This window comes from Manis javanica, chromosome X (assembly GCF_040802235.1).
Source record: "Manis javanica isolate MJ-LG chromosome X, MJ_LKY, whole genome shotgun sequence".
NCBI lineage: Eukaryota > Metazoa > Chordata > Mammalia > Pholidota > Manidae > Manis > Manis javanica.
Window position 1 is genome coordinate 23,414,229 of NC_133174.1, and position 144,179 is coordinate 23,558,407.

The 144,179-nt window shown below is 38.8% G+C and overlaps 1 protein-coding gene and 1 pseudogene across 4 annotated transcripts; one reads left to right on the top strand and one right to left on the bottom strand.

The window, feature by feature from the left end:
* Positions 1-5,426: 5,426 nt before the first annotated feature.
* Positions 5,427-74,911, bottom strand: TAB3 (TGF-beta activated kinase 1 (MAP3K7) binding protein 3). 4 transcript variants are annotated; one of them, XM_036992400.2, is made up of 10 exons: positions 74,692-74,911; positions 55,611-55,720; positions 53,065-53,186; positions 43,773-43,964; positions 38,491-39,946; positions 37,482-37,642; positions 30,659-30,752; positions 27,541-27,624; positions 21,024-21,125; positions 5,427-9,571 (listed from the first exon to the last, which is right to left on the bottom strand). In XM_036992400.2, the coding sequence occupies exons 4-10, from the start codon at positions 43,872-43,874 to the stop codon at positions 9,423-9,425; spliced, it is 2,148 nt and encodes a 715-aa protein (XP_036848295.1). In that variant the 5' UTR covers positions 43,875-43,964; positions 53,065-53,186; positions 55,611-55,720; positions 74,692-74,911; the 3' UTR covers positions 5,427-9,422. The 4 variants fall into 4 exon arrangements, with proteins under 4 accessions (XP_036848295.1, XP_017530138.2, XP_036848294.1 ...); XM_017674649.3 differs by lacking the exon at positions 74,692-74,911 and adding an exon at positions 73,471-74,375; XM_036992399.2 differs by lacking the exon at positions 55,611-55,720.
* A 13,774-nt stretch (positions 74,912-88,685) lies between these two features.
* LOC118967258 (tRNA 2'-phosphotransferase 1 pseudogene) lies at positions 88,686-92,934 on the top strand (annotated as a pseudogene).
* The last annotated feature ends 51,245 nt before the right edge of the window (positions 92,935-144,179 follow it).

The window sequence follows — 144,179 nt, forward strand, 5'->3', positions numbered from 1 at the left end:
TTCAGTAGATAACTTGAATTCAAGCCAAAATATATCAGTTAAGCATTTTATATATTTATTTGTATTGAAAGCCAGCATATTAGGTTAATAAGCATGTATTAGATTTCTTGGATAAATATTAAATACTAAGCCTAATGTGAATTGTACAAAGGCCATAGTTCAAATTCCTTACTCAGGAAAGTCTGTCCTACCACTGGCACATTATTGTGAAAATGCTGAATGTGCTGCAAAATAGTGACGATCTCTACAATTTACACTAAGTAGTTTTACTATGTCTTCTTTAATTGGTTCTTATGCTCTGAAGCCCTAAACAGAAAATTACAATTAAATAAATCAACACCAACAGAAAACACATTAACTTTACGACAGGTGTAACTAAGAAACTATAACTAATGCAGGACAGAAATAAGAACTAATGTCACCAGGGTGCTGGAGCCAGCAGTTTAGGAACTGAGTTTGTGCAGCCGATTACTTAGTGGTCACAGATCAGGCAATGCAATAAATCAATGCAGAGGCCAGGTATGAAGACGAAGCGTAGTAGGTAACTTCAACTGATCCTGCATTGTCTGTACCTATTAGCTAGGAAAAGGACCACTGTGGGACCACCACAAGAACCAAACGCTGAGGTCTGACACTGAAGAAATTTTAAAATAGATGGTTTATAGACATTCAAATAAAAACATATAAATTTACCTTCTAATATCTCAAAATATAAAGTTAATGTCTTACCATTTATTATGTAAGTTAATTCATCAGATTTACATCATGCACTGTTTATATTTAGAAAATCCTTTTTAGAATTTATTCATTTTTTAAAAGGGCATTAACAGGCCTACGAGAGGATTCTCAGAAGTTTTCAAGAGTAGATTTTTCTTATCTTCGGCAACTTACCAATCTATTAGAAATGAAACAAGCTGAATTGAATTTTGAAATTCTCTTTTGGCAAGATAAAAACACCAAGTATGTATTTGAAATTCATTTTGAAAATGGAGTTTCAAACCAAAAGCACTGTGCATCATTTCCTCCAGAATACTGAGTTCTAAACAATTATCCAAAAGACAAGAAAGAACAAGTGTTGGTAAGGATGTGGAGAAAAGGAAACCCTCCCGCACTGTTGGTGGGGATGTCAATTGGTGCAGCCACTGTGGGAAGCAGTCTGGAGGTTTCTCAAAAAAACTAAAAACAGAATTGCCATATGACCCTGTAATTCCACTTCTGGGTATATACCCAAAGAAAACAAAAATCTCTTATTTGAAAACATACATGCACCCCTATGCTTACTGCACCATTATTTATGACAGCCAAGATATGGAAGCAACCAAAGTGCCCATCAATAGATGAATGGATAAAGATGACATACTACATATATACAATGGAATATTATTCAGCCATAAAAAGAAATCCTGACATTTGTGACAACATGGATGACCTAGAGGATCTTATGCTAAGTGAAATAAGCCAGAAGGAGAAAGACAAATACCATATAATGTCACTTACCATGTGGAATGTAAACAAAATGAACAAAACAGGAATAGACTCAAGACATTGAGAAATGACTGGTGGTTACCATGGCAGGGTTGGGGTGAAATAGGTGAAAGAGTTAGAGGCACAAAACCGCAATCATAATTAGTAATGGGGATGAAAGTACAGCAGAGAGAATATAGTCAATAGTTCTGTAACATCTATGTTGGCAGATGGTAGCTAGTTGGGGTGAACATTTAATAATGTAGTTAGCTGTTGAATCACTGTGTTGTATACCTGAAACCAGTTTAATATTGTACGTCAACTATACTTCAATAAAATATAATAGTAACAAAAAAGAAAAAAAGTCCTAAATGGAAGAGCTAGTTAGAGCTAGTATTTCAGAAATCTTCAAATGCATAGTTCCTGATATGGGACATTTCCATATGGAAACTTGTTCACTCAAAGCACTAGAAATCTAGAGCTTTGTTTCTTATGGAATGGACTTTCATTTTATGCTTCTTTACATTTTTAATAGCTTTGTAAGAATTTTGATATAATAAATGGGCTTTCCTACTGACAAGATCAAAAGTTTTTGTTGAGCTAAAAAAGTTTTCCCACCGATAACCCCCTAGGTATGGCTTTCCCCCTGTATGCTTCAAGTGTGTGTGCCAGGAGAACTAGAGACAGCAAATGCCTTCTCACGGGTATGATGCATGCAAGTGTACCTACAACTGTGATAGGTCAATGTGCTGCCTTGGGCAGATCTTTATTCACTCCTATCATAAACATACGGCTTTTCTCCACTGTGTGAATCTGAAGATTGCTAGTTGTAAATTGTCAATCACGTGCATTACATTTATAGGTTTTCCTCTCACCATAATTCATATGACTATGGGAAGGTGGCTGGCATTTTTGAGCAAAGCCTCTATCATATAAGTCACATATGTATGGCTTCTCACCTGTGACTTCTAACATGAGTTTTCAGCTGACTGCACTAGGTGATTATCTTACACACTTGTGGCAGATGTAGAGTTTGACTGCTTTATGTATACTCACATGCCTTCTCAAGCTGTTGGCTTCGAAAAGCAATTTCCCATACACGTTACACATCAGCTTGGCCTTGGGATATGGGTATCCCTGCTTATCTATCTAGTGTGTTCCTTCCTCTAGTACTCCTTACAGCATCTCCTGGACCTAGAATTCATGTTTCTCGTGTGTCAGATCTTCAGCTCTTTTCCTTTGAATCCTACTTTCTCTGTTGACTCAGTTTTCTGAAGTCTCACTACCATACTTGCAGTTAAGAATTTCATAAAAATTAGTTTTCTTTGAAGGCAACCATTGATCTTACGGATCCTTTTTGAGAGAGACATTTCTGTAAATTTTGTTTTGGGGTTAAAATTAGAAATTAGTTTTCTTTTCTGCTCTGACTCTGTAGAATGAGGTCCTTCTTCCAGAATGCTGCATCTTCCTGTATGTTCACTACTTTTTAAGGAACTTTTAAACTATGGGTCACACTGCTCAAATCTTTTAATCCTTAACATAAAAGAAAGTGTAAAGTTTTCTACTTTTTCTGTAGCTTTTTCTCAATTAGAAATTTCTCAGTTACAGAGTATATAGACAGGGAAGTTTGATGTTTTGGGCTCAGCATTTGTTTTTTGCCACCTAATATGCAAGAGCCAGTGGGTGCTGCTCACGTACCTGCTACTGGGTTAAAAGTTGCTCCCTGTAACCGGCAGCTGGGCCAAGCAGGTTTTCCCTCCATTGTTCACTGTGGTAGCTTGAAGTTAACCTTGTGCATCATGCCACTTAACTATGCGGCCAAAGCACTCCTATTAGGCACCTTCCTTCCTTCTTTAGTGAACAGTGGTACAAGACAAAAAGCAAATGCCCCAATATCTGTGCTTCCTATCCAGGACACAGGTCCTTCCACTTGCTTGCTGCTCAATCTGGAGATCCTCATGGGCTGTTGCAGTGTCACAGACCTGCTTTGCTTGAACTTCACTGGTGGCTGGAATTGTGGACTGACTGACACTGGGTGCTACTGTCCTCAATGTATCACCATCAGCATCCTATCACTTCTGATCCCCTAAGAATACCCTTCTTGTTATCCAACCCTTAAACAATGTTTTCATTAGTTATTTCAGTAGAATTTGGGAAGCAAAACTCAAGTTGTAATCCTGAAATAGGAGACTTCCACTCATGTGTGACCATTTGATTCATTGTCAAAGTATAGAGAGAGTGCAAGCTATTTCAATATGCTAGCCCAATTTTCCTCCAAGTCCAATGCCTTTCTGAAATGCCTATCTAAAGCAGACTATTCTCAGTGATTTAAAAGAAATCACAGTTGGGGGATGGGATTTAGAAATGGCTATAGATATTAGTGGTTCTCAATCAAGGGAACAGAACTAAGTGAAAACAGCCTTTGACCCCAAAAGAATAAATGAATAAATGAGTCAGATGAAAGCAAAGTGATGTGGAGTACTTTTAAATAGCATTTGCGTGTATATCAATGATATCTTAATTTAAAAAATAGCATTTTGTTCCAGAACTACAATGCAAAACTGTAGCAAGCTGGGCTGCCTCATCTGACTTTTCCTGCACTCTAATTTCTTACCACCAGATTGTCCTGAATGAGTAGTCACCAGCACACCGACCACTGTTCTAGAAGCAGAACAAGTCAGATGGCTTGACTGCTCTGAAGAATCTCTAGTCAATCAAAAAATCTCACCCACATATTATATAACCTATTAAAACCTTTGAAACCTCTATCATGAAACATCACCTGAGCAATGTCGTCTGAGAAAAAGGTCAACAAGCTGAAGTCAAGTCGGGAAGTCTTTGGAGGAATGCAGTTGGGCAACAAACACTGGGAGTTCCACAACCAACAGTCCCCCAAACTTCTGTATGGAAAACTGAGCTGATCAATACCTAAAAGGAAGTTATTATACAGATACATAATGTAGTTCTCCGAGATGTGGGGAATAATGAGGAAAAGGGGAATTGGAAAAATACCTCACAAGGTGGTTTTAAGGTTAGCTTTGATGCTCTTTCTATGCATAACTTCACTGTAAGCTGTGGTCGAGGGTAACCAAATAGCTAACAAGGGAAAGTTTCCTAAAGATGTCCAACTGAGGGGGAGGGAAAATTTATATACATGATTATCAATTCAAGTATTCCATTTAGGCTCTAATTTACACATGCTTATTAAAAAATCATGAGACTGCTCGGGAAATACAATACTGGTTATTTGACAATTGATTTTGTGTGATATGGATATATGGTTGGAATTTACTTACAGTTGTTGAATTACTATGATGTCTAGGAGTTTTTCAAAAATAGTGGGTAGATAAGAATACAGATGGAACAGATTGCTCATATAGGGATAATTTTGGAAGCTGAGTAATGAGTAAATGTGGTATCACGATTCTTCTGTACTTGTGTATGTTTGCAAATTTTCATGAATTAAAAAAAATAGTGGAAATTACTGACTTTAAATATGCTTAATCACTGAAAAGGATGTCTACTATTATTTATTATTTGTGGTGATTTCTGTATGTAAGTTGGGGAGGTTGATGACTACAGACCCTAGCAAGATGAGGGTTATGCTGTCTGTGAGTATTTGCTTTTGAAAAAGTAGCTACAAAAGATATAAAGATTAAAAGAGATAGTCATTATTTTGTAGAGTAACATGAAGTAGAATGAAAAAGGTAGGTTCCTAACATATTCTTTTATATAAAATTTGCTTATACATAAAATTTATCCAATTTTTAAATTAGAGCAATGTACAGAATACCTGAAATCTAACATTACTTCATGTGCTGACAGAGGAACAGAAATGTGGTGAAAGATTAGGTTTCTGACACAGTATATATATTTCAGTCCAGAAATATGAGTTCTGGAACTAGGATTAGTATACTATAAATCATTTCTCACTACACAGAAAAAAGATGCAGAATATAGTGTTTGCTTTTAGTTTATTAATTTATTTTGCAGGAATCTTTGACTTTCCGAATATATACTGTTTGGAAGTACGATGCATGCATAGCTTTTTAAAATGCCTTTGTACAATTTCACCTCAAAATAATCTGATTCACAGCATACACAGAAATCTAAGAGACAAGGTATTTACAAGATTTAAGTTCTTGCTGCTTTAATGAAGAAAATGATCAATTCTTTTATAGTAGGGAAATATAGACATTGGGTGTCATAAATAAGAATTCAGAATTGTTCAGTCTCAAAGCAATTTTTCATGGCTTTAGACACTAAAATTAATTCATTCTATTAATCTCTGAATGCCCAAGCCATGCAAAATCTATTTGTATTAAATATTTGGGGATGTGAATAATACAAAAAAAAATGCACGTCTGGTGAATGTGAAAATGTCATTAGAACTTCCTTTTACAGTAAGAAAATACTGTTAATTCTTTCAAAAAATACAGTAGTGGTGCAACACAGACAGTGCCCAATTCTGACTTTTTTTAAAGTAACATTTCAATTGTCATTTTTCTTTCTCTACAGATAGATATACAGACACACTGTAACATGGACTCATTCCAAGTCTGGACAATGATTACAATATTAAAATAAATCGATTTTAACTATAAAGGGACATCTTCACATTCCAGGATACGTCACTGATATTTTCAAAGGACAATTTTTCTATGTTCTTATAGTCTTACTTTCTGTTCATACTCTCTAAGACATTACAGTTACCTTTAAAATACTATATAGAATTGAGTTGCCACAGAAAGTTGTATATGAACCCTAGATAGGTGGGACAAAGTAATGACAAAATTTAAGCAAACATTGATTTCTTTTAATAATTAAAAGGTACTAAAATTGAGACCAGCTCCTTAAAAATTAAACTGCTTATCACACTTCCCATTTCTTTCAGGGAAATAAACAAACAAATTAGCAACACTTTCCCAACCATCATTAATCTTCTCTAAAACTACCTTTTTTACAATGTATTTCTTTTGTTTCTTTAAAACTTCCCTGCCTCTACACTCCCCCTAAAGAAGGTCACTATCAATTTTACAGGCCCAGACAGTTTCTGGTTCCTCTATTACCCCAATCAGCTTATACGACCTACTCCAAAATTTAAGAGGCAATATACTTTAACAAAATGGCAAATGTGTTTTCTAAAAACCCAGTTTACAAAACAGTGAAAGAATGTAAAAAATGTATAGTCAGATCTATGTGTCAGATACATCAGACTAGTCTTATTTTAAGAAAAAAACCCTCTTCACTAGACCTAAGTGCACTAACTGATGCAAAGTGCTGAAGCACCTCAGTAGGCTGCCTGCCACTCACAGGCCAATTGTCTGTATAGCCAACTGGGAGATCTTTTGGAAAGGCACCTTGAAAGTTGACTGAATTCTCGAACTGCTCATAGGCAAGAAGTAATCTATATATGGGACATAGTTAAATACATCCAATTTTTCAATGTCAAATAACCTTGCTTATTTGAAAAACTGAGTACAGCCTATGTTGGCATATGAAAGTTGTGCACAACCAGAAATGAACATACACAAACATCATTCAAATCAATTTCTGATACCCCACCCTCTACATCTATCCAACAGACTGGTTTCTCACTTTTTTCCTGGCAGGTAAAAACAATGATGTGTAAGATTTATCACCAAAGGACTGGAACCATGCATCTACTGTATGATCACAGCTTAGTAACCTGGATGTAAGTTCATGCAATAGTTTTAAAGTCATCTACATGGTTTTAATAAAGCATCAAACTGTTTTCATACACGATACTTTCATTTTCAACTGACAAGTGCCAAGTCATTGCTGCCACTTCGGCATATCACTAAGAATACTGGTAAACCTGTAGCTAGAACACCAAGCAGTATACGTATGTATTTCCCCCTATTTATTACTTAATACTAAGTGGGGTTGACCATCACTAATAAGAGATATGAAACCATACAAAGGCACTGGCATATTGCAAAACAGGAGGACTGATGGACTGTTGCTGGAGACTAACAGCTACCAGTGTTACAAAAGCCTTTAAAGAATGCTGTTTTCAGGTCAATGCTTTTAAGCCCATCTGCTTTCTCACCATTATTTTCACAGTTTTGCCATAGTTGTATGAGAGATGTCCTATCAGTGTAATTACACACATGCTTAATTTGAGACAAGTGGGTATTTTTTAGGGAATTGTTCACAAACGAAACAATGGTTTTGAAGTTGTAGATAAAAGTGTAAAATTATGATTTTGATGGAAAACTATGATGAGTGATTATGCCTTTGGTTTCATTATGCTATTAAGTGCAGCTTATTTTTTCCAGGTCTGCCAAGATTATTGTTAAAAAAGAATACAATGATAGCTTGAGAGAGAGAGAGACAGAGAGAGAGAGAGTGAGTGAGTGTGTAGGGGGGATACCTGGTGCGGTACAGTGGACATTGTATCTCCACTATAATAACCTCAGGTAAAAACCCTTTAGGATTAGAAAACCTACCAATTTTATTGCTGTTTATATTCACTCAAGTAATGGGAAGATTCCAAAATTGAATTCTGAGCTAGCAAGGTAAGTCAACAATGGTAGAGACCTTGATTAAATGGCCTATTAATTTTCCAGTGGTGTACCCTAGTAAGTCACATGACTTTTTATCTCTTCAGTTATTCATGTCCTAAAGTTCTGGTTTCATAAATAAGGAGTGCTTTTGTTATCACGTGAACTACCTGAACAAACTCAGTATTATCTCTGAACAGTATGTGAAATTTTAAAAGGTCTTAGTTTCAAAGTCCTTTGTATTTTCCCTTCTCTTAATCATATTTCTTGACTAACATTCTCTCCGTCCCCAAATAACGCAGTGTGCAAGTTTATGGTATTGGCCAACTGTAATTTCCCTTGCACTGGTTTATTAACATATGTGCAAATCTTTACTGAATAGCTAATATTGATTTTTTTCAGCTAGGTTAGGATTATGGCACAAAATATTATCTGTCCTGTAAACATTATGAAATGATCACAAAATTGGAGAGAAAAAAATCAGGCCCTATGGACTGCAAACATTTCTTATAGAACCACAGCTGTGCTCAAGATTTCCAAATGGATTTTGGAATGGATTTACATTTGGCATACATTCACTGTGCTAGTGGCAAAGCGCAGTTATATGAGGTCATTCATAAACTCATACTTTGTAAGGACTTGTTATTTTTAAAACCAGTGGCCTGATAAAAGCATGCAGTAACTTAAAAAAATGTATCTATTATATGGCATAATTAGGTCTTAGTCACCAGTGTTGATGTAGCTTGATGAATCATTGTACAAGCAAAAGGGATCTTATCACCTCTGATTGTACTTTCAAACAAAGGGCACAGTGTGCCTAATTCCTGACTGCTACAAATCACATTGTAAAACATCTTCTGTTTGAAATTACCCCTGAAAAAAGCAGCAATTACAAATACCCTTATTATTTTGCCCCTCCCACCCCCACCCCCGAAAAAAGAATCATATTCTGGGTGCTTTTTCCTGTCCTCTTCAGGAGGAAGCAACGGGAAGAAGCATGGGGAGCCTTGGTTTTCCAGAGAGCTGTGACAAGGTAAGTGCTCTGGGAATTCACAGTTTGTTTGCATAAACTGTAACATGTCACACCGTGATTCAAAGTTCTCCTTTATAAAATAAGGGCCTCTCAGCAGTAACTTTAACAACTGGGATTCCACAGAAGAGCTCTTGACTTCTCTGTGTACATTCTCTCAGGAGTGAACCCTTTCCCAGTTTCAAGTACCCCTTTCTATCTCTCACTCTGCAAGAGTTAAGAAAGGAAAAAAGACCTCCCATTTTTCCTTTAGTCAGCACAAGAGGCTACAGTGTCATCCCTCCTCCCCACATGGCATCTGAAATAAAAAGGCTGGGCAAATGAACAGATTCCCAAGGTTTCCTTTTCTTTAAATGGATGCTCAAAGTTTCACTCTCAACCTGGTGCAGACTCTTTGGAATTCAAGTGTACCGTGGCATCTCACACTGCTCACAGCGATTTAGTGCTGGGTGGTTCAGAAAGGTGCAGCTATCACAATTCCACGGAGCCCCTTCATAGTCTTCGTCTCGGGGTTGGGTCCGAGGACTCTGTTTTGAGCCAGTAAGATGCTCTGAGGAAGTTAGGATAAAAAAGAAAAAAAGAGAAAATAGATGGAATTTTTTCCCAAGTATAATCCAAACTGAAATTAAAAACTACCCCAAAAAAAGCAAGGAGGGAAGTTTCCTACCTTACTTGATGTGAAAGCCAATTAGAATCCATAGCTACTGGTAATACATGACTAACAGGAAGTTTATGATATATGTATTGTTACTTTGTTCAAACAATGTACTTCCTTGCTATGAGAAGATAGGCGGTCCAGCAGAGATTAACTTTCTAATTCATCATCCACAGATAGTGGTTATGCTATATTCCGGCCAATCAAAAAGACAGAAATGTTATATAGCATGTTATGTTAATTTTGTATGTTCCCTAAGTCTTCTCTGACTTCAGCCTGCTGTGTGACTCCTGGACCTAGCCATAGCACCTGCCATACTGTACTGAACATGTGGTTTTCATGTGTGCTTCCTTCCGTGAGCCCTCCAGCTCTACAATATGCCGGTGCTTAATAACAACGGTTCATCAATGGCCATGACAGTTCATAACAGTTTTTCCCCAGAATGGTACAAAGAGAAAATGAAGACTGTACAGTCTTTCATAAAACTAAATTCATTTAATATAAAAGATCTTTTATTCTCAGATTCTTTCCTATGTTTTTGGCATTAAAATATCTATACCTGGCAACATAAAGTGCTGGCAACCTTATGTAGGTCCTCGGGATTTTATTAAAACAAAACAAAACTGTAACCTTACATTCCCCCTAGGTTGTTCTCTCTGGCCTTGTGCTCAAAAGGCTCTTTGGCTCTAGAGTTTTTTAGGAACAGTCCCTGCTGAAAGTGGGGTCAGCTAACAATCTCTGGATGGAATTCTCCCTGGAATCTGGAGCATAGCCACCTGTAGAACACTGGAAATCCTCACTGTGAACTGGAAATGACATTAACATCTAAGGTAAGCAGCCTTCCTAAGCAGGTAAGAAAAGAAACTGAGATCTGGGGAAGCTTTAATCAGTTTCATTTGGAGTTATGCTTATTGTCCATTGAAAATTAATGAGCTCACTTGTAGTTGATCAATTTGTCTTTCATGATAAATGGTGGAACCCTTACTCCAGTGGTAAAGAGAACTGAGTTTCAGACCGTAAACCTTCCTTACTGCAGGCATAATAAGTCAGGCCCAATGAGGAATGTGAACTTAGCCTTACAGTAGAACAGAAAACCACTGGGTTCTTCAGCTATTACTATAAGTATAAAAAGGAGATGATGGGCTTGTTTCTCTGGCCTCAACTGTTGCTTTTAACTGCACATTATCACCCACCTTGTATCTCTGGGCTCATGACTCTAAAACATATAGATTTAATAACTGTTTTCTTTTTTTGTCTCATATGGAGGAATAAAAAGTACATTTAACTGTTAGCGCCATGTCCAGAAAAGATCCTCTCTCATTTAGTAGTCTTTACCTTATAAAAAACAGAATCTGAACACTATAAACAAAATCTTATCTTATTGCTGTTAATTTTTAATGGCAGGCTCTAAAAACTCAATTTGTACTTTTCTAGGATAGACAACTTTTATTTCATGAAACTTATCACAGAGTGAGACCACTTAGATGTTAACCCCTTAAGCCAGTATATTCCACCTTACTATGCTAACTCCAAACAGAGCCTTCAATCTTAGGTTGTGGCAGTACAAATGTTTAAAATAAAAAGGGTTTTCAAACTCCTCTTTTTTTCTAAACTACATAAATGGCTGAAAAGTCTCTTCTGACCTAACTAGTACAGGATATTGGGGACTTACTTCACTGTTGAGTACAGTAGGGGAGGAAAGAATTTTTTCCTCTACCCTTCTGAGTTCTTGGCTGAGACCCCCTTATAATAAAAGACAGACTAACAGGAGAAAAACAGAAGCTTAATAACACATATACCTCATATAAACATACACCCAAGAAAACCAAGTAACTCCCTGAGATGGCCCAAACCACCACCTTAAACACCATCTTCAGTTAAAGACAAAAGAAAGATGTCTGGGGGTAGCTATGGGAGGGCGCCAGGCAAGAAAGGTTTGTTACTTATATTTAAATCAGTGCCTTTCTCCACTGATAGTATTCTCTGGTGACTTTGAGTCTGTGACTTCAAGTCACAAGATTCTCTGGTACAGAGGCACTTACAAATGGAAACTGCCTTTATAAATGTAAATACCCCTTACCAGAAGGGGACATCTACTCTGTTTTCAGAGCTTCTCTTACATCTGCAGTTTTTCAAAATAATCCTATGCCAAAGAGGCATATTTTGGGGGTGGCATTTTCTGCTCCCCTTTGGTACCACAACAATTTAAGTTGGAAAAACTTACTCTGAAGTAACTTATCAACATATATGTTTAAAAGCTACCTAATTTAGAAGCTGGTAAGGCACTGCTCATTTCATCATAGGGATGAACTGCTTAAATAGATAAATCTATTTAAAACCTGAAAGACCTTTTAAAGGTCTGTTTTCATTTGATTAACAGGTGTGAAATCTTTTTTAAACGGAATAGTTAAAATGTAAAGATACCTCTACACAAGTAAGAACTGAAGTAAGTAGGTTTTTGCTTTAAGACTAATTATTTTTAAGTGGATTAATTATAAAAGGGCAAATTTCCATAAAAATGACCATCCTCACAAATATCACAAATCACAGCAATTAGAATATATAAGACAAACTGCTTAAAAGGATGCAATTAAAATCTTCAGAAATTCTCAATATTTTCTACACAGTTTCAAAGAAAATGAAAAATTCATAGAAAAGCTGTTATTTTTCCAATAATGGGAAATATGCCAATGGTAAAGGATGAAGGATTTCTTTTTTTAATTGCATGAAGTATAATGTAGTTTCATGTTTGGTTTGTTCTTAGGTTGGGATCTTTCCATCTCAGTTACCTGATCTTTTTTCTGTAGTAAGGGGAATTTAAGAAATATCAAGTAGAATACTTGCACAAATTCAAACATATACAGTGTTTTTAGAAATCTTATTTCAACTGAGTCCCAGGATAAAGTTCAAGAAGCATTAAAAAACTTCTTCACTGAAAAGTTATATAAAGTCCAGAGCTTCCAAGTTCCTTTGAAATTTTTTACTTGGCCTTGCTTTCTAGTATCTTACAGCAATCTGTCCGATACGGCTACTCTGAACTGTGATGTGCAGTAAGTGTAAAACATACACCAGTTTTCAAAGCTTTATTAAGAAATAAAGAATGTAAAATATCTAAATAATTTTATACTGACTTCATACTGAAATGCCAGTACTGTGTACTGGATTAAAATATAGTAATATTGAGGCGGAGCCAACATGGCGGCATGAGTAAGACAGTGGGAATCTCCTCCCAAAAACATATATATTTGTGAAAATACAACAAATACAACTAATCCTAAAAGAGAGACCAGATGACACAGGACAACAGCCAGACTACATCCACATGTGCGAGAGCCCAGCGCCTGGTGAAAGGGGTAAGATATAACCCCCTGTCAGGCAGGACCCGAGCGACCCTCACCCCAGCTCCCAGCGGGAGGAGAGGAGTCAGAGTGGGGAGGGAGAGGGAGCCCAGGACTGCTAAACACCCAGCCCCAGCCACCTGCACCAGAGCGCAGACACAGTGCATGCGCGGGGTCCTGGATACTAGGGAAACAGGGCAGCAAGAACTCTGAGCGGGTTCCGAAGCTGATGCCCCTGTGACAAAGAAAAGCGAGTGCTTTTTGAAAGTCTTAAAGGGACAGGGACGTAACAGCTGGACAGCACAGGTCACAGCCCAGAGACCTCTCATGGAGGTAAACAGCCAAACAGCCCCTCCCCCATCCATTACCCTTCCGGGGCGCTTCCTCCATACTGGCCGGGCAATTCACAAAGACCCAGTCTACACGCAATTACCCAACACAAGCCACTAGGGATCGCAGTTGTCCCAGAAAAGAAAGGCCAGTAGCAAGTGAAAAGTTTGGCCCTCCCAGCTGACAGTCAATAGCACCTGTCAACATGAAAAGGCAAAAAAATAAGATCCAGACAAGACTAACCCAGACAGCTTCGGCATCTGCTACATCTTCCCCTGAGAAGGAACCTGGGGAGATAGATTTAACCAGTCTTCCTGAAAAAGAATTCAAAACAAAAGTCATAACCATGCTGATGGACTTGCAGAGAAATATGCAAGAACTAAGGAAGGAGAATACAGAAATAAAACAAGCTCTGGAAGGACTTCAAAACAGAATGGACGAGATGCAAGAGACCATTAATGGACTAGAAAACAGAGAACAGGAACGCAGAGAAGCTGGTGCAGAGAGAGATAAAAGGATCTCCAGGAATGAAAGAATTCTAAGAGAGCTGAGTGACCAATCGAAACGGAACAATATCCACATTATAGGGGTACCAGAAGAAGAAGAGAGAGAAAAAGGGATAGAAAGTATCTTTGAAGAAATAATTGCTGAAAACTTCCCCAAACTAGGGGAAGAAATGGCCTCTCAGACCACAGAGGTACAAAGAACTCCCATGACAAGGGATCCAAGGAGGGCAACACCAAGACACATAATAATTAAAATGGCAAAGATCAAAGACAAGGACAAAGTATTAAAGGTAGCCAGAGAGAAAACAAAGGTTACCAACAAAGGAAAACCCATCAGGCTATCATCAGACTTCTCAACAGAAACCCTATAGGCCAGAAGAGAATGGCATGATATACTTAATGCAATGAAACAGAAGGGCCTCGAACCAAGACTACTGTATCCAGCACGAATATCATTTAAATATGAGGGAGGGATTAAACAATTCCCAGACAAGCAAAAGTTGAGGGAATTTGCCTCCCACAAACCACCTCTACAGGGCATCCTACAGGGACTGCTCTAGATGGGAGCACTCCTAAAAAGAAAGACCACAGAACAAAACACCCAACATATGAAGAAGGGAGGAGGAGGAATAAGAAGGGAGAGAAATAAAGAATCATTAGACTGTGTTTATAATAGCTCAACAAGCGAGTTAATTTAGACAGTAAGATAGTAAAGAAGCTAACCCTGAACCTTTGGTAACCACAAACTTAAAGCCTGCAATGGCAATAAGTACATGCCTTTCAATAATCAATCACCCTTAATGTAAATGGACTGAATGCACCAATCAAAAGACACAGAATAATAGAATGGATAAAAAAGTAAGATCCATCCATATGCTGCTTACAAGAGACTCACCTCAAACCCAAAGACATGCACAGACTTAAAGTCAAGGGATGGAAAAAGATATTTCATGCAAACAACAGAGAGAAGAAAGCAGGTTGCAATTCTGGTATCAGACAAAACAGACTTCAAAATAAAGAAAGTAACAAAAGATAAAGAAGGACATTACATAATGATAAAGGGCTCAGTCCAATAAGAGGATATAACCATTATAAATATATATGCACCCAATACAGGAGCACCAACATACCTGAAACAAATACTAACAAAACTAAAGGAGGAAATAGAATGCAATGCATTCATTCTAGGAGACTTCAACACACCACTCACTCCAAAGGACAGATCCACCAGACAAAAAATAAGTAAGGACACAGAGGCACTGAACAACACACTGGAACAGATGGACCTAATAGACATCTACAGAACTCTATATCTAAAAGCAACAGGATACACATTCTTCTCAAGTGCATATGGAACATTCTCCAGAATAGACCACATACTAGGCCACAAAAAGAGCCTCAGTAAATTCCAAAAGATTGAAATCCTACCAACCAACTTTTCAGACCACAAAGGCATAAAAGTAGAAATAAACTGTACAAAGAAAGCAAAAAGGCTCACAAACACATGGAGGCTTAACAACACGCTCCTAAATAATCAATGGACCAATGACCAAATCAAAATGGAGATCCAGCAATATATGGAAACAAACGACAACAACAACACAAAGCCCCAACTACTGTGGGATACAGCAAAAGCAGTCTCTTAAGAGGAAAGTATATAGCAATACAGGCATATTTAAAGAAGGAAGAACAATCCCAAATGAATGGTCTAATGTCACAATTATCGAAATTGGAAAAAGAACAAATGAGGCCTAAGGTCAGCAGAAGGAGGGACATAATAAACATTAGAGAAGAAATAAATAAAATTGAGAAGAATAAAACAATAGCAAAAATCAATGAAACCAAGAGCTGGTTCTTTGAGAAAATAAACAAAATCGATAAGCCTCTAGCCAGACTTATTAAGAGGAAAAGAGAGTCAACAGAAATCAACAGAATCAGAAACGAGAAAGGAAAAATCACGACGGACCCCACAGAAATACAAAGAATTACTAGAGAGTACTATGAAAACCTATATGCTAACAAGCTGGGAAACCTAGGAGAAATGGACAACTTTCTAGAAAAATACAACCTTCCAAGACTGACCCAGAAAGAAACAGAAAATCTAAACAGACCAATTACCAGCAACGAAATTGGAGCGGTAATCAAAAAACTACCAAAGAACAAAACCCCCGGGCCAGATGGATTCACCTTGGAATCTTATCAGACATACAGGGAAGACATAATACCCATTCTCCTTAAAGTTTTCCAAAAAATAGAAGAGGAGGGAATACTCCCAAACTCATTCTATGAAGCCAACATCACCCTAATACCAAAACCAGGCAAAGACCCCACCAGAAAAGAAAACTACAGACCAATATCCCTGATGAACGTAGATGCAAAAATACTCAACAAAATATTAGCAAACCAAATTGAAAAATACATCAAAAGGATCGTACACCATGACCAAGTGGGATTCATCCCAGGGATGCAAGGATGGTACAACATTCAAAAGTCCATCAACATCATCCACCACATCAACAAAAAGAAAGACAAAAACCACATGATCATCTCCATAGATGCTGAAAAAGCATTTGACAAAGTTCAACATCCGTTCATGATAAAAACTCTCAGCAAAATGGGAATAGAGGGCAAGTACCTCAACAAAATAAAGGCCATTTATGATAAACCCACAGCCAACATTATATTGAACAGCGAGAAGCTGAATGCTTTTCCTCTGAGATCGGGAACTAGACAGGGATGCCCACTCTCCCCACTGTTATTTAACATAGTACTGGAGGTCCTAGCCACGGCAATCATACAAAACAAAAAAATACAAGGAATCCAGATTGATAAAGAAGAAGTTAAACTGTCACTATTTGCAGATGACATGATACTGTACATAAAAAACCCTAAAGACTCCACCCCAAAACTACTAGAAGTGATATTGGAATACAGCAAAGTTGCAGGATACAAAATTAACACACAGAAATCTGTGGCTTTCCTATACACTAACAATGAACCAACAGAAAGAGAAATCAGGAAAACAACTCCATTCACAATTGCATCAAAAAAAATAAAATACCTAGGAATAAACCTAACCAAAGAAGTGAAAGACTTATACTCTGAAAACTACAAGTCACTCTTAAGAGAAATTAAAGGGGACACTAACAAATGGAAACTCATCCCATGCTCGTGGCTAGGAAGAATTAATATCGTCAAAATGGCCATCCTGCCCAAAGCAATATACAGATTTGATGCAATCCCTATGAAACTACCAGCAACATTCTTCAATGAACTGGACAAATAATTCAAAAATTCATATGGAAACACCAAAGACCCCGAATAGCCAAAGCAATCCTGAAAAAGAAGAAGAAAGTAGGGGGGAACTCACTCCCCAACTTCAAGCTCTACTATAAAGCCATAGTAATCAAGACAATTTGGTACTGGCACAAGAACAGAGCCACAGACCAATGGAACAGACTAGAGACTCCAGACATTAACCCAAACATATATGGTCAATTAATATTTGATAAAGGAGCCATGGACATACAATGGTGAAATGACAGTCTCTTCTACACATGGTGCTGGAAAAACTGGACAGCTACATGTAGGAGAATGAAACTGGACCATTGTCTAACCTCATATACGAAAGTAAACTCAAAATGGATCAAAGACCTGAATGTAAGTCATGAAACCATTAAACTCTTGGAAAAAAACATAGGCAAAAACCTCTTAGACATAAACATGAGTGACCTCTTCTTGAACATATCTCCCTGGGCAAGGAAAACAACAGCAAAAATGAACAAGTGGGACTATATTAAGCTGAAAAGCTTCTGTACAGCAAAAGACACCATCAACAGAACAAAAAGGAACCCTACAGTATGGGAGAATATATTTGAAAATGACAGATCCGATAAAGGCTTGACGTCCAGAATATATAAAGAGCTCACACGCCTCAACAAACAAAAAACAAATAACCCAATTAAAAAATGGGCAGAGGAACTGAACAGAAAGTTCTCCAGAAAAGAAATACAGATGGCCAACAGACATATGAAAAGATGCTCCACATCGCTAATTATCAGAGAAATGCAAATTAAAACTACAATGAGGTATCACCTCACACCAGTAAGGATGGCTGCCATCCAAAAGACAAACAACAACAAATGTTGGCGAGGCTGTGGAGAAAGGGAAACCCTCCTACACTGCTGGTAGGAATGTAAGTTAGTGCAACCATTGTGGAAAGCAGTATGGAGGTTCATCAAAATGCTCAAAACAGACTTTTACCATTTGACCCAGGAATTCCACTCCTAGGAATTTACCCTAAGAATGCAGCAATCAAGATTGAGAAAGACAGATGCACCCCTATGTTTATCGCAGCACTATTTACAATAGCCAAGAATTGGAAGCAACCTAAATGTCCATCGATAGATGAATAGATAAAGAAGATGTGGTACATATACACAATGGAATACTACTCAGCCATAAGAAGAGGGCAAATCCTACCATTTGCAGCAACATGGATGGAGCTGGAGGGTATTATGCTCAGTGAAATAAGCCAAGTGGAGAAAGAGAAATACCAAATGATTTCACTCATCTGTGGAGTATAAGAACAAAGGAATAACTGAAGGAACAAAACAGCAGCAGAATCAGAGAACCCAAGAATGGACTAACAGATACCAAAGGGAAACGGACTGGGGAGGATGGTTGCGTAGGGAGGGATAAGGGGGGGAGAAGAAGGGGGGTATTAAGATTAGCATGCATGGGGGGGGAGAAAGGGGAGGGCTGGGCAACACAGAGAAGACAAGTAGTGATTCTACAACACTTTGCTATGCTGATGGACAGTGACTGTAAAGGGGTTTATGGGGGGACCTGGTATAGGGGAGAGCCTAGTAAACATAATATTCGTCATGTAAGTGTAGATTAATGATAACAAAAAAAAAAAAGAAAGAAAAGGGGGATTACTCCCTGATAGGATAAAACTAACTGTAAATCAACGATTAATGCATGCTTTAAATATCCTTAATTTTGACCACTTAAAGGGTGTCAGATGATCGGCTATGGAGGTATATTTTTCTGATAATATTCCTTTCTCTTAAAAAACCAAAAAAAGCAGTTACTGTGTGGTGATCTCCAATGAGTTCTACACAATGGTATAAAGGGCATATAAAAGTGTAGGCAAAGGGTCTGTTTGTGTTTCTACAGATGATCAAAGCCTAATTTGGCTACCCAGAAAATGAACTAAGATATGATATGAAGAAGAACTTCCAACAGGAGCACTCTCTGGAAGACTCATACCAGAAGATGATCATCAAAAACCTCAACAAAGATCCAGGCGCTACTACAGCTATAGCTGCATTCATCCCACCGGTTCCTGAACTTGTCATGGGAATGAAGAAGGAGCTATCTAAGTTGGCCTGTGCATACAGTAAAACAACAAATTTGACTGGATCTATACTGTTGGAACTCAACCAAGAATTAGGAGAAGTGCAAATTGTAGCGCTCCAAAATCTTACAACTACAGACTATCTACTGCTAAAAGAACATATGGGATGTGAACAGTCCCCAGGAATGGGTTGTTTTAATTTGTCTGATTTCTCTCAGACTGTTCAAGTTCAGTTGGACAATATCCACCATATCATAGATAAGTTTTCACAAATGCCTAAGGTGCCTAACTGGTTTTCTTGGTTTCACTGGAGAAGGCTGGTAATTATAGGTCTGCTTTGGTTATGTAACTGTATTCCTATTATGTTAATGTGTGTGCACAATTTAATTAGTAGTTTAAAACCTATACATGCTTAAGTTACTCTACAAGAAGATATGTCAAAGAAATAATCAATCTTCCCATGTTTTCTTCCGCCAGCTACTTCTATAGCTTTTCTTCTTCCTTCCTAATTACAACCCTTAAATAGAATTCGTGCCTCATATCGAATTTACCGAGTATCATAATTCCTCCAAGTGGTAAAGATACCTCAAGACAAATGCTGGGCATAGAAGCCACAGGGCATAAATCTGCAAAGAAGTAAAAAGCTAACCTTTTCAAACAATATTGCTTCTCTCTCACTTACCAACTTTACATTTCCCTGTATGGCCCCGGAAGATGACTGGTTAGCCAGAGACGGGTAAGATTCCTCAAGGGAGGAACAACCTAAGACAGGCACAGTCGCAGGGGGGCCATCAGGTGAGAAATTGGGGATCAACAGAGGTGAGGCTTAGAACCTCACCCCCCCTGTTCTGAGAGAAATCTTCTGCATCCGTGGATGTTTTATTGCCCCTTGTCTAGCTTAGATTAACACATAGTCTACAGACACACACCTGATCATCTACATTTGCTCTCTTACAACACTCAACTATGTTTTCTACCTTTATCTTGCATCTACCTATCACTTCAGCATTTTATTAAAAATAATAATAGAGAAATGTGGTATCCACATATAAAGCAAGTATAAAAATTAAATGAATATTCATATTTGAACTGATTGTTTATAGTTCATAATGCATGATCAAAACCGAAAGTTACTTTGATGACTGCCCTTGTACTGTTCACCATGTAACTTATTCACTATGTAAGAATTTGTTCTCCATGTAAGAACTTGTTCGTTATGCTTCAGAAGATTGGAGACTGACGAGAATTAGGCTTGGGGTGGATTAACAATTGTGCATTGAGCATTGACTCCCCTATACAGAATTTTATTGTTGTTAACAACCATTTGATCAATAAATATGAGAGATGCCCTCTCAAAAAAAAAAAAAAAGTACAGACTTCCAATTGTAAAATAAATAAGTAACCGGGATGTAAAGTATAGCATAAGGAATATAGTCAAAATATTGTTAACAACTTTGTATGGTGATAGCTGGTACCTAGAATTATCATGTATATAAATGTTGAATCACTGTGTTGTACACCTGAAACTAATGTAATACTGTGTGTCAACTACCCTTCAATAAAAAATAATTATCTACAAAAAAATATATATATATATTAATATTAATTTCCCTTTTGTTTTACTTTAACATAGCTACTAGAAAATTTTATGTATGTGGCTCCAGTTCTATTTCTACTGGACAGCACAACCTTATAAATTCGTTAGATTAATTTTTAAAGGAAAAAAAAGCCAGCCCTTACTCGTGGTGACTACATGGGTTAACACATGTCTTTGGACACTTTGCACAAACTCTGGGCAAACGAGTACAAACCATCTGCAACCGCTGCCTGGGTGTCGTGGACGTCCGCCTGTACTTTGGAGGTCACGCTAATTCTTCGGGCCTTCCTCTCAATGGTGCAGGGATCTGACGAGTCTGTGTAAGAAGCAAAGGCCACGAAGAAGGGATCAAGCCACTCATTTCAAGAATGGACAGGCTCACCAGGACCTCTCACAAGACATGCACAGTTGAGTGTTTACCCTTCCTGTTATTTCATGTGACCTGTAGCTCTCCTGTGAGGCCAAGTTCCATATTTACTGCTGCTTTTACAATCTATCCAGAGTAGTGTCTCTTACAACTTTTCCCAACCTCTCCAATTATTTGGAATAAATGCCTTATTTTATCAGTGTCCCACTCTGTAGTGGGTCAGGAGTGCAAACTCAGTGATAGCAATTAAATGTCAATGTGAAAACAAAATTTGGGAGATAAGCAACTCCCTGATTAAGCAGGTTATTAGAAAATTATGGGTTGAAAGTACACTATCTACATAAGGCTAACCAGAGAACCCACTTTCAATAATGGTTAACATTAAACTACAGTATTTTATAATTAAATAGCAAGAATAGCAGTACTTGAAAAATCAGAGCCAACTCAAAATACTATATACTGATAACAATTTTTAAATTTCATAAATTCCAATTACGTACATGTGCAAAATCCTAGTATGACACTTTGCAACATGGACTGCAGGCATCTCAATTTCTTGCTAGAATACTGTTTCTATTAATTTATCCATTACTATAGTGTAAGCAGTCCTTTCTATTAAGTAGAAATGAAAAATGAAAGACTTCATATTATTTGCCCTGAAGAACCAAAGATTGCCTTTTCTCATCAATTCTGAGCCCATAAGCAGTCCCCTAGTACAACCCATCTTTGGAAATCACTGTTTCAGAAGCCAAAGCATGGGGCTTAGGCATTTAAACCCTTTATTACCAGAGTAATCAAAAGCAGAGTAAATGGTCTCCTTAGGCTCCAAAGAAGAAGGTCAAGTTCTGTTTCATAGGCTTGTAAAGCATTTTTATAGGGTCGCATACCTCCTCTCACAACAACCCTGTAAAATACACAAGCTGAGTATTTTGACTGATCACCTCTCTGGTACACAGTGGATCTGAACAAGGTCAGGCGGCCAGGACAACCCTGACCAGCTCTCAAGTCACGGGACAACCAAGGTCAGTGCTCTCCCCACTGTGAGTTACCCACAACAGGGCGGGGGGAGCTCTGTGAACCAGTTGAGAAGCTTATATATATGCACACTGTACTGCATAATTACAAAGTCCAGTCCAAAAAAGTTTCTCTCTTTCTTTCTCTCTCTCATTCTGTCCCTTTAATTATCACACTTATTATTCAGATAAATGTCTATATTCCACTTGGACTTATACTGTATATCTGTCATAAATCTAAGACATTTTATTCTAACCACTAAACCAATTTCTACCAGTTATTAACATTTTACTTGCTTCTTAAATTTAAATAAGTGGTACCACAAGATAACCTGCATTAAATTAGATACTTTTAGGAAAGGGTAATAAAGAGAATCTGCAAGTGCTTAAAAAAAATTGATGTCATAGAGAAAATCAAATAGCTTTTATAAATCTGTTGTGAAAAGGTTTCCCAAAGAATTACAGAATTTAATCAAGTTCTCTTGTTCCTAAGTTTTAATAGAAAAAGGTGAAATGTTTAAAATCATGTGATAGTGCCATTTTATCGTATATATTTTATAAAGCTCAATTAGATTTTTACAGTAAAACTTCATTTATAGTGAAGATTTATTTTAGATGGCTTTCTAGTCCACTTTTAATTAAAACTGTACATGTACAGTATGAGCCTATCTGGGCTAGGAGTCATGTCTTACCTTTGTAGCATCAAGCACCTACCTACATAATCATCCACATACTGAGGACCTAACCCACATTTAAGAAATTGACTATTAACTGGAATCCTGTTACAACTATGTCTAAGGGAGTATCCAATATCAGTTTCAGCAAATTCTATTAGAATTAAAAGTACCACAGAAAAGAGCTTTTTTAGTGTATGATGAAGCTTGGTATTAATAGCATACTACGAGTGCAAGTCCTACACCATTACCAGCTGGGAAGTATACCAAACAGGAACCGCCCACCTCAAATACACAGTGTTGGTCTCAAACACAGAAAGCAGGATAACCTATCTGCAACACTAATATCACTACTGCTAGAAAACTCTTGAGTACATGGGGTCCTGGCAGCTTGACCCATCATATTGCCTCAAGAAATTGTCCTTTACTTCTTTGTGAATCATAAATATGAAATGTAAACAATGAAATACACAAACTTTAAGTGTATCATTTGATGAGTTGTGACAAAGCATATGCACTTTGGATAATCCAAATCCGTACCAAGACTCAGAACATTACTCCTCCCAAGTCCTTTCCCAGTTAACCTTCAACTCCCAGAAACAACCACTGATCTGATTTTTTACCATAAATTAGCTTGTTCTAGAAATTCATATAAACAGAATCATACAGTATGTATCCTTTCGTATTTCATTTCATTCAGTACTATGTTGGTGAGATTCATCCGTCTTGTATGTATCAGCAGTTTTGCTGCTGAATAGTAGTCCATGGTATGAATATATCACATATCATTTATCCATTCACCTGTTGAGGGACACTCAGTTTATTTCCAGCTTTGGGTTATCTTGAATAAAAATGACACACATCTTCTAATACACATTATTTTGGGGACATATGCTTTATATTCTCTTGGATAAATTTTCATAAGTGGAATTGATGGACTATAAGGCAGGTGAATGTTTGGTTTTATAAGAAATGGTCAGACCATTTTCCAAAATGGTGATACCATTTTATACTTTCACCAATAATGTGTAAGAGTTTTAATTGCTCTACATCCTAACGTTTCATATTATCAGTCTTTGGAATTTTGGCTGTTTGGGTGGATATGAGGTGGTATTTTAATTTTCATTTCCCTAATGTCCGCTCAAGTTCAGCATTTTCATGTACTTACTGGCCGTTTATATATATATTCTTTTTAAGTGTCTGCTCAAATGTTTTGACCTTTTTATTAAGTTGTCTTTTTATTTTCACATTATAGAAATCCTTTTATACATTCTGAATACCAGTTCTTTACCAGATGTTTTGCAAATATTTTCTCCCAGTCTGTGGCTGCCTTTTCACCTTTTTAATACTGTTGAATTTTACTGAAGGCTGATTTATCTGTGCTATTTCTTTTCATTGCTTCCTGTGCCCTGTCTAAAATAATCCTTAGCTACACCAAGGTTGCAAGGATATTCTAATATTTTGTTTTGGAAGCTTTATAGTTCTTAGGTGTGTATGACTTATCACAAATTTTTGTGTACTATATGAGGTAAACATCGAAATTTGTTTTTTTCCATATGTATATCCAGTGCTTCCAACACTGGTTATTGTTGAAAAGACTTCCTGTTCCCCAATGGTTCCTTGGTGCTTTTGTCAAAAACCAGTTGTCAGTGTGAGGGTCTACCTCTGGACTCTCTATTCTATTTCACTTATCTGTATTTTTATCCCTATGCCAGTAGCACGCTGTGATTACAGTAGCTTTTTAGGAAGGAAGCCCTAAAGCTGGTTAGCATGATTTCCAACCTCACTTTTCTTTTTCAAAATTGTTTTGGATAGTCTAAGGCTTCTGCATTTTCATACGAATTTCAGAATCAGCTTATTAATTTCTACCCCAAAAGAAGCCTGATGGAATTTCAACTGGCACTGCATCCTAACTACAAATCAATATGGGAAGAAGAATAGGCATCTCAACAATAGATTTAATCATGAACATAGTTTATTATTCTACTTAGGTTTACTTTCTTTTAGCAATGTTTTGTAATTTTTGACGTACATATCAAACTTATTCCTAGGTGTGTCATATTTTTTGATGGTACTGTTAATTATGTTTGTAAATTCATTTTCAAATTCTTTGCTAATATGTAAAAATAAGGTTTCTGTACACTGACCTTGCATCCAAGACCTTGTTAAATCCACTCATGTCCTAACAGTTGTTTTTCAATATCTATAGATTATTTTTTGCAAGCAATCATATCATCATGCAAGCAATGGCTACTGAATTTTGTCGGATGCTTTTCCTGCATCTAGTGAAACAATCATAAGCTTTTTCTTCTTTACTTTGCTAATATTGCCTTCCTGAGCTAATCCTAACTTGGTCATGATGTATTATGTTTTTAAATATTATGAATATTTTATTAAGGATTTTTTTGCTTTTATGTTCATGAAGGATATTGATCTGTAATTTTTTTCCTTTTTGTGGGATGGGTAGGTAATGTCTTTATAAGGTTTTAGAATCAGGGTTCTGCAGGCTCCATTTAAAAAGGGGTGGGGGGCTTTTCTTCCTCCTCCATACTCTTAAAAACTCCGAGTAAGAGTGGCCTTATTTCTTCCTTAAATGTTTCATAGAACTGACGTGCCCAGTGAAACCATCTGGGTCAGGAGTTTTCTTTGTGAGAAAATTTGACAATGGTTTCAATTTAATCAATATACAACTATTAGTATTTCCTATTGCATCTTATTTCTAGTTCTGGTAGGTTACATTTTTCAAGAAATGTGTCCATTTCTAAGATGACAAGGTTATGGGCATAAAGATGTTCATCACATTTCCTCATTATTTTAATGGATAACCCATCTTTTACTTCTGATTTTGGTAGTTTGTGTTCCCTTTCTTTCCAGATCAGTCAAGTTCAGAGTTTATCTTTCAAAGATCAAACTTTTGGTTTTAACTTTCTCTATTGTTTCTGTTTTCTAGCTTACTGACTTAGCTTATCTTTCCTTTCTTCTACTTACTTTGTTCTTCAGAAATCTAGTTTCTAAAGATGGAATCTCCAGTCATTTATTTTAGATTGTCATGTCTTATATGAGCATTTTTTTTAAAGCTATAAATTTTCCTCTAAACACTGTTTTAACTACTGTAAAGAATTTGGTCTTGCCCAAAGAGAGGTCTAGCTTTGTCCCCAGCTCCTGGGAGATAACCTCTAAAACTGAAACTTCCCAAGCGATGACAATGTCTTTGTTATTTATGGTGGGCCCTCCGGACCATACCTGACAGTTTATGCTAAGGAGGTGACTCATAGTGAACAGATTAGCCATCAGCTTGGTCCCCTGTTTCCAGGTTAACAACTTTTCAGTGCACTCCCTCAAACAGGGTGCTTCCTCTGGGACAGCCCTTGAATCAATTAACTGAAGTTTGTTGGCTTACCAGTAGGAAATGCTTCCTTAGTAGACAATCAGGCAAAATCAAGTTTAAAGACTCACATATTAACTTAAATGGTTAAAGTGATCAATGATATATACCTCAGTGACTTTCAGCTTGAAGCTGCATATAATGTTGCCACAGTACCAAATCTCGTACTTGGCAATCATCCACTAAGATTCTTCTTTGTACCAATTTTAGAAATCAGTAGGCTATTTTAAATAACAATCAGATGAAATATCCATGGTAGTATTACAATAAAAAGAACAGATTCTGCATTACAACCTATAAATGAAATACTTAAAACACTGTACCAAGCTTAAGATACAGAAACCTATTCAACTAAAATTTAAATAATTTAGGTCAGGTAACATTATTTAGATAGAATTTAGATATTTCCTGATTTAATAAGAGTGAGAAAATTTTAAAAATATTATACCCTTAGTGAAGAATGCCTTACCTTTAAAAAAATTACCTATTCTATATGTCTTCATGATCAATCTATTTTGCGTTGCTTAAAGCAAAAAGGATTAAGATATGAAATGCATAATTTAGCTAAGTCTTGAAAATTCTATTTATAAAACAATACAGGCCATTAACAAGAATGGGCAGAAGAAGTTAGTTTAAATTCAGTGACTTAATGTTTAAATTCAAATTAATTTTGAAGGCACTGAAATGCCAATTAAACATTGGTACATAAAAACAAGGAGGACAGATCTGGTAACTTTAACATTACATAGAAATGTAACAATTACACAAAAATGATTCCTGTAAATCTTGTTCATGGAGGATTTATTTTGTCTTTAGTGATAAAATACCTAATGTCAATTTAATTATTATGCCCACCTGCTGAGTACACAGGATTCTTTTGTGGCCTGCCAATGAAATAATCTTAGATCTACTCCAGATCAAACTTTCCTTTCTAACATAAGGCCTTTAAAATTGTCATTTTATAAGAATTATCTTTTAGGATTATAGTTTTTCCAGCACTGCATACATTTATAATAATAACTAGATAATACACTGTTTCAACTAAAAAAAACCCTGTATATTCCATTTGATTACCACTGACAATAATCCCAGGAGTTACTAATTTTCGTGCTTTTTAGAAATTAAGTTTGGGAGCACTTCATTTATTGCCACAGTAACATCAATATGGTAACCTTTTTTATGCTGAACAAGTTAATGAGTATCTCTAATGGAAGTTTCTTTAGCTAAATATGTAAACTACCAAAGAATTTTCATATTTATTTCTATGATCTTTGTGACATTTCCCTACTCACCTTTCTTAGATGACTTGGGTGGTACAACTGGGCCAGGTTCTATGTTGTCATAAAAGTTATTCATGGCTTTTGGATCAAAGTTTCCTATAAAGAAAATAAGATCACCAGGCATTTAGGGCTTTTTCCCATTATTTGAACTTTTTGTTAAGGAAATAAAACATGTATGAGGGGAAACTGTTTCCCAGGGTTTTAAAATTCATATTATATTCATATTCCTCCCACTGAAATTGTTTTATCATTGTGAGAAAAGACCAAAGCAATCTATCACACCAGTGTCTAACTGTAAAGCTAATCTCTTTAGGCAGGATTAGGCATGTAGTGCATTTAGGGAGGGAAATGAAAAAGAAAAATGAAAGAGTAATCAAACTGTTTTCTCTGTTTTGATTTTTAATGAACAAATCATGAGAAGATTTAAATAGCTGACTTTTATGTCTTTCATAATCTACCTTAAAATTTTATCCATTATAAATTCAACTATGGAAGCCAAATTTATAAACTTACAAAGATTAATCAAGTTGTATATCAGCAGCTCATGGATTGCAATCATTAAGGGAAGGAGAATCTTAAATGCTGCCTACAGATTTATCAATAATAAAAGATATGGTGCCAATTTCAGAATAACAGAACCCCTGAGAATTTTGTCTTGCACCCAAATTTTTGTCTCTCTTAAAATGTTCACCCCCTGATCTAGTAGTGTCTATTTCAGCCTCACCTCCTGCTATGATTCCCCCAAGGTCACTTTTGATCCAGTGCCAAGTCTGAGTTCTACCTTAACTTCTGTGAATCTATCACTGTAATCTGCTTGCTCTGCACAATTCCAACTAAGCTTTATAACTGCACCCATGCTTATTTACAAATGATGCTATATGGTATTAATAGTTCAAATATATTGGATCTCTTGATTTCTCAACCTCATTTTTTTTCCCAACAAAAAGTTTTCTCATCAAAACCGAGAGTAAAACTGCTTTTTGGGCTGATTTGACTCTAGTCTAAATGTCCCCAAAAATGTTTAGTTTCCTTCTCTTCTTACAAGTTTAGATTGGAAACTCACTATTTTTTTTCCAGAGCAATGGAAGAGTATAATTTAGTATAAAATGAGTATATCTGGATCCCTTAGGAAAGGAGATTTAGAAATGCTTAAGTACCCAAAAGAGCTCTTTGTTGCCCAATGGAGACCAAAAACACAGCTCTTTGCTTATAAAACCTTAATAGTAGTTTCATTTGCAGGTCCTATTACAAATGCTTTTATCCATTTGGATATGCTATTTTAAGATAACTTTCTGAAAGTCCTACCTCAGCTCGTGAAAGCCACAATGCTACTAGATATATTAATTGGATCTTTTTTATGTTTTAAGATGGTGCATATGAATTTATTCAATTACTTAAATCACAGCTGATGTTCTAATTGCTAGATCCCATAAGGCTTACTATAAATATCCTAACCAAATGTTTGAATGCTTCTTGTTTTGCTTCAAAGAACACACAAGCAGAAAAAGATAAAATCTTCTAATATAGTAGCAATAGTTTGTATAACTCCCACGTTATCCAAGGTAACTCACTGCTTAAAGCTAGTAGGCTGTAGAATGACTAGGCTTCTGAAAAGAGCTTTAAAGGGTACCAGACTACATTGCTCAACTTCACATGCAAATTCACTTCTGTCTATTGTGCAGATAGTTCCTATCTTTTGGGTTCCCCGGCTTCTGCTTAAGCTCAGCTAAAAATGGCAACAGGGTATTATTATATACTCTTAAGATACAGTAGAAGCTCCCTTAGCTGCCATAAGAATCGCAAGTGGTTGGGGGTAACAGCTGATTAAAACACAGAATTAAGAAAAATTACACATCAATTTTATTGTAACAGAACATATAAACATACCAATATTTTAGTGTTGGACCAAGACCTTTGCTTTGTATGTCTGGTGACTGAAGTTCTAGACTGTATTTCTAATATAAACTATACCCATCACGATTTAAAGTGAGGTCAACACACTTTTTCTGTACAGGGGCTGAGTAACATTTTAGGCTTTGTGGACCTGTGTGATACAGTCCCTGTTGCAAGCCCTCAACAAGGCTACTGAAACACAAAAGCAGCCCCAGACAACACATAAGCAAATGCACATGGCTGAGTTCCATTAAAACTTTATTTACAAAAAAAGGCAGCAGGCTAGTTTGCTGAACCCTGATCTATAATTTACTGTTTTGATTTCTTTAGAATGGAGCAAGAAAGATACTTTAAAAACATTTGAGGAGAGAATTCTTTTAGATTTATATGATCCCCCCACCCCCTCCTTACCTTTTTAGTTTTGTTTTCACCCATATCTAATTCACAATCTCTATTTTTTTAAGTAATTTGCCTTTGAGTTTTTAAAAAGCATTTGCCTTTTTTTTAAATAGAGCAGCTTCTCCTGTTTTCATGTCAGTTTGAAAAACATTTATTACAGAAGTATAGTAACTGGCATACAGGTTTGGGAATAGGCATGAGTGATTCTTGGTAAGCAGACAATTCAGCTGACAGACCCAATAGTCATCATGGACATGCCGGAATGTAGCATCCTTGTCAGGAGTGTGCAGAAACTATGGGCTTCGTCAGTACATTTTACAGAGGAAATGAAGAACAACTCTAACCCGGTGAGCTGGGTAAATGAAAGTCAGGTAAGAGAGCTTCTACTGTGGTACACGTGTATAAGGAAGCCCCACAAAACAGACTCTAAAATATAGCTGGATTATTTTCATGTAACAGATACATAAAGCAATGGCATCTAGAATTTATTTTAAAATGAAGAAATTCTGATTTGGGATCCCTATTTTTACAGTTATTTTAGATCGCCATCACATAATATGACTCAATATAAGTTTTAGAACTAAAACCCATCAGTTTACAAAATATTCACAGGAAATGACTAAGAGGATAAATGCAAAGTAACAACATAGAACATCATAAGAACTTCATGATGAAATTGCCTAAAACTATTTTTTGATCCCCCAAATCTATCTATGACCATGGGGTGGAGGGATCTCTTTACCAGGACTGTAAATCTGTAAAACCAAAATGATGGCTACTTAAGCAGCTTAAAATACCACACTATTACTTATGGTTTACCAAATAATCAAGTCTATACCTCTAGATTGAAGGAGGTCAACTTCTTTCAGTGTACAGTCAATATTTATCTGGAGTTGTCTGTTCATGCTTCTCAATCTTGTCATTTCCTCAGGCTAGTAAGAAAGGACCCAAAATAGCAATTGTGGGAAAGTCATTATCAAGCCCAACATTTAAGAACTGCTATTCATGTTAATCGTTCTGATTGGTTATTACCAAGAATATGGCCTTAGTCCATAAGAGGGCATGTTTAAGAAGTCGTGTATGTTATGTTTTTCAACGAACAGGCAGGTAAAATGGGGGCATCAGTATGCCACATATGAACACAATCTGCATATAGTGTGGCAGGTTATAATATCAGACTGTTCTATCATATAAACTACTACCATTTTAATCACAGAGCACTGACAATATTTCTGTTTTCACAGTAAGGGAAACTCTAAGAGTCAACCTTTTAAACAAGTACTGTTTATGATTTTAGCCTTGTCCAGGGTGGTAAAAATTACAACACTATTAACACTTACTAAGTGTCAGGCACTGTGTTCACCAGAATTCTTCACCAGAATTCTCTTTCTTTTCCTCAAAATAATCTTTCAAGGTAAGTATTAATATCACCCCCAATTTATACATGAGGAAGCTAAGGCACAAAAAGGTTACATAATTTTACCAAGGTTATAAATGCTATTAATTGGTAGAGCTGGGATTTATATAAACTTTTTCCATAGAAATTTACACAGAAATCTTTGTTTTTTTCTAAATGAAGGGAAGCAATCTAGCACATGAAATCCCAGAAACAAATGGACTCCATTTTTTGCCAACTTTTTGTTTCCTTTCCAAGCCAGCCTACTCCCTTAGGCTTTTGAGGGGCATTCCTGAGACACTGAAATATAGAAAAAGCCCTATTCTTTGATTAAATTAACCTTTTTGGAACCCTTTATTTTCTCTGACATTCTGAATCTTTTTACTATTTACATATATGTACAGTAAAAAATAAAGTTATGGCTTAGACTCCAAGACATGGGTATTGAAGCTTTCAGCACAGCCCAGGTATTAACTCAGTTACTAAGGTGATTTCAGCTACATAAGATCTGCCATGACAGGAAGACAGAATAAAATCCTACAGTGTTAAAAACACATGCTTTGCTAAAAACTAAATATTTTAATGTAAGAGTCAAGAAAAATGAGCAAAAAAGTTATCTTGATTCACAATAATGCAAGATCTTATTGGGTATTATCAGAATAACAACTTAATGTCTATTAAATGAGCAGGCACCAGTTTATAATAAGTGATATAAGAGCGAGAATATAAGAAGAGCTACAATCCCTTAGAATGCTAGGGAACACAATAGTCATTTAGAAGTATTTATTAGAGATTGCTTTTCTTCTGATTGCTATGGGTAAACCATGTGACATTAACATGCAAAATGCTTACACTTTGACTACCAGACAATATTAAAAGAGTTTAAAACATACATGAGCATTTAAAGACAAAGCACTTGTTCAGGGGTTTCAAAGAGTGATGCTGTCTTTCAAGGAATGTGTAAACACAAAGTAAAAACAAAACAACCCTATTCTTTTCTTTCTAGAATCATACTGAGAAAGTCAAGTACCTGAAGGACCTGATCACTGACTATTTATTGTGTGTGTGTGGGGGGGGGGGGTGTCACCCACAGTGGCCCTGAATAGTGAAGCTCTGTAACTATGGAAGTATAATAGGATACTGTAGAGCCAAGAGGCTACTGCACATTTGCTTGTATCAACAAAACAAGCTCTAGTCAATATGTTCACTTCCAAAGACAGTAGAACCACTGTAACTCACTAAAAGTTTACCTGTAAGATACCTATATCCTTTTTCACAGCTTCTGATTAAATTCAGTAGGGAAAATAGCTGTCTCTGAAAGCTACTACCATTTGTTAAAAAGTACACTGTATTTGCATGGATGTGGGTTTTCAAGATTGGCTGTAAGTCATTGTAAGAATATGTGACATTTCAAAGTGGAAATTCTAAGCTTTTTTTTTTAAAGTTGGGAAGAATACCTTAAATCAACTATTTTGGCACTTTAAAAAAGTTGTCTCACGAAATTCAGATGGCCAACAGACACATGAAAAGATGCTCCACATCACTAGTCATCAGAGAAATGCAAATTAAAACCACAATGAGATATCACTTCACACCAGTTAGGATCGCCACCATCCAAAAGACAAACAACAACAAACGTTGGCGAGGATGTGGAGAAAGGGGAACCCTCCTACACTGCTGGTGGGAATGTAAATTAGTTCAGCCATTGTGGAAAGCGGTATAGAGGTTCCTCAAAAAGCTCAAAACAGAAATACCATTTGACCCAGGAATTCCACTTCTAGGAATTTACCCTAAGAATGCAGCAGCCCAGTTTGAAAAAGACAGATGCACCCTTATGCTTATTGCAGCACTATTTACAATAACCAAGAAATGGAAGCAACCTACATGTCCATCAGTAGATGAATGGATAAAGAAGATGTGGTACATATACACAATGGAATATTACTCAGCCATAAGAAGAAAACAAATCCTACCATTTGCAACAACATGGATGGAGCTAGAGGGTATTATGCTCAGTGAAATAAGCCAGGCAGAGAAAGGCAAATACCAAATGATTTCACTCATATGTGGAGTGTAAGAACAAAGAAAAAACTGAAGGAACAAAACAGCAGCAGAAACACAGAACCCAAGAAGGGACTAACAATTACCAAAGGGAAAGGGACTGGGGAGGATGGGTGGGAAAAGAAGGGGGAAGAAAGGGGGCATCACATATAGCATATATAATGTGGGGGGGGGCACGGGGAGGGCTGTGCAGCAACACAGAGAAGACAAGCAGTGATTCTACAGCATCTTACTACACTGATGGACAGTGACTGTAATGGGGTTTGTGGGAGGGACTTGGTGATAGGGGGAGTCTAGCAAACATAATGTTCCTCAAAAAAAAAAAAAAGTTGTCTCATGGAGACCAAGGATGAAGACCAGTGATGTTCTTTTGTTGCATGACCCCAATTACACATCTGGGACTCAAAGCTGTGAGTTAGTCCAAAAACCCAATTAATCAGAACAAGACAAATGGGAGGAAAACCTTGGCTTAGGGGTAATTGACAGCCCTCTGCTTACTAAAATCCAATTTCCCCCTCTTCCATGAGGCTGGCTCACTTATGAACCCTACTAGTAATACGGTAACATTTCTAGCTCAGAACTCTCAAAGTACTTAATATTATTACCATTTAGCTGGCAAGCTTCTGATCTACTGTCTTACATTCTTTTAGTCTCTCTCACACACACACAAATACATACAGGTTCACAGACAGATGTACATATATCTTTCCACCTTTGAGATGGCATCTTCCACAGCATTTAACACAATGCTTTAAGAACAGCACATTGAGAAAAATGATGGCCGCAATGCACTTCTGCCTTCCTCGAAAGATGATCTCACTGCTCCTCTAAGCTTCTGCAACTGCACATATAGTCACAAATGTGTGTTCCACTCTCATTAGGCACAAGCATTTCTAACCAATTCTTTATATACTGCTTGATGAGAAATTAATCTGTATGAAAACTTGAAGGTAGCAGTGTGTGCTTAGTAGCCAAAAAGTCAATTCTTTATTACATAACCTACACAGGAGGAGGACAACACTAACCATTTACTAAGCCATCTACTCCACAACAGGCACTTTACAACCCTGTCCCTTTATCATCTTGACACTAAAATGTACTTGTTATAATTCCCTTTTATAAATAGAGAAAATCAAATGCAAAGAAGTTAGATATAGCACCGAATGCCACAGCTGTTCTGTCTCCACAGCCTATGTAGGAACTCCTTCAACAATTCATGGCACCTCAAATAAGTCTCTGAACAGAAAGGGAATTGTGACTGAATGCTTTATTTCTTGGTTAATCTCCTACATAATTTACCCTTATGTTATACATGTTCCTAAAGTTAAAAACAAAGTTTTGCAAAATGCTTCAGATTTGTTTATGTGTTACTTATCTCAAGCAGATTTTTCCAGTGTCTTACAACCAACCTTTATAAGAATACTTACTATTTATTGGACATTGCATATACTGTTTAATGTATGTTATTCATCCTAACAAAAATCCCATGAGAAGGGTATTCACACCTATTATAAGTAAGGACACTAGCATAGAGAAAGCCAACTTATCCAAGGATATGAGTGACACATAAGTAGCATAAGATTCAAATTCACACATGAATTGAGAGCCCACTGTCTGAACCATCGTGCATACTTGTGCCTTAGCCATGCATTCTAAGAGTTCTCCATTTTACTCTAGGCCCAGCAGTAGAAAGACATAGGAAGCACATACTCAAATTTCTCATCTCTCAAATATCATCACCCACATGAGCTACCAATTTCTGAAGCTGGGTGATGGCTACATGGAGGTTCATTACACTATCCTGCCTATTTTATATACCTTTGAAATTATAATAAAAAGTTAAAAATGAAATGGCTGCCCTGGGCTGTAATTTAATAACTTCCCTCTTTTTCTAAAAAAGCTTCATCAATAAAAGCGCTTATCTAAAATCTAGGTGTTTTCTTTTTTTGAAGCACTAACCTACGTTACATTAGATAGTTCCCTACTTCCAACATCAACAAAATCAACAGGGTTTTCTTCAGCAGGGATTATCACACAGCAAAATGCTGCTAAACAAACTTATATGATTATGTTAGGGAAAATGACTTAAATGCTAAGAAAATTTGTTTATGCTCTACAAGTACCTAAAGGACTTCAACGTACCCAACCACCTAGAATAGGGCCACATTCATCAACTGTAAAAAATGCTTGTTGAATACAATGAATGTGAAAGGTAAAATAACAGTTTAGACCATAAAAAGCTTGTGATGTCACAAAATTTTAGGAGACTTGTTTCAAAATTTTCAGAATTAAGATGTTTAGAATTCATGTTCTTCAGTATCTCCCCAATCAGAGGATTCAATTAAGATTTCAAGTGGAGAAAAAGGCAAAAATTTGATTTACATTAATATCACCTTTCAGTTAAAGATAGCTTTGTAATTCTCCAACTGTTTTAAGTAAAACTCTCCCTTCTCACTTCTAATATTGACCAAACATAGGGAGTTAGTCCATATTAGAAAAAATTTCATTACATTATTAAATATGCCTGCTTATTAATCTCCTCAAAAACTTACACTGGTTCCCCTTTACTGCAGAAGAAAGTTCAAACACCTTAACATCAAGATCTAAAGTCCCATTCCACCTATGCACACCACCCTGTTAAGACATCAGAAATTGCACGTTAAGGAAACTGAATTTGCTGCCTCGTGAAAGAAAGTCAGTCTTTATCTTGAATTCAAGCCTTTGTTACCTCATGTTCTTTTCCCTTCTACAAGGCCTTCCCCTTTCCTCTCTGCCTCTATAGCAATACTGTTTAGGGGAGTGGTTCCTCACCCTTTTTTCCTTCAATCTAACAGCCTATGAAAATCAGATGAAAGCCCTAGACCCACCTCCATATAAACACACATGATACTTTGCATATAACTTTGAGGATACACAGATCTCCTTGCAGCCATGAAATCTCAGTTAAAAACTTCTGTATGAAAGCATAGCTGCAGAAATGCTATCTGCAAAAGGCCTGACATACATGACCACTTCTCTCAATTTGTAAACTCAGAGATTACCCTCAGCTTAGAGAGGGTGGGAAAATAAGAAATGGCTCGGTGGAAAGAACAGGGGTTAAGATGAGCCCTGAAGAACATACAGGATTTATACATGCAGAGCTTTAGAGGGGCATTCCAGGAGGAGGATAATATGAGAGAGCAGAGAAGTGCATTGAGTATATGCAGAAACTACTTGATGTATGAGTTCTCTCACTACCTGTGAGCATAAACAGCACCTACCACACTATTAAAGTTATCTGTTGAGGGATCTATTTCTCCCACTAGTAGGCACCCACTAAGCACCTAACATAGGACCACATTCATCAACTGTAAAAAAGTGCTTGTTGAATACATTCATTGAAAGGTAGGTAAAATGACAGGTTGGGCCATAAAAAATGTGTGATGTCACAAGATTTTAGGAGACTTGTTTCAAAATTTTCAGAATTGTTTAAGATATTTAGAACTCATTAAATATTAACCAACACTACTTTAAAAATGTTATCCCAGGACTCTCTTGTCCCCTCCTGGCGTAAGCCAGGAGCTCTGTCCTTTCTTTCACTTTATCTCTAAATAAAAGCCTGTACCTTGCTCTCCTACAAAAAAAAAAAATGTTATCGCAATGTTTTCATTAGCACAGTTCGTGTTAAGATCACTGTCAATACTATCATCTTAGTTGCTACAATTATTTACATTTAACAAAATTGCTCTTAAAATATCCTACAGTCAACACTTTCTAAAAATTCATACAGATCTTGTTCTAACTCATCTGAATGTACATACTTAAAAAAGCAATTTTTAAATCTTTGAAATGTGCGCACACACACACACACACTATGCTTAGAAGAATAAATGAACATTGAGAATTGTAATGTATATACTTGGTCATGGTAAACTTTTCATTTCTATTTTCACAGAAAGCAATTAATAGTAAATGAGACGCTGTACCTTGAATATAACTGTCAGTTATTTGAAAATACTGATGAACCTATGGAATTCATACATGTAAAAAAAATAAAGCATCAAATCCTTTTGATGAGAACTACTGAAGGTAAAAGTTCTTCATCTACTGTTTAAAATACCAAAACAAAAATACTCTGCCAGGGATAGAACCTAAAAGAAAAACAAATGACCCGAACAGCCAACGTCCCCACCTTCCTATCCACACATCCCAACAGCTCACTTACCGTGGGGATTGCAGTGGTGCAGCTGACCCTTCTGAGCCGTCTCTGCATCAAGTCATGCTCCATACTGTTAACTTCAGCCTTCAACCGCTCTAGCTCCTCTTTCTCAAGTTTCAATTGCTTTGCTAACCTCTCCATCCTTGCTCGCTGATGTAACAGCAAAGCTATACAGCATTACAGATAAAGTCATTGCAGAGAATAACACTGAACAAATGACCAGGAAATTTCTATATGCATTACGAATGTATAAAATACTCATAAGGACCCCCATTAACCATCTTGAGCTGGCATTTATTCATGTCTTTCCAATGTTATTCTGCCTTATCCATATCTGCCTTAATTTAGCTCTTGCAACTGCTGCTGAAATGATATAACCTATACATCCCTCTTTATTCTGTTGTCCTTAGTTTTCCTAAGATTCTCTTTAACTTTAACCTGTATGTGTTTTAAACAGGCTGAATACCAGGCATACTGAATTACAATCATAATTATTTCCCAAGAATACTAAATTCTCAGATACTTTTAAAGAATTCTAGTCTCCTTTATATTTAATTAGGTCAACTATTAGCTAATTCAACAATGTTCTTCATTACCAATTCAACTTCTTGTTAAGTATATATTACTTAAAATACCATTAAACTCTTCACACCATCCTGTTTAGAAAAGTTTCAAATTCTCCCACCTTGATGACCTTTAGTCTACCCTCTATGACTCTTTTTCCCAATCTGCATTTTGTATTTTTGATATCAATTCACATGTCTATATTTTTCTCCCAATAAATGTTCTTCCTAAAAAAAAAATCTTAACAGGTCACTTTTATCATGCCTACATTTTCGTATTTGAGAGTCTGTAGATGACTCTGAAGCACTAACCCTATTCTCAACAGCAATGCTATTGCCCAATATTTAATAAACACTTAACATTTAAACTAAATAGCTAATATTATTTTATTTGAATAGGAGCTTGCTACCCTCATCACAAGTATTCAGTTTCATAAAAGGGCTCAAATTACCTTGTGTATACGCATAGTCATCCGATCCAGAACTAGAACTCCTCTGATATTTAAGGCTTCCCTTTTCTCCCCCAGAGCCTGGTATCACTGAAATGGGCTGAATAGGTTCTGGGGCTGCAGAACGCTCTTCTTGGTCCACTAAATTTAAAAGATTTTCAGTTGTTGCTCGGCCTACAGTAATTTTAAAAACCGTAGTTGGGTTTGGTATCACCCGAGGAGATGGTGAAGGAGCGCATGAAGGTCCAGTTGGCTGTGTATATGTAATATACACAGGATTAACACCAAATGGGGGTTTTGGTTGACTGGATATTCCTCTTGAAGGAGAACTTGAAGGTGGTGTGGTGGCTGTGTACAGTGAGTGCTGACTCCGTGGAGACGGCTGATTACCGATAGGTGAAGGACTCCTATTCATTGCTGTCCCAGGTCTTTGAGAGGGTTCAACTGTTATTTCTATCTTCTTCATGGATCCTTTGGGCAAGCCAGATGTTGTGTATGGGAGATAGGCTACTGAATGGCTTCCCTGTTTCTGATAGCTAGGAGGTCCTTGTTGATACGGATGGGGTGGAGTAGTTGAAGGACTAGGAGGCACAAAGACATGGGAACTTGGGTGGCCCAACTGGGAAGGTTGCACCTGATGCTGTGGAGAGCTAAAGGGTGAAGGACACTGAGAAGGAGGTGGTGAATGGTACGCAGGTTGAGGGATCTGCTGTTGTTTGGGAGAATACTGAGAAGGTTGATAGTTCTGTTGATGTGGATACACAGGTAAAGGACGTTGGCTATAATGAGGCACTGGGCCCTGTGGTGAGGACTGCCATGGCGTACTCTGAGGAGTTGGTCTTCCTGATGAACTCTGAGATGTCTGTCTAATATAAATAGAACCGGGAGACCCATAGAGATTGCTTGGAATTTGTGGAAGAATATGTAAAGCTCTTGGTACAGTCTGTCCAGACTTTTGGGATACTGTAACAGTAATTGGATTTATACTATACCGAGGTATGTGCACGTATGAAGGAGGTGGAGGCGGCGGTGGTGAAGGCCCTTGCATAGCAGATGGATTCATTCCTGTTTGCATGGAAGATGGCTGTTGAGGTGGCTGTGAAGGAGGAGTAGCTGCACTTCTGTTCTGTTCATTCATAAAAAATGGATTGTAGTTGGGAGTTGCTGCCACAACAGCTGGAGCTGAGTGTGGTTCCTGAACTAAACATATCAGTTGTTTACCTGCTGCCTGCTGTGGATCAATATGTCCATCACTTGAGCTATGTACCAGTGTTCGAGCACCATTAAGTTGTGCTGCATCTCCTGGGTGGTAGCTACCAGGAGAATGGATACCCAGATTAATATGCAAAAGGCGATTTCTATTCATCCTGTTGTCATCTGGACTATGGTATTCCATATATAAGTATTTGCTACTCTCCTGGGAAAGAGCTCGGCAACAGGCTTCAAGATTGTTGTGATTCTAGGAGAGAAAAATGTAAAAATAACATTGGCAAAATTAACAAATCCTAACAGTGGAAGTCAAGTTTTGCCAGAGAGTTATGCAAATATGAGTGCCACAGAATAAGTAGAGAATAGTATTTTAAGCACAAAAAGCTTCATGGTCATCTATACTGAAAAGGAGATCTGAAATGATTCATATTATTTTACAGACATTTGACTCACATGACTACTGTTACTGCTACAGAAATGTAAAGTACCTACTAATGAACACTGTGACTCAACTCCAAGTTTTCTGACTCCAGGACTCAGTTTATACTTGTTGCATCTCAACAAATTAAAACATAGGCCTAATCTTCACAATGGCTGCAATATACAAGTATAAGTAATATCTATCACTAATAATTAAACTGATAAACATGAAAACAATCATGCTTCAGTTTTCCAAAGGCACTGAAACCACAAAAGGAGAAAAAAAAACTATAAGATTCCTAGTCAAAACAATAAAATTTCTAAAGCACCTCTATCTTCTTTGAACCAAGTTTATTCCTAAATAACTTCAACTGTCTGTATCATTATGAATATTAAACTACACAACAAAGTCAGTAAGAAACAAGTGACTTTCTGAACTGTGGTTCCATGACTTTGTCAGAATTGTGGTAATTTCACACAAAACCAGCTATCGACTGCCTTTATGAAATTCACCATATGCCCAGTCTCAAAAGTTTTTTTACCCTCTGAAAGGTAGCTTAATAAGTTTTCAAAATCATTTAAGTATTTGAATTTTTAAAGTTTTACATACACACACAAAGACAGTAATAGCAAGCTATTTTAGGCATTCCAATTGACAGTAGTCAAACTAGTAAAAGATTCCCTCTTTTTTCAATTTTAAGATATTATAAGGTAGTTTTCCATTAAAATGTAGAATTCAGAACTATTTTGTTAGCCTGAAACACTATTAGTCATTGCCTTTGAAATAATCTACTTAAGTTTCTCAATTACAGTGGCCCTTCTCTGTAGTTCATAAAGAAACATACAGATATGCACATACATACATACTACTACATATATTTTAGGGAAAAGTACATTTTATGTAAAAATCAAAGAAATGACTCCACTTCTACTGAGAACCAAGTAAGGTTAAATCTAAAACAGGACATACAATGCCACAATTTTAGAGCTGGGAGAACTCTTAGGGTTCATCTACTCTAACTCAATTAATTTACAGATGACAAAAGAAATGCCTGGGAAGTTACATAGCTTGACATCAAGCACTTAACTAGTTAACTGGAAAGCGAGTTCTAGATTCTTGGTCTCCTGGCTCCGAGGGCTCTTTCTACTGTAAAACACAGTAATTTCAAGGGAGAGGATATTAGGCCAGAAGTACACTACTATATTGAAGCTTCAAGAAGTGATGCAAAACGAATTCTCAGAAATTAAAAAACCTGGCTTTATCAAAACTTGATAGATAACTCCTATCTTTTTCCTAATATAAAGCTTTTGATACAAAACTTCAAATACTTTAAAAAATATTTTATGAGCCTTAGAAAAAGTAATTGTTAAAATTTAAGAAGAAAGTAATTAGAACTCAAAGTTTGGGTTTCTTCTGATCTTAACTGAAATTCATGTTGATCAAAGGAGAGAAGCTAGATATTAAGCAAACTTGGAACCAAAGAATTCAAACTGCCAACTAGAAAATGCCACAGATAACTGAAGGAAAAATATGTGAAAAGTGAAATCAAGTCTCTCCTTCAAGTTTTTCATAAACCTATGGAATAAGGTGAGAACAAAAACTAGAGTTTTATCTGGATCCTAAAGTAGTCATGGACACTTTACTATTTGACATTTTTATTCATGATCCTGAATTTTCATGTTTTCTACACTGAATTATGTACTTTAATTAGTATTGTTACAAAAAGGATCCAAATTCAAAATGACACAAAGTTGTATTTGTCAGCCTATTCAAATGCATATCTACAGTGACAAGTTTAGTAAATTTTCCTATGAAGAAAAATTTTAAAGCATAAATACAAGATATTTAAGTATTATCTTTACAGAGGAATTTTTTTTAAATACCACCAGAAAAGACTGAAATGTCATATCTGACCTGCTACATGTCTCAAACAGGAAACAAAAAAAAATGCATTAAAAAATTTATCAAACAGTAAATGTGAAGAACAGTTAAAAGAAATCAAAATTATTTAGTTGGATAAAGAGGTCAGAATTTTTAAGACACGTATGATGAACACTCTTGAAAGGCAAAAAGCATCATATGCTTAAAAAGGGATCCTGAATTGAAGGATGATAGCCCAGAGAGAGGGCTTAAGACTTGTGCAGTAAATGCAAACTACTGAGTCTCATATATTTGAATGTAAACAGAGAAACTTTCAGAGCCAGTAGGTGGTAAGTCTCTATACTGATAAACTCTATTAATCACAAGGAACAAAGAAGAAAAAGACATGTAACAATGTAAGTCACCAAATGTTCACTAGGTTGAATTTAAAGTTCTACTCCTACAGTTTAGTGAGATGAAGACACTAAGCCATGAAAAAGGTGAATATAGGTAACGAAAGGCTAATTAAAATTCAATTTAAAAAACAAACAAAAGAACACCAAGGTCCTAAGTGGGGGCAGGGGGCAGCTGGGATAAGTGAAGAAGATGACTGTTTGGAAATGGTTTTAGAAACTTAAAAGCCTCACTCATACTTGGTTTCAATCCAATGGGATATACCTTTGCTCTACCAGAGACAAAAATGGGGCTAAAGAGCAGAAATTCAGACTGGAAATGTGTGTTAGAAAAAACAAAGGCAGCAATAACACAAAAAATATTAGCTCAAAGGTCTACACCTAATAGAAGGGCTTGCAAACAAAGTAAGCACCTCTGTTATCACCACTGTTCTGTGAGTCTCTATTTGTGATTAATCTCAACTGTATAGGGTTGGGTTAAATCCCTAGCTGCTCACACTGCAGTAAGGTAGAGTTTGAACTGATTTTGTGTGTCACGAGGTCCAGTGGTCAAAACAGAAGTCCTGCTCTCAAAAGTCAACCAAATGGGGAAATGCTATAACCCGAAACACACTGAGATCCTCCTGTGAACGACAATGCAAAATTCAATCAGGGGAGTGTGAGGTCTATTTCTCTGTTGCCCCTTGAGTGAGAAGACTCATTCTATCAGCGATGACTCATTCTATCAGAGATGAAAGATTTACTTTAATAGAAGGCAACAAGAAAAAAGGAATATGATTAAACTAAATGAAGGGGCCTTACACTTAAAATTAGATATTAGTGAGCATTTACCAAAGAGAAAAACAATTAGAAAGGGAGTGGATTCCACAGACTTTTAAAAATAATCTTGAAAGCATACAGTCTAAGAAGTTACAGTGACAAATTTAAGAGCCAAAATTCAATTCTAAGGATTTGGGGACTAATGACATAACCCAAAAAACTTAAGTAGGATGTGAAGAGGTTATTTTTTTCTTTTGTTACATGCCTTTACTCTTTCTCCTGTATCAGTGGGTCTCAATGGGGGACAGTTAACCTCTTGTGGGACATTTGGCAACATCTGGAGACATTTTTGGTTGTCAGAACTGCAGGGATATTACTGGCATCTAATGGTAGAGGCCAAGGATGCTGCTCAACCCCCTACAGTGCACAAGGTAGACCCCGACAACAAAGATTATCCACCCCAAAGCATAAGCAACACCAAGGTTGAGAAATCCTGCTGTACATGTAACCCTCCACCAACATACACAAGAAAACTTAACAGAGTTCTAGCCACTACAACACAAAGCCAGCTCTAGTAAGGAAAACTGTAGCTTAAATATCACTAGCATTGGTGGGCCATCTACCTGTAACATGCATTGAGACACCACAGCCTCTGGAATCTCAGGGAAGCGTTGTCGGAGGTCATGGAGAACCTGCATATCAAGCTGTGGACTGCTCTGCGCCATGCCAGAACAAATGGTGGTCAAGTTCCTCTTAGGAAATAGATGCTAACCGGCCTTCCAATAGTAATGATCTTCCAACACTGCAGTCATTTTCTAGTAAAATAAATTAAAGTATGGTTAAATGTAATTACACATTTCACTTTATTCAAACAGAAATCAATACATTAAAACAGAGACCTAAAATAAGTATACCTAATTTTGAAGTTGTAAAACTGACAAATTTAACTAAGCCAAAGACTTTTCTGATACAATATAACCAATTACTTACTTTAAAGACAACAAAAAAACATACAACTTCAGTTCCATTTTAATACTTAAAAAAAAAGCAGCAGCTAGATTAAAAATGCAGAGTATTATTACTGGGCAACCGTATTTTTCTAGTCTTGAGAATCTACTAAAGTATAATCACTCATGTTTTCCCATCACTGTTCTAAAGCAGAGTAATCATTTTGATGTCCGCAATAATAAAATAAGGGAAAAAGGACTTGATAATTACACACAAAGCACACTTGCCCTGTTTGCCTCACATTCTCCCTGTACTTTGAAGATGAAAAGTTTGAATTTGAAGTCTGAATAAAGGAAATCTAATGTGTAAATCAAATAGCTGGGCAAACAAAAATAGAGATTTAGAATCCTTTGTTTTCAAAGATGATGCTGGTGGTCCATAATTAGCCAGACCTGCCCAGCTAGGCTTTCACCTACTTCTGGTGCCATTGGCACAGGTGCTAAGATGGCAGGATTTGGGAGTACACTTTGGGAAGAGGGAACCGAACCCCAATCTCACTGTTAGTTGAGTTAAGCACCTAGGTAAATAAGGCAACTAGTGAGGTAATGATGAAGTCATAAATCAACTGGCAGCATAAGGGCCAATTAACTGATCTACTTTTTGATATATATTTCCCATCTTTAAAAGGGGAAAAATGTAGAGCGTATGCCATACAATCTCGTAATATCTCTCGCTGTATTCACACACTGGTCAAATATTTTTAAGAATGAGAAGTAAACACTTGCATCCTCATAGGAGGCATGGGAAGTATGATTAGAAGATACAAGTCTAAACCATATCTGTAAGGGAGGGTCATCCCACACCAAATCTTTTATTTCTTGCAAATAGGCCCTGACACTTTAAATCATGCCATACTTGGGGCAATGCAGAGAACTACAGAGAATATTTTGAAAATAAAAAATGTTTAAGGAAAGTAATTACTTTTGCTGGTTTTCAATGAAGTAGACTGTTAAAAAAAAATACTATGTATTACATAATACATCTAGCTCTCTTCTTGCCAAGCCAAGACTGTCAAAAGTTATTTATATTCTTTGTGTCTACAAGGTGGCCACAAAGAACCTACTTTAACACTCAGCCTAGCCACAGCTAAAAAGAGCTATTAGGGACTGCTTTAATGACTTCTAACCATCAACACGGAAGAGGTCTAACAAACATGAGGAAAAATTTTAATGTGGGAGAAGAATATAGACACTTTCCAATCTGCACATTTATGGGTTTTCTGGATACTCTGTTTCCTGCAATTCATTCCTTAGTCTGCTTTAATCTGCTCATATCACTGTTTCACTGAAATACTGTCTCCACCATCTCCCTGCTACTAAATCCAGAGCATCTATCTTCCGGTCCCTATGCCCCTTGACCTCTGCAACATCTGATAACTACTGATCCCTCTTTCCTTTTTTGACACTAACCTGGTTTCTTCCCACCAATCTTGTCACATTAATGTTTTTACCCTAAAATGCCTCCTCTTCCCATTCTACATCCTTTTGTACATGATTACATCTACTACTAAGGTTTCATAACATTTAAGGCCGATGATCCCCACATTGTTATCTTAAGCACCATGCTCTTGCCAAGACTTGACACATATAGACAAATGCCTACTACACAGTACCATCTGGATATGCCCAACAATATCAGTCATTATGTCCAAAAAGGTACTCCTCGCCACAGCCCTTCCCCAAATATGCTCTTTTCTCTCCGTGAATATTATCGCTACTCATATTCACTCAGTTAACAAAACTAGACCCAAGTGTATGATTCTTCACTTCCTGTTCTTACACAACCAACTAAACTGAGTGCGAAATGAAGTGAGTCATGGTTTGCAGCCTGGTTCTACCATTTATTAGTCTCCTGGAAAGATGATCCTTATACCTTTGAAATGTCATCTGTAAAACGGAAGTTAACACTAGGGTTGTAGTAAAATTTAAATGGCAAACAGTAGTAAGTCAGAAACTGTTAGTTACTATTATTCAAGGCATTTCTGAGTATTTTCTCATCAACTTTACAGCCAGAACTTTCTATTGTTCTTCCTGCCTCTGGTCTTGCTTTCCTCCATATCACAGTGTGTCTGTTTTCTAAGATGTATATCTGACCGTGTTCCTTCCACTCCCTGCACTCCAACTGAACAGAGCTATGTGTGATTCTGTGTGTGCATATCCTGTGCCATCTCCCCTGAGGGCGCCCACGATCATCCATCTGCCTGACATACTTTTATATCTTCCTCCCTTCCCCCTGCTTCTGCAAGCCGTAACGATCCTATGCGTGTTGGCGCTGGTGGCACCTCCTCTGGGGAGGCTTTCACCACACTCCTCCTTCCTTTAATCTTGCCTCCATGCCTCTCCTCTACCAGAGGAACTAGAAGAACACAGCAGGCTGGGCTTACCCTCAAGGAGCACCAACACCCTATACTGAAGCCACCTTGTATATCTCTAGGTCTTTCACTTAAAGCTGCCACTCCACCTAGAATGCGCTATTATCCCAGAGAATGGAGAAGTGCTCAAAAAATGATGGGAGCTTGTCATAGGATCTGGAAATAAGCTGCTTCTAAGGAGGCTCCCACTGGCCAAATCTGTGACAATTTGAACACCAAAATAATTAAGGACAGTAATAAATAATAGGCCTGTAGAAGAGAGGAACTCTAAGCCCACATTAATAGTTAAATGCACATATACATAAGTGGAGATGGAAAGGCTTCTGCTTACAGTAGAAACCACCTGATAAACATAGAGGGAGTGCATTTCTATCATTTTAGTGTTATCATTATAAAAACCATTGATAAGATTTTACATACATTTTTTCAAACCCAGTCCTTGAAATCCAATGTGTACTTTATACTTAGAGTGTATCTCAATTCAAACTGGCCACATATTAAGTGCTCAGCAGTCACCTGTAGTTAGTAGCGGTTACCTTACTGGACCTGAGCACAGCTCTAAGGCTTTAGGATTTTCATTCAAGTGACAGGCTAATACCTGCAACTCTTAGACTCCATAGTTCAGTATATCCCTTGAGGGTATACAAATGACTAGGCCTAACACAGACTAGGTGTTCAATGAATATTTGTTAGGCAAAATGAAAAAAATGGAATTCATTGGATTTAATGGTGAATAACCTTTGGTAATCAAATCTGCTTGTGTTTACAGAAATGGTAACAGTTCTCCCACTAGGAGATGACTCCTCAATATTTGAGGGGCTAACCACATTCAGAACCCTTGATGACTATTTAACTGTCATCAGTAAAAAGCTTCTGAAGCACCCAAAGGCTTAACCTGAACTTTTCCTAGTAGTTACAAAAAAGTTTTATTCAATTCCCAAGCCTAATTTCAAGTCTTTAAAATATAAGAGCAATATAGTTGTCTTTTTATGATGAAGAAGAAAATGTGACAAGGGTCAACAAGAACGAAGAGGTTTGTGAGGTGTCAAGAGCTTGGGTTCCAAACATACCCTTCAGAGCTCTCGGGAGCTGCTAGCTTTCAGCCAGCTTTGTCAGCCTTTAGAACTTCACGTGCTACCGAAGCCAAAGTTATCATTTATTTCATCACTGTTATTATCAGCTACCATTTACTAAGCCCTGAAAAGTAGCTCTGATTATCTCCATTTGACAAATAAAAAACAAACTCAGAAAATGCATATATGGCAGAATTGTGACTCAAATCCAAGCCTGCCTTCTCCAGGGTCTGTGTTCTTTCTACTTTGTCGCTGGTAGGTGTCAAAGACATGCCCAGTAAAGTGATGCTGAGTGCCCTTCTTTGGCTGGGGTAAAAAAGATCAAACCCTCGTCAGTTTATCATTCAAATAGTAGGCCACATCTGTGTGGGAGGTAGAACGTTAAGAGGGGAGGAAAGAATCCTTGTACAAACAAGATGTTTTAGGACATATAAGCAGCAGAAATAAAGGGAGTAAATTGCCCCCTTTTTTTGAATGGTTACAAATACATGCCTCTGAAAAAGCATATTAAAAAACATCTTTGAAATGAAAATCAATGACTTACATACCCACAAAGATGGCTACCATTTGAAAAGATGATTAATAGTAGACCCACTTTTCATAACAAGTAGTCTAAACTGATAAAGGTGTATTCCCCTTAAGGGATTATGTACACAATCTTCATAGTGGTTAGCACTCTGCTGTGTACATTCACTCACATAAGCACTGAGTGATGTGGAAATTCATTAAGTATTTCACAACACATAACACTCAAATTTCATAATTTCTTGAAAATTAAAAAGTTAAAATATTTCTTTTAAAAAACCAATTTTTGCTAACTGGGAGGTCAATCTAACACCTGGTTTACAAACAGAAAATATTCCAGCCAGTAAGATGAGCCTGCTTCCTTAAAGACACTCAAAGTTTCACAGCAAAGTGCTACACATGGTTGGCATTTAATCCCATGGAATACAACTGAAGTGAAACACGGTCATGTGGTATATTACAGATTTGCATATGATACAGATCAAATCATACAATCTTGTCCATATTTGGACATATTCTCATCCAAATACAACAACGTATGCAACAACTATTAATTATATATTAACTACAAAATATATGAAACCAAGCAGAGGACTCAAGCAGTATCTGAACTGTACTGGCTAGGTGGACTTGACCAAACTCTTGAGATACTCTTGATACACCTCCACTAAAACACAGAAGACCACAGCTGTGGACTGTGGAGCTGTGTAGGTGGTAACCCCAGATCAAGGAAGAAGAAATACTGAAGAAATAAACCCCATAATCATCACACAGTTCCAAAGCCACATAGGCCAGGAGATTCTGCAGGGTGGAACACTTACTGCCTGTCACCTTTGCAGGGACTCCTGATTTCTGAAGACAAGGTAGAGACCAGGGGGGCCCAGATGCTACGCTTAGCAGTGGAATTATTCTGAGACTTCCTCCAGGGGTGTGCCTCCCCCCTAATTCAGGAGCACCAGCACAACAAGGGACAGTCAGTTCTGTCCCTGAAAAGGCAGCTATTGGGATTTCTCCCAACAGAATTCCTCCTCCCAGAGAGGAAGCTCCCCCAGAGTTCTGCTCCAATGCTGCAATTCTCCACACTCTAGAAAATGACCTTGACACCTAACAGCTTTTCCACAGCTTTTTCTAAGCTCAGCAAATATGCAGGGTAGAGCTGTTACGGCCCTGAGTGTTTACCTCTGCCAGAATTTTAGCTCACTTCCTAAATTAACTATAGCAGAGGTTACAAACCAATGGTTTGTAGGCTGAATCCAGCCCACTGATCTACTTGGTTTGGCCTCAGCAGTGGTTTAAAAAAAAAAAAAAAAGGTTGAGCCACACTTTAAAATAGAGAAATTTTACATAAAAATCAGAATATCTAGCTTTTCTCTCAAATATCAGAAAATCTAGCAAAAGGAGGCCACAACTGGCTGAAGCTCAGGTATCACTGCCACCTTCAGAAAAGACACATACTCTCCAGCTTGCCTACTGCCTACACTCCCCAGGATGCCCCAGACACTGAGGCCTTCACTCACTGACATATTTGCTTGCTGGGTCTGACACCTGAAATGTGTTCCAGAGAGAGGTTTAAAGATAGCACTGTATCAGTTCAGGCTAGTGTGTGGCAATGGTATGTTACTGATGCAGCAATTGTGGATTCGGGAATTCGTCATCATGCAAACCTGTCCCATGTGTAGAAAAGCGTTCAGCATCCTGTCCCTCCTGTAAAATGCCAGCAGCACTCCCAAGTGGCACTTAGAGAGGTTCACAGTATCTCCAGCTGACAACCACTGCTAGCATGTTAAGTTTGATGAAGTGAGCATTTCTCAGGTCTGAAAACAAGGAGCCTTGTCATGAGAGAACTTTTAAGGTTAAAAAATAAAGAAATCACTCATTTTTCTGATTGGTCTGGCACAGCTAATAACTGTTAAACAAAAACATGTAGAGTAGTATATACATTTGGAACTTTCATCCATTTTCTTGCTGGTTGGGAGGTTTTGGTTCTAAATAGTATTTACTGAGCCATATCTACGGTCAGGCACTGTGTTACATGTTTTTAATCTCCACTATCACCTCATGGGAGAGGTAATAATACCATTCACATTTTACAAATGAGGAAACATGAGGCTCAAAGAGGGTAAATAATTTGCCTGTGGTCACACGGCTAATAAGCAGCAAAGCTAGGATACAAACTTAAAGTCTGTGTTCTTAACCATTCTTCTCATATGTTGCAGGCTATGTGGTAACACTGACAATGTCACAACTCTTAAAGACAGTGTAAAGTTTAAACCAAACCTGCTTTTAAAACAAGGGTTTTTGTATGAGATTATCAATTTTTCAAGGTAAACAGCAACAAGAAGCGGCTGACCAAGCAGCATAGGAAATGACTGTTCACTGGTAGAGGTATGGGTTCCCGTTCAGGATTTTACATGTATGTATGTATGTAAAGACGAAACCAAACAAGGGAGAGATGGGAAATGGTAGTTATTTCCCCTAAATGAGCCTTCCAAGTAAGTTATAAAACAATCATCCCATAGGATTTTGATTACAGGGGAAACCAATTTGATATTGTCACATATTCACTGCATCTATCTCATATTCTATTCTTAAAAGAAATATACTGTGGCAAAACAATATGCATACTAGAAAACAATCAAAAGCATTTGCACCTTAAATATAGCCCCCCAAACAAACAGAAGCATATTCAGATTAAATTTAAGCTGAACACACCTACTCCCAAGTATCTGATTGCTAGCTGACAACTCTACAGGACATATCATACATGCCATTCCCTGCCTTCCCCACCAACCTCCTCAACAAAAATAAAAATAAAGGTACTGGGGATTTCCTCCCAATTCTGAGGTTGGTAACAAAGAAGTAGGATATTAAAAAATAAACAAAGCCTAATGACCTTATATAGTGGTACATAATAAAAAAATAATTGATTCTCACTTATTAGAAATATTTTGTTCAATTAAGAATACTAAGTTGGCGGTTAGGGAAAAAATGGTATCTAGATTAGAGATATCAAAGGTTTCCTTTATAAAGTAATAGCTCAAGAAGATTCTGGAAAGGCAAAACTATAGAGACAGTAAAAAGATCAGTGACTGCCAGGGGTTCATGGGAATGAAGGAGGTTTCACAAGTGAAACACAGGGGATTTTTAGGGCAGTGATATTATTCTGCATGACACTAAATACATACATGAAATTATGCCTGTATCAAAACCCATACAACCTTATAACACAAAGAGCAAACCTTAATGTTTACTTTATAAACTTTTGAATTTATAAACTTATAATTTAACTATAAAAATTAAAGCTTAAATTTAAATTAATTTTAAAGAATTAGGCTAGAATGTGGCCAAACTCCTGAGACACCCTTGAAACACCACACTAAAGCACAGATGGTCACAGCTATGGGTTGTGGAGCCAATTTTTAAATATCATTAATAGGTCAGGGGATCCCAGGAAAGGATAGAGACTATATAATACCATCTAACTCTATTATAAATGTAAGAAACCATATCACAGCAGGGGATGGGGGGAAAGGCACTAATCTAAGTAACTATGGAAATGAGTGGAATGTGTAAGAATAAAGGCAAACGGACCTATACATAAGCCCTGTACTCTAATAGATAGTTGTTTCCCATGAGGATACAGGTTAACAATTCTAATATTGTTAGCCATGGGGGTATCAGGTTAACAAAAGTGATATTCTATGTTGACAGATGGTAACTTCACTAGAGGGGATGAGAATTTAATAATATGGATAACTGTTGAACCACTGTGTTGTGTATTTGAAATCAATATAAGACTGTATATCAACAATACTTTAATAATAATAATAACATCAGTAATTGTTAAACCACTGTGTTGTATACTTGAAACCAATATAATACTGTATAACAATGACACTTCAATTTTTAAAAAGTGATATACATCTACACTGGGATTGAACAATTAAGTAAAAGGATGGTGAATGGTGGAAGCCTGGTTTCTCACTACTAGAATGGGAAGTTACTAGACAAGCAAGGGGAGAAGGCTAGAATGATCCATGTGGTAATGGATTAGAGATGGAGACAGGAGTATGAACTCATGCTTAGCTTAATATTGATACAGATAAATATATAGAAATAGATACAGAAATATTTATGGATATACATAAACATACAGATAGTACACACAAGGTATTTCAGCTAAGAGGGTCTAGAAATAACAATATCCCAGTAGCAACAGCAACAAACAGACCAAGCACCCAGACCTTGATTTCCAATAGCATTTTCTGATAAAAAGAACCAAGGCTTTGTGGAGAAATGGCTGATTCTAGAAGTGGGGCAGGATATATGGGATGAGCCTGGAGTATCTTACAGTGCCAGAAAGTAAGGAAGTGCTCAGAAAACACCCCCATGATGATGGGGGCATATCAAAGTGACAGAGGAGCCAACCAAGAGAGTTCCCAATGGCCAAAGCTGGTGAGCAACAAAATAAAGTAGTATTGGATTATGACCCAAAGTATAAAATAAATATCCATGAACCCATCCCAGCATTAATAAATGAATTAATAAATAAATGGGGAAGAGAGACAATCTCCCATGCAGAAGAATTCCCAATAATTTATGTAGAAGACCCTCAAGGAGATGGAGCAGAACTTCCCAGCACTTAATTAAGTATGGACTCCACACAGTAACTTCTTTCCAAAAAACACAGTAAAGAAAGATGTCTAAAAAAAAAAAAGTAAACAGTGGAGAAACCTGACAAACACCTTCTCAGCCAGGTGACCAAAGTCAACATTAACAGTGACCAATCATGTTGATGGCATGTACCCTTGGTATGTGAAGAGAACATTGAGAACAACACGTTCCCTCTAAAATTTTCTCCCCCAAAACCCATAATCCCAGGCTAACCATGAGAAAAAGGTCAGACAACTCTCAATTGAGTGACATTCAACAAAATACCTGATCAGTTCTCCCCCAAAATTGACAACATCATCAAAACAAGGAAAGTCTGAGAAACTGCCACAGCCAAGAGGAGCCTAACGAGGTTAAGGCTAAGTGTAATGTGATGTCCTGGCGGGGTCCTAGAACAGAAAAAACACAGTCAGTGAGAACTAATGATATCTGAATAAAGTACGGATTTTAGTTAATAACAGTGTTTCTATATTCGTTAATTGATTTTAGAAAATTTACCATGTTAATGTAAGCTGTTAATAATACAGGAAACTGCATGCACGGTATATGGGAATTATTTGCATTATCTTCATAATTTTCCTGTAAAATTAAAACTGTTCTAAATATGTATTTGAGATTCTTAAAAAATTACCACAAGATGGTTTATGAGCCCTGGCACAGGAATCTTATTTACATTTCCAGCTCTGAAAGCATATTCTTTTCAGTAGTCTGGAAACTTGACAAAATGAGGAGATAAAAATCCTTTTGCTAACTTCCCAACTCAATGTGGAAAAATGACCAAAACTCAAAGATTTCTGGTGCCTTCAAGTAACAGCAGATAGGACGCTAAACCACACATTTAGGGCAGGTGGTTCTTTCCCAGGTAAGATCGAAGTTTTAATTTTCTTGTCTTTTCAGTCACAAATATCTTCCACAGTAATTCTACATTACCCCACAGAAGAAATAAGCAGTTCAGAAAGACAAAAATACGGTCCACAGCTTGTTTTCTTAAGGCGTTTGTAGCATACCAGGTTGTGACTTACCATCCTGAGTTCCCCATTCCACTCAGAGGCTGAGGCCCAGGCCTCTCAAGTATGTATCAAACTTAAAACTGCATAACCAAAATAGTATTTAACTTTTTTTAAAGTGCTGACTATTTTATAACCCATTTTTGTTCCATGGAAAGCAATTTATTTATAGAATAGTAACCTTATTGGCTTATCTTGACAGATGAGCATTCTTTCTCTCTATCATTTAGAAGCATTTAGTAGTCCCACTTATTCAAGGTTTCCTTTCCATAGTTTCAGTCACCCTTGGTCAGTTGTGGTCGGGAAGCAGATGGTTCTCCTGACACATGGTCAGAAGGTCAACAGTAACAACACTACATCACAATGTCTGTGTCATTCATCTTGCTTCATCTCATCAAGTAGACATTTTATCATCTCATATAATCACAAGAGGAAGAGAGACCACATTCACAAAACTTTTATTAAACTATATTGTTATAATTGTTCTACTTTTACATAGAGTTGTTATTGTTAATTTCTTACTGTGCCCAATTTGTAAATTGAACTTTATCATAGGTAGGTACATACAGGAAAAAACAGTATATATAGGATTTGGTACTATCCAGGATTTCAGGAATTCCACTGGGGGTCCTGAAATGTATCTCCCATGGATAAGAGGGGACTACTTCTTCATTCTCAATAAACCTAGTATTTCAATGTCACCTTTATCATTTCAGGGCAAATACTGGCTTCTATCAGAGACATCATGGATACAAGTTTCTAATTACTCTCCTGACTCAACCTCATTTTGTAGCCACAGCAGAGATAAAATAACAAACTCTGGTTATACTTTATATTTTTAGTGCTTTGCATCACTTTTTCTAATTTTTCAATTTCTCACTTTATCTTAAACATTACCAAAAAATTGAATTTCTGCAATCATAATGTAAGTTGATCATGGGGACTGCTGAACCACTGTGATGTACATCTGAAACCAACATAATTTTGTGTATAACAACACTTCAATAAAAAAAACAAACTTCAAGTATGAGCAAGAAATTAAAGACTAGAGGGGGCTTTAAAAACTTGCTAAAAATTCATTATACAACAGGCCATATAACATCTTGTCCAGTGTTTAATTCACAACATATACCTACCCATGTTATTATACTAGGAAACAGATGTTAAAAAGAGTGGGAACATTTTTATAAGGTAGAAAAACAAACTAACTAGAAATCAAAGCTGATACTGCTATATAGTCTTTCTTGATAGCTATACCAATGGCCCTAAGCAAGAATTATGCTATAATATAATTTAAAAAACTGTATGCTTATTTGTTCATAATACTAGATTTATCACCTGTACAACAACTCAGTTATTGAATATGGATCTGAGAGTAAGAAAAATTACAATAAAAACTAGGAAGCTGGAGATCAGCATATGCACACATATCCAGTTACTCCTTGAGGCAGGACTTTCAAGCTCCACCTGCTCCAACCACTGGAGTTCTGGTACCTGGGTGGGATTAGCCCCTTTCAGTCAAATACAATGCTAAATTACCCTTCCATCTGCTGGTAAGGTTTCTAATAGCAAATGAATTGCACAAAGAACTTGCTTAGGGTCCTGATTTAGGGCCTAAATCTAAACACATGATCACCTGAAAATCTTTTATTTCTTTTATACATCCTTTTAAATGCACAAAAGGGATGGGGATGAAGGGGCGGGGTAAACGAACATGTTAACATCAATGCACATTAGTTTCCAAAAAAGATTTTTGCTCTGCTGTAACTACAGAAATACACAGACACACAGATATACAATCTGTACCTCCAATTTTTTAATTGGCGAAACTTCAACTAGGACACCTCATCAAGTTTGACATGCAACAATTCACAGTGAAAAACTTGAAAAGACTTCAGTCACTGCCCTAAAAAAAACTGGAAGATAAAGAGGTAAGAATCAAACTGTGAAAGGTATAAAGAAAACAGCAAGAACAACTGATTCAGTGCATGAATGAAAGGTCACAAAAAAGAAAGCAGCAATTTGTACACCTTTACTACCTGAAATTTCAGTTAATGAAGTTTACGTTTGACTGATAATAACAGAAAGTTCACCTGACTACCTGACCCACCCTGGTCCCTTTCCCAGTGAGTTACCTCTAGTGAGACAGCAAAAGCTCTTTTAAGGTTTTGACTTCATAGAAAGCTATCAAGAGGAACTTTAGTTGCATCCCTGGCAAATCTCAGGGGTCCCTTGCTGCTCCTCATGACATACTAGTTATTAATTTAATGGATTTGATCATAAATCTGTGCTGAGGCCCTTTAAGGGCCACAGGTCTTTAAATTTACATGCCTTTATACTGAGTTTGATTTATTATCTAGTAAAGTAGAGGAATTTTTAAAATTTCCACACCCCAAGTGAGTACCACACCCTCACTGCAGAGCCAAACAGTGAAAAAGGTATATATGGCTTTTTCTTTGTCCCCATGCTGCAACTTCTCAACAGAATTAGAACTGCTCATTCAGGACTGGGAGGCCCTCCCCATAACGTAACCCACAAAATCACCAATCTACCATTCAAGGATAACTTTAACTTCCTCAAGAAGAACGAATAACACTTGCTCATAAGCCGTAATGAAATAATAGGAAGACTCTTAGTTAAAGAAGAAAGCAGAGTCTTCAGTTCCCCAATGGGGGATATTACAATTCAAGAACTGATGAGCTATCTCAAGCTAGCCAAACAGCCCTACTGAATAAGGAGAAAGTTCTTCCATAGACAAATAATTCAGCTAATAATGGCACAAGTGACCAAATTAGACCAATCACAATCTAGTAACTTTTAAGTAAATAATTCATCCATGTAATGGTAATCAATGGATAGTAAAAGCATTAGGTGAAAAGTGGGGCTTCCAAAGGGTTCAGGCTGTTACCATCTGAACCCTCTGATGAATCAATTAAAGCAAGCATAAAAAAAACTTTTTTAGATAACTGAAAAAACTTGAACATGGACTAAGTATCACATGTGCTATAAAGGAATTATTACCAGGTTTTTTTGTATATGATAATGCTTTGCAGGCATGTTAAGAAAATGTGTCTTAGAGACACATTGCTTAGGGATAAAATAATGTCTTGGATATGCTATAAAAATTCTCAGCAGAAAAGAGGGGTAGACACAAGGTGAAGCACGTATGGGAAATGTTGATGACTACAGCATCAGAGGGTCACTGAACTTTTAATTTATGTATATCTGAAAATGTTCACAAATGTTAAAAATAAAAAAAAACAGGAGTCACTACAGGATTCTTTAAGGAGAAAAGGGCAATGTATTCAAAATAATACTTAAAAACTGATGATTTTCATTGTTTGGTACAAACTCTAAAGACAAAGAAGCTACAGATGCAAAACCACTGAAAGAGTTCTTAAGACGGTCCAGAGATAAGATCCTAAACAAGTCAAAACCATTATATTTAAGTATCAATTTTATTTTAAGTTAATATAATCATTATACTAAATAGCAATTATAGTGTACTTATCAACTTATAACTTATAATTATGATACATAAATTTAAATGCTTACTGAAAATGAATTGTATGCAAGGCCCTGCAATTAAGTGATAAAACAAAAGTGTGAAATCCATGCCCTATCTTGAAGCTTACTCTTAAGCTGGTGAAAAAGAATATACTCTGTATCCTGATAACAAAGAGGTCAGAGAAAGGAGAGATGGGTTCAGGTACAGCAAGTTTCCTGAAGAAGAACAATCAAAGTAAACAACAGAAAAGATGCAGGATTAGAAGAGAAGGGAAAAATGCAAATGTTCTGAATGAGGAAATTCAAAACATACAGGTACCATTTAGAGTTCCAGCAACATTTTAAAGCATGGCCTATCTGTGAGTGGGACAGGGAAAAATATTAATGAATAAACCTCCAAGAAGAGAATCCTTAGAAAGGGATACCAAATAATAATAATAATAATAATAATAATAGTTCTCAAAAGAAAATGGAGTAATACTAAATTTGAGGAGGCAATATCTTCATACCCTTGAACATATAACAACACCATGTGATTGACTATGCTCGAAGTAAACAAGGGCATTTGACATTCATTGGCCTAATGTAAGATAATTGTTCAGGTTATCATTATGAGGATGTTGAAATGAGATGTGAGCACCAGAAGCAGAAGCACCACCATAAGTATAGGAGCACTGGCTCAGGCTATATTACTAGAAAGAGGGTTTGAGGCAGGAAGTTTTTTGCTCTCCCTAAAATTCAGAAGACCAGAGCAAACAAGACTTTGTCTAGATCTTATCAGGAGTGACTAGAGAAACAAGAAAGGAAAGCTTACAGAAGATATCCACTAAGGGAGTTAGTTTCACCATATGAATGACAGGAAAGATGATAAATGCACTGGAAAGAAAAGCATACCTTTCACAAGTGGAAAACATGAGACAAGTCTAAAGAGACAGAAAGGGACTGACTACATGTGAGAAGAGAAAGGACTAGTGATAAAGCAAGCTTTCCAACAGGGTAGCAGAAGTGGCAAATTCCAGAGCCAGTGGGACCATGTTCTAGAAATGAAGTGTAGTGGGGAGGAATGAGGAATGGGTTATGAAGGAGTAATCTCCCAACTGTCTCAATCTTTAAAACATGAGTCATGGGGTTATTAAGTTATATGGTTTAGAGAAAGAAGAAAGCATAACATGACAAAACTGGGAAGTCACTAACCTATCTCTAGGCAAGCATTAACTGGCTACAATAGTTGAAATAAAGTGCTACTAATAGTTGTAGACAAAAAAACATATGCCATGCACCAGGCATGCAGCTACAGACAAGTTATTTAACCTCTCTTAGGCCCTGTTTTCTAATTTTTTGCTTAATACCACACCTAACTATCACACCCCTAAAGGCTGTTGTGGGAATTAATTTGCATAGAAGGAAAATGTTTGTAATCTCTAAGCTCCATACTCATTCATGAGATTGTTTGAGAGCTCTTATATGGCAGCAAATAGGAATCTCAGAACTGCCACCTTTTTTTATTTCATAATGACAGATACATATTATGTATATGTACATACATATACATTTTATATATACATATAAAAATAAGGGTGAACTAGAAACCAATCAGTATATACACTGAATGCAACTGAGCCTTGAGTCATCTGGTTGATTTAAGTAGAAAAACAAGTGCCATACCTAGAAGAAAATTTTGAAAGGAAACTATTTCACTGGTAAAAGCAAACATAAAGTTAGTAGATTAATCATTTAAAAAACTAGTGTGACACCTCAACACCTGAAAAGCAAATAACTCTACTAACAAATGGGCAGAGGATATGAAGAGACAGTTCTCCAAAGAAGAAATTCAGATGGCCAACAGACACATGAAAAGATGCTCCACATCACTAATCATCAGGGAAATGCAAATTAAAACCACAATGAGATATCACCTCACACCAATAAGGATGGCCAGCATCGAAAAAACTAAGAACAACAAATGCTGGCAAGGATGCAGAGAAAGGGGAACCCTCCTACACTGCTGGTGGGAATGTAAGCTAGTTTAACCACTGTGGAAAGCAATATGGAGGTTCCTCAAAAAACTAAAGTTAGAAATACCATTTGACCCGGGAATCCCACTCCTTGGAACTTACCCAAAGAATACAACTTCCCAGATTCAAAAAGACATATGCACCCCTATGTTTATCGCAGCACTTTTTACAATAGCCAAGATATGTAGCCAACCTAAGTGTCCATCAGTAGATGAATGGATAAAGAAGATGTGGTACATATAAACAATGGAATACTATTCAGCCATAAGAAAGAAACAAATCCTACCATTTGTGACAACATGGATGGAGCTGGAGGACATTATGCTCAGTGAAGCCAGGCGGTGAAAGATAAATGCCAAATGATTTCCCTCACTTGTGGAGTATAACAATGAAGCAAAAGTGAAGGAATAAAATGGCAGCAGACTCAGAGACTCCAAGAATGAACTAGTGGTTACCAAAGGGGACAGGTGTGGGAAGGCAGGTGGGGAGGGAGGGAGAAGGGGATTGATGGGTATTATGTTTAGTACACATGGTGTGAGGAGTCACGGGGAGAACAGTGCAGCACAGAGAAGGCACACAGTGAATCTGTGGCATCTTGCTGCACTGATGGACAGTGACTGCATTGGGGTATGGGTGGGGACTTGATAATATGGGTAACTGTAGTAACCACATTGTTTTTTCATGTGAAACCCTCATACGAGTGTACATCAATTGTACCTTAATAAAAAAATTTTAAAGAAAAGAAATAAAAGGGTTTCTTAAAAAACAAAAAAAACTAGTGTGAGCAAAAATGAACAAGTGGGACTATATCAAGCTGAAAAGCTTCTGTACAGCAAAGGACACCATCAATAGAACAAAAAGGCATCCTACAGTATGGGAGAATATATTCATAAATGACAGACCCGATAAAGGGTTGACATCCAAAATACATAAAGAGCTCACGCACCTCAACAAACAAAAAGCAAATAATACAATTAAAAAATGGGCACAGGATCTGAACAGACACTTCTCCAAAGAAGAAATTCAGATGGCCAACAGACACATGAAAAGATGCTCCACATCGCTCATCATCAGATAAATGCAAATTAAAACCACAATGAGATATCACCTCACACCAGTAACGATGGCCACCATCCAAAAGACAAACAACAACAAATGTTGGCGAGGTTGTGGAGAAAGGGGAACCCTCCTACAGTGCTGGTGGAAATGTAAATTAGTTCAATGTGGAAAACAGTATGGAGGTTCCTCAAAAATCTAAAAATAGAAATACCATTTGACCCAGGAATTCCACTTCTAGGAATTTACCCTAAGAATGCAGCAGCCCAGTTTGAAAAAGACATATGCAGCCCTATGTTTATCGCAGCACTATTTATAATAGCCAAGAAATGGAAGCAACCTAAATGTCCATCAGCAGATGAATAGATAAAGAAGATGTAGTACATATACACAATGGAATATTATTCAGCCATAAGAAGAAAACAAATCCTAACATTTGCAACAACATGGATGGAGCTAGAGTGTATTATGCTCAGTGAAATAAGTCAGGTGGAGAAAGACAAGTATCAAATGATTTCACTCATCTGTGGAGTATAAGAACAAAGAAAAAAACTGAAGGAACAAAACAGCAGTAGACTCACAGAACCCAAGAATGGACTAACAGTTACCAAAGGGAAAGGGACTGGGGAGGATGGGTGGGAAGGGAGGGATAAGGGGGAAAAAAAGGAAGGGAGGGCATTACTATTAGCAGACATAATGTAGGGGGGGCACGGGGAGGGTTGTACAACACAGAGAAGACAAGTAGTGATTCTACAGCATCTTACTACACTGATGGACAGTGACTGTAATGGGGTATGTGAGGGGGAACTTGGTGATGGGGGGAGTCTAATAAACATAATGTTCCTCATGTAACTGTAGATTAATGATACCAAAATAAAAAAAACCTAGTGTGAAGGTTAAAAGGTAAAAGTAGTAAAACCCATTATATCTATAAAAATTAATAGATATAAAATATGACCTCATATACGTAAAAGGTGAAGGGAGGGTAAAAATGTAATGCTTTCAGAATGTATTGTAACTTAAGCAACTATCTATATATAGAGAATGATGTCTATGAACCTCATGGCAACCACAGACCGAAAACCTATAACAGATACACAAAATGGAGAGAAAGAAACCCAAGCACAATACTAAAGAAAGTCATCATATCACAAGGGAAATGAGCAAGAGAAGAAAGGAACAGGAAAGAACTACCAAAACAACCAGAAAGCAATTAAGAAACTGGCAATAAGAACATACTTTCAATAATTAACTTAAATATAAATGGACTAAATGCTCCAATCATAAGAAATTACTGAATAGATTAAAAAACAAATACCAATCTACATAGTGTCTACAAGAGATTTGCTTCAGACCTAAAGACACATGCAGACTAAAAAAAGATATTCCATGCAAATGACAGTGAAAAAAAAGATGGGGTGGCAATACTTATATCAGACAAAACAGACTACAAAACAAAGCCTGTAACAAAAGACAATGAACATTACATAATGATTAAAGAATCAATCCAACAGGAGGACATAACAATTATAAATATCTATGTGCCCAGAAGCACTTAAATACATAAAGCAAATATTAACAGACATAAGGGGAGAAATAGGTAATAAAACACTCTTGATAGAGGACTTTAACACTCCACTTATATCAATGAATAGAGCACCCAGACAAAGTACTGATAAGGAAACAGTGGCTTTGAATGACATATAAGACAAAAGGGACTTAGCAGATACATACAGAACATCCTATTCAAAACCAGCAGAGTACACATTCTTTTCATGTGTACTTGGAACATTTTCCAAGATAGATCATGTTAGACCACAAAACAAGCCTCAATAAATTTAAGAAGACTAAAAGCATATCAAACATCTTTTCCAGCCACAAGTTTATGGAACTAAAAATCAATTACAGTGAAAACACTGAAAAAAAAATACCCAAAAATGTGGAGACTAGACAACATGCTACTAAACATCCAATGGGTCAACAAAGCAATCAAAGAGTAAATAAAAAAACACCTGGAGGCAAATGAAAATGGAAACACAATGGTTCAAATTTTGTGGGGTGCAGCAAAAGCAGTTCTAAGAGAGAAGTTTGTAGTGATACAGGCCCTACCTAAAAATAAAACAAAACAAGAAAAATCTCAAACAATCTAATGTTACACCTCAAGGACCTAGAAAAAAACATAGCCCAAGGTAAGTAGAAGGAAAAGGAAAAAATAAAGATCAGAGCACAAATAAATGGAGACTAAAAATAAACAAAATTGATAAAGCTTCAGCCAGACTTATCAAGAAAAGAAGAGGACTCAACCATCAAGATATGAATGGATGAAAAGATGTAGTACATATACAGAATGGAATATCATTCAGCTATCAAAAAAAATCCTGCCATTTGCAACAACATGGATGGATCTAGAGGATATTATGCTCAGTGAAATAAGCCACATGGAGAAAGACAAATACCATATGATTTCACTTATCTGTGGAATATAAAAACAAAGCAAAACAGAGGGAACAAAAACAGCAGTAGACTCATAGGCAGTGATAAGTGACTAGTGGTGACCAAGAGGGAGGGGCTGGGCAGTTGGGGGTGTGGGAGATAAAGGAGCACAGTAATTCACAATCACATAGGGACAGTACTACAGCATGGAGAATACAGTCAATGATCCTATAACATCTTTCTACATTGGCAGATAGTAACCACACTAGAGTGGGTAAGGACTTAATAATGTGTGTAACTGCTGAACAACTGTGTTGTACATTTGAAACCAATATAAGATTGTATATCAATGATACTTTAATTTTTAAAAATCCAATATGAAAATACCCTCCCCCACGAAAAAGAGGGGACTCAAATAATCAGAAATGAAAGAGAAGTTAAAATCAACAGAAATACAAAGGATTATGAGAGTACTATGAGTAACTACATGCCAACAAACTGGATAATCTAGAAGAAAAGAATAAATTCTTGGAAACCTACAATCTTGCAAGACTGAATCAGAAATAGAAAACCTGAACAGACTGATTACTAGTAACAAAATTGAATCGGTAACCAAAAAACTACCAACAAACTAAATACCAGGACCAGGTAGCTTCATAGGTGAATTCTACTGAACATTCAAAGACGAGTTAACACCTACCTTTCTCAAACTTTTCCAAAAAACAGAAAAGGAAGGAACACTTTCAAATTCATCAACAAAATGAAAAAGCAACCTACTGAAAGGGAGGAGATAGCTGTAAACAATATATCCAATAAAGGGTTATTATCCAAAATATAACAAACTCATATGACTCAACACGAACAAAATAAATAATCCAATAAAAGAAGGGGCAGAGAACCTCAGGAGACTTTTTTCCAAAAACATACAGAGGGCCAATAGACACATGAAAATATGCTCAACATCACTAACCATCAAGGAAATGCAAATGAAAACCACAATAAGCAATCACCTCACACCTGTTAGAATAGCTACTATCAAAAAAAAATAAAGGTGCTGGCAAGAATGTAGAGAAAAGGGAACCCTCCTACACTGTTGGTGGGAATGTAAATTGGTGCAGCCACTATGGAAAACAGTATGGGGGTTCCTCAAAAAAATTAGAAATAAAACTACTATATGATCTAGCAATTCTATTTCTAAGTGTCCATCCAAAGAAAACAAGAACACTAACTTGAAAAGGCATCTGCACCCCCAAGTTCACTGCAGCATTATTTACAATAGCCAAGATACGGAAACAACCTAAGTGTACATCAATGAATAAATGGATAAAGAAAAGGTGGTATATATAAATGATGGAGTATTATTCAGCCTTAAATAGGAAATAAATCTTCCCATTTTCAAGAACATGGATGCAGCTTGAGGACATTATTCTAAGTGAAAAAGTCAGACAGAAAAAGACACATATTTTATGATCTCACTCTATGTGGAATCTTTAAAAAAAAGAAAAAAAAGCTCAAGAGAGAGAACAGACTGGTGATTGCCCTCTGGCAGGTGGAGGGGTACAAACTAGGTGATAGGGGTCAAAAGGTACAAACTTAAAATTATACAATAATTAAGTCATGGGGATGTAATGTACAGCATATTTGAAAGTTGTTAAAAGCCCTTATCACAAGAAAAAAAATTTGCAACTACATATGGTGGCAGACTTTAACTAGACTTGCTGTGGTGATCATTGTGCAAAATATACAAATATTGAATCATTATGCTGTACAGCAAAAACTGTACCAATACAATGTTATGTGTCAATTATACCTCAATAATAAAAAAAGAAACTTGAAGTATACTATTACTATTTTAAAAATGGAATCTGTAATTTATAGCTTTCCCACAAAGAAAACTCTAGACCTAAATGGCTTCACTGAATTCTATATTTAAAAAAGAAATAAAAGCAATCTTAACACACTATCTTCCAGAGAATAGAAAAAGCAGGTATATTCCTTAACTCATTTTACAAGGCCACTAAAACCTAGCAAGGGCTATACAAGAGAACAAAATTAGAGGCTAATCTCACTCAAGAATACCCAAAATTCCTAAATAAAAGGAACATGATAATGACCAAACTAGATTTATTCCTGGAATTCAAAGTTGACTGAGCATCAGGATATCAACTGATATAATCTGATTCGAGGAGCAAAATTATATGATCATTTTAGCAGTAGCAAAGCATTTGATAAAATCCAGTATTATTCATGATATAAGCGCTTAGCAAACCAAGAACAAAGTGAAACTTCCTTAATCTAACAGAGTAACTGGGAAAAAATTAAAGCAAATATATTCAGTAGAGAAATGTTCAGTTTTCTGTTTGAGAAGGGGAACAAGACAATGGTGCCTTCTATTACCACTTCCACTCAGTATTATAATCTAAGTACTAGTCAGCACAGTAAGAAATAGAGTACAACGTGAAAGGAACAAAAAGACTCTAAAGATAAATTACTAAAAGTAATAAATGTTTAGCACAACTGCTAGATACACGGTTGATAAACAAAACTCAACTGCATTTTTACAAACAACAAAATGAAGTCTTTAAAAATTTACAATATCAAATATCTAGGAATAAAATTCTCAAAAGTTGTGAAAAACTTTATGGATGAAATTATAAACATTACTGAGAGAAAATAAAGAGGACCTAATAAAAGGAGCAGTATATCATGTTCATGAATTAGAAAATATGATAAAGATGTTAAATCTTCATTAGCCTAGGGAATGTAGCTTATAATATTACAATATCTTTGCATGGTGAAAGATAGTTAACTACATCATTTAGTAATGTAGATACCTGTTAAATCACTAAGTTGTTTACCTGAAGCCAATATAATACTGTATATAAACTATATTTCAAGAAGAAAAGAAAGAGAACTCCAAAAAAAAAATCAAAGAAATGTCAGTTTTTTCTAAATTGCTTTATAGACTGCATGCAAAACCAATCAAAATCCATACAGGTTGTGTGCGTGTGTGTTTGTGTTGTGTATAAAGTGACAAGATGACACTAAAAATTCATATAAATGTGAAAATGGCCAATGAGAGCCAAGATGCTCTCAAAGGACAACTAGGTCAAAGAACTTATTGTACTGAACATCATGACTTATGATAAAGCTGTATTAAAGAAGACAGTATGGTATCAGTGAAGGATCAATGGAATAGAAAAGACAGCTGAGAAACAGAACCACAGACGTAGGGATATTTGATTTCCAACAACAGTAGGGAAAAGACAGTGTGTTAGGACGACAAGCTATCCATGTGGGAAAAAAAATTATACTGTCCCCTTCCTCATACAAAGCACATAATAATCAAGTTTCGGTAGTTGCTAGATCTATATGTGAAAGCCAAAACAACAAAGCTTCTGGAAGATGAGAGAGACTATCTTCAAGACCTTGGGATAGGGAAGGATATTTTAAACTGAACCGGATACCTAGTTTAAAATAAAGGAGAATACCTATAAATCAGACTACATTAAAATTAAGAACTTTGGTTTACCAAAAGACACATTAAAAATGAAAAAGCATGCCCTTGCAACCAGCTCATTTCTAACACACAATAAAAAAACTTCTACAAATCAGCAAGTCAAAATAGGCAAGGCAGTAAATACATGACACTTTTTTTTTTTAAGGAATTCCACCCAAAGTAGTTACGGAAAGCACCTAGAAGAAGATTTAGTTATAAATACTGACACTTTCCCTGGGATTTACAAAGTAAAAGTTTTACTATACATTAACACTTAAAATTTTTTTTAGATGTCCATATTAAAGTAAACCAGTTCTCCCGTTCTTTCTCTAGTCAAAACTCGGAAGAAATACTTATCATTGAAAAAGTCCTGTTTAAGAAATCTTTGTCTACTCCAAGGTCACAGACATTCTCCAGAAACTAAGATATACCAACGTATGTGTCAATAGCAGAATACCTAGTGATGTATTCACACAGGATATACAATAATGGAAAGAATGAACAGTCTACAACTACAGGCAACATATAGATAAATCTCAAATTCACGTTGCCCAGAAGAATACAGTAAGATTCCATTTGTAAAGTACAAAAGTAGGCAAAACTAACCTGTGATGTTAAAAGTCAGGGAAATGGCTGAGGGGATAGGGTGGTAAGTGATCAGAAAGGCACACAAAGGGGCTTCTAAGTGGCTGGTAACATTCACTTTTCTTGATCTGGGTGCTGGTACACAAGTGTGCTCAGTTGGTGACAATTCATTGAGCTGGTCACTACTGATATGAACTTTCCATATATATATTAAACAATAAATTCTTTTTTAAGTGTGAAGGAGCAACTATTTTTCAAAATTGGCTAGGGGATATGAGAGCAAAAATGTTAGAAGTCCACTGCTTCACATCAAAGCACAGAAACCAAATAACTAACAAGAACTAAAAAAGCAGGTATTAGACAACACCCTGATTACCAAAAAAGTATTCACTGAGATGTCAAACCAACTAGTGACTCTCAAATTTACAGTAACATTGATTTGAAACTACTTGAACCCAAAAAGATAAATTGATTTATATCTAGATTTAGTGTCTGGTGTTGATTTATGAAGATATAAGACAAGCAACTTGATCTTAACAGGTTTTTATTAAGAGGATCTTTCAAATGTCCGAAGTGAACTAACAGATTCACACATCTAGTCACATCTCCTAATATTACAAATGAAGAAACCAAGGTCTTTTGAAGTTGGGTGATTTGTCCAAGGTCTTAAGCATCTCTCAGTAAGTAGAACAACTGAAGTTATTTAATTAAGTTCACCCCTCTCCCACTTTTCTGTAAATTCTAGGGGATTTCCAGCCACCAAGAGAATTTGTTTACAGGCAGTGTCCCTCAATACACACTGTATCAACTGAAACATTTTTATCCAAACATTACCAACTCAAAAGTAATTTCTTTTTCACATATAACTAATAGCCAAAAGCTATTTCTGGGGCAGAAAAGATAAGACTTTCTAAAAGTAATTCATGATGTGCAACCTAACTGATAACTTTATGTTTACTCTAAATGATGCCTCTGACATCAAACTTAAGGCATGTGTGACAATTTAGAATAATAGCACCTATAACATATGGTGCCCCTGAAAAAGAAAAAAAATGAAGCATGACTACAAACTAAAACCAATACATATAAACAAACAAGTGTGCTAAATTAGTGGCAATATATTACTGTACTAACTTAATATTAATTTCTTATTAAATCAATCACAAGTATTAAATTAATTTTTCCAATTCAGTCCAGTTAGCTTCTATATCCAATATGGAAAAAGTATGCTTTCTCTATAACTTTAGCACTTTTAAAAGGAAGAGTGAGTTGTCATTTTGAAGCTAAATCCATTAAAACTGAACAGAACATATATCAACCCATTTATTCCTGTGAAAACATATGTTTAAATTATAAAAATGCTTTCGTCTCTGCCCTTATCACCATAGCATTCTTTCCCCCTATCATAGATTTCTCTCCTTTTATTTCATACTGTAAAGTTCAGTGCCAAAATGAATCCCTAGACTTGCCCTCCCCAGGGGAAATACCTGGACTTTTGAGGACCTGCAGAAAACTTAAATCAGAAAATGGTTTTATGGCCACAGAAACTTATCTGGAGGTTTCAATAATATAAATTCAAACAATTAAAAAATGACTTAACAACTAAACACAAAACAGTATCCTGGAATAGATCCTGGAATAGAAAAAGGATCTCAGTGGGAAAACTGGTGAAATCAAATAAAACTGCAGTTTAGCTAGTACTAACGTACAACTATTACAGCTATTTTTGACAAATGTACCATAGTTACATTTATATGGGTGAAGGGTGTAGAAGAATGCTATACTATCTCTGCAACTTTTCTGTGAATCTACAATTATTCCAAAATAAAAAGCTTATTTAAAAAGAAATGTTTTAGCAAGAACTACCAAAAGTCAAGTCTGTACCTCAATTCTAACTCAATCCCCACAACACCTAAATAGGTGATGGGGCAGGTTCACAGAAGGGACTCTTTAAATGCTACCTATATCTCCAATATTACTAAACAAAATTAACCCCAGAAAAGCCTGTGGAGGGCAGGGGGGAGTGGGGAAGATGCTTACTTTAGGCAGGGATGAAAATGAAAAGCCATGAAACCATTTTTCAGTGGAAAGGAAGAACAATCCTATTTAAGCACAACAGATATGGGCAAGGAACAGCCAAGGAGAGAGGGATATTACAGAGGTCCTAAAACAGTAAAGCTTAACAATAAATACATAACATTCCTTATGCACTCACCTCTGGGCCAAGTGCTATTTTAAGTGCTCTGTATCTTTAACACATTTAACCCTCCCAAGAACCCTGTAAGGTAGGCAGTACTTATATCTACATTTTACAGATGAGAAGTTCTGTGATGGGAGAGAGATTGGAGGGCAACCACTCACTAGACTATACAGCCTACAGAGGAGCCTAGCCTGGGAAAAGCTCCTGCCTTCTAGAGACCAGGTCCCACTACTCACCCTGTCCTTAGCCTCCACCAGAGAAGAAAGCCCTCTGCCCAAGGCTTGGGAGTCTTTGCTAGGATCGTGGAGGAATGTGACTCCACCACCCCTATATTCAAGATTGTGTTCATAATCTTTCAGTACTTGATGCACTCAGTGCATATTCTTGTTGAGACACTATTATACATAGAAGTCAGTTTTTACAGTACTATCAGTCTTCAAATTCAGATATGTTGGGCTGGCCTGGGTATCTGAAGGCCTTATGTGACATTATTTCTGTGGGAAAATGCTGCTGATTTCCAAAAAGAAAGCCTTACAAATGGACCATTTAGAAACTGTAGCTCCCTCTACACAAAAACTCTGGCCTTGTAGATGTCATAATAAAAGGCACCGTGGTTATTCAAATAATCCAGTTTTGCTCATACATCAAAGTGGCACAGTTCCTTATACCTAACATAATAATGGTGTCACAAAAAAAATTAGCTCAGTATTTTATGGATTTCCTGCACTAGGGCCATTTTTGGATGTGCCCAGCAATGAATATATTGCTCTCCCTGGCCTCCCATAAGGTTTGCATTAAAAAATTACTACTGAATTTATATATAAGACAGCTAAAGTAGTAATAGTAGTAGTAATGATAATGACAATGTAGTAGGAACAAGAACTCTTTTTGAGCATTTACCACTGTTAGGCATGTTCTAAATACTATATGTCTGCTAGCTCATTTAATCCTCACAAAAATCCAATGAAGTTGGCTATTACACTATCCCAATTTCAAAAATGAGGAAACAGGTCACAGATTAAGCAACATGCCCAAGATCACAGAGCTAGTTAGTGTCAGAAGTAAGATTTGAACATTTGAGCATTTTAGCCCTAGAGATATTTTTAACCACTGCATTCTGTGTATAATTACATAATTGGGTAAATTCTTAAAATAAAGAGTGCTTACTCAAATGCATTTTTAAAACACAATGGGTTTAGAGACAAAAAAAGAAGACCAACTTTGCCTTTTATTAGGAATATGTTCTTCAACCAAGCTAAGACTGAACACAGTTATGGAGAACAAATTTAAAATGTAGTTTACTTTGCTTTAACCTCTTTGAAATCCCTCACTTAATTGTTTGAACATTACAAGCAGTGGTGACAGCGTGTAACTTCAACAACAGACTAATAAAACTTTATTTTTAAATCTTCAGGTAAAACAAATATCCTGGCCATGTTTACCATTAAGTGAACTAGGGTAAAGTAACTGCAAGGGTTCCAATACCCTTGAAAAGTTTTAAAACAGAAGCAAGAAATAGGGAGAACAAGATACTCCTTTTATGACAAAGCAGAACTCTGTTCTTCCCACAACACTGTAACATCTGCTGTAAGAAGAAACATTAACCTGAGATGGACTGAACTTCAACTGTATTTCAAAACATGTACTTTTATATTCAGGAATGCTTCACTGGCAGTTTAAAAATGCTATCAGTTTATCTCCAAGAAGAGCCATCTGATCGACATAACACATCTAATTTTGGATAGCTAAAGGTGTGCTCCCTACCATCCCACTAATTAACAAAAACTTCACAACCTCCAACAACTTCTGGAGAACAATCTGATTTTTAAATCATCCATTTGAATCTCAGAACTTGCCTTCCCTGGAAATGAAGTTCTATGTGCCAGTTTCCAAACCAGCTCACAAAAGCTTAAACACCCACAAATAAGGTTATAGAAGTATAATCAAATACTGAACCTATATGGGCAATGTTTCTGTGGGGAAACCCATTCAGCTTTCAACTTAGAATAAAAACAACTAACCGCACCCCACTCAGCCCTGGAAGAAGACAAAAATTCTTCCCTCCCCTAACTGGGAGTCTGAGCTCCCCTAGGACCACGGGCACAGGCTTCCATGACCAAGGCAGAGCAGGAGGACAGGCAGGAAGCAGGGCAGCCGGCAGTGTATTAGGATTCAGAGGTAGGAGGATAAACGGCAGAGCAGGGGTGGGATGAAGGCAGCAAGACCTACCTGGGAAAGGATGAAGGGTGGGATGGCAGCTAAAAGGAGGAAAAACTGTGGGGGTTGGGGTGGGCTGCCAAAGAGGGCGAGGAAACAAGACCTGCTCCAGCAGCAGATGGGCTGTTACAAACCTTCCTCAATACTTGGAAGAGGGAAGGAAAAAGAGAAACCTTGGCAAGGGTCTTGACACTGCCTCCTTCTATGCAGCTACTCTCATTCTCCTTTTCAAGAAAGGAATGGATCAAGGGGTCTTGTCCAGTTTTTGATCTCCCAGAGCACCGGGATTCGGAGAAGGGTAGCAGACTTAGAGGAGTTGCACTGCTCTGCTTGTCAGCATCCACTTGCCAGAAGACATCAGTGTGGCGAGACAAATGATTATTTGTGACCATGGTAATAAATTGAGGTTTATTATGTAGAAGGTATGAAAATCAACTTCTACATACTTAGGGGGCAATTTCCTGGTATCTTGTCTTTATATAGTGGCCATACAAATCATTTCAGAAAGGTTCTTTTATTTACCTGGTGAGAACTCACTCACTTACATTATCACCTGTCAAGTTTTTCACCCCAATAGCCCAAATGCCATGAGCAGTTATTTCACAAATAAGGAAGTATATTTAACTGTTTCTTGGAAGTACAACTACAATGAGAAACTTGCTCATTTTGACCAAACATTTCCCCTCAGGACTCCAAAGTATTCTTTCAAGGAAAGCTCCAAACTCCACATAACATAACCACACTCAGGTGAGTCTCAAGGAACATTCGGCTTTTTTCCTCTGGCCTCTAATGCCCATGTATCCATGAGCCATGGGTACTTACCTAAAAACCCCCTAACAATTTACTTCTTAAAAGATGAAACAGCAAACCCAAAATTCTGTACCTTTTCCAGAACTTCCAGGCAGAGATAATTTAACAGGTAAACCTAACCAAATGACCCACTGGAGGATGAATACCAGACAGCCTTAGCATCTTTTTTTTTAAAAAAATTTCATTCACTACTGTTACAGTTGAACTCGCTCTTGAGCAGAGGTAATGGCCAAGATGTCAAGCTCAGCAGTACATCAAAGATGCAAGAGCAGAAATCAGTCGGGGACAAAAGTGACCAAGGGCCATGCACTGTCAAGATGTTCCTGGTGGTTCACCAACATCTCAGATACTGCCTGGGAACCTGGAAGGTCTTTCACTCCCTAGCCCCATAGAACATTATGTTGGATCCCAGAATAGCTGCTATATTTTCTGCAAACTATCAATTGGGTCCAAAACCTCTGCACTAAATTTAAGAGAAGAAAACAGTGTCTGTTATCAGGTGCTCCACTTGTTGGAGAAGGTAGGTGGGTGGGTATGTGTATATGTGTCCAAGCTATGATAAAGCAAATTAAGAACCCTATAAATAGTTAGTATTTTATTTTAATAATGCAGTTTGAAAAAGTTTTCAGGACCAGAATAGACAAAATATTTTATCTTTGAAGTATCTTGGGCATGCTGAAACTGGAAGGCAAAGTTACTGAAACCATGTGAATTTCACATAGGTCACTACCAGATACTAGGAATCCTTATAATCAGCCCACTTCTGCTAAAATGTTACCTCTGACTAGAAAATGTACACATCTGAAAAGAAGAAAAAGCTTGAGATTATCTTTAGCCAAGGACACTGAAAGCTTTCAAGATTATCAACAGAACTGAAAGGTTTCTTTGTAACAAAATTTTGTTTTCATAAAATTTTTATCAGTCAGCACATACATTACATTTACTCAGAGCACAGAAAAACACATATTCTAGAGTAAGACACTTAAGTTTGAGTTCTAGCTCTGCAATTTACCAGCTATCTGACCTTCTTAGGAAACTTACTGATGAATACTGAAGGTTAGAGTCATTATCTGTACAAGAGCGTAACAATATCTTTAGCACAGGGTAGCTATGAGGACTAAATGCAATTGCACAAAACCCACCTAGCCCAGTGCTTGAATATACCCGATGTTAGCTCCCTTATCTCCCCAACACAAACTGTAAAGAGTGTGGTATCTATAATTTCCAGAAGACTGTGTCAAATAAATACATAGAAGAAAATTCAGAGTGACAGAACACAGACTATGTCCCATCAAATGGTAAGATGAAAATCACACATTTAGTATTTACCGTCACTAGTCTTACCTTGAATTAAGCCAGTTGTAAGGAAATGGGGGTGGCCGTGCTGGCTAAGATTGAAAAACTTCGTATCACATACTAATTTAAAATTATGTAGGTGTATATGCTTGCAATCTTCCAGTGTTCATAAAAAGACACCATCACAAAATTTATCATGGGTGATGATGCGCTTTGTAATATAATACTGAAAAAACGAAATCCCCGTCTCAGGAGCCCATTCTTGATCGAAATGTTTCTTCTTATAAATGTTCCTATATACTACTGCAAAACATTTGCAAAGAAATAAAGTAAATCCTCTTACCCTTCCAAAATGAAAAAGTGTGCACAAGAAGCTGTTTGTCAAATTGTTCTTTTCCACTCATTCTTGTTCTTTTACAAACCAGAAGTATATACACCACATGCCAAAATTACTGTGATGTACAAACATCACTTAAGAACACATGGAATTGACAGGCTGTCTGGACCAAAGGTGACGAGTTTTCTTAAGCAACTGCAATTACGTTTAGTAAAAACATATGCTTTTCATCAACAGCATGAACTTTTGACTTTACATGCAGCTTACTTTGTAACACACCTTGTCTCCCCATCCCTCCCCCCAAATCCTGCTTTTACGCACTTTAATGAGCTGGCAGACAGTACTAAACTATAGAACTCCAAGTGGAAATGACTCTAAACTGCTGGACCTCAGAGGACTGCTTGCTTGTGTGATCTTCTTTAAAAGAACACAGGCAATATTTTCTCCTTGCTCCACACCTGCCAACAATCATCTGTAAATCTCTTTTAGAACAATTATTACCATTACTACTAACCTTCCCCTTCTCTATCAACACCCTCAAAAGCCCCAACCTGGATGCTGCTAAGTCCTCATCGCCAAACGCCTTGCTGAGGCGTGAAGTCCGTCCACGTTGGTTCTCTCTTCGCAACGTCCAGGTTCTGGCGAGTAAGGACATCCCCTCCATCGGGGGGCGAAGGCTAACCGAGGCCCCCGGCCACTCCCACTCTCCTCGGCCTCCCGGGGCGTCTGGGGCGGGCACGCCCGGCCCTGCGCAGACCTCCCGCAGCCCCGCAGTTCCCAGTGTCCGTAGCAGCCCCGAGCCAAGCCGAGCCCCGGGACGCCCACATTCGCGCGCACGCCAATCACCCGGGCGCCGGGTCACCGGGACGACCCCGGGGCCGCCCCCGACACCCCAGCCAGGGCAGGTGCCGGGCCTCCTCGCGGACACTCACCCGACACCCACTGCTCCGCGTCCGCCGCTGCCGCAGCTGCCGCCGCCGCCACCGGCTAGCCCTCCCGCCCGCAGCCTGCTCCTGCGGGGGGTCCGGGCCGGCGCCGCTACCCCGCCCGACCCCCCTCGGGTGCGCACCGCGCAGAGCCCGGATCCGGAGAGGAGACACCGCCGCCGCCGCCGCCGCCGCCACCGCCCCCTTTCCTTTCCTCCCTCCTCCCTCAGTGCGTCCCTCCCACCGAGGCCCGCCTAGTATTTCCTGGATCCGGTCTCGGGGAGAGCTTGGCAAGCGAAACGCCGGCCTCAGGGTTCCCGTCGGGCGCCGTCGCTCGCCAGGTACAAAGATGGCGTCGCCGGGGACGGCCAAAGGCGATCTCGCGACGCTTCTCCCACAGCCACCGGAGGGCGGGGCCCACAATTAGGGCCGCCTGAGCGGGCTTCAAAGCAAACACTCCCCCATATCGGAAATGGGCAGTACCTATTACGGCGGAAATTTTTGCGCCTGTGCGCAGGCGGGCAGTGACGCATGCCCAGAAGGGTCCCTGAAATAAGACCCAACTCTCCGTGTTATACCTGTTTCCTCTAGAGGCGCAGTGCAGAGAGGGAGGGGCGGAGGAACCCGGAGTGAAAGCCAGGGTAGGGCTGGGCAGGATTTGGTGGCGAAGTGAAAGGTGCCCTTTAAGGCTCGGTCATCCCTCAAGAGCCCGAGCGGCCAACACACTTTGTCGTTCCCGGGAGTCCTCTAACCCTTATCTTCTTCCTACCCTCCCCGTCACCGAGTATTCTTTGCAAAATCTCAGCTGCCCCTTCATCCTGTTGTCGGTTTGCACTATTTATTGAAAGCTTGCTGTGGGCTTGTATCTGGCTCACAGCTGGCAGCCACAGCCCTCCTGTTTCTCACTTCACCATCTATCAAACTTTCTGTTTCATTTTGGTGCTACATGAGCTTTCAAATCACATACTGTTAATTGCTTCTGTTCTTGTTTTATTTTTCCTCGCTCATTCATTTTCATTCAGTCAAACGTGGGTTCAGTTTTCTTTGCGCCAGGTACTGAGGAAACACAGATGTGCTGTGACCTCAAGGAGCTATTGGCCTGGGGTGGAGATGAATGAGAAAAAAAAGGTGACAGTTCACAGTAAATGGTATGATAAAAATGGGTACACAGAGGAGTGACATACTGGGAGATGGGTCTCATGACATATGTCAAAAAGAAAAATTTGTTTGAGGGGAGTCTCACAGGCATATGATTTAGTCCAGTGAATCCAACAAGGTGCTGTCAGGAAAACAGACCACCCTGATTGTTTTAACAGAGAATTTAATATAAAGAACTGATAATCAGATAACTGAAGAAGCAAGAAGAGAACTCAGTGTATCACAGAGATAGCAACTGTAGGAAGCAGCTATTATGCCTAGAGCTAGATGGACCAACGGAAGAAATTCGGATTATTACAATTTAGACGTCTAAGTGAAGGGGTCTTGTGGAACTGAAACTCAGACCTCTGAGGAGGGAGCAGCAGCTGCTGGCACTGGTGTCTCTCAGCAGGACTCAAAATGCTGAGTCTGCCAAGTGTGAGGAAAACTGCACACTGGATCCAACCGGTTAGATCCAGTTTGGAAGGTAGTGTCACTGTCCTTCTGCAAGCTTCCAATCTCCCTCTAGCCTGGGGATGAGAATGCGACATGTAGAGTCAAACTGGACCCACATTCCAAAAACAGAGCAGCTCCAGTGTTGAGGGCCACTCGTTTTGGAAGGTGGATGTGGTCAGAAAGGCAGCCATTCACCTCTGGTACTAGTAGTAGGGACCATTGTCTTATAACACTCATGGCAACCCTGCTTCAAGTTCAGGGTTTCATACCAAACAGAGCTGCCCCAGCCAACTCATAAACCCATGAGTGAGAGATAAATATGCTTGTAGTATAGCACTGAAGACTTCAGCTTATTACATGACAACAGTGAGGAGGACTTAGTTTTCTTCTGTCTTCTTGCTCCACCATCCCTAAAGTGCTGTTCTGGTATATTTACTCTAGAATGGCTCAACACCACATCACATTCCAGTCATCAGACAGGGGAAGGCCCATCCATTTCCTTTAAGGACATGACCCAGAAGTTGTTAACATCACTTACGTTTACAACCTATCAGCCAAAACTTTATCACATTACCATATTTACCTGCACTGAAGACTGGGAAATACGGTCTTATTCTAAGCAATCTTGTACCTAGCTAAAAATTCTATAACTTTAGAAAAAAGGTTATAGGGAAAATCAGCAACCCCATGAAATAATAAAAACTTAGAACTTCATTTAAAGTGGTATCTTGTCCTCTTTCCCATTTGGGTCCTGCCAGTGCTGAGAAGCTTGAAGTTAAAGAAGCAAGTATAATCTCTTTCTGTTCCTTGGCCTTCTACTTCTCCTCCCCCATTTTGCTAACCACAGTTTCTTCTCCTCCAAGGATGAAGAGGGTGGGAATGGAGATGAGCAAATTATTGCTTTACAGGCAGAGCCATAAGATGACTTTGTCCTTTCTGGACATGGCAGATGCCTAAAATTGGCACTTCCTCTCTTGGTTTCTTTTGGGGGCTCTTCTTAGGCTCCCATTGGCAAGATTTGGTGACACATCCCAGGACACAAATGATGCTCCTGCTCTGTCTGGCCTCTCTCTCCTCAGCTCCTGGTCTCTCACTTTTTGATGTTGCTCTTAAGTCCTCCCTTGGTTGTCCATGCCTTCTATGTGACTGGCATCCAAATGTGGGCTCTCTCGTAGGGTGAGCATGATTCTTCAGCACCAACTTCATGGCCATGAAGTTCTTTGATATGGATTCAACTTCTTCAACCTTCTCAGCCCCTGCCTCTTGTGGAACACCTGCAACTTCTTATTGCCAGGATCCACTTACCCATTGGCGGAGCCTTTGGCAGGGCACAAGCAAGAGGCTCAAGCTTTTTTGTTTTCTGTGACATTCACCTGATCCATGGGAAACTCAAGAATCCTAGTCATGCTGACCAACAGACGTGCTGCCCTGTCATTGCTGCTCCAGCAAGCTTCCAGTCTTCAGAATTCTGGCAAGTGGCAGGCCGCAGGGTCTGTGCTGACTCTGGCCTGCAAACTCCAAGGATATATTTAGATCAGCTTTCCCTAAAATTGTCTGGGTTGGGCCTCCAGATAGCTGCAGTTCAGTAGCCAAGCAACTGTAGGGCGATACATCTTGAAGACATTTCTAACTCAGCTCTTGGAGGCCCCCTCACTTGGCTTTGCCTTCCCCATCAGGAGAGAAAAGCTACAACACTCCCTCAAAGATGATTACTAATAAAAATCTCCCTTTTAGTCTTTTTTTATTTAGGCTAGAGGAAGTATTTGGGTGATAGTCACACAACCAGTTTTGCCACCTGTTAGTGAGCCTTCAGGGAAGGGCCTCAGAGCTCACTTTAGAATGTGGTAAACTCAGCATGTATTTCTTTAGCTGTATCAGATTATCAGATACATCTTATATACTATTTCAGATATTTTTGGCCTCACGTCTTGTATCTATCACCACATAACAAACCATTCAAAAACATAAGAGTCTAAAATAATAACCATTTTATTTGCTTATTATGCAGTAGGTCAGCAATTTAGGTTGAGCTCAGTTAGGCACCCCTTCCTCTGGTCTCACCCAGGGTAGCTCATGGTGACAAGATAGTGGCTATTCATGGGACTAGCAAGGGCTTCCTCTCACCAAGTCACCACACATCCATAAGGTATGGTCTAAAAACTAAGAAGTTAGCTGAGCCTTTAATGGGCCATTTCATTAGTCTGACTCCTGAACAATGAGGTATATGATGAAACCAGTGGTTCTCATGGTCATGTGCAACTCCTTTGCAGTAACATAGGTCCCTTGGTTTTAGGCAATACTGTATGGGATACCATGTCAATAGATGACATTTTTTTAAACTCTTGAATGGTAGTACTGCTGGGAGAACTGTAGATAGGAAAGGTGAACTCATAATGAGAGAATGAATCAGTTCTGGAAAGAATGAATTGCTGTCCCCACAGTCACACACACACACACACACACACACACACACACACACACACACACACCATGTGAAAGGGATCCAAATTAATCTGTCTGCCCAAGTGGCTCACTGGTCTCCTTGAGAAATGGTGCCATACTGTGGCTCACTGTTGGTTTTTGCAGGTGTTGGGTTGGGTCAGCAGTAGCTAATTGAGCCTTAGAGAGAGGGAATCCTTGTTGGACCTGAAGAGTGAGCCTGCGTTCCATTGACAGGACCTTGCACTCCCTTCTTATAGAGGAAGCATGCAAGGAACCTTGTTGAACCTTGTAGGTAATAGACTACTTGGGCTGCTTCATACCAGGCAATGTGGATTTGGGGTGTCAGCTGTTCATAGGCAGTGTCTGGGACCTTGAGGCTAACAAGATGTTACAGTCCTGTGAGAGGAGGAGGTCCCATGGAAAGGTGAGTTTGGGTGCAGCCCGTCCCTCTTGGAGAAGGGCAGATTTCTGGTTCCAGTTAGCTTTTTGCCTGTGACCCAGCATCATGAGTTCTTGGGATCACTTTCAGACAAATGTGCTCTCTGTAGCAAATATTCTACTTAAATCATATTAATTTTCACTTCTGTTGTAAATCCTTTCTTTGATTTTTACTTTGTGATTTGGTGATTCTTAATGGGAAAGGGGATCCTCATAACTTGAAGTTTTCCCTATATTCCACTCCCTAATTTGCTTCCCACCTAAACTTCACTTAGCAATTGCGCCTGTACTGGCCAGGACCCTAAATAATGAATATGTCAGAACACCTTCTGAGCTTGCTAGAACTAAGGGCAGCCTCCTCTAATTTTCCCTATCAGAACAACAAGGAACAACCGAATTGAGTTCTCTTATCCAAGACACTTAAAAAGGAAAAATAAAATTACCATTCAGAGGACAAAAAAGAAAGAGACACTAGTTGCCCATCACCCGTACCCTTTCATCCCTGGTGCCATGGCAGGATATGCTTATTATCTCACATTTCGGCATTCTTTGACTTGGGAGTTGTGTCACTGGTGGTGGACAATGGGTTAGGGCTCCTCCTGAAACATAATCTACCTATACCCACAAGGACTTTTTTGGGAACAAGTCCAAAGAATAGGATTGGGTCTCAGGCCATCATTTGAACTGGATGGATATGATACACCAATCTCAGCAACTTTAGCTGGTGACCAGGATTAACCCTGTCATACCCCTCCCTTTCCCTATAAGTCCCCACTCCTAAACATCTGTGCCCCCATCCAGTGGACAGTTCCCCATTGGTTCATTTCTACAAAGGCTGTCATCTCAGGAGTCATAACCTATCTCTTGGAAGAAAAAGATTAATTAAAATTGATTCAACATCTCTTTGCTGTTTGTAATCAAAATTTAATTAATACTAGGAACAAAAATATTTAGAGGGCCAGTTCTTTTGACCAGTACAAAGTAATCTCTAATTCTCTTTCCAAAAAGTACATTTCAAATAGAAAACATGCTCAATATCTACTTCTAAATAAATTCACTGTGACTTTCAGTTTATCTTTTCTTAATGCTAGATAAGCTCAATCACGCTCTAAGAGAATCCTTTGACAGTTGCCCACCTTCCTCAACTCTCAAGTTGAATGAATCACAAATAGATTTCCTCAGAAAAATCTCTTCTCTAGTAAGCCAGCAAGGTAGGTTTGCTATAGATCCAGTGGGTGGATAAGGGTGGTAAGTGAAGACGGAAGAAGAAAACACAGTTCTTAGCTAAACAAGTAGAAGAGAATGGGTTGGTGAATTAGGAAGAGCTCATACGGAGTGATTTCATGATGATTATCTCACTGCTAAAGAACATTTGTAGAGGATACTGTGGTGCTCCACCAAGATCCCCTCTTCAGGGCAAAGCACTTACCCCTGAGTTGCTGGGGCTATTGGTTCCCGACAACTAACATCTATACCCCTCACTGGGAATTGTCTTTCCTTCAGGGATCTGCCTCACAAAGGTTATGTACTTTCTCAGTGAGTGGCCCACAGCCAATGACTGGCTGATATGGAAATAAAAAGCCTTGGCATTCTTTCATTAATTTGGGACAACTCTGAAGAACCATTCAAGCTTCAGAGCTCCATGTTAGATAGCCTGAAGCCTTGGTTGCAACTTCATCATGGGTCAGTATCTCCATCTGTCCAATCTTATTTTTCTTACTTCCTTACAAATGTATTTCCCAAGAGAATTTCTCAGTAAATCTTTTGAAGTCGAAAAAATCAGAAAAATCCATTTTGCACTCAGAAAATCTGTTTCCAGAGAACCTAATCTAGGACCTCTGTATAGTAAACCTATGTATGCTGGACTGAGTTGTTATATTGTCTAACATCTACCAATCCTTCTTCTAGAAATTGTCCCTGATTTCCCTCGGTGGCACCGTAATTGGATCAGGAGTGGGCACGTGACAGGAGGAGCCAATCAGATGCAATGAGACTTTTGCGGAGACATACTGGGAAGACACTCAGACACTCTCCCCGTTTTTTCTAGAGGATAAAGATCTGGAGCTGCTACAGCTGTCTCTTTGTTACAGTGGGAACTCCTGTCTAAAGAATGGTGCCAATCCAAAAAAAGTGAACTGACAGATGAAGAGAGAAAGGAACTAGGTTTGGGGAATATGATTTGAACTCCTACATCATGCAGTACTTAAACTATTCAGTTACATGAACTAATATATTTTCCTTTCGCATGAGCCTGTAGATTATAAATTTTCTGTTGCTTGCAAACAAAAGCTTTTCAACTGATATGCCATGATTGAGCGAGTGTAAGAAATAAATGGCTTGAACACTCAAAACCATGATTGAATATAGGGAAGAAAAAGTGACCAAAAATATTCCTAGTCTGTATTAATAAAATGAATTCTGTCTTTCGCCTACTGCTCAGTACTCAACATATAATAAGTGCTCAAGACATAAATGCTCCATAGGCATCTGTTAAATTAATCGTAATTCTACAAAAGGAAACAAACATAGAGAAACTCAGGTGACACAGTGGGTTTGAACAGAGGCAGGATTTAACATCTCCTCACCAAAAGTTATTTATGGATTAAAACTGCTTATAAAATATTGTAACTGAGAGTCTTCTTTGCTTTTAGGAAGACTATAGCCGGCCCCTCGATACACATAAAAAATAGCTTCTGTTTAGCTACTTTGTCTCCCTCAGATAATCTTGAGGTCTTTCAGAACCAGGGTTTCCTTTCCATAATAAGCACGGAATAGTACAAAGAGGCATTTGACAGATGAAAATTGAGGTTAAGAGAACTGCCCAAGGTAATAGGTAACTGGTGCAGCCAAGATGGGTATTCAGCCCATCCCTTCCCAAATGCAAAGAGCTTTCTGACAGGAACACCAGAAACAGCAAGTGTCATTTACTCATGATCTTAGAAATTCATTCATTGTTCAACATAGATTTCTTGAACCAGATTCTGAGGATACAAGAGATGAAGAAGACAAAGTCCATGGCTTCAAGGTATTTCCAGTCTACTGGAGAAAAATGTCATATTCACAAATAAGCATAAAGAAATGAAGCAAATGAAGCTATAGTTTATACCTTTGGTATTCTAGAAGCTATGGGTCTAGAGGACATATTTGGGAGAGTGGGGATTGGAAAGTTATGGGAAGCACATATGTGTCTGGGGAGAATGGCCCCAAAAAGGTCACATGTAAACTCATAACAAAAATGAGTTAATATATGCTCAGTTTTAAATGAAATCATAATTATTCAAATTAAAGTTTATATAATTTTAATTTTACCAAGGAGAAATTATGTACAGAATTTTTTTAACTCCTTTTGGTACCTCAAATGATCACTTGTTTACTCTCAAATCTCATGCCCAATCAGAGAGTGATGTCATCAAAAGAACTCTTTCTGAACTTCTCATTCTATAATCTTCTGACCCACAGTCATGAGCTCATTGCCAAGGAAACCAAACGTGTGATTCGAGGGTTGGAACTTTGTGCCACACACCTAAACCTCTGGGGAGGGAAGAGCTACTGGAGGTTTAATCACCAATGGTCAATGATTTAATCAATCATGCCTACTTAATGGACCCTGTATAAAACTGCAAAGAGATAGTGTTCAGAGAGCTTCTAGGTTGGTGAACATTTGGAGGTGCCAGGAGAGTGGCCTTCCAGAGAGGGCATGGAAGGTCCATGCCCCTTCCCCATACCTTGCCTTAAGCATCTCTTCCATCTGGCTTTTTCTAGGTTATATGCTTTTATAATAAACTGGCAATATAGTAAGCAAACTATTTTTCTACATTCTATGAGATGCTCTAGCAAATTAATCGAACCTGAGAAGGGAATTGCTGGAACCTCTGATCTGTAGCTGGTAGGTCAGAGGCACAGATGACTACCTGGACTTGTGATTGGCATCTGAAGGTGGAATAGGGGGGCAGTTCTGAGAGGCTGAGCCCTTAACCTGCGGGAATCTGATGCCATCTCCAGATAGATAGTGTGATTGACTAGAACTTACTCATATGACTACATCTAACCATATGCAATGGAAACACGTTGAATGGATTTTGGTGGGCAGCTGGCAGACTCTACCACAATAGTGTATGTAAAATTTTTTTGCAAATTCTTACTTTCCTTATTACTATAACAAACATTTTCCATGTTTCTTTGTGGTGTTCATTATTATGGTAGATTTGATAATAGTTAAAAATATTTGCTGGCCCTTTCTTCTGGAACCATCTCTACAGAGCCAATTCCTGGTAGGCCTCCCTCTATGAGCAGTACCTGTCTGATTAATATCAAGCAAGGTCATATGACTTGCTTTGGCCAATGGAACTTGAGCGGAAATGGCATATCCCACATCTGAGTGTAAGCTTTAACAGCTATTATATTATTCTGTCCTTGCTCTTTTCCCACTGCCTTGACACCAACATAGGGCTGATCTTTCCAAATGGGTCCTGCGATAAAGCAGAGCTGCAGCTAACCTGTAAAGGATAGATAACTAAGTGAGAACTAACCTATGATAAATCAGAGATTTGGGGGACCATCTGTTACCACAGAATAATCTAGCAAGAGCTGACTGATAGAATAATTAGAATGGCAGCATATTATTCCATTGTGTTATGTATCCTGATTTTTTAGCTCATAATATTGAACATTTAGGTTGTTTCCAATTTTCTGCTATTATCAATAATGCTTAAATGGACATTTGTGTGCACAATTTTTGTTGTTGTTTCTGTTAAATTACTTCTTTAGGCCACATGTTTAAGTGTAGAAACTTGGTTAACACGTATGATTGTTATTGCTTACTCCTCAAAAGGGTATATTGTGTCTGTGTATTAAGTCACATTACAGCAAAACCCACAGAAACCTCTCTAGTGCTTTTAACAGATGGAAGGTAAAACAGGAAATTGACTTTACAAGTAATGGGGAAGCTGAGAAATCTGTGGTGAAATAGCTCAGAGATTGGCAATAGTTAAAAGATGTTGCTACCCCTAGGGATGGAGGGACACTTGGATAAGGTGGTATTACCAGAGCCCGGAAACCAGGGCCATCTGGAGGGAACTAGAACCATGACTGGGTCTGACTGGTCAGAACTATCCAGTGGTAGCTGGGACCATCAAGGGAGGTTTCATCTGGCAAAAGCTGTATCCACAGAAGAGATACTATAAAAAGCAGAAAGAGAGAGGAAAAAAGTACATTTAACTCTTTCTTTTTCTTACTCTCCAATCTTCTGCAAGTACAACCCATTGGGCAAAATTACCAAGAAGCCAAAGAACAAAGGAACCTGGGAAATTTAGTTTCCTATGATACAGAAGAGCAAGAGTGAGAGAAAGGCAGCAAGGTATTTGAGAGCAAACTGGACAGTAATGAATGTAAACCAGTTTACCAGTAGTTCCAGCATTGCATGTTATCATCATTATAAATGTTGCTTTGGCATGGGAGGCAATACAGTTTGCAGTTGAGAGTGTTAACTCTGAAGTCAGGCATCCCTGGGTTTGAAATAATGGTCAAAGCACTTCCTAAGCATGTGCTCTTGGGCAAGTTGCTTAAACTCTTCAACTCTCAATTTCTCATAGAAAAATTGTTGTGAAGATTACATAATATAAAACATTTAGTATAGTGTCTAGCACCAAATAGGCCCTCAATAAGCATTGGTTGATATAATTACTCGTTGTAACATGAAATTAGTTAACCTAGGGATAGCATGAAATTAGTTAAATTTTCACTCCTTTGATGTCTATATAGGATATACATTTTCCAGGTGATTTTCCTTGGCCATATATATTTCCCCAAGAATCAGTTGATGGCTTATTCTCTTAACTATGGGGCATAGGTATTTTTCTTGTAAATTTGAATGACTTCTTAATATGGTATTGTGGGTAAAATTGTAATATTTCCAGATTCTATTGCCTGGCCTTGGTGCAACTCCATATCAGTATGTGTTTCCCAGGGGTGGAAAGAAGTAGTCCATCTCCATATCAATAGATGATTACAAGGGTGGGGGGAGTGAGGGCATATCTGGACTGGAGAGGTTTGGTGGCGTCCCTTTTTGCAGCCGAATCATGAGAGATACAGGTGAGCACAAGTGAATGACTGCTTGTGCGCAATAAATGGGTTTCTCCCCTTAATTTCTCCCTTTGACTGACTTAGGCTTCAAAGGTTATTTGCCCCAGGCTGGGAACATATTTTCCCCCCAAAGTTATACCTGGCAGCAGCTGGCAAAACCTCTAAACCCAAAAATCTGTCTTCATGGGTGTGACACTTGGGCAGGTTGTCCCTAGAGATGGTAGGGAGATACCTAGAAATACCCCTGTGGATGGTAGGGAGGCCCAGGTGGCTGCTGCCATGGGAGGTGATGACTCACCCTTCCCTCAGGCAGTGGTGGATGGTGCAGCCTCACCTGGGAGCCCCCTATCTGTGGGGCTTCCAAATGGGGGGCCCCTAGTGGGTAATTGGTCTAGGGTAAAGCACCTCCTAGATGGGTGGGCCCTTCCCCAGAATTAGGGAAGGGTAGAGACACCAGAAGCTGTGGAATTAGCTCTCTGTGAGATAGAAGACTGCTTAGAAACCCTGAGTGGCCATGTAGCAGCCAGGATTGTGGGATGTTTGTTTCTCAAGATAGTGGAGAGGGTTATGGAGGAGAGGGAGATAAACTATGATGCTGCTTGGAGCTGGGTGATGACCTATGGGATGCCCTTAATAAAGAGAGACAGTTACTGAAAAGATGGGTCATGCTCCTGGAAGATACATTAGCAGTGAGGGAGGAGGCAGCAGGAGAATCTGTGTTGCAGGAGGCTGTGGGGGAGGGGAGGGGAGGGGAGGTGGGTTGGAGCCCCGAGAAGGTAGAGGAGATGTCAGGGGAGGATTGCGGGTGAGGCCAAGGGCTGAACTGTTGCTGAGGCCACCACCTGAGGCACCAGCTCCTGCCATATTAAAGGCCTGCCCAGTTTTATTTAAGAAAATAAAAACACAAAAACTGTGGGCTCCTCTGAGGGAAGAGCAGCTCCCTCCCCAGGTTGTGGAGCACTCTACACCTATATACCAGGGTGATATACTCCACCCCTATACCCGGGATGAGCTGGTGGACATGAGCATCCAGTTTTGGCAGAAGCCATTGGAACTTCTCCCTACATGGCTTTTGCATCTTTGGGATATGGGGTTGGAAAACATTGTTATGTCGGGTCCTGAAATGGGTAGGATAGCTTCCCTCACAACTCACCCTTCCCTCTGGCAGCAGTTGCAAAGTTCCAGTCACACCTCAGGGAATCAAGTGCTTCTGGATTGGCTAACAGCAGCCCTCAAGGCAGTTTGGCTTAATCAGGGTGATTTACCATACTTACCCACTAGCTGGAAAATATATGCAGAGCTCCAGGAGGTGTTACAGGAGTTGGGCATGAAAAATATTATCTATAATACAGACCTCCAGGGCCCCGATGAGGAGTTGTTAACTGTAGGAATGAGAAATCCAGTGCTTCATACAGCTCCCCCATCTCTCTTTGGGTCCCTAGTGACTATTCTTGCTCCCCACATAGGGCAACCCATAAGTGAGGCTACTCATACTTTAGCAGATCTGGGGGAGGTTGAAACAATAAGAGCATGGAAGGAAGTACAGGCTATGACTGAAAGGAGAGGTGCAAAGGGCCCCGTGAAGGTCTAGAGGACCCAGATGTGGGTTGAGGTGATAAAGGTGGGGGTAATGAAAGAAAAACTTGATGGGCAGCCCAGTAGAATCTTGTTAGAATTGTAGCACTAATTAAAGCCAGAGCAGCAGTTCTAGCTGCTGAAGTTCAGGACACGGAAGCCGGAAGCAAAGCCCTGCGTCTGGCCTGTATCCCTGCAAGACTTGATGGAAGACAGTATTCAGGCTCTGCCTAGGCCCTCACTCCCACAGGAGGACAATTGGGCATTGCAGTTTGACTGAGGGGGTGGGTCAAGGCTCCCACCTTGAGGGACATGGTGGGGACTGGAGGCCGCATGTACAATTAGCAATTCACTTGTCCCCTGTGAATGTACAATGTGTCCTGGTGCTGGTGGGCACAGGAGCTGAATGTTTTCTGATTTACAGCAACCCTGAACATTTTCCTGGGCCCCCAGATGTGATAGATATTTATGGGAGTAAGGCAATTAGAGTGAAGAAAGCCAAATCCCATTGGGGATAGGGTGTTTACCCCAAGAAGTATACTGTGTGCATTTCTCTCACCCCTGAATATATTTTGGGGGGTTGATGTCCTGCAGGGCCTGTGGTTACAGACCACTGTAGGTGAGTTCAGACTGTGGGTATGTGTGATAAAGGCAGTTCTGAGGGGACATGCTAAGCACCCATCTGTAGCTCTGCCTGCACCTCAGCTGGTGACAAATACTAAGCAGTACAGATTGCCTGGGAGACACAAGGAAACTGGAGAGACTCTACAGGAGTTGGAGAAGGTGGGTATCATGACGCCCACTCATAGTCCTTTTAATTCCCTAGTGTGGCCAGTGAAAAAACCAGATGGACCCTGGTGTATGACCATGGATCACAGGGAATTGAATAAAGTCACATTCCCTTTGCATGTTGCTGTCCCCTCTATAGCAGCCCTTATGGACAGCCTGTCATGAACTAGGGATATATCATTATGTTGTGGACCTTTCAAATGCTTTCTTCTGTATTGACATAGCAGAGGAAAGTCAGGAACACTTTGCCTTCATGTGGGAAGGCCAGCAGTGGACATTCACTGTCCTTCTGCAGGGATACCTCCACAGTCCCACCATCTGTCACAGAGTTGTAGCACAGGACTTGGCCACATGGAAAACATCACAAACAGTGCGGCTGTATCACTACATTGAGGATATCATGCTCACAACTGATTCTCTTTCAGATTTAGAAGGGGCAGTTCCTATACTGCTGCAACATCTACAGGAGAAAGGATAGGCTGTGAACAGCACTGAGGTTCAGGGACCTGGTATTTTTGGGGGTTGTCTGGTTGGGTAAAACAAAAATTACCCCAGTAGTAGTAATAGACAAGGTCCAGGCTTCCTCTACCCCTACTACAGTGGCAGTATTACAAGAGTGTTCGGGTATTTTGGGCTACTGAAGAGTGTTTTCCCCGCACTTGGCACAAATACTGCAGCCTGTATACTGGTTGGTACAAAAGGGCATCAGGTGGGACTGGGATGAAACATGTGGAGCTGCTTTTACTTCTGCTAAGTGAGCAGTCAAGGTTGTACAGGCTTTGAGTGTAATGGGCTCATCAAGGCCCTGTGAGCTGGATGTTCATATAACTGAAGATGGTTATGGATGGGGCCTTTGGCAGTGGCTTGAACATAAGTGCTAACCTATTGGAATCTGATCACAATTCTGTAAAGGAGCAGAGGTCTGGTACACCTTGACAGAGAAGCAACTGGCTGCTGTGTATCATGCCTTATTGGTTATGGAGCCCATCACTGGAAGAGCTCTAACCAAGGTAATAACCACTTATTCCATCACAGGGTGGGTGTGAGACTGCACCTAAAGGCCATGGAGTGGTGTGGCACAGATGCCTACCCTGGGCGAATGGGGTGCATATTTACAGCACTGTAGTGCCCTCTCTGATAGCCACTTAAGTGGAGAGCTGCAAGACTTATTGGAGCCAGTGACATATACCAGTGGAAAGCAGGACGAACTTGCTTCTGAGCCATTGGTAGCTGAGAGTCCTTATCAGGAGGGAAAAGCCTCTATACCTGAAGATCCTTGGTATACAGATGACTACAGTCATGGGCAGCCCTTGAAGTGGAAGGCTGTGGCTTTCCATGCTATTACTGAGACAATATGGATGGAGGATGGAGAGTAGGCTGAGTTGTGGGCACTATGGCCTGTGATCACCCAGGAGGCCTCTCCTATAGTTGTCTGCCCTGACAGCTGGGCCGTCTATTGGGGCTTGACTCTGTGGCTACCAACATGGTACCATGCCAACCGGATGGTTGGTCACTGGCCTCTTTGGGGGCAAGAGTTGTGGCAAGACCTATAGGCCTCTGGTCAGACTAAGACAGTTACCATATATCATGTGACTGGCCATTTACTTTTGGCATCCCCAGGGAATGAAGAAGCAGAGACATTGGTTACATCAGGTTACATCAGGATTTGTTGCATGCAGGGCAAAAGACAATGTGGGTTGTAGCCTGTCGATGGGTCTTGCATTTGACCTTTGAAGAAGTCAGCAGAGCCCAAAAGCAGTGCCTTGTGTGCTCTAAGGGAGACTTACACCGAGTCCCGCAGCAACATGGGACAATAGTAACAGGGCTGATACCTCTTGCCAGGAGGCAAATAGACTATTTTGGGCCTCTGCCCATATCAGAAGGATATTGGTATACCATGAATTTTGTGGACACAGTTGCTGGACAGTTGGTTGCTTTCCCTGAACATTGTGCATATCAGCAAATGACCAAAAAGAGCCTAAAGCATCTCTTTGCAGCCTATGGCCAGCTGCAAGTGATTGAGAGCAATCAAGTCACCAACTTTACTGAACATGCATTACAAGAGTGGGTGCAGCAATTAGGAATAAAGTGGGAGTTTCATGTACCATATAAACTTACCAGGGCAAGCATGATAGAAAGGTACAATGGTTTGTTAAAATCTGGCCTGAAGTCAGACACCAATAGTCTATGGAGCTGCTCAGTTCACTTATGGACAGTGCTATGGCATTTGAATGAGAAGCCCCGAAAGGGAGCCTTGAGCCCTGTGGACATGCTAACACACATTGTTGCCTCTCTTATACAACGGTATGTGCAAACCAAAGAGGAGTTATTGAAACCAGGATATGGCCAGCAGAACAACATCCTGCTGCCTGCCCCAACTGCATTAAACCCTGGAGACTCTGTTGAGTGGACATGGCCCTGGACATTCCAACATATGGATCAGCAATGGCTGGCACTTCTGGCACCTTGGGGATAAGGCCTGGAAGCTGGCTTCCTGTGTGTTCCTGGAGTAACAGCAGAGTGGCCCCCAAAGATCATGGTAGTGTACCCAAAACATCCAGGAGGTAAGAGCATCTTATGAGGAAGTTTGTTTTATCTTCCTGGCCAGTGCATGTACCTCCTGTAGCCCTCCCTATATATTGACCCATCTGTAACTCCCACAGGAAGGGGAATGAAGGTCTGGTATACTAGACCAAGATGAGATCCCATTCCTGCCACTGTCCTATCAGAGGACCACTCTCTTGCATGCATCCTACGTGATAGACAAGATTTACCTATGCTGTGTCACTAAAACACGGATCTTATCACCCATAAGATTATTTTTTTCTGTAATTTGCTTGGCCTAGATCTGCCACCTGGCTGCAGCTGCCACGTGATGATTGCTCTGAACTCCCTACCTGTTCAGCTACTGGCACCTGTGGAATGGGCAAGCTATGGACTTAATCTGCATAAGACTTTGAACCTAGCTGAATCCTCTGGCTTGAGGATTATCATGATTTTATTGCTTTTGTTATTGTTTGTTATTAGTCTGGTTGCAGTGCTCTAGTTTTCTTCCATAGGGGCCATTGAGGAAGATGGGGAGTGAGTAGATTGTGAGGCAAGATTTCTGGAGGGGTGGGCTGTGGGTAAAATTGCAATATTTCCAGAATCTCTCACCTGGCCTTAGTGCATCTCCATATCAGTAGGTGTTTCCAAGGGGTGGAGAGAACTAGTCAATCTCCATATCAATAGGTGATTACAAGGGTTGGGGGAGTGAGGGCATATATGGACCACAGAGGTTTGGTGGGGTTCCTTTTTGTAGCCAGGTCACAAGAGACACATGCATGCAGAAATGGATGACTGCTTGTGCACAATAAATGAGTTTCTCCCACTTTATTTCTCCCTTTTACTGATTTTGGCTTCAAAGATCATTTGCCCTGGGCTGGGAACATATTTTCCCCTCAGAGTTACAACTACATACATCTCTAAGTGTAGGATTTCTTGAGTGATGTGTGATACCTATGTCAGGTTCAGATGTGTCTCCTTGTGATCCCGTACTGTACAAAAGTAGGGCAAGTGATATGTACCATCCACAACATAATGGAGTAAAAGCGAGGTGACAAGAACAGAAACACTGATATTGGGAAGGAAGACATATAACCACTCAGACGTCATCGGTATGTGTCAATTATTGAGTGCTATTGGCTTGGAAATGCAAAAGCTCCTTGTCCTAACATTGGATTAAATTCCTTAGTTAGCTCTTCTGAGAGCCCAAAGTTCTGCCCTCTTAAAGGAACCCTTTGTCCATTGTCCTGTGTGGCTCCATTCTCCTCCTTCCAGAAGGTTCACTTCCATTGGTTATTATGGCCACACATGCAGTGGGCCTTTCCTGGATTGCTCAGTTTTCACAGCCTGTTACCTGCTGAGCAGTTTGGGGGTCCTAATAGTGCTTAGAGGTGAAGGGGAGCAGAATTTGCCACCCAAAATTGCCTCTTTGGCATAAGGATTCTCTTGAGCTGATTATTTCTAAGAAACAGCAGACACAGGAGCTCTGAAAACCATGTAGAAATTACCCTTTTGTAAGAAACATTTACATGTATAAGGGAAATCTCTATTTGTAAGGGTGTCTCCCTCTCTGTACCAGGAAGGGGAGGGATGACTCTAAATCTCTAGAAACCCATATCAGTGGAGAATGTAATGACTTAAATCCACATAACAACCACACCTAGATTACTGTGCTTTGTTTGGTCACCTCCCATAAGTGGCTCCCTTCCCCCAACATCTTTTGTCTTTAGCTGAAGATGGTATTTAGTGGCTTGGGCCATTTTGGGGAGTTACTGTTTTCCTGGGTCTCTCCCATGTACCCAGGAGGCAAACATGTTATTACACTTCTGTTTCTTTTTCTCCTATTAGTCTTTTATTACGGAGCAGGGAGGGTGTCTCAGCCGAGAACCCAGAAGGCAGAGGAAAATTATTTTTCTTCTCCTACAAAGGCTGTAATCATCATAGGCATTTGCAAGCCAGCCTTTTGGTTTCTTTGGCTTTCAGATTCTCTCCAACATTTAATGCACTTCTTGTCCATTTGCTGCTTGTCATTTACAATCAGAAGAAACTCCCCAGGGGTCAGCTGCAAGGGCATGGGGTGTCTGTCTTGGCCAGGAACTCTTCTGGAAGAAGGAGGCAGGAAGCAACAGGGCCTAGGGATAAAAGGGCTCACGGACTCAGGGAATCTGACTGAGATGTGCAAATGTCCAAGGGTCTCTTAAGTCCTGTGCCATGGGGCATCCTGTGGGCACCCTCCTGCAGCTGCCCTAGTTTTGCAGCTTCTCAGCTGAAGATGTGCAGCTTGTGGTGGATGGCAGTAGGAAGCAGAGGTTTACCCTTTTGTGGTGGGGGGGGGCATGGTTAGAGTCACCCCTGCAGATAACTGAGTTGGGGCTGGTGCTTCTGGAGATGCCATAGACCCTGCCCCTGATGCTCCACCATGGCACGTTCTGGAAGTACTGGCCATCTATCCAGCTCAAGGGCCTGTTCTGACAGGGAAGGACCCATATCCACCTGGCCCCATGACTGCCTGAGATTTTGGCATTATCAGTGGGGCCAAATGGCAAAGTGGCCATGTCCATCAATAGGACCCTGGCCCTGACAGATGGATTCCCCTTCTTCCCCTTTGCCAATGGGCTGATCCTGACTCTAGGAAATGCTGCTGGCTTCCTGCTTACCAAGTATGTCAAGGAGGCCTGCAGCCATGCCCTTCCCTAAAGCATCTTTCCTTGGCTGGTAATGAAGAGACAAGAGTGTCAGAGTGACCCCAAGCACAGCTCCAGAGGAAGAAGGATGATCCAACAATAAAATATGTATTAAAAAAAGAAATGTAAAAAGATAACAGAAAAGAAACTCTAGCTAGAAAAATGAAAAAAAAAATTTAATAAAATAAAGAAGAGTTCCTCCAGGCAAACTCTCTTGCTGTTTCACTGTTCTCTGTGCTGACTCATGTTCCTCTTGTTCAGTTTGATAGCTGTTACTTAGGCTCTTCTTAACAGGTTTCAGTGGAAGTTAACTTTCTTAATATGTCTTTCTCTTTGCTCTGGTTCTCATTTACTGGTCAAAAAGGAAGGTGATTGAGGAGCCACATTATTATCTCTCACCAAGTCTTCCTTTTTTGTGGCCATTTTAAACTGCTTCACTGTTGAGTTGCAGGAAGCAGTTGTGTTTTTCAATTTTGTGGAGCTCTGAAATGGCAGGCCACAGGCAAAGGATAACTCTTCACAGAGCTACATTCTCTACCACTTTTTGTTGCTGCCTGGCTAGCTGTAATGAGGTCCATCCCTCTGTAGGATGTTACTAAAAATAGTAATAAACAGTGGACACTGCTCAATGCTATAAATCTTTCTTACTTAGCCCAATGCTATTGCTTTCAGTGCCTATGAGCTCCCTTCCAAGATCTTCCTGACCTTCGTTAATGCTGTTTATAGCTAAAATTTATATTTCCTTAGGAGAAAGAGAAAATAGATGTTGGGGAGAACTTGCCCTCTCTGCCACAAATGCCTGTTGATTCAGACAGGTTCTTAATTCCACCCCATAAAGTGAGTCAGCAACTCATACAAGGCACGTGGCCAGCAAAATAGAAAACTGGCACCCTCAGATTGCCATATCATATAGTATCAAAGGACTCACTATGAAAAAGGAAACTAGACCCCTCCCCTCCACACACACAAAAAATTGCAGCTAAACTTTTGCTAGTTTTGATCTGACTGGTATAAACGCTCAAAGATTATCTTATAACTAGCAATGAAGCTGACTTTCTGGGCCCTGTCAAAATCTTGACCTTGAAAGTGTAGCGTAACAGCTATACAGTGACTTTAAAAACTGTAAAGATGAGAAAACCCACGCACCATTATAATTTTTCAATATGGTTGTCAAGATTGTTGAAGTTACTTCTAATTTTATTCTCTTCTAGGTACACTTAATACGGATTGGGAGCTCATAATATATTCTAAATACCTCATGATGTTTCCTTCCTTCTTACATTAGAAAATAAACCTTTAAGGGGAATGAAAAATTAATGATTGTCATGTTGGGGAGGAAAAAAATTCCTCTACCTCTTGAGGTTCTTTTAGATGGTCTAAGAATCAAATCGACATGAGACTGACTAACAGGAGAAAAAGCTAAAGTTTAATTACATACGTGTGGAGAATCCATAGACATAGATTCCTAAGACAGTCACAGAGAATGAGATACGTTATCCTGAACCAAGGAGAAGTGGGTAAGGTTCTGGGACTTCAAAGGAAAAGGAAAGCAATTCACAAGAGAATTAAACAGTAAATGTTTAGTAAACAAATGTTGGCTGGACCACAGAAACAATGGGGCACAGAGAAGAATTTTAGCAGACTTTGTTACATCTCTCCTTGTAAACCACACCTAGCTCATATTATAGCATAGTTTTCTATGGTGATAGCCCATTTTCTGGCACAGTTCCCCTGTCTAAATTCTTTTTATGCAATTGGGGAAAGGGAGGAAGGTCAAACTTTCTTTCTGAGTCCTTAGGGTCTTAACTGTTTTCAGCTCTGACAGAATCTCCATGCCACAAGGGCACATCTTGGGAGGACTTGATCTCTGCCCCTGCAGTCACAAAGAGATTTTTCTTTCTCAGCGTGTTCATTTTCTTCATTATTTGTCGTTTTCTTGATGCTCATTTTGTCGGTAAATCTACTCCAGATTTCTTTGTCTCTCACACTGAAGATAACTTTATTAATTTACACTGTCAAAATACAAATTAAATACCAATTTTATTTGAGAATGGAGACAGTGACTGTTCTAAACAGAAGTTCTGGAACAAAGTCAATAGACTTTGAGAAGTTTGTATTTTAGTTATTTATACTTGTATTAAATATTAGAGACTTTGGTCTATTTTGTTCACTGCTATATATCTAGTAGCTAGAACAGTACTTGGTGGACTTGGTGGGAATAAAAAAATATTTATTGGATTAATAGATTAATAGATTTTTCTTTTTAATAATCCTAAAACACACTGGAAAGTATTTAGATAAAGCAGTTGGAAGAGAGTAGGATCTTTTCAATTCTGACAAGGAGATGGCATCGTAGGATTATATAATTCACACTGTTAAAATTCATGAAAGGATTCAGACTGGGTGAAAACACATATAACCTCAGTTTTAATATCTCTGAATATTCATACTAGGGGAGGAGTTGGGGTATGAACTACGGGAACACAATTATGTGATACAGTGTTTCAGATAATGGCTGAGAAGAAACTGATCCAAATGTGACTAGCAACATTAATATTGAAATAAACATTTTCAAGTGTTCTTCATATAGTCTTCCCGTCTCAACAAATTTGAGAAGTGGTTTCCATTACTATTCTCACTTTACAAATATGGAAATTGAGCTTTGGAAAAGTGAGTAACTTGCCCTATATCCTACAGCTTGGTAGAGCCGAGACTGGAAGGTTTTAACAATCAAGGTCATGTTGGATAAGAAGTCATGCTTTTGCTCCATTGGCATTTAGCTACTCTGTGGTTTTTCTCTGCCCCTCACCCTCTTGTACATCGTATTTTCCATTCTCCTTTTTAAGGATATTGTACTAATATTGTAATGTTATTATGTGCCCTGAGTTCATAAAGGATTTATTTTCTCTTCTAGTGTCCAAAGTGTTGCATAATATTTGCTAGGTCTTTAAGAAGGAAATAAGGACTGTAACCAAAGTCCCAGAATTTTCCACAATCTGCCATGTTACAGATTTCTAGGATAGTTGTTTAGTAGGAACACGGGTATGGACTGAAGGTTTATATCTACCTCTTCCCCCAGAATCATATGTTGAAGTCCTAACCCCCAATGTGATGGTACTTGGAGATGGGATCTTTGGGAGATGATTAGGGCTAGATACGATCATGAGGGTGGGGTGCTCATGATGGGGTAGTGATTTTTAAGAAGAAGAAAAGAGAGAGAGAGAGAGAGAGAGAGAGAGAGAGAGAGAGAGAGAGATCCTTTTCTATCCATTTGCATGCACTGAGGTAAGGCCAAGTGAGGACCTGGCAAGGAGCTGACCATCTGTAATCCACGAAGAAAGCTTTCACCAGGGGCTGAATTGGTTGGCACCTTGATCTTGGACTTCCCAACCACCAAAATGGTGAGAAAATTAATTTCTGGTGTTTAAATCACCCAGTCTATGGTATTTTGTTATAGCATCCCAAGCAGACTAATATACACTCTCTAGTGCTTTGACCTCTAATCCTCTGTGTGGACATCTTGGCCCAGGTAAGGTGGATTGGATCACTAGTGAGGAGTGAGTACTGTTTTTGTCTAGAGTAGTGTAACTCCAGGAGGTGGGGGGAATCTTTCTCCCAGCCCAGGGCAAATTACCTTTGAAACTGAAATAAGTCTAAGGGAGAAATAAAGTGGGAGAAACCTGTTTATTGCCTACAAGCAGTCATCCACTTCTGCTTGCCCATGTCTCTCACCACCCAACTGCAAAAAAAGGGACCTCACTAAACTTTTCTGGTCCAGTTATACCCTCGCTCCCCCCACACCTTGTAATCACCTATTGATATGGAGATGGACTACTTCTCTCCATGCTTGGAAACACCTATTGATATGGAGATACACAAGGCCAGGTGAGAGATTCTAGAAATACTGCAATTTTACCCACAAATGGAAACTGGCCTAAATTGCCTTCTTCATGTGTTCTTTCTCCTGAGTCTGAACTTGGTTTTTGCTCAAGCTTCTCAGGAAATGCAAGTGAGAGTAAGGAGCTTCTTTCTAGTTGGGGGAAGGGAATAGTGAGAAAAAGAAAGGATGTGGCCCATTTATCATTACCAGTCACAAAAAAGAGGCCTAGAGTAAGAATCTTGAAAAAGAGAATCCAGAGGAAAAGAATCTGTATACAGAGAATCTCTGTCCCTGGCTTATACAGAGTCATTTAACTTATCAGCTAATCATGGAAGCTGGGATCATTGATTTCAATCCTCTCATCTTTGGTAATATATTTAGTGCTATAACTTTTCCTCTAAGCACTGCTTTAGGTACATCCCCAAATTTTAATATGCCATGTTTCATTTTCATACAGTTCAAAATACTTCCCAATTTTTCTTTTGATTCCTTCTTTGCTCATACATTGGAGTTGTGTTATTTGGGGAATTTCCAGAGATCTTTCTGTTATTGATTTCTAATTTAATTCCACTGTATTAAGATAACACATTTTGCATAATTTGAATCTTTTTAAATTACTGAGTCTTGCTTTATGGCCCAGAATATGATCTATTCTAGTAAATATTCCATGTGTACTTGAAAAGACATGCAAAATTTAAACACATAATTTGTCCAAAAGTTATGAAGGCAAAAGTTTAAAGTATTGCCTCTGAAAAAGAGATATTTTACAAAAGCTAATGCTTACAAAACATGCTATTCACATAGTTTACTTGGTAAACAAGTACATTCTGCTGAAGAATATTGGTAATCACTTATTTTAAAATGATAGTTTTGAAGACTAAGTATGTATGTAGACTGTCTAAAGATTATCTCTTAGTATTAGGCTTCTTGAATTTATTTCATGAACTTCCAAAAGCAATCTAAAGCTTGATATTTTTTGGTTGTGGATTGAAGGTGTGAATTTCCCTCAGCTCTTCTAGGGAAGCACTTTTGAATTCATTTCCCTAACATGTGCTTGCCCTCCCCAGAGCAATTTTGGAGGGAACATTAAGTGTTTTTGATCAGAGCTGTGTGGGAGCCCATTTAATCACTGTGTAATACAAGATGTTAAAGGAACATCACTTTGCTTAAGGGACTTACTGTTTGAGAAGTTCATTTAAACTGGATCCTCTCTTCTCTGGCTTCCCATTTTTAATTTGTTTGGTTAAGATTGAACTCAGTATTTCTTTTTGGTAGCTATTCTGCAGTGCAGCCCTATCACCCATCTCCGGCATATTCATTCTTTGAACTGTAAATGGGAATTCACATGTTTGGGGTTTTGCTTTGCAAATTATAGTTGTCTCTTACAATTCCCTTTTCATTTGAAAAACACCAGAGTAGTGGTGTGTATTTTCAGTCATATTCTCTCTAGTATCAAATGTCACAGCTGGGTTGCATGAAGGTTTATTTATATTATAATAGCATTTCCTTTAGATCTCAAGGGGCCTCTATCTCTAAAATCACTTGTCTACAGGAACTTCAGGGAGAATAACTTGACCTTTTTAAGAGTAAACTTTCCAACTGAATATCTCCCTCTGGATCTAGGTTCTGAAGGTTCTGTGTGTGTGCACGTATGACTTGAGCTTTTAGGTTAATGTAGATTCTGACTTTTTAAAGTGATAGAGTGTGTCTTTGATTTCCCAAACAGAGAAATTTTTTGTTGATTATGATGAAGAGTAAACTGTGAGTAATGTGGTAGGATAATTTGTAATATTCATTCTTCGTGCCATTCCAGAAAGTTGGTCAACTCTTTTGTGCTTCTTTCCAATTTTATATTATAGTTATAGCCAGGAATAGGGTGACCAGCTGTCCTAGTTTGCCCAGGACTTGGGGAGGCAGAGTTCCTGCCATATAGAACTGTCAATAGAAAAACTGGGATAGTCCTGGGCAAACCAGGACAGGTTGGTCACCTTTGGCCCAAGTCATGTACAAGACTCCCCCCATCCTGGACTTTTTTCTAAATCCTGAGTTTACTGAAGAGAAGTATCCCAGAGGGCAAAAGGAGAATGTGATACCATATTAATGTAAACTTTCCATTGAAATATAACATATACATAATGCACAAATCCTAAGTGTGTAGCTTTACAAAATTTTACCAAGTAAACACACACATGTAACCAAGATCCAGATCAAGAAATAGAATATTTCCAGAATCCCAAAGACCTCCTTGGGCATTCTTTCAGTCACTACCTTCTTGAATAATTATGTAAGGGAGGAAAAATAATGTTCCTTCTACCTTTCTGAGCTCTTGACTGAGACTCCTGGTAATAAAAGACAGATTAACAGGAGAAAAAACACTAAGTTTAGTAACATGTGTACCCCCTATGTATATGGGAGAGACCCAAGAAAACTTGAGTAAAACTCTCTGAAATGGCCAAAGATCCCACCTTAAATACCATCTTCGGCTAAAAATGAAAGAAAGATGTTGAGAAAGGCCGTGAGGTAGAGGGGTATGGAGGCCACTTTATGAGAAGTTACCAGGAAAAACACAGATTGAAATGCAGATTTAAGCCCAAGCCTTCTCCATTGATAAGAGATTCTTGTGATTTAGAGTCATCCTTCTCTTCCTGGTACAGAAAGGGAGACACTCTTCCAAATTACACCCTTATAAATGTAAATTTCCCTCACAAAAGGGTAAATTCTATAGAGTTGTCCTGTGTCTGCTTTATTCTCAAATTATGCCACCTCAAAATTATCTTTGTGCCAGAGGCATATTTTGGGGTGGCATATTCTGCTCCCATTCAACTATTATCCTCACTTAAAATACCTTAGATTAGTTTCACCTGTTTAAAAAAATCTATATAAATGGAACCATACACTCTGTACTCTTGTTTCCAGTTTCTTTCATTTAACATTAAGTTTGTGAGATTCATTCATATTGCTGTGTGTCATTTGATTTGTTCTTTCCTCTTGCTCTATAATATCCAATTGTATGACTATATAGTGATTTACTTACCCATTCTACTTTTGTTGGACATTTGGGTTGTTCCCAGTTTAGGGCTATTATGAACAGTGCTACTATAAATACTTTCGGTGGTAAGGAAAGAAATGGAGCAGAAATTGGCAGAATCTCAGGGAGGCAGCAGCACTCAAAGGGGTTGGTGCAGAGTGGACAGAGATCCTAGCCATGGGGTTTTTCGCCTTTGCAAATTCTGTGATCCATGCAGGCACAAAATCAGGGGATTGCTGACCTCATGGGCAGCTCAGTTTTGGACAACAGAACAATCAGCCACAATGAAATAAGGGTTAGGGGCTTACATGGAGTTAGCCAAACTGGGACATTAAGGGCATCGTCCTCCAGATTGTCAAGGCTACCTCAGAATTCTGACACCAACTTCAAGTGCAGGGGTTTCTTCCTTTGTTTCAGTTTTATTGAAATATAATTGATATGTAGTACTGTATAAGTGTTCAGAAAATGGGAATTTATGACCAGGATCCTCACCTCGCTTATACATAAAGGAGCCTGCTTTGTACATCTATGGGCAGCAGGATGTTTACCGGTGACAGAGCCACTGGTCAGCCATGAGAGTATCAGCCGAGGGGAAGGAAGGAGAGCAGAGAAGGAAAGCCTAGAGGGAAGCAGGAGAGAATTAAGGCTGGCCGAGGGAAGTCACGGAGCCCCAGTGCTAGAAAGCCAGGGAGACTGAACCACCAGCAGGAGGCGGTGTCTGGAGAGAGCAGTGCAAGTGGAGGAGCGGAGAGCTTAGCAGGTGGAAAGAGGAAGCAGGAGAGAGAAGCCACGGACCCCCAATGCTAGGTAGAGAGAAGAGACCCCTGTGTTGGGGAGCAGGAGGGAGCATCACTGGAGCCACAAGAGAATGAGACCTACTGCCATGAGAACAAACGAGGTATGAGCCCCTTTTATCCCTCAACTTGCCCTTGTGTTTATTCGGTCCTAATGAATTCATAGTCAACTTACCTAGGATGGGGAACCCCTCCTCCCATAGTAACAGTAAGTTTAAAGTATACAGCATAATGACCTCACATACATATTATAAAATGATTACTACAATAAGTTTAGTTAACATCCATCATATAGTTACAAAAACATTTTTTTCCTTCTGAAATATATTATAACTGGGAGTGTGTACATTTTGACCCCCTTCCTCCAGTTCCTCTATCCCCTACCCTCCACCTTTGGTAACCACAAATCTGATCTCTTATAGTATGAGTTTGGTTTTATTTATTTTTAGATTCTACACACAAGTGAGATCACACAGTATTAGTCTTTCTCTGTCTGACTTATTTCACTTACCATAATGTCTTTGAGGTCAGTCCATGTTGTTGCAAATGGCATGATTTCCTTCTCTTTTATGGCTGCATAGTATTTTGTTCTATAGATATAGATATACATATACATATAAAGATATAGATATATTTCCCTCTGTCCATTCATCCATTGATGGGCACTTAAGTTGTTTCCATGTCTTAGCTATTGCAAATAATGCTTATGTGAACATGGGGGTGCAGATAACTCTTTGAGATCCTGATTTCATTTCCTTTGGATATATACCCAGAAGTGGAATTGCTGGATCATATGGTAGTTCTATTTTTAATTTTTTGAAGTACCATTTTTAAAGTATCATTTTTCATAGCGGCTATACCAATTTACATTCCTACCAATAGTGTACAAGCATGGGTTTTTCAAAACCACCTTTGGGGTAGATAATTCCCCAGAGAGATTCACAGAACTCACTGAAATCTCTTATACTCGCAGTTACATTTATTACAGGAAAAGGTTATATTAAAACCAGCCAAAGATGCATAGGGCATGGCCTGGGAGGGTTCCAAAGGGTTGTAAACTTAAAGCTTCCATTGTCCTCAGGATATATTACCCTCCTGACATCAACACATAGTAATACTCAGAGAGCATTGCCAATAATGTGCCCTGCATGTAGTCAACATAGGAAGCTCACCTAAGCTTTGGTGTTCAGAGTTTTTATTGGGGCTCAATTATGTCAGCATAAGTGACTGAATTGTGGTTGCATTCAATCTCCAGCCCTACCCCCCATCATCCGGTTAATCTTTCTGGTGTGGCCAGTCCACAAAGGAAGACTCTCTAGTGTGACTAGCACCACCCTGAGTCATCTCATTAGCATAAACTATCAGGTGTGGTACAAGATGCTCACCAGAGAAACAAAGAGTCTCCTATCTCACAAGATGTCCAAGGGTTTAGAAATTACCTCCAAGAGTCAAGGCAAAAGCCAGACTATTCTTTTTGCAAGGCCAAATTCCTTACTCACAGGGCCTTTCCCCTTTTCTCCACAAAACTCCTAGATTCTGAGCGGGGAGTTATTCCAACAATCATCTGCTCAGTGGGAATAGAGGCTCAAAACAGAATTTAAGGTGATTTATAGAAAACAAAGCAACGTCATATTTCCTGTAACAGAATAGTATTTTGAAATATAAACCAATGTGTTTTTCTTTATACCCAACATCCCTTCCCTTATTAAAATGAGCAGAAAGAGAGAAAAGAGAGCCACTTACTTTTGTGCTATAGAACAGCCTTCTGAAGTTCCTTGTGGAGCTGATGGTCATGAGAGAAAAGATTTTTGGACTGCAAGATCCTAAGTGGCTTGGGTATCAAAAGCAAGGCCCTAAAGGTTTCAGCATACACACAGAATGATCTAGAAGAAGACCCGATCAATCAGAACCATGTAAAACTATATAAAGGCTTCCCAGGACTTGAAGAGTGGGGAGTCAGAGAGGACAAATAAACTTGCAAATGTGTGCCTGAGTAGGGGATCTACACTCTGCCTATACTCTCTCCACCTCCACCTCGGCAAAAAGAATGAAAAGGCAGAGACACAGTCAAAAGTTGCCTATTAACCCACACTCTCAGTGCACCAGCCACAGCCCTCCCATTTTGGTCGTTTCCCTGTGCTTTCTCTGACTCCACTGGCCAGTGGCTGCAGCTCTGTGTGTATGGTATTTTTCCCCCCAGACTATTCTGCTTGGTACAGTAGGACAGAAGTGCCAGGGAGTCAACTCACTGAGAACAGCCCTCAGCCCAAACTCTCATAATCATTCCCCCAGCACAAATTATGTCTCATTATTAATACCCCAGCTTTGTTTCACTTGGGTGGGATAATTCTGAGGTGGGTTTTTTATACCATTTCTCAGAGTTGCCTCTTAGGATTAAGTGCCAGGTGCTTACCATAGCATTTGGCTTGATAATACACTTTATCTGCTTTGCCTTCCTGGCAGCACTCCCCATCCCCATAGGTGATTCCTGTACAGTTCAGATGAATTACTTGCACTTGAATCCTTGTCTCAGAGTCAGTTTCTGGAGGTGCCCAAGCCAAGGCAAAGCTCTTTCCATTGCTTAATGTTCCTTTTTAATAGGCTCTTTAAGAGTAACGGGAGAAGAGAAGATGGTTCCCCTATACTTATTAGATTTCTTTGTGGTTCCTTGCAATGAATTCTCTGACTAATAGCATCACTGAGGGCAGACACTCAGGGAAGACAATGTCTTCACGTACTTTGTTATTTTTTCCCGTGAGCTTGTTTTCAGTGGGAATTATCTTCCATGACAATCCTCCATGTGCCTTGGGTTGAGGTGGTCTCTCAGTTGGATGGCTTGTACAATTCATAGATTCAAGATCAGTTTCAAGTAAGTTTCTCAGCAGAGGAAACTCATACTCTAAGGTGGTACAAACTTGTACCCACTCCAGGAGAGATCATGTTTGGGGTTCCAGGTTCTTACAAGTAGCTCTATTTCCTCCAGTGGCCCGAGGTGAGCACCCTGCTTATGTATATTCTACTTCTCCTCTCTGACCAAGGACAGAGAAACCCTCCCCTAGTGCCCACGTTCATTTAGAGAGTCTAGGTCTGGTTTCCTTATTTGTCCTGCTCCTTTAGCCTGGATTCCAGTCTTGTTTTTGGGTCTACAGCCCAACCCCAGTTGCATCCCCACACCCAATATTCCAAAAGCTGCTTGGCTTCAGTCCCACCTCACTGCTTTGATTCTAATATTCCTTGTTCTTATGACACCTAGGGATTTACTTTTGAGCTCAACTATGTTTTAAAAATATTTTTCATATCTTATGTAGCATTTCTACAAGTTAGGAGTAGAAGAAGGGACTCTAGCATCTCTCCAGGCAACAATAGTTACTGTGACACAAAGGAGCACAAACTCTCAGCATGTCACCTTGCTCACAATGAACACAATTTTTCACATTATACAAAGTAGATTAGCTCTTCATCATCCATTCTGGAATAGGATTTGGGCTTTACTTTTATGTATCCTAGAGGCTTCCCAAAACAAAAGAGCCCTCAAAGAGAAATTCAAGCCTCTGCTTCAAGTACTTAGGCTGTATCTCAAGATTTCAAAAGATCTTATGGTCAATGTATGTGAACTATTCCTTTCTCCAGAAGTCTCTGCAAGAAGAAAGCTCTTCTCAAACACATGGGCCAAGATGGGGATCTACCCTTGGCATGAGGAGAGATAAGCAGCATAAGCTATCTCTCCCAATTCTACAAAAACTAACCTCAGAGGTCACAACTCCAAAGAGCATTTTGAGGACTAGCATATTTGTAGTCCACAAGGAAAGGCAGTTTGAAATACATTATTTAAGTTAGAGACAAGATTGGTTAATGTTCAAAGGACAATGAAACTGCAATTTGGGGCCTATATTTTCTATTGGACCAAAAAACTACCATATAACTTCAGAGTCTGAGCTCTTGATAGTAAATGGCAGTTGCATGTGGATATATCCGCTCGATGATTATATAATTCTTGGGTGATCCTGTCAACATCCCAAAATGGCTTTGAAAGGACAATTTCCCCCTTTATTTCCTAAGTTGCAAATAATGTCTCTTAACAATACCTAGGACACCTAGCTATGCAATGTACTAGCTTTGGACCAGTTACCTAAACTTCTTAGGACTCAGTTTTCCATCTGTAAAATTGGGGTAATAATATCTGTCTTGCCTAATTATTTAATTCTTTCTTGCTTCCCAACTAATAAAGACCATGCGGGGATGACTCCTGGTAAGCAGAAGATGGAGTTGGGTGCCTTTTACACTTGTGACTGGGACAGAGATCTGAGGGGGCCAGGGTATGAGCCAGGAAATGGACCGAAGTCTGCATTACTGTATCTGAGGGATGGAAGCCTGGAAGGGACACTAAGCAAAAATGAGTAGTCAATATAAGGAGTAGTCAAAAAGGACCAGAGATGAAGCCAGGAATGCATGACAGCCAAAGTCACACATGAGTTTGGAGTTCAAAAAATAAGTGGTAGGAGAAGGGAAAGTAGCAGCTTTTGTTCTTTTCAGTTTTGCCAATAGTACAGGATGGGCTATCCTTGGAGATGACAGTTACCCGTGGACAATGAATAGTGTAAAGGTTAATGATAATTTATGCTGACACCTTGTTTCACATCTAAAAAGAGCAGGTGCTTCATAAATGGTAATGAATATAGTTTTTAACTACTTTTCTCTCAGTGGAGGTTGTAGGTGAGGTAGTTTTCTTTAAAGAGAAATTATGAGAATAAAGGTCTCTATGAGCTACTCACTTGGTATAGAAGGTATTCATATTCCTGGCGAAAATGAGGTGGACATCTGGTGTTTTTGCTTTCTCTGACAAACGAGAAGATGTGCCACTTGCATCTTCCTTCAAGAAAGAACTTGCTCATCAGCTGCAAGGAGTGCGTTTAGCTGACAGCCTCTAACTTCAGGATCTGTCCCTGCACATAACTGTGAAGCCCTGCTCTTCCCAGGCAAAACCTAACCAATGACTGAGCATGTGTGGCTATAAAAGCCTGGCCATTTCTGCCAAACATAGGTATTCGCTAACAGGTAATCTTTGTTCTGAGCTCCGTGCTGGGTTGGGTGAGACTGCCAGATCTGCACTGCAGTCTGAGGCTCTCTCTGCCTGATCCTACTTTCTCCTCCATTTTTTTCAGAGGTGTTAGATCTGCATCACTGTCTGAGACTTTCTTCTCCTCTTGAGTCTGCTTCTCCTCCCTTAATTTTCTCCAAGAGTAAAACAGTAAATTTTTTGTACTCCTCACTCTGCACCACTGTTTGCTTCCAGAGGACCTGAAGTGACACAGTTGGTACTAGAAGTGTTCTGGAAAAAGCAAGAAAGAAGATGGGGGTTGGTGACGGACCACTCACCACCTGTCTGGCAATGAGGACCTCATCCTGGGTAGTATGTAGGACAGGGATGCTGTGGTCTAATTGCTAAAACTTAACCCTGGTGGTGATTCAACAGAAGATTCTGATGTAACAGAATGTTCAGGCTGATGCAAGGATTTGAAAAGTCCAAGGGTGGGAGGTGGAGGATAAGGAAGCAGGGAGGTGGCAATGCATATTAGAACAATGGGATTGTCTGCTTGCTATTAAGTTTCAATGACACCTTACAGAGAGATAATGAAAAACTGAGGACAGTTAATGAGCAATTGAAAAATAGGTGGGAAGGCCAGAAGACTTCTTTGGTAGTTTGTAAAGAGGGCCTTATCTCCTGCAGTGGGAGAGCCAGAAAAAGCTGAGGACAAAACTCAAGATTTAATAGTTCTATGCACTAACCTTTCAAAGATAATTGAATGATCAGCTGAGGCAGTCTTTTATGACAAAGTCAAAGCCCTGTCTGGGGCAACCTGGGACTCTGATATGTGGGATGAGGACATGTGGGTGGATGCCCCTGAAGATTTTGGCTTCCTAGTGTTAAAGAAACTAGACTAGGCGGAAGACAGGAGTTGTTCGTGCCAAGGCCCATGTCAGCAAACAAAAACTAAGTTTCTATGCTTGGCTTTTCCAGAAAAGGAAGGCCTAGTTCAGCCAATCAGTGCTTGCTTGCTTAGAACAAGTTACCTGACCTGGATCCAAGACTTCCAAGGGAATGTAACCCTGCTTTAACCAATAAACAAATGCCCAGCATAACTTCCTTGTTCCTGCTCACTTCGGTCTATGAGACCCTCTCAGATTGTGCAACTCTGTGTTTCTCCTTTCTGTCTGCTAGACTGGATGCTACCCAATTCATGAATCATTGAACAAAGCTAATAAGATCTTTAAAATTTACTCAGTTGAATTTGTTTTTTAACGCCAGACTTTTTTGGACCCTGAGAGCCTGCAGAGGTGGCCTGCCCCTCCCTATTAAGAGCTAGCATGCTCCCTGGCTCTAGTGTAGAAAGATATTGCAGTCTTCTCCCCCATAAGCTACCAAGGCCCCCTTCAGGATCTGCCCCACTTTATCTCCTTCTTGCCAGGACAGCAACTAGGATCATGTGGCAGCACAACTCAGCTGGGGAAGTGCTGGGCTCGATAGAGGAAGAAGGAGACCATATCCCAACAGAGCTGTAAGACCTGTAAAACATGTGTTGGGAAGAGCTGGGGAGTAACAATGGACTGGATCTTGAGGGTGATTGATCAATGGGGCTGAAAACTATGACTAGATAAGGGAGAGTTTAATGACTTGACGGCACTCTCTTGGGGTACCCAGGCAAGGACCTTGATGGTGGGGCAAACTCACTATTAGGATGGCTTCTAGTTGCCCACAGAAAGTGGTAGCCCATGCTGAGCAAAGTTGAAATGCCTAAATTGCCATAACAAACTGTAGAGCAAGGAATTAAGAGTCTGAGAGTAGTGGATAGACAGGAATGCATATGTTATATGAGAGCAGATGACTCACCAGTGGATTATGCCCCATGGAAAAACCCAGACAGCATACCATTCACTGGGGAGCTAGAGATCAGCATTACTGAGGCATTTAGTGGTGCCTTCCTCTGCATTCAGGCTAGGGTTAATATGGAAAGGCTGTCACAAAGCTTGGCTTATTGATAGCAAAGGGAGATGAGGCAGTGGGACTCAAAGGTGATAGAGGCCACAGAGGCCAGGTGGTGGTGCTTAACCACCAGAAGCCATGGGGGTACAATTATCATCATGACCAGAAGGATTGGAGTAGCCACCAAAAGGCCTTATCTAGAGAATTGCGAAGATGATTAAAAAACCATAGCTCCCTAGGGGAAAAAACCGATGGGTATACAACAAGGGTGCTGCTTAATATAAACAGTAGTTTCCCCTTATCCATGGGGAATATGTCATAAGACCTCCAGTGGATACCTGAAACCATGGATGGTACTGACTCTTATATGTACTGTTTTTTCCTATACACATATATATAAGATAAAATTTAATTTATAAATTAGGTACAGTAAGAGATTAACAACAATAATAAAATAGAACAGTTATAACAATACACTGTAATAAAAGTTATGTGCATGTGGTCTCTCTCTCTAAATGTCTTACTGTACTGTGCTCACCTTTCTTCCTGTGATGATGTGAGATGATCAAATGCCTAGGTGATGAGAAGTGAAGTGAATGATGTAGGCATCCCGATGTGGCGTTCGGCTGCCATTGACCTTTGAGTGATACATCCGAAGGAGGATCATCTTCTTCTGGACCACAGTTGACCACAGGTAACTGAAGCCCCAGAAAGTGAAACCTCTGATAAGGGGAACTACTGTATAATGAAAAGGAAGCAAATGTAGATGTGTGGAAGGCTTAGAGCCAGTTTTTAAAAATGGAACCCATTTAATGAAGGGGTAGCCATGTCTTCAGGTCTCCAGGTGGAAGGAACCTGAAACACTCTGGCAAATATAGACCACAATGATTCCCCCCACTTTTTTCCCAAAGGAACTAGCCGTTGACTTAGGTAGCTGTACACTTGTAAAGGGGAGCAGAATTTGCCACCACAAAATGTATGTCTTTGGCATAAGGATTATTTTAGAATTGTTATTTTTAAGAAACTGCAGATGTAAGAGAGGCTCTGAAAACCAAGTAGAGCTTACCTTTTTGAAAGAGATGTTTATATGTACAAGGGGAATCTCCATGTGTAAGGGTGTTCCCCTCTGTACCGGGAAGAGGAGGATGACTCAATCTCTAGCAGCTCTTATCAGTGCAAAAGGCAATGACTTAAATCTGCATAACAACCATACCTTTGATTACTGTGCTTTTCCTGGTCACTCTAATAACTGACTTCCCACCCACAACATCTTTTGTCTTTAGCTGGAGATGGTATTGAAGTTGGTGGCACAGGCCACTTCAGAGGTTACTCCATTTTCCTAGGTCTCTCCCATGTATACAGAAGGCATACATTTTATTAAACTAGTGTTTGTTTTTCTCCTGTTAACCTGTCTTTTTTACAAGGGCATCTTAGCCAAGAACCTAGAAGGGTGAAGGAAAATTATTTTTGCTCCACTAGAGTTGGGCAAGGGTAATATGCAGACATTCTGATGATGATTGGGCATAGGCTCTGAGTTAACATTGATATACAGAGACTCAGAGCATCATTATGGCCCCATGTTGGAGAGGAGGCATATGGAGGGCAAAGTCAAGCTTACAATGTCTCTGCTTTCTCTATGGACCTACCTGGAAGGCATTTTCCTAGTCTTTGAATGTATAATTTGATGTGTACACTTGGCAATTGGTTTAAATCCCGCATTGGTGCTTGGCCTGATGGGGTAAGAATAATCATAGTAGATCAAGATCATAAGTAAGACCAAGTGGATGAAACCAATCCTTCCTCTACCCTCTACTCCTGCACACTCACCCCCAAGCAGCCAAGGTAGTAACTCAAAAACAGTTTATATCACAGAGGATGGTGATGTGAGGGCCAAAGGCAGGCTGCTCTAGTATGTGCCATTTGAGCATATTGATTATTTTAAATTAAACGTTACTTAAGAAACAGCCAGTGCAAGAAGAACACTCTGACCTCCCTTTGTCTCTAGAAAGCAGGAAAGAAACCTCTCATGTGAAAGGTACCTTTCCTGTATCAAGAGGTAAAAAGACATGCTTATCGTCAGAGATAAGGAATTCAGAGTGGAGAAGGCTATATAAACAAATCTTATTATTTGACCAATTTACAATGCCAGACCCAAATCCAGTTTAGAATTCCTTACTATCTGAAGCTCTACAGCACAAGTTTTCTTTGTGTTGTCAATTCCTCCCAGATTTATTGTCTCTTTGTGTAAAAAGTATAAAAACTGCCTGCTTTGGTCATTAAAAGACATGTAATTAAAATTTGTTTTTTCTCTCCTGTTAATCTGTCTCATGTCCAGCTAGAACCTTGAAGGATAGAGGAAAATTTTTCCTCTCTTAAGGATCTAAAAGGATCTCCTAAATCCTTTAATTTTCTGGTCTGGCCCCAGGAGAAACTGGATGGATTCTTGGGAGTAGTCATGGACTCAGTATAGTATGCGCAACCGCAGCTGCCATGACAGACATGGTACCTACATTAGAGCAGATTAACATGGCCTCAGGTACATGACATGCAGTCATTGATTTGGCAAATACATTCTTTTCTATCAGTCAGTAAAGTGGATGAGAAACAGTTTTCATTTACCTGGAATGTACAAACTTGTGCATTTAAAATTTTGCCACAAGGTTATGTTAACTTGTCTGTCCTTTGTCATCACATGGTCCAAAAAGATCTGGGCAGTCCCACAGAGTATCACATTAATCCATTACACTGGTGACATTATGCTGATTTGGAAGGATCAGGAAGAAAGTGGCCTCCAGTAAGCTGGAGGCAAACGTAAGTCATATGCACCTTAGAGTGTGGGAGATTAACCTTATACTTAAGTATATGAAAGTGAAATAAACTTCAGTTGGGTTTAAGCTAATGTTTTTTGAGTTGCTGTCACTTGCATCAGCCTTATATAGGGAAAATGGAAGTTCCGTCGCCAGGATTCTCACCTGATCCTAACCTACTCACACATTGTGTGTGTGCAATGATGTAATACTTAGCCTACTACACAAGGGCATGTTTGTATACCACTGGTGATAAGCCATTATTGCCTGTGTTGCTATAAAAGGAGCTCCACTCAGTGCTAAGAGCAGACTGCACAAGGGCATGTTTGTACACCATTGGCCATAAGCCATTATTGCCTGTGTTGTTATAAAAGGAGTTTCCCTTGGTGCTAAGAGCAGAGGAGAGCAGAGCCTGGAGTGGAAGCAAGGCCTGAGATGGACTTGCTACTTGCAGACTGCCCTGGAGGCAGACAGGATTCTAGCACTCAGCCTACCACTGTGAGAATAAAGCTTTGTATAAGCCCCCTTTTACCCCAAACATTCATTGTCATTTTCTGGTCTTACTCGATCTAGAGTGAACTTGCCCAGAGCTGGGAACTCCCTCCAGCCCAGAGTTACACCTAATTGTGATATAGTACCATTTGTCCAAAATAATTGTGTTTCAGAGTAATTGATCTTAAGAAGTATTTCTAATGGTAATTAAATAATAATTAATTGCCTATTGATATTGTTGTAAGTTCATGTCAATAAAGCAACATACTGATCTTTCTATTCTACGATGGTAGTTAAAGTGAGAGGGTATGATTCTAGGTTGTCTCAAAGAGGATTTTATAAATAGCCAAGATACAAAGTGAGGGGAGGTGTGTAGAATGCAGATCTATACTATGCCACTTAAAATTATTGAGTTATCTATCAGGAGGCCATTTGGACAGGCCCTAACTCTCACAATGGTGCTAAGGCAGGGGCCTTAATAAGTATGACTAGTCAGGCATCTGTATTAAGATCACTGAGTTGACATTCATACCTGACAGTCCATGGTTAAGGAGCAGTCAGGTAAGTTAAACCTACAAATAACTTATTATTCTTAACAGATGTCCCCAACAGTTTTAAGAGAGTACATCTGTAAACATTCATGCCTGCATAAAATATTGTATGGATAATCTTATACATAATATTTGTCAAGTGGGAATGGATATTGAATTCAAATTGAGTGATCAGCAGACCAATAGGTTTATAGTTCAGGTTGAATTAGAGGATTGTCCATAAAATTAATTTGATACTGTATGAAGAAGCCTTACCAGGAACACAGTTTAATAGAGTTTAATAAAATTATAGGCAGTTGGCCTTGTATTATAAAAGCTGAGTCAAAGAAGTTTTCTGGGTGTCAACTGAAATCTGAGCATTTTTCTTCAATCTTATTTGCCAGATTCAAAATACGGATTTATTATGTCCTCTGAACTACATTCATTAGTGCTTACCAAAGCCTAACCTGGAATGATTGTATAATAAAACAAGGACATAGTTTACTTATGCAATTTCTTTTACCTCAAACATTATTATTTTACTTAAGTAATTTTTTATGCAAGAAGTTTGTAGTAAGGGTTAACTTTAGTAAGACCTTCCAAGGTGACCTCTTCTGTATCTCATTTCACATGGCACCACAATAAACTGGTTAAGGTTTTGTTTTGTTTTGTTGCATCCCAACAGTACTTGTCAAACCAGAAACTGGAAGGGCGGGGCCCACATTTACCAAAACCTGGAACATGACTTTAATTTTCATTGGTCTGTTGTTAGAAACGAAAGGGGAAGTGTCAATCAGGGAAATTTCAAGAAACAGCAGGAAATTGCCAATGGAATAAAAAAAAACTTCTTGCTCTGGATTACTTTTCTCAACTTTTTAATCTTCAAGTAGACATATTAGACTTAAAGACAAGTTAAGTCACCAGTGGAAGTGAAAGAGAACTGTACACCTTTGGAGTTCAAAATACCTGTAATAAAATGTTTACCACTGGCCTCAAGGGTATAGACAATATTTTCCGAAGATCTGTCACATTTCCTATGACTCAGCAAAATGCCATTTATAATTGTAAGTAGTTTGTTGAGAAATTTTGCATTTAAGCAAACACAGCTCTCTTAAGACAACTAGCTTATGGAAAAACAGCCCTGGCTGCCCGTCAGCTGGGATGTTTAAGTTTCCAAAGTTCCATACATAAAGATTATTAAAACTGAAATACAGAAAAACACAATCTCAAACACACTTGAAGTATAAATTGGAATATATTTTTCTGAAGGATGACTTGGCAATTTGTAATGAAGCTTTAAGAAGTACATTTCTTTTATCTAAGCATCTTCCTTTTAAGAATTTTTTTGAGAATATAATCCCATAATTGAATAAAGATACTAGCAAAATAATATTTATTATAGTTTTATTGATGATGATGAAATATTGGAAACAAATATATGACAATATAGGATCGGTTAAAATTGTGATATAAATGGTTAATAAAATATTATAAGCCATTAAAATATTTAAATATATTCATTAACATAAAATATATTCATGATATTGTTGAGTGAGAATAGTATGTAACAAAGTATTACAAAGTCTATGAGCTCAATACGGCTTAAAAGCTGAACTTACATATTTGCATATGTATATATGTAGAAGATGTCTTAGAGTTTACAGTAGAAAGTGTTGGGGAGGAAGAAATTTCCTTTCTCCCCTGAGGTTCTTCTAGCTGGTCTAAGAATCAAATTGACATGAGACAGATTAATAGGAGAAAAAATCTAAACTTTAATTGTATATGGAGAAGCCATAGACATGGGTCCTAAAGACAGGGAGAATGAGGTATATATGTCATCCTGAACCAAGGAGAAGAGGGTAGGGGTCTGGGACTTCAAAGGAAAAGGGAAACAATTCACAGGAATATGAAAAGAGTAAATGTTTGGTAAACAAAATATGTGAGGGTTCACACAGAAACAATCAGGCACAGAGAGGAATTTTAACAGACTTTATCACATCCCTTCTTGTCTACCACCCCTAGTTTATATTATAATGTAGCCATCTGTGCTGACAGCTCTCCTCCTGGAGTAGATCAAAATCCTTTTTATGCAGTTGTGTGGTGGGGGAGATCAAAGTATCTTCCTGAGTCTTTTGGGCCTAGGTGTTTTTTTTTTTTTAAGATATCATTGATATCCACTCTTATGAAGGTTTCACATGAAAAACATTGTGGTTACCACATTCACCCGTATTATCAAGTCCCCTCCATACCCTGTTGAAGTCACTGACAGTGTAGTAAGATTCCACAGTCACTACTTGTCTTCTCTGTGCTACACTGTCTTCCCTGTGACCCCTCACACACTATGTGTACCAATCATAAACCCTCAATCCACTTTTCCCTCCCTCTCCAGCCGCCCTCCCCCACCCCTCCCCTTTGGTAACCGCTAGTCCCTTCTTGGAGTCTGTGAGTCTGCTGCTGTTTTGTTCTTTCAGTTTTGCTTCATTGTTATACTCCACAAATGAGGGAAATCATTTGGTACTTGTCTTTCTCCTTCTGGCTTATTTCACAGAGCATAATACCCTCTAGCTCCATCCATGTTGTTGCAAGTGATAAGATTTGTTTTCTTCTAATGGCTGAATAGTATTCCATTGTGTACATATACCACATCTTCTTCATCTATTCATCTACTGATAGACACTTAGGTTGCTTCCATAAGGCCTAGATGGTTTTTAGTTCAAAATAATCTGCATGTCATAGTGGCACATCTTGGGGTGGCCTTCCCTTGGTTCCTATAGTATTAACTGATTACTGCTAGGTGCTAGAAATATTTTATTATGAAATATTACAAACACACAAAGTTATAGTGATTAAAATAACAAATACTTGTGTACCTAAAAATTGGCTTTATCAAGTATTAATATTTTGCCATATTTGCTTTAGATATGGTCTAAGTAAAGAAACATTTCAGAGACCGATGAAGTCCTCCTCCATATTGACTCCTCCAACCTGTTCCTCTTTCTCCCTCTTCAAGTTCACCCCATCCCAAATTTGCCAAATGTTGTATTTTCCAGAATTCAATATTTAATATATATAATACTATGAATATTACAACTTCATATATGTATATACATAAATAATATAGGTATTATACGCATTACATGTATATAATATATGGTATTGCTTGCATTTTTAAAGCTTTACGTAAATGTTGTTATAAAGTACAGTTCTTGCAACCCCATTTTTTTTCTATTAATAGTGTTTTTAAGATTTATAAATATTGATATATGTAGCTCTGGGTCATTTAAAAAGTTAATATGGCATTCTACTTTTTGACGTACCACAAATTCATCAGCTATGGATGCATATATAGGTTATTTCCAATTTTATGCTATTACAAACAATGCAATTCAAATAACAGATAAAAATTCTTTAGCATCTCTTTGTAACCATCGATGTAATAATATCTTTTCACTATATTCTTAGGAGTAGAGTGAGCCCTGAATTTGGAAACTTAGTAGTAATCAAAGAAACAATAGCTGAGTCTATTTCTGTCCCAATGTTCCAATCTCATAGTTTACATAGCTTTATAATGAGAAGGGATATTTCATAAAGAAAATCTCCCCCCCTTAGTGGTCTCCTTTAAAATGCCTTTGGCATAAGAATTGAGAATCAGCTTTGCAGGTTCTGCTAAAACAAAACAGATGAGAGAAAGAAAAGCTAAATCAATCAATCAATTCACACACACACACACACACACACACACCAGCACCCCAATAACAGCAGTAAACATGCTGGAAATTCTTAGAATTGCATCAAACTAATCACTTTATTTTGGAAGAATTGACAACTTTCCAATACTGTTTTCCTATCTGTGGTCGATTATATAATTATTCAAAATAGAGTTGACCCTTGAACAAGACTGGTTTAACAGTGAGGGTCCACTTACATGTGGACTGTTTTCAATACATATATCAGAAGACTTTTTGGAGACTTGTAACAATTTGAAAAAATGTTTTCTCTAGCTTACTTTATTGTAAGACCATACTATATAATACATATACAAAATTTGTATTATTCTGTTAATGTTATCACTCAGGCTTCTGGTCAACAGTAGGATATTATTAATAGTTAAGTTTTGGGGGGGTGTCAAGGGTTACATGTGGATTTTCCAGTGCATGAGGTTTGGACCCCTAACTCTTGTGTGGTATTCAAGGGTCAGCTGTATTCACTTCCCCTTCCTGGGAGAGCATCATATATCCATGTCCTTTTGAGGGAATATTTAGCCACATGACTTGCTTCAGCCAAGCTGACATGAGAAGTAACCTGTACCACTTTTTAATAAAACTCTAAGAGCTGTCACACATCTGTTTTCCCTCTGCCATGAGAGCAGCAATGCCCCAGACCGAGGCTGCCCCTGCAGCCAGCATGCCAGGATGAGGGCAAAACTGAGCAGAACCACAATTGTCCTATGATAGAAATGTCACTAAAGCAAAAAATCAGCTTTGCTGTTGTGAGACCGAGATTTTTTTTGTTTCGTTTGTTACTGCTTTGTAACTAAGCTTAAGCTGACTAAAGGAAAAATAATTAGTACCAAAAGTGGAATGGTGACATTAACAAAACAAAATATAAAATTGTGTGGCACTGACTCTGAAGTTAAGATGTGTTCAGAGAAGAAACAGTTATTAAAGGTTAGGAAGTAGCAACCCCATTCTGAAGTGGCAAACATTTGGTAAAACATCACTGGTGGTGCCTTGGGAAGGCAGGTGATACGCTGAATGAGTCTGTGGGTTTAGGGAGAGAGGGCAAGAGACAGAATATCAGTAATGTGCCCTCATTCCTATTGGCTACATTTGGAGAGATGCTACAAGAAAGAGATACACCATGAAGATTTGGCCAATTTGTAAGCTAGAAGGGGAGGGAGTAGAGTGAGCCCTGAATTTGGAAACTTAGTAGTAATCAAAGAAACAACAGATACCGTAACTGAAGTCAGCACAATTTAGCCTTAGCTAACTGATGCACCATCTTTGGATACCAAATCTCTCTTATTTTCTGTAGCTGTTCTTTTACATACTTTAATAATGGTTAAACTTATTTGCAGGTACCCAAGCATTTTTGTGATTGTTGCAGATGGAGCTTTCTTTTTAAATACTTCTTAGTTTTATGGGTAAAAAATATATAACCTTTTTTTTCCTTATATACAACAGGTCAGCAAATTTACCAAAATACTAACAATTGCCATGATTACTGTTGTTTTTCTTTTTGTACTTCTACCCTTCAGTTTCATTTTCTTGTTGCTGAAGTTGTTCCTTTAAAATTTATTTTAAGGACAGTCTGAGTCTGTGTTAAACTGTCCCTCACTCTTGAGTTAGAGTTTTGTAGTCTATTGTCAGAGTGTCATTCTGATATATGTAATAATCTGGTTTGTTTGTTTTCTCTCTGGTAGCTGTGGCAGAGACTAACTACGTGATTAACAACCCAATTCTCTCTTCTTGGGCACAGAGATAAACTACATTTCCCAGTCCCCTTGCATCTAAGTGGAGCCATGCGACTAGTAGTTCTTACCAATGCAATGTGAGCAGGAGAGATGTGTCACCTCTGATATGAGGCAGTTAAGAGCTGGTGTGTGTCTCACCTACACACTCTCGCTTCAAGGTCAGGTGGAAGGATTTTCTTCTTTTCTTCCCCCAGCTTTATTGAGATATCACATTGTATAAGTTTAAGGTGTATAATGTGTTGATTTGATATACTAATATATTGCAAAATCATCACCACCATAGAATTAGCTAACACCTTCATCACGTCACATAATTACCATTTCATTTCATTTTTGTGGTGAGAATGTTTAAGATGCACTCTTTAAGCAACCACCAAGTGTTTAATACAATATTATTAACTATAATCAGCATGCTGTACATTAGATCCCCAGAACTTCTTCATCTTATTACTGAAAGTTTGTACCCTTGACCAACATCCCCGCATTTCCCCCACCGCGAAGCCCCTGGCAACCACCATTCTAGTCTTTGTTTCTGTGAGTTCAGCTTTTTTAGATTCCACATATTAGTGAGATCATGCAGTATTCATCTTTCTCTGTTTGACATATTTCACTTAGTATAATGCTCTCGAGATCCATCCATGTTGTCAGCAATGGCAGGATTTCCTTCTTTCTCATGGCTGAATAATATTCTATTGTATATACAGATAACATCTGGAAGGCTTTTCTTGAATACCCAATAGGTCTGTGACACGAACAAGAAATATGCCTTCTATTTTATAAGCCACTGAGATTTGAGAGTCATCTGTTACAGCATCTAGCTTTACTTACCCTGAGTGGTAGAGTAGGCAACGAAGATTTTCTTTCAATCTTAGATATTTTATGTTTCACCATAATATATCTGATTGTGGATTTATCTTTATTCTTCCTGGTACTCAGGATACTTCATTTTTTAATAAAAACAGTTTATATTTAAATCATTTCATGTATAAAAGTGAGGATTCAATTCTTTAATCCAGGAAAATTCTCAAATATTATTTGTTCAAACATTGCTTTTTTTTGCTACATCCACTTTCTCTTCTCCAATCAGACATATTATGTAACCTTACAGTGTATTCTTCATGTCTCTTTTCTTCTCTCTGATCCTTTTTTCTGTTGTGGTAAAATATACGTAACACAAAATTGACCATTTTAGCAACGTTTAAGGCTTAGTACAATTAAGCGCAATTCAGTGACATTAAATGCATTCACAGTGTTGTGTAACCATCACCACTGTCCATTTCCGGAACATTTTTCATCATCCCAAACACAAACTCTGTACTTGTTAAACAATAAGTTCCATTACTTCCTCCTCACAGCCCTGATAAGCTCTATTTTACTGTCTCTATGATTTGCTTATCCTAGATGCCTCATATAAGAGTAATCATACTATTAAGTCCTTCTGTGTCTGGCTTATTTCACTTAGCATAGTGTTTTCAAGGTTCATCCATGTGGCATGCATCAGCATTTCTTTTTTTTAAGGCTGAATAATATTCCACTGTATGTACATATCACATTTTGTTTATCCATTATCTATTGATGCACACTGAGGTTGTTTCCTTTTTGCGATTGTAGATAATGCTGCTATGAACATGAGTATACAAGTCCGTAGGAATCTCTGCTTTCATTTCTTTTGGGTATAATCGGGAAGTAGAATTGTTGGATCATATGGTAATTTTATGTTTAATTTTTGTGAAACTGCCAAAGTGTTTTCCACGGAGGCTGCACTATTTTACATTCTTACTAGCAAAGCACAAGGGTTCCAATTTCTTCACATTCTCAACAACACTTATTTCATTTTCTTAATAATAACCATCCTAAGCAATGTGAAGTGGTAGCTCATTGTCATTTTGATTGGCATCTTCCTAATGACAAATGATGTTGACCTTTGTTTCATGTACTTGTAGGCCATCTGTGTATCTTCTTTGGAGAAATGTCTATTCAAGTCCTCTGACCATTTCTGAATTGGGTTTTTTGTTTTTGTTGTTGGGTCATGCGAGTCTTATATATTCTTTCTGATACAGTTCATCTCTCTCAGTGCTGCATTCTGTGCGTGAAACCTTCAGTACTATTTTCCAATGAACTAATTAATCCATTTGTTAAATGAGTACAGCTTGTTCTGTTCCATCGATTGAGTTTCTTTTCAGTAACTATACTGTTTCATTTCAGATAATGTATTTTTCAGCTCAAGAAGTTCTGTTTGTTTGTTTTTTAATCTTAGCTTTCATTTCTCTTTTCACTATGCCCAGGCTTTCCTTTAAATACTTGCACATAGTTTTAAGAGTTGTTTTAGAGTCTTTTTCCATTAAATCCATCATCTCTGTCATTTCTGATTCTGTTTCTGGTGACTGATTTTTTTATCCTTGTATATATCACATCTTCCTGCCTCTTTGCATGTCTAATCACTTTTTTATTGGATGCTGACCATTGTGGGTGATAGGTCTTATCCTTTGTTTAAAAAAAAGGTATTATACTGACAGGCATTTAAATTACAGATCTACTTGATTGTTTTGAGGCTTGTTTTTAGCTTTATGCATGTGGATTTAGAATAACTTTACTCTTTGGCTAGTTTAGCCTCTCTACCAAAACACAATCCTCTGAACTCAACACCAAAGGCCTGGATGCTCAACATGAAATGTCTCTAGCTGGTCAGAAATCAAACATCTCTCAGCCCTATGTAATCTCTGGGAAATTGTTCTGATTACAGCTCCAATTTCTCTTTTGCCCAACATCAAGTGTTTTCACCCTATGCATGTGTAGCTTAATATTCAGCAACAGACTCAATGGACCCCCTAAGTTTTTTGGGGGGGCTATTTCTTTACATAGCTCCTTCTTCCCCAGTACTCTGCCCCACAAATTACAGCCATCTAAGTCTTCCTGAACACTGTCTGTCTCTTCAGTTCAGCAACACTTCCCTGTTGTGCTTGGGATTCTGCACCATGGTCTGGAAATTGCCTCTAGGCAGAAAACTGGGATGATTGTATGACTCCCCACCTTTGTTTTCCTTGTGTCCTTATGGTTCTGTACTGCCTGTTAGGACAGTTTTGGACTGGTGTCCAAAAATTCTCATCTCATATATTTTGACCACTTTTGTAGTTGTTTATGGTGGAAGGGTATGTTGAGCTGGAAGTAGAAACCTCAGTCTTTGAGTTTTTAAAGCCACATTACCTCATGGAGAGCTTGGATATAAAGAAAAACACTTGTCCAGTAATTCAGGTATGGTGTATACCTGGAGAAAATCTTGGTTAACTGTAGCTCTCCTGAGTTATTGAGAAAGATAAGCTTGGAGAAATTAAATTTGGAGGTGATGAAAGACTAGTTTGGAGACTCTGGGACAGTTTCAGGTGCCATATGGGACACAGGGTCTCCAATGTAGTAAATGCCATTGATACTCTACTCCATATCCTCTTGGCTTGCTTGAGTCACTTGAGGCTGTGGACATTCCCAGCAAGTATGTCACTCTCCATTGCCAAGTACCTGTATATTTCTATTGTTCTGCCAAGGGCTTTCTTTGGCACTGCAAAAGCTAGCTTATCTTCATGTAGTTACAACCTGTACAGGGCAGTTGATGGCCCTGGGGACAACTCTCAACCCAGGGAAGATAGGCGTTGCTGGGTAAATTCCTTAGTGTCCTCAGCCTCCAAGGGGATTGTTTTGACGGGTGTTCCATACCTTATCTTATAGGATCCTCAGCACAGTTGGGCCTTAGTTGTGTACAATGATAACCTTATTATTAATAAATCCTTCATAGGCTTTTCTCTCTCCCTTTTTTCATCTTCCTCAGTTCCACACATGTGCTTCCAGGAGCATCGTCAAATAAACGATCTGTGTCAGAATCCTTGTTTTAGGATCTGCTTTTAGGAAAACCCAAGCTATGACCATCTAATTACCATTTACGGTATAGACTCTTACCATGGTAGACCTCCCCCAAAGACTATGTTTCTTGCTTCCAATTACAAAAGTAAATGCCAAGATTAAATGTATAGATTCAAATACACATTTTTTCTTACCCATTCAGTGGGTCTCCTGTCTATATCCTAAATGAGTGGTCCATCCCTGCAGTTGATAGAACTGGGCCTATACTCAGGTAGAAAAGCAGGAAGGGGAAGGCAGGGTATTCATTTGGTTGCAAATTTCAGAAACCTACTAAGAGTAACTGTCTTATTCCTTTCAAGTTGCTACAACAAAATATCACAGATTTGGTAGCTTATAAACAACAAAAATTTATTTCTCAAAGCTCTGGAAGCTAGAGAGTCTAAGATCATGGTGCTGGCAGATTCAGTGTGGTGGCTGGTGAGGACCTGCTTCCTCTTTTATAAAGTTACTAATCCCATTCACAAGGGCATCTCCCTCATGATCTCATCACCTCTCAAAGGCCTCATCTCTTAATATCATCACCTTTGGGGGTTAGGATTCAACATTAAATTTGGGGGAAAACACATTCAGACCATAACAGTAGCTTAATCTGAAAGGAACATTTATTGACTTGTGGAGTTCCGGGATGTACCTGGGCCTCACGAATATTTAGAATCAAGGGTATGATTATTAGTATTTCTGGGTTTTTTTCTCTGAATCTTATCTTTGCCGCTCTCATTGCTTTTCCTGGATTTTTCTCTCATTGCAGATCAGCTCTCTTCTCTTTTTCTCTCTCATCCTAAGACCTAATGTTTATTAAGCTTCTGTAATATTCTGTTTGCTTTACCTGGAATATTTCATTTTATGTTCAAGCAACCTTATGAGTTCAGTGCTTTCATTATCCCAATATTTCATCTGTATGATTGATCATGGGCAAATCACTTAAATTCTCTGGGTCTTGTTTTTTTTTCATTTATAAAATGGAGATAATGAGGATACCTACAATATGGAGTTGTTGTGATGATGAAACCAGGTAAGTGCAATATCTGGCACAGTGTTTTGCCCTCAGTAAGTGCTCAATACAGATTAGCTACCATTGTTATTATGGGTGTCATCTTCAAAGTCAATCAAGTAGATGCAACTAGCCCTTCTCTCTTCCATGCCCTCTGTTTACATTAACGTTTCTTTTTCTTTAAAGCTGCATCTGATTCTTAGAAGTCAGATTATATCAGGGTAAAATTGTTCAAAGCAGAAGGAATAAGCATAAAATATCAAGCACTGTGGGCCCAACATCCCTAGGAATAGCCTGACACATGATCAAGAGTGAGAAAGGTTATGAAAAGGTCCCGCAACTTGTAGAAACCCTCTGATATTTCCTGGGCATCGTATTTCCGATTTCAAGTTGAATGTCACACACTTTCTTCTTCATTTTAATGCAAGACCATGGACTATTTGGGCTGACTGTGACCTGAATGTGTTAATAGTGTAGTCATTGTTTTTTGAGGAAGTCGTTTTATAATTAATTGTGTGACACAAGAAGAAAAATGAAGCCTAAAACTAGTTTTGATGCCTAGAAGAAAAATCAGCTACTATTATAGCTAATGCAAATTTCTGCAAAAAGGAGTCATGCCCTAGAGAAATAAGGTATTTTGTAAAGAATATCATGTGCAAGCAACTTTATAAATTTGGATTTTAAGGTCATTAGTTGTGAACTGCTTTGTTTTTCCTTTTCCCCTCCAAAAGTTTGAAGAAATACTAAGTTCAACTAAGATGATGTTATTTCTTTATGAAGACATTAGTTGAAATGTCATCTTATATTTTCAAAGAGCTTTAGAGTTTTCAAAGAGCATTTATTTTTTCCACTTCACTCTCTTTATGACCTCCTAAGTGAAGCAGAATAGGCAGATTATCCACAGACAACCAAGTGAATAAGAATGCATGATGATGTACGAGGAATTCCTGCTTGAGACCAGGTAAAGAGTCCAATAGGGGTTGGAAGGGGTGAGATTTGTGGGGTGGCTCTGGGGTTGGAGGGCACGATGCAAGCTTCCCATGGGATCTGAGGGTGGAAGGAAGGGTGCCCTACATCTCAGGGGAGCCGGCAGGCAGCAAGCCCCTCAGAGGAGCCTCTCGGGTAGGAAGGCACCAGTGCAGGGGATACTGATTCTGAAAAGGCCCCCAGCAGATGCACCTAACGTCAGCCTCACAGAGCACTGCCATCAGTCTGAAGTGGGGAAAGCAGCAGAGTGTACCGAACCTCCCAAAGCCTGGGAAAGTACCAGAGGCCCTGAGGGTGCCAGGGGTCAGGATGAAGAAGAAGCAGAATTGTCTTGGTGACCACAGGCCACGACGGGCTCACTGTCTCCAGCAATGAATGCCAGAACTCACAGACAAAGACCAGATGAGCAAGTTACATTGTGATCCGTTCTGGTAAAAGACAGGACCTCTGCATCTAGAAACCTTGTTCACATGGAAGCTTGATTTGTAGCAAGTCGCCCAGAGAGGACCTAGATTATTGTTGTGGAGAAGAAGTTGGGGATGCTAAACTACTCAAAAGAGTCTGGGTTTTAGCTGCAAATGTCTGAGTTCCCTTGAATTGGCAAAATGAAGTTTTATGCTGCTGGCTGCCTTGGGGGCTCAGTAGCTAAAGTAAATACAGTTAAGCAGAAAGGAAGAAAGTTATGTTTTTAGGTTGTTTCAAAGAAAATCTATTTAAAACACATTAATTAATTAAAGGATTTCTATAATGATTACTCTAAACAGTGAAAAATTGTCTCATAATTAATGAGTTTTCTAATATCCACTAAAACATTTGCATGTCAGATTTAAAAGCTACTTTTTTACATGCTCAAATTTTGGGATTATGAATTTAATGTCCACTCCTTTTGTGCACATTTCCCTACCTCATGGAAGAAGGTCTTCTGCTCTTGGAGGGGTGGCAGGCAGGCTATATCTCTCTATATATATGTCTGTCTCTATCACTGTCTCTATCTTTGTCTCTATCTCCATCTCTATCATTCTCTCTCTCTTTTTCTTTTTCTCAAGAGTTCCTGCAGTCTCTAAATTGGCTCCATCCCTGGTAATCTCGGTATCTGAGCCAGATATTTATCTTTATAAGATAAAATATATTTTATTCTTTCTTTTAGCTCATCTGCTGTGGTCCCTGTCATTTGCAAATGAGATTCTTGGCTAATCGAAAAAAATCGGACAGAAACGTTCAAGTCTTACATGAATAAAACTACAACACTTTGCATTATGTTCTAGAAGAAAATTTGAGTAAATGGAGAGATATAAAAAATGGGCATCCCAGAAGATACCTTTCTATTTGGGAGGGATCCTCTATTTAGTGTAGCATTGATGGACTCACTATGGAAAAAAAAAAAGGGAAACACGCCCTCTTATTATTATCAGGAGAGCATGAGGTGGGGGAATGAGGAGCACATGACAGGTGTTCAGCCAATGAATGTTACACTCCTTGAATATTGAAGGAGTGATACCAAGATTCAGGGAAGTTTAGAAATCATTCATAGACATGATGGTCATAAGAGTCCAGCACCAGTGGTGTGTGGTGCTTGCACTAGTATCTATGTCCAAGCTATGGTGGACCCACCCTATGGTGACCTCCAATGAGTCACATCCTTGAATAATCCCTTCCCTTTGAGTGTGGGTAGAACTTGTGACTTGCTCCTAGCCAATGGAATAACGCAAATGTGGGAAGATAGTCACTCCCTTGCTTGTGTTGTGTTATGTAAAACTGTCTTAGAAGACTAGATAAAGAAATGTTCCTGCTGCTTTGAAGAAGTAAGCTATTATATAACGAGAGGGCCAAACTCTAGGAGAAAGGAGCAAACCCTGGCCAACAGCTAGCAAGAAAGCAAGGACCTCAGTCTTGCAACCACAAGACACTGAATTCAGCCAACAGCCATGTGATCTTGGCCAAGGACCTGGAGGCTCAGATGAGATTGCAGCCCTGGCCAACACCTGGAACCATGTTTAGTGAGACCCTGAGCAGAGGACCCAGTTATGCCATGGCTGGTCTTCTCATCCAGGGAAACTATGAGACAATTAACATAGGTTGTTTTAAGGTACTACATTTGGGATAATTTATTACACAGCAATAGAAAACTAACAGGCTAGCCTTACTCTCCCTGTGTTCATTGTCTCTCAGCTTCACACTCACTTTTCACTCCTGTCTGTGTACACCTAGGGTTAAAACCCTGCAAACTGCATTCCTCAAACTCCTTTATTAGCTGGTTTTCTGTTAGATTCTGCTAATGTAAAGTAATGACAGAAGATTTGAAGGCAGGGGAGAAGTCATTTCTCCAGCTTTTGGAGGAGGTTTCTGGCAAGAACAGCACAGAGAAATCAACTGAGAGTAACTGTAGAAATCTCGGGGCTCAGAAGCATTAGTGAGAGCATGGGATACTGGTTTCCTGTTCAGCAGTAACAGGGCAGTTTCAACACTAGTAGTGGCAAGAGTGGTGTCTCCAGAAACTCGATAATGAGTGCAGGCTCATGGGCCCCAGCCCAGAAGCAGTGGTTCCATAATGGTTTCTGAGCAACACTGCTGTCTATGGTGACTCCTCTCTTTCTCTTGGGCCTCCTTTTTCGTTTTGCTCTTTCAGCACGTTCAACACCCACGTAACCAACTCTCTATATTATATTCCCTTTGCTTGAATTCCTGGAGTGTTTTCTGATTTTTCATTGGAACACTGACCGATGCAAAAACTTTGGTTATACATCTTGCTGTCAGGTCCCCCTTGGTTCTTTCTTGACTTCCAGATCCTGATTTTGGGGAGTTTTGGGGTTCTAGAAGATCTCTAATATTATTGCAAAAAAATGTTCCTTTGTATTTAAGTTAACCAGAGTCTGTTTCTGTTGCTTGCAACTGAATATCCTGTGTTACAGAAATTTCAATATTGTAGAGTGTATTAGTTTCCTATTGCTGCTGTTAAAAAATTAATACAAATTTTGGAGCTTAAAACAACACAAATTTATTGTCTTACAGCTCTGCAGGTTAGAGGTTCAACATGGGTCTCACAGGGCTAGAATCCAGGTGTCAGTAGGGAGGCCTTCCTTTTCAGAGGCTTTGTGGGAGAATCCATTTCCTTGCCTTTTCCAGCTTTTAGAGGCTACTATGTTCCTTGGCTCACAGTCTCCCTCCTCCATCTTCAAAGTTAGAAACATTGCACCTGTCTGACCTTTCTTTCATAGTCATATGTCCCTGTAACTCTATTTGTCTGCTTCCCTCTTTCACTTTTTAGGACCCTTATGATTACATTTGGTCCACTCGGGTAATTCAGAGAAATTGCCCTAGTTTAGGGTCACCTGATTAGCAGCCTTCATTCTACCTGCAACCGTAATTCCCCTTTGCCATATAGCATAATACATGCACAGGTTCTGGGCATTAGGACATGGACATCTTTGGGGGAGGCATTCGTTTTTCTACCACATAGAACTGTCATTTTCTGTCAGAATTAATCTATAAATTTAATGTAATGCCAGTTATAATCTTGATAAGTGATTCTAAATTTCATGTAAAAGAGGTAATGTACAAGAATAACAAAGAAGTTTTTGAAAAATAAGAATAATGATGGGGGACTTGCTCTACTAGGCATAAAACATGCTATAAAGCTAAAGAACTAAAAATACTTTTGGCATTGGTGGGTGGTAGAAGATGGTGTTAGGAAAACTGAAAACTTATTGGGTGAAAAGTAGGGCCTGTTTGTACATCAAATACAAAATAAATTCCAGGTGAATTAAATATCAAAATGTTAAAAAACCTTAGAAAGTGCTAAAGTACACACACACACACACACACACACACACACACACAAAATCTCCAAGTGGGGAAAATTGTTTTAAAAACCTGGAAACCAGAAAAGAAAATATTGACATACTTGAATACATGCAAATTTAACATTGCTGCACATTGAAACATACCATAAACTAAGTGTATTTGGTATCTACTCCAAGGCTGGGAGTATATATCAAATATACATGTTAAAGGATCACTGTTGAGACAATTTTTTTAAAAATGTATGTGTGTAATTATGTTGTTGCAGAAAAATATTAGAAACAACTTGAGTGTCCATGAATAATAGAAGGACTAAATAAAATATAGTTTGTATAGTTTTAAAAAATGTGGCAGTTCTATGTGTCCTGATAGGGAAATAAGTGAAAGAGAAACTTGAAACAAATATATCTAGAAGTATCCCATTTGTGTAAAACAAAAAATATATCTGCATTTAAATAAGACATAATTTACTATAATATAATGCAATCTTTTATGTAATATATGTTTGGAAGTATACACACCAAAATTGATACTTTTTAAAATCTTGTAAGCCTTTGGATTCATTGAATTTTTATAATAAGCATGGGTTCATGTGTTACATTCATGACTTTAAAAATAATAACAAAAATGCTTTTTCACTTGATTAAAGAAAACCCAATAAAGAGAAAATAGATGGGAAAAATGTCTTAAAATTGAACAGAAGATGTTTTGGGACAATAAGATCTTGGATGCATGGATAATACTTTTATGTCAATTTTTCATAAGGGAAAAGATATTCTGAATGGAAAAATAAGAAAAATGTTTAATGACAGCTAATTTAAGTTCGTCTCTGCTTGGTGCCAGCTAAGGTAGTAAAAAGAAAGATGTCCAAAGGCCTGTGTTCATACCCTTGTTATTATATCTTATCCTGTTTGAATTTAGGCAAATTACTTATCATCTCCAAGCTTTAGTTTCCTCATCCATATGATAGATTGATAATAACACTATTTTATAGGATCATTTTGAGGGTTCAATGAGTGAATGTATTTAAGTATTAGGAACATTGCAAGTGCTCAGCAACCATTAGTTTCTTTTTCACCATTTTTCAGGCTGCCTTACCGAAGGAGCACCCCTCCACAGTCTTGTGCTGGCCTTCATTTGTTTTCCTTAGACTAACTGGTACTCCTGATTTGTGTGTAATTAGAGTAACAGCTTCATTTTATACAATGCTCTAATGTTTAAAAGAATTCTCGTATACTATACCATGCACCTTGAATTCCTTGTATTTCTCGATTGTGTGAATTTCATTTTAGCTTCCTTCCACTTGGGTTCTCAGGAGTTAACAAGGTGGTAAATATATTACAAGGAATGTTTTTACAATAAGAAAATTCCAGTGTTATTTCCATTCCTTCATTTTATAGAGCCCAGATTGCTTAAGTGTTCTGCTTAAGGGCTACTATATCAGTTAGATTTTCCTGTGTAACAAATACTCTAAAATCTAGTGGCATTTATTTGGCTCATCATACTGAACGGCAGTCCTTATGGTCTGAACCAGGCTCAGCTTTTCTTGACTGGACTCACTTCAATGACCTTGGCTGGGATGGCTGGAGTAGTTAGAACATCTTTCCACATGGCCTCTTAACCTGCAGCAGACAAGCCCTGGTCTATTCACATAGTGGTTGGTGTCAGGTGCCAAAAGCAGCAAAAGTAGAAGCTGCAAGACCCCTTGTGGCCTAGCCTGACAACTTATGGGATGTCTTTTAGTTGCATTCTTAGAGCCAAAGCGAATCATGAGAACACCTATGATTGCAAGGACAGGGAAACAGACCCCACTTTTTGTTGGTAGAAGCTATAACAGAAAGGGGAAGGATTAAGGAGATCTTTTACAATCAGTTCATGATATATAGCTATTTAGTGCATAGACTTTGATGAAAAGTCAAATCTAGGGGCTGTTGATCCAGCAATTCCACTTCTGGGAATATATCCAAAGGAAACAAAAACCCTGTGTTAAAGAGATATCTTTATCCCCATCTTCATGGAAGCATTATTTACAATAGCCAAGACATGGAAATAACCTAAGTGTCCATCAATGGATGACTGGATAAAGAAAATGCCATCTATCATCTATCTATTTATTATCTATCTATCTATCTATCTATCTATCTATCTATCTATCTATCTATCTATCTATCTATCTATCTACCCATCTATCTAGCATACTATCCAGCCATAAAAAGAAGGAAATCCTGCCATCTATGACAACATGCTGGACCTTCAGGGCATTATGCTAAGTGAAATAAGTCAGACAGAAAAAGACAAATACCTATGATTTCACTTATATGTGGAATCTAAAAAGAAGAAAAGAAAAACTCATACAAAGAGAGATCAAATTTGTTACCACAGTTGGGGGATGGGGGTAATTGGATGAAGGTGGTCAAAGGTGCAAGCTTCAATTATAAGATAAATAAGTACTGGGATATAAATAAACAAACAAAAACCCAACAAAAACCAAACTGAACCAAACCAAACCAAAACCCTGATGATTGTTGAATCCAGACCTACTGTAATATATTTTTGTAATAAAAAAATACTGAAATCTGAATGCATTCTTAATTTACTCTTGTTCTCTTGATGTCCTCAGAAAGGCATGACATTCAGTCTAAAGAGTTAACAGGAGATTTTTTTCATAAGGTCTACTAATCATAAAGTTAGCTATTTCAGAAATGTAGAATGACTTCTTAGTGACATTCTTAAAGAGTGACAGTAAAACTTGTATAGGCTGAATCTAGGACAAAATTGTTGGAAAAGATGAGGGGGTGATGACAGTATATATAAGGACTTTAATGTCCCTAAATCAGTCATGAAAGGAAAGTTTAAAAAAAAAAACCACAACACTTTAAAAAGTGTGCCTCAGGCAATCTCAAAACGTTTGACATTTCATTTATTGGAAAAATGTAGCTTTTTGTAATTAAAAAAGTTTTGACAACTGAAAGTGACTTAAAGACTTGTTAAAATCAGGTCAGTGAAGCTGCTGATGATCTCAAAGTTTTTATCTTAACATTGAGACTGGAGGCTGTGGGTTTTTTAGCTATATGTGTACTAGATACTGCAGAGGGGAAATGCATCCCAGTGAAACATTTTTAGATTGCAATGATGCATAGGCTTGCAGAAGCCTCGGGGATCCAAAATAAGTTTTACTCATGTCCTACTTTTATATGGTAACTGTAAAAGAAATGAACCCTGTTAAGGTAGCATTCTGTTGGAAGTAATCCTTATTTGATTTGTCCACTCTGTCAACAATATCTTGACTGCAATGGTCATTGGTATCCACTGGATAGATAGTGACTGAGGGCAGTATGTGAGGACAGTAAAATGGTTAATTATATCAGTGGGGTCCTCACCTCATCTTCTGTGTTGTCTAGGTTCAGCGCATCCCTTCTTGTTTGTGTCCACATTAGCGGGTGCTGGGATGGCTGAAATCATTGCTCATAGTTGGCTGTAGATACATGGCCTATGCAACAGTAATTCTAAGGGGAAATGGCCTACATCCCAAATTGCCTCTGATTAATTGCTGGACTGTAGCTGCGTATTTGCATGGCTCTGCAGTCTTTCAGTATTCTTCACTAGGAGCTCTGCCTATCTCCGATCTGCTTTCTGTGTGGTGCCTGTCTGGGGCCATGAAAGGAGTGTTCTAGCGTTTTCTCATGTGGTGGGAAAGGCAATTTCCAGTTTGGGCTCTTAACAAATATGAAGTCTCTTGAATGCTCAGTTTCAGTGAGGATTTTCTGCTTGAAAGGAAAGTAATTGACTCTTGCACACTTCAATGTATTGGAAGGATATGCAGTTGCCCACCAAATCAGACAAAAGGCCGAACTAGCTGGCCTTAGAAAAGACAGGCAGCAGGGACACACCAGGGAACAGGGAGCAGGAATTGAGGGGAACCTCTCCAAGACTCAAGCTCCAGAGGTGAGAAGGGGAGAAGATTGTATTGGTTGGCCTTGTATCGCATTGGCCAGCACAAAGGCAGGGCATCCTGATTGACAGTCCACAGAGACTGTATGCAGTATGGGAGGGGGTGATTGCCCAAGGAACCTTAAGACACTACTCTCCAAATGAGGTGGCAGGAATGCTGGGAGGGCAAAACAGCAGACGTCCCTACACTTGGAAATGGGTGCCACAGTGCTTATGGTCAAGCATTCTTTTTGGGTGTACAAGTCCAGGGTTTTGCTTTTTAAATAAACGTTCCACCTCTGAACTTCATAGAACTGCTCTCGGGGGCATCTATTTGGATTCTGGAGCCCGACTGCTTGGATTTGAAGCCCAGTGCTGCCATTTCTTAGTGATGTGTGCTTGGAATTGTTACCTCTTTGGATCTTGGTTTTCTCTACAGAGAAATGCAGATAACAAAAGTATTTTCATCATAGTGTTGTTATGATGATTAAATGAATCAAAACATCTAAACCCGTAGACTAGTGTCTAACATCTAAGACCTATATGCATCTTAGCTATTATTAGAGAGAGATAATGCATCATTGTATTGTCTGAGATCTTTATGGCTTAAAAAAATCAATCATGCTTATTAAAACTAAGAAATGTCCACCCTTTCCTGGCTTCATAGGACACAATTTTCTTGTTGGATTTTCTCCATGATGGTGCTATGCTCATAAGATTGCCACTGTATTAGTTTTATTTGCTGCTGTAACAAATTACCACAAATTTAGGGGATTAAATATAAAAATTTATTATCTTGCAATTCTGGTGGTCAGAGTCTCATTCATTCTGGAGGCTCTAGGAAAGAGTGTGTTCCTAGCTTTTCAGTTGCTAGAGGTTGACTGCATTCCTTGGCTTGTGGTCCCTTCTTCCATCTTCAAAGCCAGCAACCATATGACTCTGACCTCTGTTTCTGTCACGGTATCTTCTCTACCTCTCCCTTTCTCTTATAAGACCCTTATCATCACATTGGGCCTGCCTGAATAATCTAGGATAATCTCTCCATTTCCAAATCCTTAATCATATCAGCAAAGTTCCTTTTCTTTTAAAAGTTCTGGGGATTAGGACATGAACACCTTTGGGGGCAGGCATCATGTTGTCTACTTTAGCCACTTAATAATTAGTGGCTCCATTAAAATTTTTTAATTATTTTTGATGAAGAATTGTTGAGCTTGTTCATGGAGGTCAACACAGCTCCTTTGTTATTCCTGGGTAGTATTTTGTTAGAAGCCAAAATTGCAAGGTTAGCTTTCTGAGTGAAAAAAAAATATTAATTATTGAAAGATAGACCTCCTTTGTCAGACATCTCTTGGCTAGATTTTGAAATGCTATTAAAAAAACAATTTGCTCCAAATATAGTATTGGCACGTCTGACCCCTTTGAATTACAAACGTTCAATCCTTGGGATTTGGGCTAGGGAAAAGGCCTGCGTATTCTGTGTCATTTTCCAATGTACAGACTGTATCTCAATCTGTGAATGGCTTTGTGTCTCCCTCTACTACAGTGGTTCTCAGTGGGGGTGGTTTTGCCCCCCTCCCCAACAAGGGAATATTTTGGATGTCAATGACTAGGGGTGGATGGGTGTTACTGGCAACTGTTGGGTAGAGGCCAGGGATGTCACTAGATATCCTGTCATGCATGGAACAGCTCCCACCCCTGCAAGACAGAATGCTTCCACCCAAAATATCAGTATTGTTGAGGCTGAGAAATCCTGCTTTACTGAGTATCTCATTATTCCCCTTGCTTATTTGACTTATTCTAACATAGTACCTTAGAGATTGAAGGAAAGGTTTTTTATGGCCAATCGAGTTTAGATTCTATGAAACCATATTTTCCTCTCATAAGCAAGTATAATTTGGTTCATTCAAAAAAAAAACCCACCCTTTATGGTGATTCTTTTAAAAATGTAATGATATAAGACTGAAGAAAATTCTGGAAATAAGAGACAAATTCATTATAGATTCAGTGTTTCAGCTCCCCCCACCCCCTCCCCCTGCTTATATAACATTGATTTAAATAAAACGTTGATTTTCCCTTCTGTGGGAGGAGAACATGACTATAACTGCAAACTGTTTCTCGATGGTGGGTTTGTGAATCTTCTGAGACATGAACTTCCCAGTTTTCTACAGAAGCCCATCATGCAACTCCCTAGTTTTATAAAGACAGTCTACATTTTGGGATTTCTCTTGGAGACTATAAATTCAGAAAGTATTTGATGTAGATGACAAAACAGTATAAAATGGTCTTCTGGTCTCTACTTGACTGGAAGACATAGGGTATATAAAACCTGCTTCAGAGACCTTAAAGAGAAAAGGGAAGAATGGGTTATCTTTTAGTTCACTGATGAAAATGATTCTAATTCAGAGCTGTGACTGCTCTCCTGGCAGCTGGAGGCCTGCAGCAGGCTGAAAAATAACCAGCGCCCTGGAGATGGAAGTAGCAGGCAGGGATGGAGATCTTTTGACATCCAGCCAAAGCTGGAACTGCAGAGGGTACGCTCTGGATCCTGGTTCGTGCAGACAGGCAACCATAATGGATCCTTGTGGCTGTGGAGGGCTGGCTGTTGGTGGTTGTTACAGTGCAATTCCATCTTTTCCTTCTCTGAAGTCTAGTTCTCACATGCTGCCTTAAGTCCTTACCGAACAAGGTGTAAAAGAATAATATGGAAACAATACTCCTAGTGCCTGTTAGGCTCTACCACATCTATTTTAAGGTTAAGCTTTACGTCGTTTGAAAACCTATTCAACTGATGGTACAATACTTACAGACCCTGAGATACAAAAGGTGATAAGATTGAATCCTTGGGCTGGCGAGGTTTAAAAGCACACAAATCAATGATTTCAGTATAACAGATGACGACACACTAAGCCAGTGCTGTGAAAGCCAGTGGGTCAGAAACACTTTGCCAATGAGATGGCACCTGAGCTGACTTCAAAAGAATAAATAAGAGTTAGCCAGGTGAAGAAAGATAAAAAATAGTGTTCCAGGTAGGTGACAGAGCATGAATAAAGATATGGTTTGGGATGGGCAACATCATGACATTTACTGTACTACTGTATTGGAAAGCAAAAGGCAGCATGACTGGAAAGCCAAGTAGTGGTCAAATTACGGAACTGGTAAAAAGTAAAAATGCTTTGGAAATAAAGATGATGGGTGGTTTGCAGAAAACTTACCTGGATTTGTTGTTTTCAATGAATTTCCTGACTCCATTCACAGAGATTTCTACATAGCATGCCAACTAGTGGACCCCATGTTGGAGTTGAGTTAGTCAAATTTTTCTGTTCAGAGCACATTGTCATCTCTGCAAATCTCTTCTCTTTTAGACTTATTTGTTTGCCTGTTCATTATTCACCAGTTTTCCCCTGTTACCCTTGGTCCTCACTCCCATCCCACTTCCTTTTGGCACCCTCTCTCTGCATTGATTTTTCTTTGAAAAGAAATAGTGTATTTACAAAATACATATGCATTTTAAATTTACATAAATGATGTTGGGCTCATATTTCTTGCAGTTTTGGTCCAACTCTTTGCTTTTCTGCCCTTGTCCCATCGCTCTGTGGTACATCTAGCTCCTTGCCTTTAATTGCAGCATGCCTGCACACATCTTGCTTATTCAATGTATCATGGCTGATACACTGTTTTTCTCTTCCAAGTCATTCCCATGACAAACAGCTCTTTGATGAGCATTCTCATTGATATCCCCTTATGGGCCAGCTGAACATTTTTCTACCCCCAAAGGCTCTGATCCACTGGGTGTGAGTTGGGGTCCAGATAGTGTAAATACAATTAAGCTGCTATTGTAATGAGGTGATTTAGTGAGAAGAAAGAAGACAATGGTTCTCTAAGCCTGGCACACATTAAGATCTCCTGGAGGGCTTGGAAGACACTGACTGCCAGACTCAGATGCCAACCTGGCACTTGCACAAACCAGAGAAGTCAGCGCTTCCTTAAATTTTGCCTAATCCTAGTTCCAGCCCTGGCTGGACTAGATCCCATGCCTAGAGTTTCTGATTCACTAAGTAAGTAGGTTTTTGGGGGTGGGCCTGAGCATTTGCATCTCTAGTTCCCAGGTGATATTGCTACTGCTGGTCTAGGGACCACACTTCGAGAACCATGGCTTTAGAATATTGTCATTCAAAGTTTGACCTGCAGACCAGCAAAACCAGCATCACCTAGGAACTCATTAGAGATGCAGAATGTTGAGCTCCATCCCAGATATACTAAACCAGAGCCTGCATTTGAGCAAGATTTCCAGAGACTGGTAATCACAGTAAAGTTTGAGAAGCCCTGCTTTGGAAGATATATGGAGAGTACATCTTTCTACCAAATGAACTAATTATAAGGAGGCACCCAAATATCCAGAAAGCAATCAGGAGATATTTTTCAGAGAAGGTAAGTTATCTACCTAAGATATCTCATCTGGAAGCACACCATGTCTGTCTGTCCTTTACTAGTGGTGGTAATTTTGATCACCTGGCTAGAGTATGGTTTGATTTTTCTACTATGAAACTATGTGCCGAGAAACTATAGTCACTTCCTGTTTGATGCAGTTATTAGAGAGAGACACTGCCCTTGCATGAGGCATGAAGATCAGTTTAGCCGTCCCCTTAGCCCTTCATTTCTGTCCCAGGACAGGTAATAAAATGGTCAGAGCATGTCCTCTCTTTAGAGTGCACCAGGCAGGCTTATAGGGCTTGGCTGTGACGTGGGGTCAATCACACCTGAGAGCAGATAAGCTAAAGCAGCTCATGATGCAGGGCAATTCACAGATGGGAAGATGAAGTCCATTTTCAGCAGAAGGCTGAGAATTGTGCAGATGATCCACTCCTTGATGTTACAGTTCTCTTGGACAAGGAATAAAAATTTTAAATTTTAAATCCCTTCCATGTAAGTAAGCCAACACAGTGTTCACACACTCCTTATTGATTGTAAGAGGATGAAAATGATACCTTGTTCAGAGAAAAGAGCCATGTCTAACTTTTTAAGGCTCTAAAACACCTCCTGCCTGAAAGGAATATAATGTTACATGTCAATTATACCTCAGTTAAAAAACAAAAACAAAAATAGGATCTCCTCACCACTCTATGGTATCCTTCCCTTGGAGGCATGGTATCTGATATACACACTTACCTACCTCCTTGAGTGGGGAAAAACAAGGGCGGAAGGCCACAGAAAAGATTTTAGTTAATATTTGAGAAGTGTTACCCATCCATGTATCTATAAACACATTCTGTGGGTGAAATTCCTCAGAACACAGATCGCCCTGAAAAAGGGAACACATGTACATTATATAATTATGTAAACTCCCCTAGCGTGAATAAAGTGGAAACACTCATGTGCATGTAACTGAGGGTCATAACCTCTATTTTAAAGCCCAGTGAGAGTTTTCTGTGTCCCACTGAGGGATCCATGATCCCATCCCCCTGCCCCACTCCCGTCTAGGGAGTGTTGAGTAACCACCTGTCACCTAATACACCCCTAGTTCCAAGGGGAGAACATCAGTGCCCCCCAGTAGGGGAAAGTGGGAGTTGCAATGAATAACCCGGATTAATCACCCTCTTAGCTATTGCTACCTATTGTATGACTCTGCTCTTACTCATATTTCCCGGCAGCCTGGAATATGTCCTACTCCTTTCCTGTTCCTTCCAACCTTCTGCTTGAAATTCTCCAAGGCCTAGCTGATGTAACTCTCCTTTCCATGAAGCCTTGACTCCTCCCATACCCACTTACCAATTGGAATCTTTATCTGGCTGTTAACACATTATTTGTTTCTCTATTAAGGACCTTGTACCCTTCATTTTGAAGGGAAATTTTTTTTTGTGATAAAATATACATAACGTGAAATTTGCCCTTTTAACCATTTTTAGTAGTACAATTCAATGGCATTAAGTACATTCACAATGTTGCCCAACCATCACCACTATCCATGTCCAGAACTTTTTCAACATCCCAAACAGTAACTCTGGACCCATTAAATAATAACCCCACTTCTCCACCCCCACCCCCACCCACTGTCCCTCTCCTGGTAACCTCTATCCTACTTTCCATCTCTATGATTTCCCATCCTCGATACTCCATATCAGTGGAATCATAAAATATTTGTTCTTTCGTGTCTGGTTTATTTCACTTAGCATACTGTTTTCAAGATTCATCCATGTTGTAGCATGTGTCAGACTTTCCTTCCTTTTTAAGGCTGAATAATATTCCATTGTATGTATATGCTGTATTTTATTTATCCATTCATCTGTTGATGTACATTTGGGCGTTTCCACCTTTTGGTTATTGTGACTAATGCTGCTATGAACATGAGTATGCAAATATCTGTTTAAGTCCCTGCTTTTAATTCTTTTGGGTGCATATCCAGAAGTAGAGTTGCTAGATTATATGGTGCCTTTATGTTTAACTTTTTGAGAAAGCATCCCTCATTTTTTTAGTCTACATAAACAAAAGGACAAATCCAAGAGCTCAGCTAATAATGCATGAGCTATCTGGTTAGAGCTCCCTGCTAAACTCCTGGAGCCTCATCTACTGATAATTCAATCTAGTTGAACCAATCCAGTGTCCTGCTGCTCTGAGCAATGCACCAGCTCCTGGCTGTGGGGATCCTCAAAGCCTAGGGTCCATTTTAACATATCATTGGCAGACTTATTACAACCCCCAAGACCTCTGCTGTTTTTCTTTTCTGGCTCTTGGGCAACATGGCATTTGTGGCACAGGGCTGCTCTTCTGGTTTCAACTCTAGATGATACCCTCCCCTATTCCCAATGGGGAACACAGAGCTTTCTAAAAGGAGAATGCTTTCTCCCTCCCCCATCCCACCCCCACTTTATGTCATCTCTTTCAGTTGCCCTTGAGTAATTGAACACATCATCTGTAGTTCTCCAATTGCTCAACAGGTAGCTTCGTTGTGGCCAAAACTCTTGGTGTTCACCAATCCATCTCTTCTTTATGCTGGACACCCAGCTACCCTAAATTCCTCAGCCACCCTCACATCTAACAGGATCATGTGAATGAATTCGAGTCCACGGACATTGGGCAGAATTGATGTCTGCTCCTTTCAGGCCTAACCTATAAAACATGCCACATAACCCTCTGTGCATTTTTCTCTTCATCTAATTAGCTAGATGGCACCAGAGCTACCTTGAAGTCACAAAATGGAAGCACCTGGTTCCCAAAGTCATTATTTGGAGGACAATAGTCGAGGATAACTGCTTAAAAAACAATGTCCACATAGAACTGAGGACATGTACCCACAGCCATTCCTTCCTTGCTGACTAGTACTCCGTGGTATGAGCATACCGCCATTTGTGTATGCATTCGTTTGTTGATGGACGTTTGTGTAGTTTCTAGTTTAGGAACATTGTGAGTAAAGCTGCTCTGCCATCGTATGGAAGTCTTTTGTGGACACAGATTTCATTTCTCTTGGGTAAACACCTAGAAAAGAGAACTGCTGGCTCATATGGTAGATGCATATTTGAATTTTACAAGAAACTGCCGGACCTTTCCCCAAAGTGGTTGTGACATTTTATACTTCCACCAGCAATGTATGAGAGGTCCAGTTCCTCCACATCCTTGCCATCGCATGCTGTTGTAAGTCCTAGTATAGCTTTGTCTGTAACAAAAATGTCATTTTAGCAAGAGAGGAAGAGGGGGAGAGAAGACAAGAAGAGCGGAGAGCGGAGAGGAGGGGAGGGAGTGGGAGGAAGAGAGGCAAAGAGAAGAGAAAAAAGTGCAGCATCTAAGTAGAGTCATAAATATAGCCAGGTTTTCCCGTGCTTGCTCTGATTTCTTATCAGCTAGACTACATGGCCTTTCAAGGGAGAAATATGAAGCCGTACTCTTCCTGTTATTGTGGGGGTGGTATGAGTTGGACATTGCATAGAGTTGATTCTAGGGAGCTGGTAGTTTTTCAAGTACAATTTGGACTGGGAAAACTGCAATTCTGGAAGAATTATCTGCATGTCAGGAACTGGCAATAATTTTAAAGTTCGTGCTCATGTTGTGAAACCTGGCTGTTTTGTACTTGCAGGAGGAGACATCTTTTTTTTTCTTTTGTTAAAGCATAAAAATGAAAGCTTTATTCGTTGCAGGCACGTTCAAACTAATGATCAGCAGAGAGGTAAAAGCCAGGAGCTATGATGGATAACATGGGGAGAGGAAAGCGGGACGTACGTTCTTAAACTGCACTTGCACTTAAGCTCAAAGCTGATCTCGCTCAGCAGGAAATATAATGAACATTATTATGAGGTATAATTCAAAGAACTAGTCGTTTTTGGGTAAAAGTATGAGCCTTCTGAGAATGATGAATTTGAATTTAGAAAGCAAAAGAATTCTAAGTAGTGAGGCCAAAAATGTGGATTAAAAAAATTCATTAGAAATGACCACATTAGGAATATCTGCCCAGTATTGAATTACTCTCCGTGTTGAGCAGCCTACTGCCACCGTTTTGTCACACACTCTTCTACTCCCTGATGCTGAACTCTGGATTATTGGGGATGTGCTCCTCAGCTTTGAACCTGGAGCAAAGTGAATGAGAGGGGTGTCTCTAGCTCTCTCCTGCTTTGGTGTCCTCCCCAAGTTTCACTTAGAAGAGGTATTTGGCTCACTGATCACTAATCAAGTCTTACTCAACACACTCACAACCAGGAACAAGGCAGAGGGGAGACCGCCACTGCTCCCATTCACCAACACCCCTCATGTTGCTCATTTGTGACTCTTCTTCTAAAAGCTGTCATCAAGTAATTGAACTAAGGTGTCCAATGCATGGTATACATACATTAAATATGAGCTTCCATTCATTCATTCATGCATTCACATCCTTCATATTTACTGGGGTCCTGCTTTGTCCCAGGTACTGTGCTAGGTGCTGGGCATATACAGTGGTGAACAAAACAGAGAAAAATCTGCTTTCATACCAGTAGGGGGAGACATAATAAAAATAATGTATATAGATTATAGAAAGTTTCAGAAGGTGATGTATATGGAGAAAAATGAGAAAGCAGGATAAAGGGAATGGGGAGTGTTGGAGGCAGGAGAGGGCTGCCACTGAGATAATGATAATCTCTCACTATTATCAATGTCTACTGAAGCCGATTTCACGCAGCCCTCAGAGTGGGATTTCACCATCACGCATTTCAGTACCTAGTGGGTAACAGGTGATATGCCCAGACCAAGAGATAAGGCCCCCCCAGCTGGTAACTATAGTCCAAGTCATGGTGTGAACCCTACCCCTGCCTCACAGGTACAGAGCACATATTGACGCACATATTGATAGCCTGCTGTTTTCCTTTTCATATATGTCTAGAAATATTTTTTATAGCATGGTTTTATCCCTGGCATAGTGTTTCCCTTATATTGTGATTTCTGAACAATTCCTTTATTTAAGAACATTTAGTTTCCAAAATTTCACTGTGATGAAATACTTGGGTGTGTAATTTTGGACACGTTTGTGGTTTTATCCCTAAGATAATTTGCAAAAGGTAGAACTGTGGGTTCAGAAAAGACATGTTTTAACATTTTTTATGCAAATTACCAACTGTCCGCTAGAAAGCTTGATTTTAACCCAGCCTCTCAAGCCATGTATGAGAATGTTTATTTTCCTGTGTTCTTAGCAATGTTTGTGACATCTTTCTTTTTACTTTATTAATTTGAAAGGTGACACTTGGTATTTCATTAATGTTTCAATTGCCCTATCTTTGTAAGGCTTATGGGGATTTGTATGTCTCCTTTTGAAAATTGCTCTTTTGAAATTAGAGTGTTTTACTCTTCCTGGTTGATAGCTAAGAGTTCTTTAGATATTAAGGGCCTTAGCTTTTTCCTACCATATATGTTACAGTATGGGCCCTAGTATTGAAATTGTACTTTAATTTTATTTGCAGAGCTTTAAAAAGAGAGGTATTGATGCCTTGGTGCTTAAAACACCTTACTTAAATTTATCATGGCTTCTATCTTATGCCTTTAAAATTTTTTTATTGGAATACAGTTGATATACAATATTATATTGGTTTTAGATGTACAACATAGCGATTCGATAATTATATACATTACTAAATGCTCACCATGGTAAGTGCAGTTACCCCATTACCATACCAAGATATTTATTTTTTATGCTGTACTTCATTCCTGTGGCAAATTTCATTTTAATTTACAGTTTGTACCTCTTTGTCCCCTTCACTTGTTTCACCATCGTCCCACCCCCTCCCTATCCTATGCTTTTTTGATAAATGTTCTTTATGAGATTTTCCAAATTATGTAAATATTCATCCAAATTCTCTTAATTTTCTGTGTTTTTAACATTTAAATAGTAATATCTGGAATTTGTTTTTGTGTATGGATTGCTGTAGGGCTCCTATTTTCCTTTTTCCAAATGCTTGTCTAATAGTCCCAGGACCATCTGTTATCATAACCCATCCTATCCCCACAAATATAAAACACCAAAGCTATCATATGCTAATGATCTATAGACAGCTAAACGACATGCAATTGCTGTTTTAGGGGTCAAAAACAGTAGAATATTGCAATTGTACGTGATTCAACTTAATACTAAATTCTGACAAAGAGAAATTTCCTTTTGTGAAAGGATGCTGTCAAATATTCAGATAATTGAAAAAATAAGCTTAGTTAGGGAAGATTTCAGATGTGTATAACCAAGACATTTTAGCTGGCAAGAATAAATCAGTTGTGATGAGATAAAGTCAGTGGGTGGGGTTCACTAGCATTTTTTCCCATAAAAATATAAGTAAACGCTGCACACTGCATTTTTAAAACATAATATTCTTTTCCCCCTGTGGACTTTTGGGTCCACTTCACACCAGCTGAGTTGGCTCACTGAGTAGAACTCTCCTTGTAAGGTCTTTCCTGCTCTCTGTCTTCTCCCTGCTGGCCTCATTATTAAAAATGTGCTACTGTCAGATATAAATGATGCTTCTCACTAAGTACACTCGATAGCATCTTCCTTTCACTCTGTTTTTCCTCCAAATCTAGCAATAAGTCATTGTCCTTAGTGAAAAAAATATCCCAAGCCTCTCTGGCTATTCCCAGGCTTGCAAGCTGGCATGACCAGCAGTCTGAATGATTGATCCATAACCTTTGGGCACTCAGGCAATTATAAGTTGCCCATAAGCTTTGCTGTGCCAGCAGAGCAAATAAAAAACTTGGGGACCTAATTCTGGGTCAGCAAAACTCTCTTTTCATGATGTTATATGAAATAATAATTTTAACTATAAGAAGGAATTCTTTAGAGAACAATGAAAATTATTTACATTTTCCCTTCTAATCATCACAAAACATGATAATGATTACTTCTTTTTTCTCCTTTGTCCATGCCTTCAATTTTTTCTACTTTCAACCTTCAACATTTCTCCTGCAACCTTTCCACTAATCTAGGAGTGGGGTAGAGAAATCCAAGTTTCTAGTGTTCAAAGAAAAATGAAAGTCAGAAATAGCCCTTGCACACCAAAGTTTTAATATTTTCATTCCCATAATTCTGGGAGTTGTCAATGATTTTTATTTTCACTAATGAGGCAATGACTCAAGAGCTGGTCCTCTTCTGTCAGGAATCAAATATTATGAAACAGAACTGTCATTTGTCTCAGAGCTCTGCTTTATGCAGAGGCGTATGTGTATGTGCTTGTAAGAAAAAAGGGCATTTTCTTTGCCAAGAAAGAATGAGCTGTAATAGACTGATTACTAAATGGTTTACCATAAAAACCTCAGTACTGGAAAAAAACATTAAAGGTCAGATGGTTCAATCTCCTGTCTACAAATACACTCATTCAAAGCATAAGGGCCAAGTTAACAAGTTTTCAAAGCTGCTAAACACTATCATCGTCTAATTGTATGACCTCTCTCTTCCCAAAATGTTCTGTGACACATGTATTTTTCAAATCGGTTGTCTTTCGAATTTGGTGACATTGAGAAAAATTGCAGATGTCTTAGACTAGGTCACAATACTCTTAGGAAAATGTTTTTCCAGAAGAATAACTGGTTCACTTTTCTGTTTAGTTTTAGCTGTTATTTACTGGCTGCAGGAAGATAGCACTGCTCCTTATCTCCTGTGACTGAAGGTTAAATTAATGGCCCTCCAGGCACCACACGTTCCCTATCTGCCCTTGTGTGGTCCACCCTACAGCCACTCGGCTTGGTCATGTGACTTCCTTTGGCCAATGAGGAATTAGCAAATGTGACTCCAGCAGATACTCATAAAGTGCTTGTGCGCTGGTGCTTGCCACCTCTTTGATGTTTTTAGAATCCAATTTTGATGTGAACAAGCCCAAGCCAATCAGTTGGAGATAAGTGGCCCAGCCAATAGCCAGTACCAGCTGCCAGACATGTGAGTGAGGTCATCTTAGACCATTCAGTCTCAGTTGAGCCACCAGACCAGATAACTGAAACTACATAGGGTAACACCAGCAGAAAAACCAAATAGCTGAACCTAGCCCCAGTTTCTGAGCTACAGAATCATGATCAAATAAAATGGTGGTTGTTTTGAGTCACCTAAGTTTTAGGGTGGTTTGTTTTGAAACAATTGGTAACTAATGATGCACCCCTGGTATATAGTGGGCTCACATATTTTTCTGGGGCTAGATTGTACAGTTAATGTGTAAGGAAAAATCACATAAAATCAAAATTACCATTGTAAATCCTTTAGGCACTTACCATTTACAATCAAAGCAAACATTTTTCCTTCTATCATCGGAAGAGATTGCTAATTTTCTTTTGAGCACCAGATGAAATAATTGGCTTGTGTTTCGGGCCATGTTATGTGAAACACACATTCTGTATCTTTAAATATTCAGTTTATAGCCCATTGGCTCATCACTAAAATCGTTCCTCTTTTGCAAACACCCCTAACCCCTTGTGCCTCTCCCCTTCATTATGCTGCCCTAGCAAAATTATAACCCTGATTACAGCCAATTGTCCTCCTACTCTGCATCAGTGATGGAGAAGCTGAAACTTGCTGGAGAAAATTACACAACATCTGTTGAGGACTCTTAATTTAAATTTGTAACTACAAATCTCTAATAGGCCTGCAGTATTTCTGGCTAGTCATGCTGTATATCTCTTGCAAATTTGCTTTCCAAATCTGAGACAACTATTTCATACTTTCTTTTCTTCTTATATCTCCAATATCCATTCCCCTCTCTCCTCTAACATTGATTTTAAGTGTGAAGGTCAGTGAGTTTTGACAAAGGTATACACATGTATAACCATCACCAGGATCAAGTTCTAGAACATTTCGATCATCCCAGAAAGTTCTCTCATGCCTTTTTGTACACATACGTTTTCTTTTCTCTTGAGTAAATACCTGGAATGGAATTGCTGGGTCAAAGGATAGATACATTCGCGTAGAATTTACCACCAAATCTAAGAACTAATGAGATTTGCCAGCACCAGAGCAGTCAGCTTTCTAATGGGTTTCTTTGGTTCTCAGATACTGGCTTATTGCTTGCCATCCCATGCCTGGGGACCCTCAGTGAACCTCTCCACCATCCAGGGGGCTACAGCCACAACCTATCCAACTAGGTCTGATTCTCTGAATTGGTACCCTCCTCCGAGTTCATTCCTTTCATGGCTGTTCTTTCAAAGGTCTGGAGATAGTGGCTGCTTCCTTCACCTGCCATTCCTGTAGATTTAGCTTCACTCCTCTTAGTAGTTAGGCCCATGTTACTAGTTACTAGTTATCTATATTAAATTTTCCCTGTTAAAA

Bases quoted from the DNA above. Each gene is read 5' to 3' on its own strand.
- TAB3 (XM_036992401.2), bottom strand. From the start codon at position 43,874: ATGGCGCAGAGCAGTCCACAGCTTGATATGCAGGTTCTCCATGACCTC. The intron at 30,753-37,481 runs GTAAGTGAGCTG...CTTTCTTACTAG, and splicing joins GCACCACTGCAATCCCCACG to CCTGAGGAAATGACAAGATT. The intron at 9,572-21,023 runs GTTTGTACTCGT...TAACTTCCTCAG, and splicing joins CCAGGCAGCGGTTGCAGATG to AGCATCTTACTGGCTCAAAA.